The following is a 142,521-nucleotide window of genomic DNA, read 5'->3' on the forward strand; positions in this document are numbered from 1 at the left end:
TGTGTATAATAATGCAAACTGTGATTTTTTTTTCTTTTCAAATACGTAATTTTATCAAGTTTTTGTTTTCTTCAAGAAAATCAAAGTTTGGTCTGTTTTGTTGAGGTCTTGACTAAACTGTACAAGTGCCAAAGTAAAATCAACGAATCGGTGGACAAGTGCAGACAACCCAAATGCACGTGAAAACTGTCAAAACAATCACTGATTACCTTCCCTTATTAAGTTCTCTAGACAAACATGGCCTCGTGTGTCGTGTCACTTATCTGTAAAACCCGACAAATTTGTTTTTTCGTAAAAAAAAAAGAAAGAAAAAAACTACTTGATCAATTTTTATGTTTTTTTTTTTTTAAATATACAATCTTAATTCCGAGACAAATAGGTACAAAATAAAAGTTTTTCTTTAAGTACCCATCGTATATATATTAAGTCACATCAGAATTAGCAAAATGCGGCATCGGATTTTGGATATAAAAGTATTTGATCAAACTGCATGTAAGTCAAAGATCTTACTTGATAACAAAAAGTGAAGCAAAAGGAATATACTGAAGAAAAAGGTGATTTCACGTGAGTGGATAGTCAGGTAAAAGGTAATGCCGGTAAAATCCAAAAATGTAATATTTTTATTTTATATATATATATATATATATATATATATATATATATATATATTACTTGTTTATTGTTATATAAACATGCTCACATCCCGCTGCTACAAATAGCCACTTGTTTCAATCAAACAACAGATAACATCAGGCAGCGACTTGACTATTCAAAAGTTCAATGAATAACGTTATTAATGGTTATTCATTGAACTTTTGAATAGTCAAGTCGCTGCCTGATGATATCTGTTGTTTGATTGAAACAAGTGGCTATTTGTAGCAGCGGGATGTGAGCATGTTTATATAACAATAAACAAGTATTATCAGCTCTTTTTATTGAGCACTATCTAACAACCTCGTTGAATTCATTAGTCCATTACTTTTGAATATAAAAAACCCGATATATATATATATATATATATATATATATATATATATATATATATATTGGCCCCTTTGTAGTTTACATAAACCAAAATATGCGTGAAATCCTGGGACATATTTAGGAGCTATACATATTTGATTGCTTAATGAAACTGACGTAATTATTGTAACAGGATTTGGTAAATGTTTACTTTAACTACAACAGAACACCAACCAATAAAATTTGTTTTTGCATAGGTTTTCGGGGTCGGTGACAACGAATCTGATATTCAAACCCATCGCAAATTTACCGTTTGCATGGTATTAACCCCCTGAACGCTCGCACTATTTTGTGCCAACTCACCGCCATCGTTTATGCTATTCTTACATGATGCGTTCGCGTATGGACGGGCGTAGTAAGGTGACTTGTCACATCGCGGAAGAATTTTTAAGCAGACATTTGAAATAACAAAGTTTTCAAAAACAACAAAATGTCGTTCATTTTTCTGTGTTGCGTAGTTTTTGATGCTTTTTATAAATATTTAAATACACATTATTAGACCTTAAGGCTGAAATAAAATCCGAAAAAAAAAAAAAAACTAATTTTCATTATTTTTTCAACATTTATTCTTAGCCTACAACAATAGATGCCGCCAACGTTTTGAAAATTTGGTCTTTGTAAGGATTGCCAGATTGGCCTTTTTGAGGCCAAATTAAACCGTTTCTACGCTTTTGCATGGACCATGGTTCCACGCAAACGTGTAAAAAAGGCCAAATTTGGCCTCAAATAGGCCAATCTGACAAGCCTTAGAAAGGCCAAAATTTCCAAACAAGATGACGGCCTCCGTTGTCCTACATTTAGTCTAATAAAAAAATGTTGAAAAAATGATAAAAATTAAATTTTTTCGGATTTTATTTCAGCCTTAGTTTCTAATAATGTGCTTTATATAAAAATAAATAATTTTTATAAATTTTTGTCTGTCAAATAATTTACGCCGCTAAAATACACATTTGCCAAAAGTTGATTTTTAAATGTATTCGGGTCTGTTTTGAACTAATATCACATTTAAAATTGTTGCCAACAAGTAGTTAAATTAATAAAACCTTCATTTTCCGATGTTTTTGCTTTAAATATTACTTGGTCGCGATTTTGAATATTGTTTAAAAATTTTCGAAAACAAGTCCAACTGATTTCGTCTTCGTCTTTGCAAAATTTTATTTGAGGTGGGTTGGGGGACAGGGATCGCCATTAGAGAGTACTGCCTGCACAAAGAGTTTATATTGTGAAAAATTTCATATACACCCGCCACCTTTCTTCTTTAGGCCGGCCACACAATTCTAATAGCCGGTCTGTGATTGGTTTAAATTTGAAGGTGTCAGGTGATTTGACTTGGCACGCGTTTTGTATCATGCTATTATTTTTCAGTCTAACAGAATTCGGCATCAGGATAGACTCAACTTTTTATATATATATATATATATATATATATATATATATATATATATATATATATATATATATATATATATAATCCTGAAGCTTAATGTCGATAACTGTCCCCATATTCATATAAGTATAAAAGTAAAACTTTGCTTGGAGCTGCGAAATTCAGTTAGACATTAATAGCGAAGTTCGCTTATACGCATGCCCGCTTCAGACAGCGAATGAAAGCTAATTTGGAACTGTCGTTTTCGCAGTTCCAACGCTCGTGAAAACCGGTGTTTGCGTGTTTTCGCTTATATTATTATTTTTTATAAGGCTTGTTTACAAATGTTTTGTTTTTATTATTATTAAAAAGTGTAACGTGTTCTTGTAAATAAATCTCCACCTTAAAAAAATTCTCACACTTTTAAATGCGATTTAAGCAGACAAAAATATACAATATGCGAAACTTTTTTTTTTTTTTTAATTAAAAGTGTTCGGGCTTTTTACCCGTAAAGCTACCAATGTGACTAATGTTATTTTTTCACGTACGGCTTATTTTGTTAGTGTTTTTATGTAGTTTGAAATCTATTTATTTTGTGGTAGTTAAACTTTACAGAATAAAAAATATTTACATTTTTTTTCTATAGAAAAGCGAAGAAAATTTTATTTTTTAAATACATTTTAGTTAAAAAATGTTTTAAATGTTGCTCATAGTACAAACATGTAAACTTTTTTATTCTATATTTTATTTACAAAGTAAGTTTAGTTATAAACACATTTTTAAATTTTAAATAAAACTGTTATCCAATAAAACCATTTTTAAATGGTAAACTCCTAACTTTACCATCGTGTGCAAGCAAGTAAATTTCAAAGATTTTGTTTTTATGAAAAAATAAATTATTAAAAAATTGTAAATAAAATGTATTTAAAAAAATGTTTTTCGTTTGTTTGCCTGCGGAAAAGCCCATAAAATTTATTTAATCTGTAAAGTTTAAAAGAAATATATTTGTATATTTTTTTTATTACTCTGTAAAATGTACACAATTTAAAATAGTATTTTTTTATTAAAATGTTTTTGCGTATTATCCCTTTTTCGACGGCTTATAATGGCAAAGTTAAAAAATATTTGTATTAAAAAAGACAATTTTAATGGCAAGCTTATTTTGTTATACGCCTATTTTTAATTAACAACAAGCTTTTTATATATAAAAACGTTTTTAAATAGTAAAACTTTTTTCGTTAATAAAAATCTGTTATCTAAAAGTTATAAAAGTACGATTCAGCTCAGTTAGAACTTCCGGTTCAGTTGAATCGCAAAAAGAGGATCACGTAAACATTGAATTCCTTCTACCCTAATTAATATTCTACTAATAGACTGCCTAGTACTTACCTTTTCCAACACAATTGATATAAAAAGAATTTAACCATGGCCTCCTTGCATCCCCAAGAAATAACTTCTGTGACGGTAAGTGAACTTCAACAGATTGAGTTTTCACAGCTGCCTCTCCATGATAAAGTTGAAATTAAGAAAAGAGGCCGTTCAACGCCTGATATTCAAATATCTCAGCCAGGCATTAGCAACAACAAAGTGTATATTCGTAGCTTTAATTCTGACTGGTGCCAACGGAAAAGTTGGATTTGCGGCTGTGAACTAAAAAAGGCATTGTTCTGCTTTCTTTGTTTGTTGTTTGGGGGTGATGTAACGTGGACAAAAGATGGTTTCAGAACTATTAACAAAATGAAAGATAGAACTGACAAGTATGAGAAGTCAAAGAAGCACGTTGACAATGTAGTTTCCCTATCAATTTTGGGGACCTTATATATTAAAGAAAAACTTAGTGAGGCCTACAGACTTTCAATCAATCATCATAACATGAATGTTAAGAAGAACCGTGAAATTTTATCTAAAATAATAGATTTTATTTTGTAATAAACTCACAAGATGAAAGGTAGATTTAAACTCATTTTATTAGTCGTTGTTTACACGATGATACTACTGTAATGGCGTTTTTTGCACATGCGTCGTGAAACCCGGATGTTAGTTGGTTTCTTAGTTCAAGGGACACTACTCTGTATGCACATGTTACATACATTACATATTTTCTTTTGTGGAAACTTTGAAACTCCCTTACGAGGACATGATGAAAAAGATGATTCAGTAAATCCAGGTGTATTTAGAGGATTAGTAAATTTTGCATCTAAATTAGATCCAGATTTAAAGAGTCACTTAGAAACTAGTAGTGTCTTCAAAGGTGTTTCCAAGACCATTCAGAATGACACACTTGACTGTCTTTTACAAATATACCGTGATGAAATAAGGGCAGAAATTAGCAAAGCTTCCTTTGTAGCTGTTATGGCTGACGATACAACAGATGTGTCTGAACATACACAAATGATCATTGTTTTACGGTACGTCTTGGATGAAAAAATACTTGAACGCTTTTGGGGATTCTTTATTCCAGAAAACCAAACCGCTGATGGAATATCAAAATGTATTCTACAACAATTGGATATAATCCTTCAAGGGAATCGCCAAAAACTGACAGCTCAGACATTTGATGATGCAAATGTCATGAAAGGCAAAAAAGCTGGTGTTCAGGCGAAAATAAAAGCAGTTTATAGTAATGCACATTTCACTCACTGTTATGCGCATCAACTTCATTTAATAATGAGGAATGCAGCAAGCATTACACGAAATGCTAGAATATTTATCTCTAACATTTTGGCTATTCCGACTTTCTTTTCTAGATCACCACAGCGTCTGTCCATTTTTCAAGAAGTATCTGGATGTAAGCATTCCACGTCCATCCGCCACAAGGTGGAACTTTAACATACGGATCATAAATAGAGTTCATGAAAATGTTCAAGCATTAAAAAACTGTCTCACTGAAATTCAGTCAACATCATATGTAGATGAGACCGTTGCAGAAGCGACAGGAATTCTGAAATATTTGAACGATGAAAATTTCATATTTTGGTTTGAGCTATTTCATAAAATTATGTCTCATGTTGAAATTATTTATAATCAAATGCAATCTCGGGAAATTAGCATATATTAAGTCAATGAATACATAACAAATTTCAAAACTGCTATTTTAGAGAAGAAACTCCAAATACTGTGAAAATTCTTCACAAACACTCAAGGGCGAAGCTAAAGAACTGTGCGACTATATATCTGTTGATATAACGGACAGATATTCTTCAACTAAACATTTAATACTTGCTAAATTGTTTAACAAGAAAAGCTTTGTTAGTTTTAAGAAAGAACTACCTACAGAAGAGATATCCTTGACAACTGAAGCATATCCCATGATTGACAAACAAAAGCTTGAAACTGAGTTAGAAATATTTTATAGTAGGTCAGATATCCATGAGTATTGCAAAGTAATTGATCTCCTGGAATTTATTTTGGAAAACAATTTAAACGATGTTCTTAGTGAAATCACAAAACTCATAAAAATTATCTTGACAATTCCCATGACTACATCAGAGGCAGAACGTTGTTTTTCAAATCTGAAAAGAATAAAAACTTTTCTAAGGAACACCATGGGTTGCGAAAGACTAAATGCACTTGCAGTGCTTTCAATTGAAAAAAAGTTCTTCAGCAGTCATTCAGAAGTTAAAGAGAAAATTATCAATCTTTTCTCACAAATTAAAACAAGAAGAATGGAATTTACTTTCAAATGAATATAATAAGTAAGATAATCCAAATATTTACATCTATTTAGAATTCCTTTAAGTTATTGTATTTTTATACGTGTGCATACGTATAAATTATGTATATTGTTTATGTTTGTTTTATTTTTACACAATATTAAAACAATACGCATTTTTTTTTTAAACAGCACCCCCACTAATCTTAGGCACGAGCCGCCACTGGTTTTGAACTTTACTGATGATTTTTCCGGTTTAATTATGATTTATTTTCTAAAAAACAAATCCGACACTATCCTTGCCACTAAGAAATATTTAGCTGATATTGCCCTGTACGGTTCTTTAAAATGTATTCGCTCAGACAATGGGACTGAATTTACTAGTAAAGACTTTGAACTTCTATTAATTAACCACCGTATTAAACACGAAAAATCAGCGCCGTATTCCCCCTTCCAAAATGGCACCGCTGAAAGGGCATGGCGAACTCTTTTTGAGATGACAAGATGACTACTTATCGAATCGAAATTAGCGCATAGTTTATGGATGTATGCTTTAATGACAGCAGCATATATCAGAAATAAATCGTTCAATAAGAGGCTAGGAAAAACGCCGTATGAAGCGTTTTGTGGTATAAAACCTAAAATAAACAGAATGCATCTATTTGGTTCTGATTGTTTTGCATTTATAGAAAACACCAGTAAACTAAATACTAAAAGTGAAAAAGGTACTTTCGTAGGTTACGATAAAAATAGTCCGGCATATTTAATCTACTTCCTAAACCAAAATGCCATGAAAAGGGTTAAATGTGTAAAATTCAATGATTGGCGAATCCATTTGTCCCATTAGGAGTCAAAAACATTTTACACACCCCTTTTTTGATAAAATGGAAAAATCCTTTCGGATTCAATTTTGACTTGAGAAAAGGAAAGAAAAATAAATAAATAAATAAAAAATAAATAAATGAACAAAGAAAAATAAACCAATAAAATAATTGTTTTTTTTTTTTCAAAGTATCTGCAAGTTCATTACATGGCATTTTCAAGGCGGCTTGCGACCTTGCTGGGGTTGTACCTATCAGATATTCGACCTTTGGTACATTCTTGAAAATCTTTGGATATTTCACAATCTACTGCTGCATTTGACTTGGTTGATTGAAACCTGCTCTGGCAAATCAGGCTGGCAAATTGTTTGCTAACAATTCTTGAGAATTGTTGAAAGGTACTATCATTCTACAATGGCCTGCGCATCGGCCTATGGTGAAGAGTCAATCGTTTGAGGTAAGGTGAGACATTCGACAGGAATGTGCCCCTTTTTCGCACTCTTTTCAACCATGCAATCGATTATATCCTCAATGTTTAATTATATCCTCAATGGTTTTCAAAAATGGTTGTGGCTGGATGAAACGTGAACATGTCTGGGCTTGCTTACACATGATACTATCCTGCTTGGATTGACTGGCAAGGAGATGCAAGCTGTGCTTAACAGAGTACAGATTGTCGCTCACAGATTGGAGATGTGCATCCATGTCTCCAAAACAAAGGGCGTGCCTTTGCTGATTTATCAGGGTACATGGCAGCCACTCATGTTGGATAGAATTCATCTGGATAATGTGGATTCCTTTGTGGGAATTGAAATTCCCAGGCTAACTCGATTATCACCCTTTAACTCAGAGAACGACCTTGCTACGTCACTTCCTGTTCCTGATATCTCTCTTTTCCGCTGAACGTTCAACCAGTCAGGATGCGACAGAAATCGCTCCTGGTGGGGGCATCGGCCACCACAGCACCCCCTGACTAGTCAGTCAGCCTTTCGCAGCAACCAATCGCAAGTAATGAACTCTCATTCTTTCTTCCTGTATCTTTAATATTTCTCAGCGAAATAAATTGCATTTCTTTCGCTGATAATTACCAGTATATTTTCGTCATCATTATGCAACCTTTTGCTTTTTCAATCCTTCTACCATTCAATACATCCATCCACATACAGACCATGGGGACGGGATCGTCTATCACACAAGCAGACCATCCTGTCCTCCCCTCAACACCTTTGTACTATGATGTCAACTAGCAGGCTATATATATATATATATATATATATATATATATATATATATATATATATATATATATATTCCGAAATTTTACTTTAAAGATTCTTGTCGCCATCACACAGTGCAAGTGGGGTGGGAGATGGGCTGCCTTGAGCGACTGACTCGCTGGCTTTGTGAATCCCTTCCCTTTTTGCCCGGTACACGTATCTAGTAGTCGGCCTTTAACTGACCTGTGAGTGTGTGCGCTTCTCTCTCGCCCCATCTCGCTCTTTACCTCTCTCTCTCTTTCTCTATCTCTCTCCCAATTTGAAACGACCTGTCCGTTCTTCCTCCTTTTTGCCCTTGGCTATTGGCCAATAAGGATCCTTGTGGAACTTCTCACAACGCCACAATGACCCGTTTTATGTGCCCTTAAAAAAAAAAATCAGTTTGGAGGTTTGCCATCTTGGAAGAAGCATCCTTTAGACTCCGTTGCTGACCGGTTTTTCGGCAACGTATTTTGTATATTTTTTATCCTTTTCTGACAGTAGAGTGCCTTTTTGTAAGGAATGTATTGAAGTGTTTGTAGGCAGCTCCCTTTCAAAGAAGAACATTCGACGTGCCGTCGATAAATTTCATCTTATTTAAACGTTGGGTAGAGAGCCCAACTATAAGAACTGTATTGAAGTGTTTGTAGGAACCTCCCTTTCAAAGAAGAACATTCGACATGCCGTCGATAAATTTCATTTTATTTAAACGTTGGGTAGAGAGCCCAACTATAAGAACAGTGTCGGAATTTTTGAGTAAACTGCTTACTCCGAAGAAAGGAGGAATAAGGAGAGAGAGAGAGAGAGAGAGAGAGAGAGAGAGAGACTGACAACCCTTCATGAAAAGGAGAGTGGACCATTTGTTTGGAACCCTATTTCGGGCGAGAGAGACATTTTAAAAAAACCTTTGAAGGTTCGTTTATTTGTGAAAAAACGCGTCTTAAAGGACTCCCTGTTTTGAAATGTTTATTCTCTTTTCATTCAGACTTCAAGTAAGCCTTTGATTTTAAGAAAATTTTATATATTTTGAAAAGTCTCCCTTTTGAGAGACCATTTTAAAGTGAATTTTTGCCCAGTTGCCTTTTTTCCTTTTTATATTGAATGCCTTTTTGTCTTTGATTTTTTTCTCCCTGTTTTTTTCTATTTGTTACTTAGTAAATTTTATTTTACAAGCTTTTGGGAATTCAAAGCAACCAGCCACCTTTTTCTTTAAATAAACATTTATAATTCTAACAGTTTACTGGGTCTCAATTAATTACCTTTTATTTCTCTTTGTGTTGTTGCATGATATTATTTTCTCTTTTTTTTACCCCAATCGTTTCCCAAAAAGACGAGTTTTGGCGACACCCCCAGAAATTTTCGTCAATATATATATATATATATATATATATATATATATATATATATATATATATATATATATATATATAATTTGATATCGGTAAATGTATATATATATAACTTGATATCAGTAGATGTTTATATATATAACTTGATGTCGGTAAATGTGTATATCTAAATAATTTGATGTCAGTAAATGTGTGTGTATATATATATATATATATATATATATATATATATATATAATTGGATATCGGTAAATGTGTGTACATATATATATATATATATATATATATATATATATATAACTTGATGTCAGTAGATGTGTATATATATAACGATGTCGGTAAATGTGTGTGTATATATATATATATAACTTGATATCGGTGAATGTGTATATATATATAACTTGATGTTGGTAGATGTGTATATTTTTATCACTTGATGTCGGTAGATGTGTATATATATATATAACTTGATGTCGGTAGATGTGTATATATGTTGCTAACGACATCATCTAAATGTTCATGCCTGTAAAATATCCTGCAGAACACTTAGATTAAATAGTAATTTATTCTAGCTGTTGTGAACCCACCCACTAGACACAACTCTATCTTTAGTAGAAACAAAATATATGGAAAAGCTGCCAAAAACATTTGCACCACACGCTCGTTAAATGCCTTCAGTCAGTCATTGAACGTTAGAGCTGAATGTAGGTCGATGTCTCCATTTGGTACTTATGCAGTAAATGATCCGTTTTTCTGTTAATATTGCCTCTGAATATTCTGGTATAAAACAAAGAAATATGACGAAACACTCAACAAACACAGCAGATGACAGTAAATAAATTGGAAGGAGTTTTAAATAAAAGTAATAATATCTACTTAATCGGCACGTCAGAATCACTTTAATATTACAGCATTATTTTAAAAAAAAAACAAAAAAAAAACATGATTTTTCGATCTTTATCATAAAAAAAACCCTCACCATATTTTGGGGAGAATATATGATATGATAACAAGGGGCGTAATTCAGTTATGCTAATAACAAGTAACTTGTATTTATGATTGTTAATGCACATTTTTTAAAGAATTAGCAATTTTCACATTGAAAGTCATAAACTTTGTGGTAATCGTGAAGAAAGAGAGAGCCTGTTTCATCGGTTTGACTATAGGTGGCGTTACTGTCTGTCCACCCCGTTACGGAAGCACAAAATGTATATAATGCCACCCTTGAAATAAAAATAAATGTTTTGGTTATATTTTAATTTTAAACGTTTTTTGTTTGTTTGTTTTTTTTGCAAACATATTTAATTTTTTTTTTTTTTTCAAACATGTTTACGTTTTTTTTTGTTTTTGCAAACATATAAGTTTTATTTTTTTCAAACATTTACGTTTTGATGCTTGTTTATTTTCAAACATTTACGTTTTTTTTTTTTTTTTTTTGCAAGCATAAACGAAATGTTTTTGCTATATTTTTCTTTTAAACATATTTATGGGTACAACCGTTTTTCCGCGAGTATTTTTTATATATATATATATATATATATATATATATATATATATATGAAAAAGGATATTGTAAAACCTGAATCTTACTTGAAACTACAATTTAAAAATAGCGCGGTACAATAAGTGCATAAGCAAACTTTCCAAAAAGAAAAATATTTCAAAAATATTTAGTTTATGCTTGCAAAAAAAAAAAACAAGCCACGTAAATGTTTGGAAAAATAAAACTTAAATATGTTTGCAAAAACAAAAAAAAAAACGTAAATATGTTTGAAGAAAAAAAACCAAACTTAAATATGTTTGCAAAAAGAAAAAAAAAAAAACATGCTTAAAATTAAAATATAACAAAAACATTTATTTTTATTTCACGGGTGGCACATTTTGTGCTTCCGTAGCTGGGTGGACAGACAGTAACGCCACCTATAGTCAAACGGAGGAAACAGGCTCTGTCTTTCTTCACGATTACCAACTTTGTGTAGGTAGGGAAACTGGCACCTTATTGAATAAATATCGATCGAAAACACATTTTATGACCGTTCTTGAAGGAAATAGTGTTTTTAAAGGCGACTACGCACCCCCATATTTTTCAAAAATATTTTTAACTCGTTTTAAAAAAAATAAACTTGATCACGGAGTTAAGACACGAAAAACTAATCCATATATTTATTTAAAAAAATACTTTAGTTTTAACAAATTTTGTGTTATTATTACGAAAAAAAAAAAAATAAAAGAAAGAAAACACGTATTATCAAAGAAAGCAATTACTTTATTTAGAAGAATTAATTTAGTTTAAACAATTCTTGCGTTATTACAAAACAACAAAAAAGAAAACACGGTACTTACATCTTTTTGGTGCCGCGCTGAAATAATAACGTCATTATTTCGAAAGCCATTCTTAACCTGAGAAGGGGAAGGTATCGTTGAAAAGTATGCAGACGGCGGCTATTGTAAGGGGGCGATAACGCCAATTTCTTCTTGGTCAAATAAGGCGATAAGTAAGTAACAAACAAGATTTTTTTCCGAACAGAAAAATATTAGAAAACTAAAACATTTATTGTATAAAAATGTATCAAAATATAATTGTAAAAACATTTATTTAAAAGTCTGCATAAAGAAATATAATTTTGATAAAAACAATTTTGTAATACATACAGTATTAGTTTTTTTTTTTTAAGTAACAAAGCTTCTTTTTTTTTTCGAACAAATAAACAATTTAAATGAAACATTTTTTTATTTAAAGCAACTTTGAAGGGTCAACAATAAATTAATAATTTAAATGTTTTTTGACCGAGAAGCGCCACCTGGCGACAGTTTAGTGAAGCGCAATAAGAAAAGATGGCCGCCGTCCGCATACTGCACAAGTGTCTTGTTGTTTCGTGAACACAAAAAGTGTTAAAACTAAATTATTTTTTCTAAATAAAATATTTCTTTCATTATTTGATAATACGAGAAGTGTTTCCTTTTTTGTTGTTGTTTGTTTCATAATAACACAAGAAATGTAAAAATTAAAATAATTTTTTTTATAAATATATGGTTTCGTTTTTCGTGTCTTCTGTTCGGTTTTGTTACATAATCAACTGTATCCATTTCCAGTAGCTTGATTTGTTTTCCGATCAGTGATCTTGCGCATTACCTAAAGTATACAATTTTAATTTCTTTTGGAGGGGGTGGGGCTGGGGCTCGTTTTAAAACTATATCTATCCTAGTATTTTCTTTAATTTTCTATTTTTAAGCGATTATCAAGACCCCTAAGATGTGATCCCCTCATGTCGGACATTATTTCTGGTTCTCACGTAACGCTCGACGCTACTTTATAAACACTTAAAAATAAATTAAACCATTAACAACTTAACCAGCTACATAAAAAAAATGATTTTACACTTTTGAAAACAACAATAAATAAGTATAAATATTTTTAAAAATATTATACGGTCTGTAGTCTCGTTTTTTGAACATGATAAACGTTTTAAAATAAGTGAAACCGTTAACAACTTTGCCAGTTAAGTAAAAAACGGACACTTGAAAAATCGTTATATATTTGCTTTTTAACAACTTTTTCGAATCTATGTGTATAGTAATACAAACCCGAAAGTCGATTTTATTTTATTTTAAAAAATAACAGTAAACAGGTAAGACTATTAAAAAAATATTATGGTAGTGGTGGGGGGTATAGTTTCTTTTAAAAACAATATCTCCTTCAAGAACGGGCATAAAATGTGTTTCAATCGATATTTATTCAATGAGGGACCAGTTTTCCTACCTAGCAAAAGGGGCGAATTTTCCGGGGACGAGTTTTCCTAAATTCGTTTGATATAAAAATAGTTTTTATAACCTTTTGTCTGTCAAATAATTTACGCAGCTAGACTACACATTTGCCAAATTAATTATTAATGAGATTGTATTAATCAGCATAGTTGAAAACCCATTTAAGTCGTCATTTTAAAGAAAAGTGCTGAGGATGTGTATCAGAATTTGGGGAGAATTTTTTGCCCCCCCCCCTAACAGAAAACTGCGAATAAAATATAAAAAAAAAAAACTTGTAATTTCTCTTTTTAAAGTGAGGCGTTTATTTTCTGTATGGAATATACTTAAAAAAATAAACTATAAAAGTTGTTTAAAAAATAATAAAAATATTGTTTTTTTATTTAAAAAAAAACAAAAAAAAACAGTGTTTACAACGTGTCGGTGCCCGTTCAACCAGCCATTTTTTTTTTTTACGTATGAAATCAATTGAATTTTATGAGTGAAATTTTTTTCAATTTTTAAACTTTAAAAATCTATCGAAATTTTTCTATTGGTTCAATTTTTACGATATTTTCAGGGTCAATATAAAATTTTATGCTCTTTCCAATAAACTGAATATAATATTTTAGACAAACTGTTTTTTTAATTCACCCCCCCCCCATTTTGAAATGTCTATTAAAAATTAAATAATGAATTTATGTACCAAAGTTTTATACATTACAAATTTAAGATAAAAGATAAATAAATAAAATATTCTAATTTAAAACAACAAAAAAACAAGTGTTTTTTTTTAATTTACCTGTCAAGTCCAAAGTGAAAACCCTTTTTTTTTTTTAACCACGTTGATTTTTTTTTTTAATAAAAGCTCATGTTATGCTTATATCGTCAAGTAAATACCGGATGCTGACGGCAATTTTTTCTATTTCATTGAATGTTTTCTTTTTTTAGATATTAAAAACAAATCCAGTCGATAAATTAGAAATAAGATATAATAATCAAAAACTCTTGTATTTCATTAAGAGAATTAAAAAAAAAAAAATTAAAAACATCAGTCGACTGGATTTTTTGTTTAACGTGAAAAACTTATAAGTGAATGTGTGCTTTTTTTTTAACTACGGAGGACCAGAAATACTAATTTTGGTTAACAGTATGCAACAAAAAAGAGACATGAATTATGTCCCTTTGATGAGTCCATATTTGATAAATTGCAAATTAGCAGCAGCAGCGCTTTAATTTATGGCGCAAAACGCATTATGAAAATGCGATTTTCTACGACCCTCGTTTTAAAAAAATCCTTTTATTTAAAAAATACATGGAATTTAAAATATAAATATGGATAAATTCTTAACAATAAAGAATGGAACTACCCATTTAATAGTATTTTTTTTAGTTAAGTGATTTTTTTGGCATTAATATATACATATATTTATTGAAGCAAGTCAAAATATGTTGATTTTCTTTAAATCTTTTTTTAAAAGAAAACCGATTAAAAAAAAACAAATATTGCATAATTTTCTATTAAACTGTTATTATTATTATTATTATTATTATTATTGAATTTGGGTTTTGCTCCTTTAATTGAAAAAAAAATAGGGTTTGAATTACATTTTTCAAGTAGTTATAAGCTTCGAAAGATAGCAAGTTGAATTATTAAAGTTCTTATCATTTTAATGGACGCTTCTGATACACCTACGAGGCGGAGCTAAGGTAAAAGTTTACATATAAAAAAATCAGCCTAACGAAATAGTTCGTCCAGCATTTGAATTAAGACAGCAAAATATCGAACCGAAAATAAAAATATGAAACGAAATGAAACATCGTATTATATTTTTCCCTATTTTTCTCGGGTAATTATTATCGAAATAAAACGAAACAGCTTTATTTGTTTTTTTTTTCTTTTTATTTGTTTTTTAATTGTTCTCAGTGAATTATCAGAATAAAATGAAACAGCCTTTTCTTTTTCACTTTTTTTTTTTTTTTGGTGGACCTCTGAAACCAATAAATGGCGCTATCTACCCCCCCCCCCCAAAAAAAAAACAGTTCAATGAATTTGCTACAAAAATCTTGCATTTGCTAAGTTTTTTTAAATCACTTTTTCGGTTTGGTGTCTAGTTCCATAGCATTCATTTATTGTCAATGAATTCACATTTTAACTTTTACTTTTTTTGTTGTTTTACAAATTTTATAGCACTTATTTGTAATTATTTAATTCTAGATACTGACTGAAAAAATCATTAAAAAAAAAAAAATAACAAGAATCCAACAAATTAAAAATTTCAAATATTTAGCAGCAATTATTACACAAAGAAGTTTCGTTTCAATTCCTTAGAGAAAGATTTCATGTTTTCGTTCATGAACATAACTTTGAGACACACTATTTTACATCTCGGAGCTGGCTAACATCTAGTTCAACATTTCCGTTTACAAAAATGGTATTTTTTAAATTTCTCGACTCCTCAGCATTCACCTTTGAATTGTCAACTTACATAGGTTTTCGAATATGCTGAGAACGAATATCGCATTTATGTTTAGCGCAAACAAGTAGTCATCCATATTTGAAGACATCAGTATCCAACGTACTTGTAAAAAATTCTGCAGAAATAAGCAGGCTCCTCATTGGTCAGTTTGACCGCCCACGATTTTGTTTGGACCTATCAGATTGATTGTTCTTATTAATTGCCGAGGTGTATTCTTGATGCTATTTTTATGTTTCAGTGGTGCTAAAGTGGGCAAAATGTTATTATCATTTGAAAACACCAATGCCCTGATGTTGGGTGAAATATTATATTCATCACACACTGTTGTGTTCTACAAACTAATTGACTTTCATCATTACTTAAATAATGTCTCTCAAAGCCGAAATTAAGGTCTACATTTTCACCTGCCCCTCGTTCACCATTCGGACGGATATTCACAGTGAACTCCATGATGTCTACCAGACTCACAGTATTCATCCTTGGAAGGCATCACTTAACTCATCGACTTGTTGCAACTACTCTTCGAACAGCATGGAGGCTTTAATCCTGCAAATGCACAGATAAACCATGAACTACTTGTCTTGGCCTTCGGGCCGGGATCAAAGTGTAGTATCTGTTCCGGCAGATGCTGCACTTAAGATGATTTGTACCGGTCAATGGAGGGGAAACCCTCTATACTGGGACAATTATTATTTTTGGTAACCAGAGTGCCCCCTTTTTGCCTACTTTTAGGGGAGCTGGTTTTTACCTCACATTAAAAACGGCCTTGTGCCTAATTTGCTCAGTGGGGGAGCAAATAAATACCATCTGTTCCGGCAGATACTGCACTTAAGATAATTTGTACCAGTCAATAGAGGGGAAACCCTCTATACTGGGACAATTATTATTTTTGGTAACCAGAGTGACCCCTTTTAGGGGAGCTGGTTTTTACCTCACATTAAAAACGGCCTTGTGCCTAATTTGCTCAGTGGGGGAGCAAATAAACACCATCTGTTCCGACAGATGCTGCACTTAAGATAATTTGTACCAGTCAATGGAGGGGAAACCCTCTATACTGGGACAATTATTATTTTTGGTAACCAGAGTGACCCCTTTTAGGGGAGCTGGTTTTTACCTCACATTAAAAACGGCCTTGTGCCTAATTTGCTCAGTGGGGGAGCAAATAAATACCATCTGTTCCGACAGATACTACAAGCTATGACTAGCTATGACTAGCAAAGACCAGATGTGGGGGCAACCCCACATGCCTGACCATTAACCAGCTCCCATTTCCCACCTCTCGGGAGCTGGTCCCCTTTTTCCCTTCCCACTCCCTTCACTCCTCACATTAAAAATCGGCCTTGTGCCTAATTTGCTCGGTGGGGGAGCAAATAAATACCATCTGTTCTTCAGATGCTGCACTTCTATTTCTTGTTCTCTTTCGGTGGAGGAGAAATCCTTCACGACTGAGACAATTTTTATTTTTGTACCTTTTCTCCACGTTAAAAAACGACCCTGGTGTCTAACTCTGTCCCGTGGGGAGGCATAGTAAATAGGTACTATTACCAACTCTGTTACGACAGATGGCTTAAAAGGGCGCATCTTTTGCGATTTGGATCTTTTACTTTAATAAAATTTACGTTGAAGTTTAAAAGGTGAGCCTGTTGTGATTTCGGTTTGCTTTCTTTCATTCTGCCAAGGGCAAAACCGAGGTGATTTCCCATTTTGGAAAAAACGGCAAAAGAGAGTCAAACGGAGCCAAAAGATTTTCAGCTTCAAAGCCAAAATGACCCCCTCCCTGAGCTCTCCGGATATTTTTCCGCTTTCCGATATTGAAACGAACACGCTTTTTTTTTTTCACTTTCTTAATTTCATTGTTGTTTTTTTTTTTTTTTTTTTTTTTTTTTTTTTGCTATCTTTGCAAAAAAAGATTGAATTTGTAAGATAATATTTACATATTATCTTACAAATTCAATCTTTTTTTGCAAAGATAGCAAAAAAAACAAACAAACAAAAAAGACAATTTTTCTCTACAAAACAATAAAACCAAACACTATGAATAAATATTTGAAGCATAAAAGCTTTTACAAAAATTACTGGATCCAGCATTAAGTAATCCGAAAAGGGTGGATATGCCGTAAAACAAAACCACAACCAAACTTAATGAGTTCAATACACTCCCCCCCCCCCGCCTTTATTCAGTCAAATGTAATTTTAGAATGGAATCTATTTGAATAATTCTTGGGGAAAGATTATTTTCCTTGTCACCTGTTCATTTCTTCCCATCCTGTAGAAAACTTTCTTGTTGGCATGGTTTTTTAGTGTCAATGAACTTTAAACTTCACTCGCTCAGCCACCGCCACCACATACCTAGACATCTACATTTCTCTCTCGCCTCTCTCTCTCTCTCTCTCTTCTCTCTCCCTTTCTCTTTATTTTTCTCGCTCCCCCTCTCCCTCCGTTCTCTTTGTTTCTTGCTATCTTTCTTAGGAGTATTCCAGATCTCTGACAATGAATCTGATAATTAAACCCGTCACAAATTTACTGTTTGCATCCTTTGCGCCATTTCACTACCTTTGTTTACGCTATGTATAATCGGTTTCTTACTGAAATGTGCGCCCATGCATGCAGTCACTTGATGTTTCACTAAGTGCATGAATACATGGCGGATATTTTAAATGAGGAAATATTTTTCATAAAATAAAGTTTTCACCTCATTTAACAGTAAAAATAATGCTGTAAGTTTTCATGAGCGGTTTCCAAAAACATATTTTTTACGTTTTTCGTTCTTTTTTTGGGGGTGGGTGGGTATTCAATCATAGAACTTGTGTAGTTTAACAAACGCTTCTGCAGTTTAATTAACCGTTTTTCTGTAACGCGCCCACATATACTGAGTAGAATACTGTTTAACATGTGGCAACCCCCGCTCCGACAGATGTGAATATTAGTCGAAGGATGAACAGACAGGATGTGTTCAATTTTCTCACAAATGCTCGAATATGCTCACTCCACTGTTATGAGGGCGATAGAGGTCAAAATGCAGTGGTGTGAGCAAGTGCAATCCAAAAGCACATATCGGATAATTTAGGGTCTTCTTTGAAGCTATCCCTACCGCATGGAAAGTAATCTCTAATGTAGGCACATATTCCAGGCCTCTGTCGATCTTGGGGGGAGGGGGCACATTTGAATGTTAAATTAGAATATCTTTTAATTACAAACTCATCTAGGGAAGCAGTCGGTCCAATGCCAGTTTCGCTTGGGAAGATTAGTTCAGGTTTGTTCTCCTATAATTAGATTTAAGCCTCTGGAAGGCTGGAATGTAGACCCCAGATGTTAGAGAAGGAGACATGGTAGACGTTGGAAGTTGGAGTTCTGGGTTTAATCATGTATTTTTCCTGGAGACTTTTTATGATGGAGTTTTAGGATTTGTGGAATAGGTTGACAGACTTGGTTAAAGCAACCCAGAGTGGGCAATTAAAGGAAGAAAAAGTGAAGAAATATTTTTGTTTGTAGATCATAAGGTAAAGCCGTAACCACTAATATGGCATTGAGAAGCCCCACCAGAAGCTATGGCATGGTCCAGAATCCATTCACCAAATGGCAATTCAGCAGCCCCAGTACTTTACACCTGCTGATAGGACAGTCTTCTTAGTAGTTAATTCAAGGTTTGGGTCTCTGCCTATCAGGTGGATAACGTCAACCCAGAAAAACGTTTACCTCCAGCACCCTTACTAGTGACATGGTTACAAGGATAGAAATAGAAAAATTTCCATTGCAGGCTACTGTTAACAAAAAAATTCTGCAGACCTAGAATACAGCTTTTTTTCTCCCTTTGTCAAAAAAAATCACCAATTCCGACTGAGAGACAAATTAGAAGAAGCGAGAGTTATGGGAGCTGCCGAGAACACATCCACAATGCATTGTCTACTCTCCATTAACAAAAAAAAAAAAAAACACCAAAAAACTGAAACTAATATTAAGTATTCTATTTAATATAAGTACAATAGGCCTGTTTAGGAGGGAAAGTATGGCGATAGATTCTTCTCTCACTAACTGAAATATAGAAAGTATTAAGTTGATAAATTTATGATCTGTAATTCTTGAGCAACTCGGCTAGAATTCCCTGGAGTCGTTTCTGAATTGATTTGAAGGGAAATCATCTACCTTCTTTGCGTACTTCGAAACTAGACGGCACAATTATTAGTATGTCTATTTGAAAAGAATATTAAAAATGGAATGGTGTCAGCAGTTTTTTTTTATTTTTGCAAAAAGAAATGTGGGAAGACCTTGAATTCAAAATTGGAGAACACGTTTATTTTAAGGAAATTTAGTGAACGAATTACAAGGAGCTGCTAGAAAGGACTTGTCCTGCCTTGATAGAGTTCTAAATAGACTTCGTAGCCTCGTAGGAGATGTCCTTTTCTCTTCCTTGCAACCTCTATCTCACAGAAGAGATGTTGCGAGTTTGTCTCTGATGTATCGTTATTTTCATGGAAAGTGTTCGACTGAGCTTCAATCTATGGCCCCCCCTCGCCAAACTTTCACAAGAAACACTCGTCTAGCTGTAAACACTATCAATAATTCCCCCCACTCTTTATCTGTGCCTAAACCTAAACGTAGATTCCATGAACAAAGCTTCTTTCTTAGAACTGCACGCCTGTGGAATTGTCTTCCATTTTCCTGCTTTCCGGCTGACTACAATATGGTTGTCTTCAAGTCTAACGTAAATAAGTTCTTGATGAGCCATTCCATATAAGTTATCAAATTTACCAAAATTTTCATTACTAATGATTACTATATTGACCAATTTCCACTGTACACTCTTTAACCCTTATCCTTGAGTGGCCTCTGGGCCTTGATAATGTGGTGATGCCTTTGTAAAAAAAAAAAAAAAAAAAAAAAATCTGAGTTAGTGGGTGAATTTTTTGCATCCATTAGCTCGAACAAATGGCAAAGCTGTATATTATCACAGGCATAACTAGTTGGTAAATGGCAGATATTTTTTTGTTTATAAGTTCTGTTTTATTGATTTTCCTTACACAATCTATAAATTCTCTGACAATTTGTTCTCATCTTGGCATGCTGAATAGAATCATGTTCTCCTATGGCAACATATATCTATTTTTCCTGCTCTTCTCCGTCCTTGATTTCAGTATCTTTATCAAACTGTATATTTCCCGGTTGTAGCTTCTTGCCAGTTTTCATAAGAAATTTGCCACATTTGTTCAAACCAAACTTTTTTTTTTTTTTTTACATAGGCATCGCCACATTATCAAGGCCAAGAGGCCACTCAAGGATAAGGGTTAAAGAGTGTACAGTAGAAATTGGACAATATAGTAATCATTAGTAATGAAAATTTTGGTAAATTTGATAACTTATATGGAACGGCTCATCAAGAACTTATTTACGTTAGACTTGAACACAACCATATTGTAGTCAGCCGGAAAGCAGGAAAACAGAAGACAATTCCACAGGCGTGCAGTTCTCAGAAAGAAGCTTTGTTCATGGAATCTACGTTTAGGTTTAGGCACAGATAAAGAGTGGGGGGAATTATTGATAGTGTTTACAGCTAGACGAGTGTTTCTTGTGAAAGTTTGGCGAGGGGGGACCATAGATTGAAGCTCAGTCGAACACTTTCCATGAAAATAACGATACATCAGAGACAAACTCGCAACATCTCTTCTGTGAGATAGAGGTTGCAAGGAAGAGAAAAGGACATCTCCTACGAGGCTACGAAGTCTATTTAGAACTCTATCAAGGCAGGACAAGTCCTTTCTAGCAGCTCCTGCCCAGATGTGGCAACAGTAATCCATCCTTGGACGTACCTGGCTCTTATATAGATAGAGAATAGCATCAGCAGTGAGATATCTACCGGATCGATAGAAAGATCCCACCATTTTTCCAGCGGCCTTAGCAACAGATTTGATGTACGTGTTCCATTTAAGATCATGAAGTTATGTATGACCAAAGAGTCGACTTATATATATAGTTTATTTACTTGAAAAAAATTACAATTTAAGTTTGAACAATAAAGGTAATGACTTAAGTCAGTATCTGAGTCGGCATACAGCTTGGAGTGATCCATGAAGAGCAGGTGGTTGACTCTTTTGTTTTCGTCAGGTTTCTCACCTGTGTCTTTGCATATGACTCTTAAGATTGCCAGTCTGTGAAAATTCAGTTCCACAGACTTTATAACACGATTTCTCACTTTTTTTAATTATTTTATTTTAATGAATTTTAAGAGATCCTGGAATTAAGGCTTTTGTTATGATTTGAATTTATATCCAAGGGCTCTTTTAAGATTGGGCACTGTTTCCCTTTATGGGTGCTATCTGTATTTCATACCAGCTTAGTCTTTAAGGAATTGTTTCTAAGTATTTCTTAAGATTTTTTTATTTTTTTATTAGGCCAGTGGCTCCTATCACATCTTATATAATGATTTCTTTTAAGGATAATGTTGTTTTTAAGTCATTCTTTAGGTCCTGATTTTTTGTTATCTTTTCTTGTTCAGTTCTATCAACACCATAATCATTTGTGACAATGATCATGAGCGCAGTTTTTTCAGGCTTGCTTTATATTACAAGGTCCGGCTTGACAGCCTTATCTTTTATGTATCTGCCCGCCTGTGTGATCTGAATTTATATGAGAGCTCTTTTAAGAATAGACACTGTTCCCTTTACGGCTGCTATTTGTATTTTGTTACAGCTTGGTTTTCCAGGGATTGCTTCTAAGTATTCTTGAAGATTCTTTTTTGAAAATGCTCCTATCACAACCAGTATATATTATATTTATTATTGTTTATTTCTTTCAGAGACCATGTCCCTTTAGATCATTTTTTTAAGGTTCTGATATATTATTATCTTTTGCCGTTCAGCTCTATTAAAGCCAAAATCATTTGGGACTGTGACATCGATAATGACAGTTCTTTCAGGCTTGTTCCATATTACAATGTCTGGTTTAATGGCATTGTCTTTTATGTATCTACCCGCCTGTATGTCTTCGTCATAGAACATTGTCACTTTTCCGTTTGCTGTTATTGGTGATGGTTCATGTATCCAGACATTTGATGATCTGTCAAGCAGCATCTCTCCTCTCCACAGGTTTTACAATGGAGGTAATTACATACTTCGTTGTGGCATAATGTAAAGTACAAAAAATTCAAGATAGCTCAATTAGGATTTTCCTGACACTTGAACTGCATAATTCACAAGAAAAAAAATATTATTCATTTTTTTTTTAAATTTATTACAGCGCTTTGCGAAAACGATGCTCTACAAAATTCAAATATTTTAACAGATCAAGGGAGCTAACTCCTCATGGTACTAACACTTGATTTAATTACAATTTGAATTTATATCCGAGGTTTTTTTGTTTTTTTTTTAAATAGGATAATGTTCCCTTTATGACTGCTATTTATATTTTGTTAGTTTTTTCTTCCAACGATTTTTTCTCATTAGGTCAGTTGTTCACAATTGGTGTAATGTTTATTTCTTTCAGATCATGTTTAAATTATTCTTTAAGTTCTGATTTTTTTTATGTTTTCCGGTTCAGTTCTATTAAGACCATAGTCATTGGGAACAATGATATCTATAATGAGCACAGATCTTTTACGCTTGCTCTACCTTGTTTTTATGTACCCGTGGGCTTGAATGTCTTTGTTGTACAACAGTCCTCTTTCTGCTTGATGTTATCAGTGATGATTAATGTTCTATGATCTGTCAAGTTGCATCTCTCCACAAATAATCCAATGGAGGTATTTATATATTTTGTTGTGGCAGGCAATTAAAGCCCATCTGCCCATAAAGTTTGAAATACAGATATAAGATGGCTCGGATTCTCAACTGTTGAGTGGCAGAACCTCCACTGGCTATTTGCTTGTAGGTAAGCCATTTTTTTTTTAAATCCATTTATGAGTAAACCCTGATCTTGATCGACTAAAATAAACCTTTCATCATCAAATGGTAGTATCCCACTCTTCAACCATTGCAGTGAGGCATCCCTGTTTATATACTTTTTAAGTTTCTCCAGAACCACCTGTGTGTTTTCGCATATGATTCTTAAGACTGCCACTCTGTGAAAATGCAGTTCCACAAACTTGACAAGAATATGGTTTCTCACCAGTGTGTATTCGTATGTGTGTTTTCAAATTAGAACCGTCTCTGAATGCCATTCCACAGAATTCACAAGAATAAGGTTTCTCACCGGTGTGTATACGCACATGCGTTTTTAAATTGGAGCTATCTGCAAAGGTATTTCCGCAAACCTTACAAGAATACGGTCGATCACCTGTGTGCAATCGCATATGACTTTTACAACTGCTACTCTGCGAGAATTCAAATCCACAAATTTTACAATAATAGGGTTTCTCGCCTGTGTGTAGTCGCATGTGACTCTGCAGAGTGCCGCTTTGTGAAAACGCGATTCCGCACTCGGTGCAAGAATATGGTTTCTCACCTGTGTGCGTTCGCATGTGGTTCTTTAAATTAGAACTCGCTGAAAATGCATTTCCACAAACTTTACAAGAATATGGCTTCTCACCTGTGTGCGTTCGCATGTGATTTTTGAGACTTGCACTCTGTGAGAATGCCTGTCCACAATCTTTGCAAGAATACGGTTTCTCACCTGTGTGTGTTCGCATGTGCCATTTTAGACTAGAACTTCCGGAAAATGCAGCTCCACAAACTTTGCAAGAATATCGCTTCTCGCTTCTCTTTTCAGTCTTAATTTCTTTTTGGTTCTGCTGGGGATGAGGCATCCTACTCTATCAGGTATTCATTCACTAGTTTACTTTTTTCTTATCTGCTTGTTTTTGCTGCCGATGGGGTAACTGTATCGGTGTAACTTTTTTATTTTATTTTCTTACAGATATTTTCTTAGTTCCTTTCCGAAGTGATTGAGAATGATCCTGAAGTAATCCATTGTTGCTTTAAAGCCATCATCTATTAAAACAGCTGCAATTAAAGAAAATATATTGTCAATACATTCAAACATATTTTATATTTTTTTTATCAATTAAGAAAACAATATTTTGCTATTTATATTTAACTAGCAGCATAACCCAGCATTGCCCGGGTGTGTTGAGGTGGTGTAGTAAGGAACTCAACGGAGGGGGGGAGGGGTTAAAAAAATAGTGGTAGTAGCGGGTGGGGAAATCAAGACAACAGTAGGCAGTTTTTTATTAAGTAGAAAAACTTGCAAACTTACGTAGTTATGTTTCGTAAAGAATGCGTAGAATAAAATTGTACGGACTATTTTTTTTGGTTTAATATAAAACTGGAGGATTACCATATTTTAATAAAAATTTCAAATAGAATTTGATGTGAAATATTAGTTTGGTGCAAAAACAATGTTTTTGACGTTCATTTGAACGTCACAAAATGCCATTATTTTTGCACCAACCTAATAGAAAAACAAATTAAAAAAGATAAAACAAATATGCTTAAATTCACTGCAGACACTTGAAATATAATAAAATATATTTTTTTCGCTTTTTCTTTCGAGATAATTAATCCTAAATCGTAATGTTTTCAAATAAAATAATAAACAAGCGTTAATTTTCAATATCAATAACGAGCGTGTTTTGCGACGGTGAAATCTAAAATGTTTCCACCAAAAAAAATTTCCTGAAATGAAAATGCGAACTTTGGTCGTTATTATTTAAAACAAAACATAATTTTGCCTTTATACTTAATATTTATTTTATTAATTCACTATCCTCACTCATTTTATTTTAAAATTTAGTTTAAAACATATTCGAAATAATGATTCCATTTTCTTAACAGTACAGATTGTTTTGATGATGGGACGTTCTTAACAATTCACCAAAAACTTTAGTCGCTTCAATTTTTCAACTTTTAAAGTCATTTCCTCAAGCAAAGATAACGATTTTGAGAAAAATATTTTGTGTAGGTCTTTTCTATGTCAAACCCCAACTATCATCACCATTGTCTCACCGGGGTTCCAAAATCGACTTACCCTACTGCCCGGGTGTGTTAGGGTGGTGCAGTAAGGAAACTGAGGTGAAGAGAGGTGTTTAAAAAAAATAGTGATAGTAGCGGAGTGGAGGAAATCAAAACAACAGTATAAAGTTTGGGTGGAGAGAGGTGTTAAAAATATGGACGTAGGCAGGCAGGATCGAACCCATAAGACGAAGAAAAAGAAGGTTCCTATTTACAATGCCATCATATACAAATATATTATAGATTAATTCATGAAATAGTGGATAAGCGAAGTAACATGCTGGTAGAAATATAGGACAAAAACATTTTATAAACTGAAACATGTAATCGCTCAACTTTAATGATATGTTTGCATATATTTACTAACATGTTAAGCTGCTTATACCCTTAACTAATTTAATTTACCATCTGGTTTCAAGTTTTTATTTCATATTTATTCCTTTGCACACACACACACACACACACACACACACACACAGATATATATAAAATTCAAGACAGAATAAGTTGAATAGAAATCTATATATAAATTTATTTGTCGATTCAAAAAACAAAACGGAATGTTATACAGACTCTTTATACCATGGAATTTAGAAGCTTAATGCTTCTCCTTAAAAGAGGAGGAAGGAGCTAGGTTAAAGATGAATATAGTTGCGATGTCTAGCACAGGTGACACTGGCTTAGAAATGAAAATAAAAATAGAAATACAATAAAATTACATGGGAAATAGAAGGGCTGATGTAAAGTTGGGGTTAGGGTTAGGGTTAGGGTTGATGTAAAGTTGGGGTAAAAGCTTAGGGGGAGTCATGTGAGGGAGAATCAATATGTAATAGTAAATAGGTAACGACATCCTTTCGAAGATGCCGGGACAAGCGGAGAGACGCTGGAAGGGAGCAGTAGCATGGATCAGTGTATTGTCAGTAGGGCTGAAGAATTGAGGTTTTATTTTTGCGCATGTTGTACACTCGGATGTCACGCGCCGAACTTCATCAATTGAATATGGCATACTGTGTGATCGTATAAAGTGCCAAAAACGCTGTACACCAGGGTATATTAATGACCTGTGTACGGCTCTTAGCTCCTCCAAGGAGGAAGTAGCAGCACCACACACTCTCGATAAAGCATTGGCAACAATGTTTTCACTTCCGGGACGGTGTTTTATATCGTACGAGAATGGGAGAAGCTCCATTTTCCACCGAATGATTTTATTGTTTTTAATTTTTCCTCGGTTAGCTGGCTTATACATAAAAGATACGGCTTGCTGGTCTGTTACGATAGTGAAGTGCTTCCCAGCAAGGAGGTCCCTCCATTTTCGGACACATTCAACTATCGCGTAAGCCTCTTTTTCAACTATGTGTAGTCATATTTCCGATGAGGAAAATAAAAAATTAGTTCAGTAAATTGTGGTACTTTATCGTAGAACGGAAGACAGACCAAAACCTCTTTACTAGGCTTTACCGAACTAATTTCACAGCCAATAATAAACGTAAGAGCAAATAGCAGCAGTAAACTCAGAAACTGTTAGTCACGAAATGTTGAAGAAAAAAACTCAGCCCTTTTAAAAAGGAAAAGGAACGTGTGCAAAATCACGTGCTATAGAAACTTTTACTTTAACGGAAATATAACACTCCCTTAATCTGGTAGACCCTGTAGGGCAAAAAGTGATGAGAATCGTCAGAGATTAGCAAAGATTGTGGCCGAGGATCCATCCACATCAGTAAGAAGGAGATCAAGTCATATTTGGGTCTCTCGATCATTTCTTCACAGAATGCTTCATGAAGCGGGCAAATTTCCATATTAAATTCAATTGGTACAAGAGCTTAAGCCAAACGATCCAGAAAAAAGGCTGGAATATGCAATCGAATAATTTCTCGTGGCTGTGAGATAAATTGGCCACCCCACTCGCCAGATCTCACATGTGCAGATTTCTTCCTTTGGGGTTACCTCAAAGAGCGGGTATACGCAAACAAACCAGCCACAATAAATGCCCTTAAAAACAATATAGAGGAGGAAATTAGGGCCATAAGCCCTGAAACATTAAGTGATGTGCTGGACAATGCCCTGCAGAGAGCACAAGAGTGTGAAAATGAAAATGGTTGACATTTGAGTAACATCAATTTCCATAACTAAAATTAGACCTTGTGAAAAACATACCCTAGATTAAGTTGTGTAAATAAAATTAGAATAAGTAGACTATGATATCTTACTATATCACAAAATATCACGGAGAGGCTCATCTACCTACATATGAAAATTGGTTAGCATAACTTAAATATTGAGGAAGTTAATTAAATTTAAAATCTGTCAGCTTCTTTTGGGACACCCTGGAGAATGGTGGACATATTGATAATTTTTACCAGAAATCAAATACACATTTGCAAACATGTAGACAATAAGCATGACAAAAAAGAATCACAGATTTTCAAAAGTAGATCACAAAACAGGCATTATAGCAAGCTTGCCTACCAATATGGAGAGAGGAGAGTGAAAAGTAAAATAATTATGGTTTTGACTCGCTTCATTTGGAACAAAAGCAAATTCCACTGAATTCAAGAATATTCCTGACAGCAGATATACCTTTTATTCTGAAGACACAAATCTCTAGGGAGAAAAACTAACTTCCATATTTACTGAACCGATGCTGTAGCTGTTACAAATTGATCTCAAATAATACAAACACACTGGTTGGTCGCTTGATGCTTGCCTTTCTCAATTCTGCCACCGCCATGACATTAAAATATATTCATGCCCTTCTTTTGTTTTGTGTATTGTTTGTTTTTTATGTTGTCTCCCTTTTTTTGTTTATTGTTTTTATTTCTTTGTTTATCGGTATATAATTTTAAATTTTATAATTTTATTATCCTTATTATTATTACTATTATTACTATTATTATTTTACACAGGCATCACCACATTATCAAGGCCAAGAGGCCACTCAAGGATAAGGGTTAAAGAGTGTACAGTAGAAATTGGACAATATAGTAATCATTAGTAATGAAAATTCGATAAATTTGATAACTTATATGGAACGGCTAACCAAGAACTTGTTTACGTTGGACTTGAAGACAACCATATTGCAGTCAGCTGGAAAGCAGGAAAACGGAAGACAATTCCACAGGTGTGCAGTTCTAAGAAAGAAGCTTTATTTATGGATAAAGAGTGGGGGGAATTATTGATAGTGTTTTCAGTTATACGAGTATTTCTTGTGAAAGTTTGGCGAGGGAGGACCATAGACTGAAGCTCAGTCGAACACTTTCCATGAAAATAACAATACATCAGAAACAAACTCGCAACATCTCTTCTGTGAGATAGAGGTTGCAGGGAAGAGAAAAAGACATCTTCTACGAGGCTACGAAGTCTATTTTGAACTCTATCAAGGCAGGACAAGTCCTTTCTAGCAGCTCCTGCCCAGATGTGGCAACAGTATTCCATCCTTTGATGTACCTGGCTCTTATATAGATAGAGAATAGCATCAGCAGTGAGATATCTACCGGATCGATAGAAAGATCCCACCATTTTTCCAGCGGCCTTGGAAACAGATTTGATGTACGTGTTCCATTTAAGATCAGGAGTAATGGTCAAGCCCTTTTACTACTATTACTATTATTATTATTATCATTATCATTATTATTATTATCATTACTATTATTATTATTATCATTATTATTATTATTATTATTACTACTATTATTATTATTACTATTATTATTATCATTATTATTATTACTATCATTATTATTACTATCATTATTATTATTATTACTATTATTATTATTACTATTATTATTAATATTATTATTATTACTATTATTACTATTATTATTATTATTACTATTATTATTAATATTACTATTATTATTAATATTATTATCATTATTATTATTAATATTATCATTATTACTATCATTATTATTATTATTATTACTATTATTATTATTACTATTATTATTACTATTATTATTACTATTATTATTATTACTATTATTATTAATATTATTATTATTACTATTACTATTATTACTATTACTATTATTATTATTTCTTTTGCTTTTCGGTTTTATATATCTTTATTTTTCCTCCTTTTCTTTTATGTTAATTTCCTTTTCACTTATTTAAGTGTTGTTAGCTTATTTTACTTTGTGACTGATCTCCTGATGAAAATGGGCTCCAAATTTTTTCCCACAATTCACTTTCTTTTCGCACTCTCTTTTTGTCAGGACAGTCATGAGGTGAGCACATATTTTTGTCTCTCCGTAAATAGGAGGAGGGGGCACCCTCTCCCTCAGCACTAGTTAAGGTTAGTTACTTTTAATTGTGAAAATTTATTATTACTTGTAAATTGTTTTTTGTAAAAATATTGTAACATTTTCTTGTAAAAAATTAGTTAATTATATTTCTCATATAATATCATAGTGTCATGCGTCGTTTTTTTTGTCAGCCTTAAATGTCTGCATTAATAAACAAAGCGTTTAGTTACTATGGCAACTAAAACATGTCCTTTGCTCATGCGTAGGGAGAAGTCAGTGTTTTTTATGGTGTTCGGCAGGGAACTCAAATCGTGACCAGTACTCATAACATAATTGATAATAAAGATCGTAATAGAGATGCGATAAAAATAAATAAAAAATTGATAAAAAGATATGCGATTAAAAAGTAATTGCTAAAAAAAAGATTGTAATAGATTACGCAGGTTTACATTAAAAAAAACTAACTATATTTGAAAAAAAAAAACCCATCATCATATCTACCGCTCCAGAAAATATCTCACTACTGATGCAATTCTCTATCTATATAAAAGACAAGTACGTTCAAGGATGGAGTACTGCTGCCACATCTGGGCAGGAGCTGCTAAAAACAGCCTATCCTGCCTTGACAGAATACAAAATAGACTTTGTGGTTTAGTGGGGGGATGTCCTTTTCTCTTCCCTGCAACCTCTCTCCCACAGAAGAGAGATTGCGAGCCTGTCTTTGTTTTAGCATTATTTCCATGGCAGGTGCTCGTCTGAGCTCCAATCCCTCGTCCCCCCCTCGCCAATCTTTCATGAGAAACACCCGTCTGGCTGAAACTACTGTCAATAATTTTCCCCACTCTTTATCTGTGCCTAAATCCCAACGTAGATTCCATGAGCAAAACTTCTTTCTTAGAACTGCACGCCAGTGGAATTCTCTGCCACTTGCCTGTTTCCCACCTGACTACAACTTGGACGTCTTCAAGTCCAACATAAACAAACTCCTGACAAACCGCCCCCTTAAGTAAGACACTATCTAAACACCCAATACTAATGATTACTACAATACTATCTCATTGATTACTGCACACGCAATAACCCTTATCCCTGAGTGGCTTTCGGGCCTTGATAAGTGGTGAACCCCATGTAAAAAAAAAAATATCTTTTTAAATAACTATGTTTAATAAAGTTAAAAAAAAATAAACATAAAATATAATTGAAAATTTTATCAATTTTGTGCATCCATAACTAAATTGAGAGGCCCATATGCCAACTTCCGCCATGTTTAAAACTTCCTGTCTCCTTTTATTCACCATTACCCAAAAAATGAAAATGCGACGATAATTGTAGAGAAATTGTAAACATGCCTTTAAATGTTTCATCCTTGTTTTATTAAAGAGTTTCATTCTTTGAATTTTTTAAAGTTAAAGACTAATTTTTAAAAAACCTTACCATAACATTTAATTTTTAAATAAAAAAAAAGGTGCCACAGCTCCTTTTTTTTAATGTTTTCATTAGGGACTGCAAAAACAATGTGACAAAAAGATAACATGCTTCTGTGACGTCAGATTTGTGTTAATTATACGAACTATGGAATAATAGAAGCGACTTAATAATTTTTTAAAACCTTTGTTTGGTAATCTCCAAAAATACCGTTAGGGCTTACAACATGGCCGCCAGAAGAGTCACATGATCCGGTTGATCCAAAACATGAATCGTGCAAATGGAAAACGCAGCCTTGAAGGCAAACTTTGACAAACAATCACAATTTGTTTGTATTTAATTTTTTGTTGATATAATGTTCTAAATAAATTATTTATTATTATGATATTGAAAAACTGTTTTTGTACTTAATTATTATGCTTGTTTGTCAAAGTTTGCTTTAAATTTGCATTTTCCGGTTTCGTAATACGGCGATTCATGTTTTGGATCAACCGGATCACGTGACTCTTCTGGCGGCCATGTTGTAAACCCTAACAGTATTTTTGGAGATTACCCTTTGTTTATCTTCTTCAAACTGCAATTAATAATTAATCTTTGTTATAATTTTGTTAGGTTTTAAGATTTACACAGTTTAATGATTAATAATATTATAAACATTTGTATATTAAATATCCAATACGGTTTTACGAGTGTTTATTTGGGTAATCACCGGCTTCCATACTTTTGTTTGGTAAAAAGAGACAAACAAAATATGAGGGAGGGATTATATAAAATGTCTAATATTTGTGCAATAATATTTTTAAATTGGTTTTAATTTGGCGATAAAATAGCTGACAAGAGTCATGTTTATATTAAAACTTAATATTTAAAAAAAAATTGAACACAATTAAAAATCTATGTTCTAACGGAACATTTTGAAATAATGGAATTTTAATTGTTTTAATCTTTTAAAAATTAATTAATTTTTAGGAAGTTTCTTTTTCTTGGCAATTCAACTGATTATAGTATATATTACTTAGAAAAAAAAACGCTATTTAAATAAAAAAAATATAATATTACATTTATAGCATTTTTAATTGCAAATTCAAGGTAAGTTTTTGATTTATACGAGTATTTAAATTTAAAAAAAAAATATTTTTTACTTATTTGAACTCTTATGTTTTATAATAAATAGAAATTTCGATAGATTTAAATATATTTTTTTCAAATTTCGAAAAAATAAAAAGGGGGGGGGACACGTACTAAAAAAAAAAAAGTATTTCCCCTCATATAGGTTTACGAAAACTGCATTTTATATGTAATTTCATTTTAAATGGATAAGTATCGAAAATTTCACGAAAATCTGACTATTAGATGATTTTTGCTAGATTTATTAAACACGGGTATATTTTCACATTCGGAATACTTACTACATGGGAACGTTATTTTAAAGTGCCAATTATGTAAACATGATTTTTGTCTCGCAATTTCATTATTTTCGTTCGATGAAAAAAAATTTTTTTTTTTAATTATTACTAGTTTATTTTGCCCTTCTTTTTCAAATGGTACAAAAGTTATATTGATAATATTAATTGATAATATTAATTTATAATACAGTTACGTCGTTTTACATATAGGGGGGGGGGTTAATTCTGTGGTGAATTTTGGAGGTGACTAGTTTTCATCTAATGAAAATATCATTGGTTCGTTAGTTTTCTCATAATAGTTGCATAAAGACTACATTTTGTATTATTACTGTTATCAACTTCATTGCATAAAAAAAATTGTCGCAGCTTTTTTTTTAAATGTTTTGATTTCATAAAAAAAACAATATTGTCGAATCGAGCGTCCTAAATTATGACAAAAAAAAAAAAAAAATGAACGAATCTCTTAGTAAAAGAGTTCTTCATCTGCACAGTCAACTATTGTAAAACAGCGCCTAACAATTTACTAAAACGGCTTTCAGGCAATCAAAAAAAAAAAAAAAAAAAATATCACTATGTGGCCAGAAAGTGGGTGCTCATTTTACGTTATATTTACATAGAAAACTGATCCAAACTTATAAAAATCGTCGATAAATCTGTAGTTTAGCGGCGTAAATTATTTAACAGACAAAATTATAAAAACTATTTATTTTTATATAAAACATTATGGGTTTGTATTACTGTACACATAGATTCGAAAAAGTTGTCAAAAAACAAATATATAACAAATAAATGTTATCAAAGGCAAGATAAGTTACTTTTCTACCAAACTGGATATATTTTTCGTGTTTTTATTCAAGGTAACATATTTATTCAGCTCGAAAAACATACAGTGTTTACCGATGTATTCGAAAATTCAAGATGGCGTCTCACACCCTCTTTAACACCGTAAGTTTGGAAAAAGAAAGGTATTATAAATAAAAAACCATACAAAATACTATTAAAAACCCGCCGAATATATGTCAACCTATGTCACGGTAACATATATTGAGCGAGTTTTTAACAGTATTTTATCCGGTTTTTTATTTATAACATCTTTTCCCACACTTACCGTGTTAAATAGAGAATCAGACGCCATCTTGAATGTTCCAATACATCGGTAAACACTGTATGGTTTTCGATCTGAATAAACATGTTACATTGAATAAAAACACGAAAAATATATCCAGTTTGGTAGAAAAGTAACTTATCTTGCCTTTGATAACATTTGTTATATATTTGTTTTTTGACAACTTTTTCGAATCTATGTGTACAGTAATACAAACCCAACATTATTACATCCTAAGGCTGAAATAAACCCCGAAATAAAAAAAAATCATTTTTATTATTTTTTTTCATCATTTTTTATTAGATTAAATGTAAGATTTCGAGGCCGCCATATTGCTTTTAAAATTTGGCTTTTTTTACATTCTTTCATGGAATCGTGATTTTGGCCGCCATATTTTTTTAATGAAAGAACATAAAAAAGGCCAACTTTGGCCTTAAAAAGGACAATCTGTCAAACCTTAGAAAGGCCAAATTGTAAAAGCAATACGGCGGCCTCGAATATCGTACATTTAGTCTAATAGAAAATGATGAAAAAATAATAAAAATGAATTTTTTTTTCTGTTTTTATTTCAGCATGTGGGTTTAATGTGTTTATATAAAAATAAATAGTTTTTATAAATTTTTGTCTGTCAAATAAAACTACATATTTACCAAATCGTCTTTGTAAAGTTTTTCTTTGGGGGGGGGGGGGACTCTAGATAATGACCATTCTTTTGGGTTTTTGCAAACGATACATAAAATGTTTTGCGTACCGATTTCAACATGAATGAAAATTAATTAAACCGAACTTATTATTTTATGTTGGTCATTCAAATAGTTAAATAAAATGCGATGATTTTAAAATAAATCGTTAAAAAAAACAAAGAAATTCAATACTTACTTTATTATAAAGTGCTTTAACGAAACGACGATAACACGAGCTGTCGACCCTCGAATGCAGGTTCGCAGAAAATTGAACTGGAAGTAAAATTTAAACAAAAAAAAAAGAAAGAAAAAGGAAAAAGAAAAAAAAAGAAAGAAAAAGAAAAAAAGAAAGAAGAAAAAAGAAAAAAGAAAGAAAAAAGAAAGAAAGAAAAAGAAAAAAGAAAGAAAAAGAAAGAAAAAGAAAAAAGAAAGAAAGGAAAAGAAAAAAGAAAGAAAAAGAAAAAAAAGAAAGAAAAAAAGAAAGAAAAAGTGCTTAGTCAAATTGGAACTGATGTCGTAGCAGTATCAGAATTTTTGTAGGAATTTTTGACACCCCTAACACGAAACTGCGAATACAATATAAAAATCTCGTAATTTCTCTGTTAAAAGTGGGTTATTTATTTTCTTCATGGATTATACTTCCAAAATAAACTATTACAGTTGTTTTAAAAGTAATAGAAATATTTTTTTTTTTTTAAAAACAGTAATGAATTTTCCGAACGCAATATTTTTCAATTTTTAAACTTTAAAAATCTATCAAAATTTTTCTATTGATTCTATTTTTACGATATTTTCATGGTCAATGTGAAATTTTATGTTCTTTCCAATAAATCGAATATAATATTTTAGACAAACGTTTTTTTTTTTAATTCACCCCCCCCCATTTTTAAGTGTCTATTAAAAAGTAAATAATTAATTTAGTCACCGAAAAGTAAATAATTATTTACACACAAATTGAAGAGAAAAGGTCAATAAATAATATATTCAAATTAAAAAAAAAAAACATAGTGTTCTTTTAGAATTTTACCTGTAAAGTTTGAAGTTTAAAACCTTTTTTTAAACCACGTTATTTGTTTTTTCTTTTTTTTTTTTAATGGAACCTTGGTCCTTGCTCCTTTAATTGAAAAAAAAATTAGGGCTTGAATTACATTTTTCGAGGAGTTATAAGCTTGCAAAGACAAGGGGTCGAATAATTCACGCCTCCCATTTTGAAATGTCTAATAATAATTAATTTAGACACCGAAAAGTAAATAATTATTTACTCACAAATTGAAGAGAAAAGGTCAATACATAATATATTCAAATTTAAAACAAAAAAAAAAATACTGTTTTTTAGAAATTTACCTGTAAAGTCCGAAGTTTAAAACCTTTTTAAAAAAAAACACGTTTTTTTTTTTTTTTTTTTTTTTTTTTTTTAATGAAACCTTGGTCCTTGCTCCTTTAATTGAAAAAAAAAATTAGGGCTTGAATTGCATTTTTCGAGGAGTTATAAGCTTGGAAAGATGGGGTGGAATTATTCACTATTTTCACAAAATTTCTGACACAATCACATTCTAAAAATTACGTTAATCGCAATCGGTCCAATAGTTTTTTTTTTTTGTTTTTTTTTAACTAAAAGAAATGTGAATTTACTAATAAACTATATTGAACATAAGGTCGATTTGGTTATGTCCAAATATGTACCTATTTACTATGTCTCCCCACGGGACAGAGTTAGACACCAGGGTCGTTTTTTAACGTGGAGAAAAGGTACAAAAATAAAAATTGTCTCAGTCGTGAAGGATTTCTCCTCCACCGAAAGAGAACAAGAAATAGAAGTGCAGCTCAGCTGCAGCATCTGAAGAACAGATACTACACTTTGATCTTGTCCCGAAGGCCAAAAGACAGATGTGGACTCGGTTTACCTAAATATAGAATGGAAATCAGTAAACATGAAACGAAATACGAAACCATATAGAAATAATTTATTAAAAAAATTATTTTACTTTTAACACTTGCTGTGCCATGAAACAATAAAAATAATAAACTTTTTTTTCACATTTCTATAAATAGTTTGGTTTTTGTGTTATCACGAAAAAAAAAAACAAACAAAAAAAAAACAGTACTATTACAGTTTACCGCCGAAAATGAAAATGCCATTTTTTCGAGCACCTGTCGTCAAAATAAGAGAGAGCAATCAGTATTTTAAACTATGACCGAAGTATGAAATAAATAACAAAAATAAATAAATGTATAAATAATGAATAAACTAATACTACGTGCCCCGGCGTAGTATAATCACCCCCAACCTCCTCATGTTAAGAACGGCTTTCGGAATAAACATCCCTCAACCTCGAAATCTGTTAACATGGAGAGGTTAGGTTGGGAGTGTTTATATTACGCTGGGGCGCGTAGTAATAAGGTTATTTATTTATTTATTTTTATTTTTTTGTTATTTATTTCATGCTCCCTCTTAATCTGACGACTGGTACCCGAAAACAAAAAAATGGCGTCTCCATTTTCGGCAATAAACTGTAGTAGTAAAAAAAAAAAAAAATAATAAAAAAATTAAAAAAAAAACGGTGCAAGTCTATAAATGGTCCACAAGTAATCTTTTTTACTATAAAAATCTGAAAAAGATCTTTATAATGTACGTACTTGTCACTGCATGAAAAGGACATATTCCAAAAATCACGTAAATCGATCAAGTAGTTTTTTTTTTTATTTAAGAAAATCAAATATTATGAGAAATTTTATCTAAGAAAAACTTTCAGCCATCTTGTTTTTGAATGATGATACGCTGCTAGCGACACCTATTCGGGATATAAGGCAAGGGGGCAGACAATCGACTTTCCACACTATAGAAAAAAAAACTTGGAAAATTAAGACATAAGTTTTTGAGGATATTGAAAACGAAAATAACGTTTAAAATTCCAGCAAACGAGTAGTTTCCAAGATATGAAGAATTTTACGTAAATTGAGCACCAACACGTTGACGCTCCTCCAACGAAAATTCGGCAAATGTGTATTGCAGCGGCTTAAATTCAAGTTTTACACGTGTGGGTACTCAATTTACGTAAAATTCTTCATATCTTGGAAACTACTCGTTTGCTGGAATTTTAAACGTTATTTTCGTTTTCAATATCCTCAAAAACTTATAAATGTCTTAATTTTCCAAGTTTTTTTTTTTCTATAGTGTGGAAAGTCGATTGTCTGCCCCCTTGCCGATCTTATATCCCGAATAGGTGTCGCTAGCAGTGTATCATTCAAAAACAAGATGGTTGGAAGTTTTTCTTCGATAAAATGTCTCATAATATTTGATTTTCTTAAATGAAAAAAAAAACAAACTACTTGATCGATTTACGTGATTTTTTGAATATGACATTTTCATGCAGTGACAAGTACGTACATTGTAAAGATTTTTTTCAGATTTTTATAGTAAAAAAGATTACTAGTGGCTCATTTATAGACTTGCACCAAAACAACTAATGAGAATTTGTATTATTTACATTTTTATAAATGATGTTTTTTGAAATAATATATTTATGTGTTTCACAATTTTAACACAGAATTTTGTCATAACGTATCAAAGTTTTTTTATTAACAATTCTGGGTTTGTATTATTATACACATAGATTCGAAAAAGGTTGTCAAAAAACAAATATATAAAAAAAATAAATGTTATCAAAGGAAAGATAAGTTATCTTTCCACTTAGCTGGATACTTTTTTTAGTGGGTTTTTTTTTCCGCCATCACCACTTATCAAGACCAAGAGGCCACTCGAGGATAAGGGTTAAAGCGTGTACAGTAGAAACTCGACAATATAGTAATCGTTAGTAATGGAAATTCGGCAAATTTTTTAACTTATATGAAATTGCTCATCAAAAACTTGTTTACGTTAGACTTGAAGACAACCATATTTGTAGTCAGCTGGAAAGCAGGAAAACGGAAGAGAATTTCACTGGCATGCAGTTCTAAGAAAGAAGCTTTGCTCATGGAATTTATGTTTAGGCTTAGGCATGGATAAAGAGTGGGGGGAAATTAGTGATAGTGTTTTCTGCTAGACGGGTGTTTCTTGTAAAAGTTTGGCGAGGTGGGGGGACCATAGACTGGAGCTCAGCCGAGCACCTGCCATGAAAATAACGATAAAGCAGAGACAAACTCACAACATCTCTTCTGTGAGAAAGAGGTTGTACAGAAGAGAAAAGGACATCTCCTATGAGGCTACGAAGTTTATTTTGAACTCTATCAAGGCAGGATAAGTCCTTCTAGCAGCTTCTGCCCAGATGTGACAACAGTACTCCATCCTTGGACGTACCTGGCTCTTATATAGATAGAGAATTGCATCAGCAGTGAGATATCTACTGGATCGATAGAAAGATCCTACCATTTTTCCAGCAGCCTTGGCAACGGATTTAATGTATGTGTTCCATTTAAGATCAGGAGTAAAGGTCAAGCCCAGAAGCTTGTCAAAACACGAGGCCTCCCCAAGACGAGAGCCATTCATTTCAATTGATGCCAGATGGGGACAGAGCGTTGATGATGTAAAGATAAAAGCTTGGTTTTAGATGCATTAAAAGTAACCAGCCACTTCTTTCCCCATTGTACAACATGATCAAGATCAGAGGAGAGATAATCAGAGAGAACTTAGTTGTTTACGGTCTTAGATGTGCTACCATAGATAGTAGTGTCATCAGCATGTCTACGAATGATGTAAGGATGTGATTTGGAAGATCATTAATATAGCTCAGGAAGAGAGTTGGGCCCAGGATAGATCCCTGAGAGACTCCAGCATTAATACTGAGAGCTTCTGATTTCTGCCCATCAACCATCGCTTATGAACCTATCAAAGAGAAATTATTTAATAATTAAGAAGATATTTCCAGCTATACCGTAGCTGGAGATCTTGTGAAGTAAACCTTTATGCCATACTCTATCAAAGGCCTTTGATATGTCAAGAGCAATTGCCCTAGAAAGGTAGCCCTCCATCGAGAGATTCGCTAATCCTATGAGATATAACTGTAAGCACATCTGCTGTAGATCTAGCAGAATGGAAACCATATTGCATGTCACTAAGAAGGTTATTTTTGCTGAGATGATTGATTACTTCTCTATTTAATTCCAGCAACTTACTCATGACGCACAGGAGATTTATTGGCCTGTACTGAGAGGAAGATGAGCGATCACCTGAATTCTTAAATACAGGGCATACTGATGAGATTTTCCAGGGTGATGGGAAGCAGTTCTCCTTTAGACATCATTTAAACAGTTTTGTAAGTATGGGCGCTAGTTCTGGTTGAAGTCTTTTGAGTACTATAATTGGAATACCATCAGGGCCGGTTGCTTTACTGGAATCAAGGTTTTTGATTAACTTGGCAACATCATGTACAGATATTTGTATATCACATAATGTGTTTTCTGATACAGGAGGAAATATTGGAGGTTGACTGCCTTGGTCGCAAAGAGTAGAATTAGCTGCAAAGTTCTTGGCAAAGAGTTTGGCCTTGTTTGATGCTGACGAGATTACCCCAGGTCCATTTATAATAGTTGGGATAGAACACACACTTCTGTTCAGGATTCTGTTTGCTATTTGCCAAAACTGGTGGGAACCAAGCCGCTGCTCAGCTATTTTGGATTTGACGGACTGAGCATACAACTCTCTTGCATTCTTTATTACTGTCGTTAGTTTAAGTTTGTTGTTATAAGTAATTGATAACCAAGTTGTGGTTTTATTTAATATAGAACTTTATTGACATATTTACATAAGAAGAGAGATTGAATGTACGTGTGTAGAGGTCTACACCATGTTGTCGAATACGTATGTATTAGGCGGTTGACATCAATATTCATATGCCATGATTTACTTGTTACGCGTATGAAAGTAGTTCTATGATAACACTACAATTACTTTTTTACAGTGGTTGCTGGCAGTTCTGAAAGCGGCTTTAGTCTCAGTACATCTATTACGTTGGCAGTAATGGAAAAAAGTTTTTCTGTGCGCAATGGCAGCAGCAGATTCTGGAGAGAACCACAGCTAGCTGTTAGGATTTTGCTGGGATTTTTTTGAGGGTATGAAATGGTTTATATCTACAGTTAACCATTCCGTCAGGTCTGATACTATAGAGGACACATCCTTTTTAAACATGGAACACAGAGGTAGATCTGATATAAATGTATGGAAACTATCCCAGTCAGCTATAGAGTATCGATATACAGTACGATGGAGAGGTACATCTGAGAACTTATTACATGTCATTTTTATCTTAACTGATAAAACAGAGTGGTTGGAAGATCCAAGTGGAGACAGAATGGAAGCTGAACACCAGTTCAGGGCAAGTTGTTAGAAAAAGGTCTAGGAGACTTGCATACTGGTCGTCAGTATCGGGCACATGGGTGGGTTCGTGGACAATGAGTGAGGTCATAAGCAATGGAGAAATCATAACAGAACCTCCCCTCATCATCGATCTTGTTTGAGTGAGTTTACCATTCCACATTGTGAACATTGAAGTCTCTACAGACATGAATATTAGCTGAAGGATAAGCAGATAGGACGTGGTCAATTTTCTCAGATATGCTTTTAAAGATAGTAACTCCACTGTTGTGGGGGGCGATAAAAAGCAAATATAAATGCAGTAGTTTGAGCAAATGCAACCCGGAAGCACATATAGGGTAAGTTAGGATCTTCTCTGGAGATGTCCCTACCACATGAAAAGCCATCTTTTATATAGACACATATTCCATGCCCATGGCGATCTTAGTGTTCAGATTTTGAAGTTAAATTAGAGTGTCCTTTAATTACCAACTCATCTAGGGAAATAGTCTATCCAATGCCAGTTTCCCTTAGAATATAATATACTATGTTTGGTTTAGTCTCCTGTAATTGAGTTTCAACCTCTGGAATGTTAGAATGTAGACCCCTGATGTTAGAGAAGGAGACATGGTAGTGGGGGTCTACGTTAGAAATTGGGAATCCGGGTTTAATCGTGTATTTTTTATTGAAACTTTTCATGATGGAGTGTTGGGATTTGTGGACTAGGTCGACAGACTTGCTTGAAGCAGGGCAGAGAGGGAAAGTAAGAGAGAAATAGAAATGAAGAAATATTTTTTCTTTTTTGTAGCACATGAAAAGGTAAAGCCATAACAATTACCCACTAATATGGCATCGAGAGGTACCACCAGAAGCTACTGCATGATCCAGAATCCATTCACCAAATGGCTATACAGCAGCCCCAGTACTTTGCACCTGCTGATAGGACAGCCTCCTTAGTGGTTAATCCAAGGTTCAGGTCCCTGACTATCAGGCGGATAACGTCAGCCCAGATAAAACGTTTACCTCCAGCACCCTTACTAATGACATGGCTACAAGGATAGACATAGAAACAGAAAATTTCTGACATCTCTGACGGCTGTTCATGCAAAATACTGCCAACCTAGAATACAGCTTTTTCTTCTCCCTTTGTCAGAAAAATCACTCATTAAAAAATGAGGACTGAGTGACAAATAAAGAGAAGCAAGAGTAACGGGAGCTGCCGATAACGCATCCACAATGCGTTTTTTACTCTCCATATTTATTTAATATTTGTTTTTTATTTTTATTAGTTTTTATTTAATGTAACATGTTTATTCAGCTCGAAAAATATAGTGTTTACCGATGTATTGGAAAATTGAAAATGGAGCCCGACTCTCTCTTGAACACAGTAAGTTTAAGAAAATGAGTTACAAATAAAAAAACTATACAAAACACTGTTAGAAACCCACCGAATATATGTCAGCCCCTGTCACGGTAACATATTGAGCAAGTTTCTAACAGTATTTTGTATAGAATTTTTTAAATTTTTAACTTGATTCCCAATTTACCGTGTTCAAAAGAGAGTCAGGTGCAATTTTACATTTTCCAATACATCGGGAAATACTGTATGTTTTTCAAGCCGAATAAACATGTTACATTATATAAAAACACTACAAGTTCAAGTACCTATAGAAATGTAAAAAATAAGTTTATTAGGTAAATCTTACCTTACGCAACAACAGAAAACCGGCAACTCTAATTTGGGTTTTTAGAGGTTTTCGAGGTCGCTGACAATAAATTTGATAATCAAACCCGTCGCAGATTTACCGGTTGCCTGGTATGAACCCCTGGACCCTAGTACTATTTTATGCCATTACAACACCTTCAGTAGTGTTTTCTTATAGTTAAGTGACTTATCACATCGCGAAGGAATCTTTAGACACATTTGAAATAAGAAAGTTTTTTTAAAAAAGGTAGTTCATTTGAGTGTGTTTGTGTTACGTAGTTATCAATGCTTTTTAATTGATCTAAAAAGATAAGTGTTGACGAGCGGTTTACAAAAACATAATTTATGTTTATTGTTCTTTTTTTTGGGGGGGAGGGTATACAATTATAGAACTTGTGCTCTTTAACAAGTGTTCTGCAGTTTAATCAACCATTTTTCCGTAAGTAACACACTGACATTTAGAGAGTAGAATACCAATCAACATTTCACAAAAATTCGGGGGCGGGGGGCGCCACACTCACCCCCGGCCCTCCACTGTCCCCTCCTCAATGTAAACAACATTTTTTGTGAAATGTTGAACGGTACTCTACTCAGTAAATGTCGGTGCGTTACTTACGGAAAACGGTTAATTAAACTGCAGAAGCACCCGTTAAACTACACAGGTTTTATAATTGAATACCCCTCTCCCTCAAAAAAAAAGAGCAAAAAATATTAAAAATATGTTTTCGTAAACTCGTGAAAACCTTTTCTTAGATCAATTAAAAAGCAATGAACCACATTTTTATTTTTTAAAACTTTGTTATTTCAAATATCTGCGTAAAGATTCCTCCGCGACGTGACAAGTCACTTCACTATGCTCGTGTGCATGCGACCGCATCATGTAAGAAAACACTACTGAAGGTGGATGGTTAGTTGGTTGTTTTTGTTTTACAGCATATCAACCTTTTTCGAGTTGTTTTAATGACGAATCCAAAGATTTTGAAGAAAAAATTTTTAATAGAATATATTTGTTGTTTTCAAGTCGGTTTCTATTTAACCCATAGTTAGAACCCTAACAGGTACTACCACTCCGGGTCAGAGTGGACCTGAGAGCAATGGTAATTAAAGGGTAGCTCCACACTCCCCAAAGCCCACAAGCTGGGGCCTCACCACTGAATATAGTTTAAGGTCATGTCCAGGACCCCCATTGGGGGCAGTTGGTGTATTCTAATGCCCCACCGACAGGGCCACTGAAGGTGGAGAAATAATGTAAAATAGTTTCAGGGTCCAGGGGTTCATACCAACAAACGGTAAATTTGCGATGGGTTTGATTATCAGGTTTGAGGTTCGTTGTCAGCGACCTCGAATATTCCCAGAAATCCAAATAAGATAACATTTACTCTTTTTTCTTTTTGTTTAAATTATTATTCTCGTTTCATAATAAAACAAGAAGTGGTTCCCTGTGGTTTTGTTTTTCGTTTTATGTTTACTGACTTTTATTCTATATTTAGGTAAACCGAGCCCCCTTCCTGCGTCTTAACTTTGCGTACTTAATTTTTGGACAGACCGGTGATTTTCCGACACTTCGATTTGAGTGGCCTCCCCCCTTTGTTTATTTAATCGGATTTCATCATGCCCGACAAAAACACTATGACTCACTTAGTGATATTATTTAAAAAAAAAAACAAAAACAAAAAACCTACTCGATCAAATTATGTATTTTTTATAAATATGACATCTCTGTACTGTAACGAGTATATGCCGTTTATCATGCAGACTTTCTATATTTCCAGCAAAAATATGCGTGCTTGGGCATACAACAATAGCCACCACTTATAATATATGAATTATATTGCGTAATATCTGGAAAACTACTTATGGCTAACCTGAATGAGAATCCCCCATCCAAAACAATGTGTGTGTGTGGGGGGGGAGGTGTCTATTCTGAAAGCCGTTCTTAACACGGGAAAGTTGTAGGTGTTAATTCTTAATTAATATGCGGCCTTCCTTGAATACTAGAGACTGAACCGTGTATAGGTCGCTTCGCATATTCCAGAATTCTCTAACGTGAATCCCTTTTCTATTGTTTCCACGAGGTTCAGATATTGGTGATCCATCGTGGCTTCTTGCTGTATGCATGCCATTTTGATAGGCGATGTTTCTTGGTTGTATCGGGATTCTATTCCAGCTTGCAACGCTTCTTCCATGCTGTCCGATTCAGCTGCTGCGACTTTGGTGGTAAGTGTAGGGATACGGGACATGGCATGTGCTCCACCATTGGCGTTGCCTGGTATTGGTATAATAATAAGTGGAAAAATTAATCCTAAAGATGGTAAGACCGCATCTTGGCGAGGATATAAAAAACGAATTGCAGGGTTAAGGCTGTCCAAAATGACTTACAAGCAAATTTTTGATATTTTAAGAAAAGAAAATATGAAAACATCTCTTTCTGTAGTGAAGCGAATTGGTCAAAGGTTCAAAGTCGAACGCTTGGTAAAAGGGAAATCTGGATCTGGTTGCCCTAGAGCATCCACTTTGAAGGACGACTGCCGGCTGAAATTAACTGTTTTGAAGGATTGAAAGAAAACTTATGTTGACCATAGCAAACACCTCAAAACAGCGGCTGTAAATTCCCTTTCTACATATACACTATTTACACGAATGAAAGAAATGGGATTTTCTTCTAAAAGGTGTGCAAAGAAGCCATTTTTATCTAAGAAGAACATCAATGATAGAAAGAGATTTTATCTCTCAAACGTTGAATTATTTAAGAAGTTTGCAATAGTAATTTTCCTCTCACTTGCTGATCAGTTAATTTTATTATAGTTTATTATTGTTTATTATAGTTTATTATAGTTTATTATAGTACATTATTGTTTATTATATTTTATTATAGTTTATTATTGTTTATTATAGTTTATTTATAGTTTATTATAGTATGTTATTGTTAATTATAGTTTATTATGCAATAGTAATTTTCCTCTCACTTGTTGATAAGTTAATTTTAGTATAGTTTATTATTGTTTATTATAGTACGTTATTGTTTATTATAGTTTATTTATAGTTTATTATAGTACGTTATTGTTTATTATATTTTATTATAGTTTATTATTGTTTATTATAGTTTATTATTGTTTATTTATAGTTTATTATAGTTTATTATAGTATGTTATTGTTAATTACAGTTTATTATGCAATAGTAATTTTTCTCTCACTTGTTGATAAGTTAATTTTATTATAGTTTATTATAGTATGTTATTGTTTTCATCTCTTGGTATTAATGGATATTAGGAAAACAAATCATTTAGTCTGATGAAATATCAGACTTAGTGTTGTTATTATAGGCAACATCACTTATGGAAGATGCAACAAGCATCTTAGATGCCAATATAGGGTAGATATATTTGTGTTTCAAATACTTTTATTTTAACTATTTAGTCAGGGTTTACTTATAGGAGAATGTATGTTCATGTCAGCTTGTCCTGACGAAGCCTTGTCCAGACAGAGCTTAAATACTCGAGTATAGTGTCTAGTAAGAAATTCAAGTTTGCAAGTGTATGTAAAAATGTTAGTCCAGATGAGACTTCTGGGAAAATACAAAATGGCAAACCATACTAAAATATTGTTTCTTTTCTGTGTCCTAATATGATTGTCAAAAATAATACAGGAATATTGCTTCTGCCACATCTTCCACGCATATTGTTTCTCTCGTGCATTTGTTTGTATATGATTTTCTAAAATGCATAGCCACAAAGTATGTACGAATATGACTTCTCTCCTGCATGTGACGAACCCTTGTACAGACCGAGCTTAGACACTCAAGTATAGTGTCGAGTCAGCATTCAAATTCTCAAGTATTTGCGTAAATGTTGGTCCAGATGCAAAACGGCAAACCATACAAGAATATTTTTCTTTTTTTAATTTTACGTTCGTCATTTTTGAAGAGATCAAGGAGTTCCACACTAACACTTGATTTCATTAGGATTTAAATTTATATCCAAGGACTCTTTTAAGAACAAATGCTGTTCCCTTTATGAATGCAATGTATATTTCATGCCAGCTTGATCTTCCAGGGGATTCTTTTTATTAGGCCAGTTGCTCCTATCACACCCAGTATAATGTTTTTTTTCAGAGACTATGTTGAGTTTAGATCATTTTTAGGTCCTGATATTTTGTTATCTTTTACTGTTCTGCACTATTGAGGCAATAGTCATTTGGGGCAATGACATCGATAATAAGCACAGTTCTTTCAGCCTTGTTCCATATTACATTGTCTGGTTTAATGGCCTTGTTTCTTATGTATCAGTGCGCCTGTATGTCTTTGTTATAGAGCACTCTCACTTTTTTACTTGATATTATTGTGCACAAATACTAATTCTTCCCCAGGTACTTGACGAGCTGTCAAGATGCATCTTTCCACAGGTTTTTAAACGGCGGTATTTATATATTTTTTTGTGGCTAATAGTGTATAGTAAGAAATTCAAGTTCTCACGTGTGTGCGTAAATGTCGGTCTAGATGAGACTTCTGGGAAAATGCAAAACGGCAAACCATACAAGAATATGGTTTTTCTCCTGTGTGTGTTCTCCTATGGGTTTTGAGCGCAGAGTTCTGTGAAAATGCGGACCCACATACGTCGCAATTAAATGGTTTCTCTCCCGTGTGTGTTCGGATATGAGCACGCAAGTTGGACTGCTGTGCAAATGAACAGCCGCAAATTGCACAGGAATATAATTTTCCTCTTTCCTCTGGTTTTGCCTCTGTGTGCATGCAGAGATGACGTTTCAAATTAAATTTAGTCGAAAAGGCAGATCCACAAACACGACAAGAATATGGTCTCTCTCCCGTGTGTGTCAGCAAGTGTGTTTTAAGGTAAGAATTGCGTAAGAATGCATCGCCACAAATTTCACAAGAATACCGCTTCTCTCCTGTGTGCGTTCGCATATGCACTTTAAGATCCGGTTTCCGTGTGAATGCAGTCCCACAAACTGTACACGGATATGGCTTCTCTCCCCTATGCGTTCTCATATGGATTTGTAGATTTGCATTCCTTGTGAATTTCGATCCACAAATTTCGCAAGAATGCCGTTTCTCTCCTGTGTGTGTTCGGATATGATTATCTAATGTCGATTTCTGTGCAAATGCAAAACCACAAATGTTACATGAAAACGGTTTCTCTCCAGTATGTGTTCGTATATGATTTTCTAGGATACGTTCCAATGAAAATGCCGATCCACAAATGATGCAGGAATATGGCTTCTCAGCTGCATGTGTTCGGGTGTGGATCTTAAGATCAGTGTTCTGTAGAAACGAAGATCCACATATTTCACAAGAATGTGGTTTCCTCAGTTTTGTTTTCATTTTTGATCGCTCAGAAATAAAGGATGCTGTCATAAGATGAACCGATTAATATTAATCGATTTTATAGATATTTGATTTAACGTTATGCTCTATTTCTTCAACTTGGAATTAATAAAGTAATAAAAATATTGATTATCTCCTTTCCACTTACGTATATTATAATCTATTTTTCTTGTGGTCTATTCTTAAAAGAACTTTTCATCTTTTTGTTGAAGAATGAAACATTCGAACACTATTTATGAGAGTCAAACCAACAGACCTAACCATCCTTTTACACATAATTGTTTTGATATCTCTTTATCTTCCTAAGATTCCAGTTTCTTCCCGTGCCATATAAAAGATGTTGATATTTCGTTATCTTCCCTCTATCAGATCTGTGTATATTATTACATACATTATTATATACATTATGGACACTTAGCTGTGGGTAAAACTTGATTTAGTTATGAGATAAGCTTATGTATATTCAAGGGTCTCCTCTGTTTCTGCAATATAGAGTTAGTAAAGAATATTTATTTCTCTGTCATAACTTAAGAATGTAACTAATTTATAGGGTATTGTTATTTTTTTCTGTGATTGTTCGACTTTGGGTGTACATGCTACTTTTCAGACCCAAATCTCACTTCACAGGAATATGGTTTCCCTTCTTACACCTTTCAAACTAAATGTATCTATTTCTCATGTTTCCGAATATTTTCCTTAAAATGATAACTCTTAAATATTCCAACTGCATAATGCATACACCAAACTTCCACAAGAAACATGCGTCTAGCAGAAAACACTATTACTAATTTTCCCCACTTTTTATCTGTGCCTAAACCTAAACATAGATTCAATGCGCAAAACTTCTTTCTTAGAACTGCACGCCTACGGAATTCTCTTCCGTTTTTCTGCTTTCCAGCTGACTACAATATGGTTGTCTTCAAGTTTAATGTAAACAAGTTCTTGATGAGCCGTCCCATATAAGTTAACAAATTTACCGAATCTCCATTACTAACGGTTACTATATTGTCCAATTTCTACTGTACACTCTTTAACACTTATCCTCGAGTAGCCTCTTGGCCTTGATAAGTGGTGGTGCCTATGTAAAAAAAACCAAAAAACCCTGCAGTTAGTAGAACAGTCAGTAATAAACTAGTATTAATTTTCTGCATTCCATGTTGAAACTTAACTATTTTATAGTTCATCTTTGTGTTATTTCTTCTGTGACTTTTCAGATCCAAATCACATTTCACAGCAATATGGTTTCTCTTTTCTACAAAGTTTATTTAAAGTTCTCTTCTACTTCACATACCTGGACTCAATAAAACAGTATAGGTGTCCGCCATGTTAAAACTTAAGTTCTTTATTGTTTATCTTTGTTTTGTTTTTTCTCCTGTGGTTTATATATATATTTGCTTCTCTGATTAAAACTACACCTTTTGACAATATCTCTTTTCGATGATGATTTCAAAACTGTAAAAGTAAAACGCCCATTTCTTGTATCACTTTCTCTATTTTATCAAAGATATCTGAATGTTCTAATCAATCAACTTTGCAATAGAATAGTTTATAGTCTTAAATAATGTCTTATAAAACTTTTCTTCACTCTTTTTCGAACGCAAAAGTCAGATTCTTCAGGATTTTCATCTGTAAATAAAAAAGCTGATATTAATACAAGAACTTTTTTATTAAAATCAATTTACTTATATGACATTCATGTCGAACGAATAACAAAACATATTCAGCATCAATGTAAAACATTAAGCATTTAAGTATAAAGACAATAATAATATTGCGGAAACAGAGGAGACCCTTGAATATACATAAGCTTATCTCATAACTAAATCAAGTTTTACCCACAGCTAAGTGTCCATAATGACCTAATATAAACATCAAATATAATTGAAAATTGTATTGATTCTGTGCTTCCATACCTAACTTGATTGACGTGGGTGCCAACTTTCGGTGTCTTTAATGCACCATTACCCAATATTGTATTTAATTCTATTCTAAGTCAACTTAGGAGGCCATTTTCCTAATTCTATAGATCCTAAACCCCCGGCTCTGTCGGTGGGGCATTAGAATACGCCGACTGACCCCCTGCAGAGGGTAAAAGTCCCTCAATAGGGGTCCTGGATATGACCTTAAACTATATCCAGTGGTGAGGCCCCAGCTTGTGGGCTTCGGGGAGTGTGGAGCCACCCTTTAATTACCATTGCTCCCAGGTCCACTCTGACCTGGAGTGGTAGTACCTGTTAGGGTCCCAACTATGGGTTAAATAGAAACCGACATGAAAACAACAAATATATTCTATTAAAAAAAATTTTTCTTCAAAATCTTTGGATTCGGCATTAAATAACCCAAAAAGGGTTGATATGCCGCAAAACAAAAACAATCAACCAACCAATCTGAACCCCCCCAAAAAATACTCAAATATTGTAAACATCTTAAATTTAACACAGATACTATTTCCTTTACAATAAACCATGCATTTCCTTATTCTATATTAACAATAACTGAAACCATTTAGTTCCTTTGCCTTTTGGCCAGGAGCAGTGTAGTATTTGCTAGGAGCAGCATAGTTTTGGCTAGGAGCAGCGTAGTTTTGGCCAGGAGCAGCGTAGTTTTGGCTAGGAGCAGCGTAGTTTTGGCTAGGAGCAGCATAGTTTTGGCTAGGAGCAGCATAGTTTTGGCTAGGAGCAGCATAGTTTTGGCTAGGAGCAGCATAGTTTTGGCTAGGAGCAGCGTAGTTTTGGCCAGGAGCAGTGTAGTTTTGGCTAGGAGCAGCATAGTTTTGGCTAGGAGCAGCATAGTTTTGGCTAGGAGCAGCATAGTTTTGGCTAGGAGCAGCATAGTTTTGGCTAGGAGCAGCGTAGTTTTGGCCAGGAGCAGCGTAGTTTTGGCTAGGAGCAGTGTAGTTTTGGCCAGGAGCAGCGTAGTTTTGGCTAGGAGCAGCGTAGTTTTGGCTAGGAGCAGCATAGTTTTGGCTAGGAGCAGCGTAGTTTTGGCCAGGAGCAGCGTAGTTTTGGCTAGGAGCAGCATAGTTTTGGCTAGGAGCCGTGTAGTTTTGGCCAGGAGCAGCGTAGTTTTGGCTAGGAGCAGTGTAGTTTTGGCCAGGAGCAGCATAGTTTTGGCTAGGAGCAGTGTAGTTTTGGCCAGGAGCAGCGTAGTTTTGGCTAGAAGCAGCATAGTTTTGGCTAGGAGCAGCGTAGTTTTGGCCAGGAGCAGCGTAGTTTTGGCTAGGAGCAGCATAGTTTTGGCTAGGAGCAGCGTAGTTTTGGCCAGGAGCAGCGTAGTTTTGGCCAGGAGCAGCGTAGTTTTGGCTAGGAGCAGCGTAGTTTTGGCCAGGAGCAGCGTAGTTTTGGCCAGGAGCAGCATAATTTTATGCTAGTGTAGTATCTGTTCTGATACTACACTTCAACTTTTCGGACCCCGATCAGTGGAGGGGAAATCCTAGATGAAGGCAATTTTTGTTTTTTTCCTATCCAGAGTACCTCTTTTTTTTGGGAGGGGGGAGCTGAATTTTCCCCACATTAAAAACCGACCCTGTGTTTAATTCTGCCCTCGTGGGGAGGAAAATAAATAGGGACAATAACTGAAACCATTCGTACGCATTAATTAATTGTCAATGTGGCCTCTCCTTCTTGGGTAGGGTCCAAAAAAAATTTTCAATCTAATAAGTCTCAACAAACCTTGTAAATATGTTAATTTTAAAGGATTTTTTTTCTAGAGGGTGGAAAGTTGATTGTCTGCCCTTGTTGTATCCTACATTCCTGACATTGCCAAAAGGCGTCGCTAGCGGTGTAGCATTCGAAATGGAAGCTGGCATCAAGTAATTCTCTGATAAGATGTGTCATAATATTTGAGTCTTTTAAATAAGAAAAACTACTTGATTGATTTGTGTGATTTTTGGAATATGACATCTTCATGCAGTGACAAGCATATACATTATAAAGAATTTTTTTTAAAAAAATTTTTTTATAGGCCCAACTGTAGATAAGTACCGTTATTCCTCTTGTCTCAAACTCCATAAGTGCCTACTTCAGAATATGCACAAATTTCGAGCTAGTTTTTCTTCAGATTAAAAGCTGTTGAAAAAAACTTATTCAAATGGTAACGGGGGATTACCCAAGTGGTCACGTAAGTTGCTGGGGTTGCAAAGGAATGCCTGTTGTTAACCCCCCACCTACACTGGGGGCAAGTAACAAAGTAGGGTATGGAGGTTGAAACAGAGAGCAACTGGTATGTGTTCATGAGCAGGGGGAAGTAACGGTGATGGTAAAATCAAGGGCAGACAACTGCTTTTCATTTCAATTTTGGGGGAAGAGGATAATGTCGGAAAAACAACCGAAATGAAAGATTTAAAACCAAATGATAATTATTAACAGAATATGTACTTTTTAAAATTTTTATTTTTTAAGAAAATAAATTTTTTAGTAAAACTTGTCGAGAGCGTAGGGTTGTTTTGAAAATGGGGCGGAAATTTAAATTTTGTTCCATTTTAATCTATATTAAAAAAAAAAAAAAAAATTATGCATGTACCAACAAAATCAAAAACTGCCCTTGTTGTATCCTACATTCCTGACATTGCCAAAAGGCGTCGCTAGCGGTGTAGCATTCGAAATGGAAGCTGGCATCAAGTAATTCTCTGATAAGATGTGTCATAATATTTGAGTCTTTTAAATAAGAAAAACTACTTGATTGATTTGTGTGATTTTTGGAATATGACATCTTCATGCAGTGACAAGCATATACATTATAAAGAATTTTTAAAAAAAAATTTTTTTTATAGGCCCAACTGTAGATAAGTACCGTTATTCCTCTTGTCTCAAACTCCATTTACTCCAAAAGCCGTTTTTAATATGAGGAGGTTGGGAGTGTTTATTCTTGAAAGCCATTCTTAACATGGGGAGGTTTGGGTGTCTATTCCGGAAGCTGTTCTTAACATGGGGAAGTTGGGGGTGTTTATTCTGAAAGCCATTCTTAACATGGGGAAGTTGAGGGTGCTTATTCCAATAGCCGTTCTTCATTGTCAGCATACCCGAAAACCTATAAAAATTGACATTTCGAATGTGAACGGTGAGTTGAACTTAATGTCAAAAAATACCAAAAATTTTGTTCAAACTGACTTTTTTGTTTAAAAATAAAATAATTTCTGTTTTTGTTAAAATTTTATTTTATTAAAAAAGAATCATTCGTTTTTTTTTATATAAAAAGTATGATTGTTGAATTTTATTGTTTGAATCACTTGCGATTGTATTGACGCATGTGCAATTAAAAAAAAGATTAAAATGGAAAAAATTTTAAATTTTTGTTCCATTTTCAAACAACACCAAAACAGCATTCTCAACAAACTTTACCAAATTTTCAAATCTTGAAAACATTATTTTAGAAGGACCATTTTATGTAAGTTAAAAACAATATTTGAAGAATATAAAAATGGCGTCAGCCTTCACTTATCGGTAAAAAACAACAAATTTATTTTTTCAAAAATAAAAAAAAAGTGCTTGATCAATTTATGTGATTTTTGGAATATACCATCTTAATTCCGTGACAAATAGGTACATGATAAGTTTTTCTTCATTTTTGTTTATCTCCATAAGTACCAATCTGAATTAGCACCATAAATTTTGTTAGGAGTTTGAATGTGAGACTTCATTCCAATTTATGAAGCTTTCTCGAAGCTAATAATTTACATCATTTAAAGTTATTAGGTTGGTGCAAAAATAATGTCGTTTTTCGACATACATATGTACCTAATAAACAAACGACATTATTTTTGCACCAACATTATAACAAGAAATCGACAAATTAGCAGGAACAGCAACAGTCAACAAATTAGCAGGAGCAGCAGCAGTCAACAAATTAGCAGGAGCAGCAACAGTCAACAAATTAGCAGGAGCAGCAACAGTCAACAAATTAGCAGGAGCAGCAACAGTCAACAAATTAGAAGGAGCAACAACCGTCAACAAATTAGCTGGAGCAACAACAGTCAACCAATTAGCAGGAGCAGCAACAGTCAACAAATTAGCAGGAGCAGCAACAGTCAACAAATTAGCAGGAGCAGCAAGTCAACAAATTAGCAGGAGCAGCAACAGTCAACAAATTAGCAGGAGCAGCAACAGTCAACAAATTAGCTGGAGCAACAACAGTCAACCAATTAGCAGGAGCAGCAACAGTCAAAAAATTAGCAGGAGCAACAACCGTCAACAAATTAGCTGGAGCAGCTCCAACTATTAAAACAAGATAATAGTAGCAGCAAAGATGTGGAAAAAATAAGGGAAGGACCAATGCCAAGGGGGGAGTGGAGGTTGAGAATGTCGGTTCTACCCTATGGCGTCTTTGACTGCCATTTTACGTTGTTACTGGGAGGCTGGCCCTTGGTTATATATTGAACATGCCTTGGGCCAGAGGTGGTTGTCATTTCATTTGAGAGAGTTGTGAGGGGTGCCAATGTCATCCATGTTCTGCGGTGTTCCCTGTCTGCCAGTATTTTTTTATATTGCATCTATTCATGACAAGTTAGGTTGCTAGCAGTATCTCGGTGAGCACTTTATCTGTTACACATTGCTTGCCGACATACATGCACCTTTCCAAGTCTGAGCGTGGTATGAGGTATGCTCTGGCCGGGGGCCCTCTGAAGGATGCGGGTATCGTTGGTTTCTTTTGGAGCTTGTCCAACATCTCACCAGAGAGTCAAGGCATCGTATTTCTTCAACTAGCAGTTATCTGACTCCCGAGTTGGGGTTGCAAGATCATTTTGCAACATTTATACCAGCCACATCTTGGATCATCCAGCCGAACAATGGTCGGAATTAAATTTCTGACAAAGAACAGCAACAAGATTTATAAATGTATATAAATTCTCAACTCTAATTGGCTAATTTCTAGCAGTTTGATTAGTTATCAAAATTCAACTTCAGCCAATCAGTTGCTGTGGGAGCTGGGCACCTGCTAAGTTTGTCCTTAAATACAGAGGAGCCAATCTCATCAGGGAGATTAGATCAAGAGTCGATGGTGTATGCCAGATGAACCCTTGACAGTCAGAACCAAGACACAAAAGAGCAGCTAAAATTAACCCTGGAAGATTTGGTCATGGGTCTCAGGAATCACAAACATGATATAAAAAGTACTTTGGACATCACTACACCGGTCAATCCCCGACATCTTTACCAGAACACCACCGGTCACTACAGGTCAATCTCCGGCATCTTCATTGTAACACCACCGGTCATCAGGATCAATCCCTGGCATTTTCACTGGAAACCACGGGTCAATCCCCAACATTTTCATCGGAACACAAAATTCAAGATGCGGTTACTATTGATGCTGCTACCACCAACAGCAAGGACTACTGATATTATATTTAATGCCACATCAAAAACAGCACGGACAACTCTGTTATTGAACTTTTATTTTATTTTTTTTTAGTTTATCTTTAAAATAAACAATTGAATAGTTAATCACTTAAAATTAAACTTATGTCGTTTGTTTCTTTCCCGCTATCATAGGCTCATTCATAATGTAACAATTTTTAAGTCGAAATGAATCCTTGTTTATTAATATTTAACAAAAATCAAGACTAAACAATACCCATCTCCTGTACACAATTTTTCATCACATCAAACCACTTAACTGCTGTTTTACTGATGTCTAAATTTTGTAAAATTTTTTACTTAATTAACAATGGTAATGTGATAAATAGACTTATATCTTCTATTAACTACTTAAAAAATAGTGCAAATACTTCAAAAAGAGTAGGTAAACCTGACACCGAAATATATTGTTTTTGACTATTTCTGCAACTATATTTGAAACAGTATTTCCTCGTTTACAGATTGTAAACGTCTTAAAGTGGGTAAAATCCCTTGAGAGCGTACTCTCCCTCTGCATGTTAAGAATGGCATTCTAAATTATAATATTATTTCAATGCGGAACAATGCATGCATAATTACCAATTTAGTTAAGCAACAAACAGCAAAAACAGTACTTGGCAGACCTGAACGATAGGCGTATTAGAATTTTGGGGGGAATTTTGGGGTTAAATCCATTGAGAGCGTACGGTGGTTATATGAGAAAATAAAGCTGTGTACATATTATAAATGTTTCTTTTCTGTGTCTTATGTTATACATTAGTACATTATGGGGTCATTTCGAGTTAAAAGTTTATTTACTGCACCCATCTGAACTAGAGAAAATCATGATTTAAATGTGTCTCGTCTAAATAACTACCAATGAATATCTAATATGGCCGACCAGACGGGTGATGAAAAAGTCAGATAGAGCGTACAGAAAACAAAATGAGACCAAATTGACAACTGGCCTTTTTTTTTTTTTTTTTTTTTTTGCTTGAACTTTGTGCTTTTCGGATTATTTTGTAAGGTTTTATTTTCTTGGTGGATATTTTTTTTTTGGCCGTGTTTTTTTTTGGGGGGGGGTCGTTTTTTTGGGTGGGGAGAGGAGCTATTTTGCCAGAGATTATAGTTTTAGGTAATTATTAACAACAAAATTGGTGCAAGTTCAGATTAGCACTTGTAGCGATAAATGTTCTCTCCACATAAATGAATTTATGTGGAGAGAGAGAGCGAGTGGGAACAAATAAATTTGGCAAAATTCTTTGCTGCATCACATGCATTTATTCTACATAAAAACATTGGAAAACAAAAAATTTTTTTTAAATATTTAAAAAAAAATAATTAAAAAAAACATTTGAAAACAAATTAATTAATTAAGTGTAATTCCATCTCAAATCATCCAGACCATGACACCCTTACCTCTCAGATTTTTTCCAAACTTTCACCATATGTTGGTATCATAAAAACTAAGGAATCCGGAAAATTTGAGCTTTTAACTCTAAGTGGTTCCGGAAATATCGCAATTTTGGTATTTTACGTAAATTGCGTTGGGGTGCAAATTTCTAGACTAGGTAGAACCTTGAAAATTTGCATGGACAAGGTTTCCACATGAGGAATCCAAAAATCACATTTAAAACCTCTGGAAACAAATTGTTTCTGACTTATTGAACTTTTAAGCCGAGATTTGGGTATTGGCCTAAGGTAACCCAAAAAGCATGTGGCACTATTGGAAATTGAATGTTTTTTTTTTTCCTAAACATTTATGATAGTCTGAACTTAAATTCCTCCAAAAAAAAGGTGTTTGGTTCTTTCCTCGTTAGCTTATAATCGAACCTAAAAAATGGGCAGTTTTACAAGCCTCACTTCCAGACAGGAGTGTATAAGGAGTCACTTGTCTTCACCATAAACAGGAAATCCTGAATTTTATTTTGACTTCCTGTTCATTTAAGAAGTGGTATTGCTGTTTTCTAGTGTTCCTTTAAATTGGTTGAAACTATTTTGTTTGTTTGTTTTTTTTTTTTTGATGCAAGGATGCAAGTAGCAGGATAGCTCACAATTGAACCTCAAAAATTGGCCAATCACAATGGACAAATAATAAACTGTATGTGGTGAGGATACAATGTGTTTGTAGCATTTATGAACCCCTAAAAATTCTCATGCCCCCCACCCCCCTGTGATTAACCCATTTTTTAGGTTTAGTTGTGAACTAGTGAAGAAAGAACAAAAGCCTATTTTTCTGGTAATCAATGTGGTGGGTACAGATACTAAGAAACGGTTCCTATGAGTGTAAGGCAACATATGCTGTCACGGTTTTATCGTAATCCTCGTCAGAAATAGTAAAGTTCCTTCCGCTTGAGTTTGTTTTAGGTACGTGGATGCTACAAATGATGTTTTTGAAAGGAACAGGACACAGGTCAGCACTGTGAGTCCAGTTGAAAGTTTTACGTGAACCATGGGGGTGCATGAACTGAACATCAAAATCACCTTCATTGAGGTTTAATTTCTGCACCAATCCGACCCACCAGAACGAGTTGTACACACACATTATGTACGTCGAAGGAGTAACATCCCCAATGTCAACATGAGTGGGGATTTTAAAATCGTGAATGTCAACCAAAGAATTATCCTCACTACAAAGTTTGTGTCTGATCTTGCATCCTGATTGTGGAACAAAATGATGACTACTTCTCATCCCGGGTACTGTTTTCGTATCCATAAACCTCTTCTCCATTCTATTCCTCATTTCAACCATGTCTTCCTTGTCGATTCCAAAGAACACAATGGACTTTATTTCAGCTTGGCACACTTCTAGTACGGCTTTGTAAGTTAGAATCTGATTGTTCAATGGTCTCTGCAAGCTTCGCTTTGCTGCATGCCATTTAACGGCACCACCAATCCCATCACAAGGGGATTTCCCATGGCTGGTTGCAAAAAATATCTACTCAGTGTCGATACCATAATCATCTTTGTGGAAGCACAGATTAAGAAAGTTTTTAAAGTTCTTATATTCGCCACCACAACCATCTGAAACATAGATTTTGTTGATACCAGTGAGATGTTGTTTAATGAAATTTGTCATCATGCTCTGTATTTTGTGAACAAAGCAAGTGTCGTGTGTATTGTCGTCAGAGATAAAACATAGCAAGTGATGCTGCAGAACTCCCACTTCCTCTTTGTAGTATATTACAAGGGAGTGACGGGTGCAGTACTCTTTGCTCCAGTGAAAACTTTGTATCTCATCCTGCATGAGAAACTGATAGTTTTCAGTGAAATCCCCCAATACCATGACCTCATTTTTCCCAAATTTTCTTTTTCTGCCTTCACATAACATGCTGGAGCTTTGATGAGGTATGAGTGCCGAGTCATTTCATTAATCTTTTCCACAAGAAGCTCCTTGTAATCACCATATGTTGTTGTAAGTGTCAACAGGGCAGCTCGATCAGTTGTCTGCCATTGGCAATAGTGGAATTCAGATTCCATATCCAGGTGTGAGAGTTCATCGTCCAGTAACTGTTCCAGAGCTGCACTCCCAGGACATGATCGCAATGATGCATCATACAGACCCTGTTATCTGTGTCACAAACTAATTTCTCAATCAAGTCTTTTGTATGTGCATTTCCAGTCAATTGCATCAACAAGCAACACTGCATTTTGATGGGTGCTGCACACACAAACTGAATGGGTCCCTGATGAACCAGCGAGGACACACCACTTTGGCCTAAGACAGCAGAACTTGAAGAAGCCAGTTTTCACATTTGGATATTTTTCTTTGAATGCAGCAAACATTTCTGACAGGTTACAAAGAATCAGACGCTTTTGTTTGTGCACATTCTGTCTGACACTTATATAATCCTTCTTACCTGGCATATGGCGACTATTTGTCATCTCCATAAAAACTCAGTACCAGGTCAAGAGTTTCCTGAGGAAAGGATTTTCCTTTCTTTGGATCTGGTGTTGCTATAATGCCACCAACCTTTTTCAGATCCCGGGCCGTCCGAATCAGGTACTCACTCACTCCAAATTGTTGAGCAGCAAATTCACGTGACCACTTGTCCGGTACCAGAGTCAATATTTGGATCTTCTGAGGGTACGTAGCCATTTTCAGGTTTTCTTGCATCAAATCATGCAGTCGATCCAACTCTGCAGCCTTCCACTGGACATAATTTTTCTCAAAATCAGAATCAGATGTATCGAGCATATCCCCTTCAACAGCGTAGGCTTCTGCCAGGATGGATTCGTAGGTGTTCATCACTTTCTTGAGTTTCTGTTTGTCACTGCTCACACAACTATGTTGGGCCACACTATGAAGGTTCACTGGAGAGACACCAACCATTTCTAGACCAGTGCTGAGCTGTTTTCTTGGTGTTTCGTGCATTTCAAATGGTTCATCAGCTGGAGCGTCTTCATTAAAATCATTTTGAAACTGAACTGCAACATCACCTGAAGAGCTTGTGTCAGAGGAACTTTCATTGATGAGATATTGGTAGGATTTGTCACATTGTCGGCAAAGCATGAACCCTGATGTAACTGTGTAGTCTTTGGCTTCTAAATATTCCACCATCTTAAGAGTGATTAAACCTAAAAAATGGGTTAATCACACGGGGGGGGGGCGTAAGAATTTTTAGGGCTTCATAAATGCTCCAAACACATTGTATCCTCACCACATGCAGTTTATTATTTGGGATTGTCCACTGTGATTGGCCAATTTTTGAGGTTCGATTGTGAGCTATCCTGCTACTTGCATCAAACAAAAAAAAATTTAAAAAAATAGTTTCAGCCAACTTAAAGAAACACCAGAAAGCAGGAATACCACTTCTTAAATGAACAGGAAGTCAAAATAAAATTCAGGATTTCCTGTTTATGGTGAAGTCAAGTGACTCCTTGTACACTGCTCTGTCTAGAAATGAGGCTCGTAAAACTGGCTATTTTTAGGTTCGATTGTGAGCTAACGAGGAAAGAACCAAACACCTTTTTTTTTTGGAGGAATTTAAGTTCAGACTATCAAAAATGTCTAGGAACAAAAAAAAAATTCAATTTCCAATAGTACCACGTGCTTTTTGGGTTACCTTAGACCAATACCCAAATCTCGGCTTAAAATTTCAATAACTCAGAAAGAAACAATTCGTTTTCAGAGGTTTTAAACATGATTTTTGGATTCTTCATGTGGAAACCCTTGTCCATGCAAAATTTCAAGGTCCTACCTAGTCTAGAAATTGATTTATGCCCCAAAACTTAATTTCATAATTTTGCAAATTTGCGCCTCGACGTATATAAAATACCAAAATTGCGATATTTCCGGAACTGCTTACAGTTAAAAGTTCAAATTTTCAGGATTTCCTAGTTTTTATGATACCAAAATATGGTGAAAGTTTGGAAAAAATCTTAAAAAATGTTTTTTTCTGGATGATTTGAGATGGAATTACCCTTAATTATAATTATTTTCCATGTTTTCTTTTGTTGTTGTTTCATTTATTTTACATAAGTAGAGAATAAAATGTGTTTAAATTGTTTCTTTTAGAATTTCTGAGTTGTCAATTTCGTCTCATTTCGTTTTCCGGTACGCTCGATGTGACTTTTCGATCACCCGTCTGGTCGGCCATATTAGATATTCATCGTTAGTAATTTACACGAAACATACACATTTAAATCATGATTTTCTCTAGTTCAGATGGATGCAGTAAATAAACTTTTAACTCGAAATGACCCCTAATGTACTAATATATAACATAAGACACAGAAAAGAAACATTTATAATGCGAACACAGCTTTATTTTCTCATATAACCACAATACGCTCTGAAGGGAGTTTACCCTTAAAGTGTTTATGAAATTAATAAAAACGACGAGAGAGAAGGAACATATTTGTGTCCCAATTCCCTCTCCGCACTCCAATCATGAAAACTAAAAATATTTCCAATGTTGCCAGTTAACACACACTTTTTCTTTCTTTTTTTTTTTTTTAACGAATATTTACTTTTTCAATAATTCTTACCTTCAAACGATTCACAATTTAAAACCTTGAAAAGAACAAACAAACAAAAAAATCTTTTCTGGAAACACGTGCAGCGAAAAAGAACAAATTCCAACAACCGGTGTAGAAACAAAATGGGTTCTTTGTTTAAAAATATGTATTTATATACATAAACCAAAATAACAGCGCCGGTATCAAGTTCCTAGCTGTCAAGGGAGATAAATCTAAGTATGTCAGAGTTATTTGCCCTTCCACGTCAGCTTCCTCAATCAGTTGTGTTTGTACGCTTAGGAATAAAGTCTCTCTTCGTACCTTCGAACGGTTTAATATAATACTTTTTTATTTGAGGGACAAACGTTAACATAATTTTTTTTTTTTTTTTTTTTTTTTTTTGGTATTTGTACAGTTTAATTAAGACATTCAGAAATGAAAATATTAAAATTGATAAAATTAAGTGAAATGTTTTTTTCGGAGAACTTCGATCCATAACGTATACGTACAATATAACCTTTTTTTTTCGATATTTTAATTTTTTAATCTACTGATTAAACTGTACAAGTACCTTTTGTTTTTACAAAATGAAAATAACTTTGGCACAATCCTTCAACTTGGGTGGTATTAATGCTATTGCTACTGTTGTGAGATCGCCATCGGAAGCAGATGTTTTCGATGGCGATTGAACTCTAGAATTACAGCACTGCTGCAGTGCTGCAGTGCAGCACTGCTGCACTGCTGCGCTGCATTGCTGCAATTCTAGAGTTCAATCTAACTTAAAAAAAAATAAAAATAAAAACGATAAATGTCCCCCCCCCAGCACCTTTAAAATGACAACATAATAGGTTTTGGGGTGTGCTGAAAACGAATATCACATTTAAACCTGATGCAGACAAGTAATTTTCCATATGTCACAACATTTTTTTTTTCAAATGTATTATTTAATGAATTTCAATAGTCGCCATTTTGTTTTTTTGGCTAAGCTTGCCGGATGCCTTCAAAGAGTCACATAATCTAACTATTAAATAAACAAAAATATCGTAAATGAAGACACCGTCTCCGTCTCACTTTGTAACGAATAATAATATCCGAAAAACTACTTGTCTGCACCAGGTTTACATGTGATATTCGTTTTCAGCACACCCCAAAACTTATGTCGTCATTTTAAAAGTGAGTGTTATGGTAGAAAGAAAGTAAAAAACAACAAAAAACAGACCAACAAAAAACAAGGTTAGATTCAAGTCCCGTCTTTGACTTTACAAAAAATCATACGAAGGGTTAAGCTGCAAGGTGAACCCCTAGAAAAGTCCCCTACTTTGAAATGTTTTTAAAAAGGCTTTTTGTTTTTTCAATACAAGTTTGTTTGTTTGTTTTTTTTCACTAAAATAATACAAAATATTACCTTACGCTACAACAGAACACCGACCACTCTAATTTGTCTTTTAGGGGTATTCGAGGTCGCTGACAACGAATCGAATTCACCGTTTGCATGGTATGAACCCCTAGACCCTGGAACTATTTTGCGCAATTTCACCATCTTCAGTAGTGTTTTTCTTACATGATATGTTCGTGTGTAAACAGGCGTAGTGAAGTGACTTATCACAAGGTGTGGTGTGGACGTGTGTTAAAAGCGCACAGATGTCTTAGTGTCACACTGTGCTTCTCCCAGACAAATCAATATCATATGCACTTCGTGACTCCTGCTATGCAGACAGGGCTCTGATGAACAGCGAGTTTCCTGCGCCGTATAACTGGACCTTCACTGCCTTGTGGGCCAAGGTTCTTTTAACCAAATGCTAAGGGTGAGGTAACCCTGTAGCAACCCCCCCCCCAATGAACTATACTCTCTGGCGGATCAATGCTTCCCTGTAAGTTCTTCGGCCATAGACTGGCCAATCGACAGGCAGGGCACATTGATCCTGCTGTCCCCAAAAAGAGTGCAGGGGACATCCAACAGTCAGCACAGAGCCGCGAGCGAAGACACACCTTCCTCTTCTCCTCGCCCAGCACTGACAGTCCGACGTGGACCTGACTCAAGAACTTCGAGCTCCACCACTATTATCTCGTGGAATAAAGACTTGCAAATGTTTAATGTTAAAAGGAGTTTGTCGTTTTTTATCGAGGGTTCTATAAGATAAATAATTAGCTGGGGTACAACTACCCCACTAAAACCCTGACAGAAACATCTAGAGGAGCTTAGGCCCTGTAAGCTGCGGCATACATGACCCACCAGCGTGTGGAATATGCTCTCGTGCCCAGCAACCTAAGTCCCAGTCATGGATCAAATGGCATGATGGGCAGAGAAGGCTCCGTAAGCCTTAGTGAAGGCAACCTCTGTAGGAGAAGGAAAACCTTGATATAAAACCTGCGACAACTGCTGCATCCAATGATGTTGACTTGCTCTTCTTTTTGATTCAATGTGGCAGTTGTTCAGAGAGTGGGATTGTCTCGGTTCAAAGTCTTTCCTCACTATAAAAGATTAAAGCACAGGCATTACTTGATGTGTAATGGAATACACATTTTACCATCAGTGTGTATCTCGATAACAAAAACGGCAAACGGACACTCAATGAGGACTGATGTGGATATGGACGTCAATGGAAATAAAGGCTCTGGAACATCCAAGGTCTGGACTGGCAGATGTTCGGAGCACAACAGCCTGCACTCAGTCATCAGCAGATGTGCAGGACTGTAGAAAGTTCATAGAAGTGACTGTCTGGCACGTGCTGCTAGTGGCACGCATGTCTACCTCATTTGAGCCAGAGACGTTTCTGCACAGAAAGAACAAACATACTTCTACTGATTCTATGCTCCACAACAACATGGCAAAAAAAAAAAAAGACATACTGAAGATGAAGTTTTACTTCAAAATATACTCATAAATTTCAAACAAAATAAATATGTTTATTTTGTAATAATGCGTTGTTTTGGCTTCAAACGTATCTAATACATATTTATTTTATTTAAAAATAAATATATTTTATTATAATATATTGAATATAAAATAGCTTGAAAAAAAAATGAAATAAAGATTTTTTATGTAAAGTAATTTTAAACAGTTTTGTTTGTTAGGTTATTTTGAAAAAATTCAATTTGAGAAAAATGGAAAAAAAAATTTGTAGTAAAAAACATTTCAAATAAAAAATGTTTTTATTATAATATTAAAACAATATCGTATCATTTTATTATTTTAATATCAACTTGTAAGATGCATTTCAAAGTAGGCAACTTTTCAGGGTCTTCACCGTGCAGCAAATACTTGCAATTCTTTGTAAACAATAACAGACGGAACTTGAATTAGCAAAAGAACAAAAATGCAGAAAAAACTTTATGGTGTACGGACATCTCCCCATATATATATATATATATATATATATATATATATATATATATATAGAGAGAGAGAGAGAGAGAGAGAGAGAGATAGGGAATTAGATCTCTGGGGTCTAAAGATCAAAGTTTATTTTAATGTTTAAATACTTTTAAATAATCTTGCTCATAATACTGTGGATATATAATAAGCTCAATTGGTATATTTCTTCTAAAGCTATATTAATATTGATTACAAAAATGAATAATTATAAATTATGAACCAGTTTCAACAGGAAAAACGAACAAAATCAACTTGAGTGTACGATCGTTTCGGAAACGATAGTCATTTTATTTACAATTAACAATAAACATTGAGATTCATTCAGTAATTTGTTTTAAGTTGTTCAGTAAATTTTGTGTGATGCTTCAGTGTTTGAGCTTTAGGCTTGGGAGAGATGCTAGTCTAGCGGCACTGATGAGTTGTGATACAACGAAACAGGACTGTTTGTCGATGACTACAAATATATTTTTACCCCCCCCCCTCCTTGGGTCGAGCACTGTCGTAAATAATCTCACCCACTACTTAATTGGCTGAAAATGCAAAGCTCGTTGTTTGTTTGTTTATGAACAGGCGATTTGAGCACTATAAAAGTGGTGGCGGGTGTCTATTCAAATAGACATTCCGACGAGTTATTTACGTGCGTCGATTCCATGGTCGAGTGGGAGAACTGCCGACTGTCAACATGACGGTTCTAGATTCAATCCTTGGCTTGGGAGACATGCTAGTCTAGCGGCACTGATGAGTTATGATATAACGAAACAGGACTGTATGTCGATGACTACAAATATATATATATATATAATTACTGATTTACTGAATCGTGTCTACAGGAACTTTGAATTTCGTATTGGCTCGTACATAGCTGCAAACGGCAAACATATCGAGCAATTGTAATCCTTGCAAAGAACTTTGAATTTGAATAAATGTTACTACTATAACTGTTTTAATTTTTAAACTTTTTTAATTAACATTGGTGCGTGACTTTGTGACTACCCTGTATATTGAGTAAAACGGTTCATAATTGTGAATTAAAAATCAGTTTAAAAAGGAAAAAACAAACAAAATAAACTCGATTGTACGATTGTTGCAGAGACAATGATAATAATTTGACAAAGGTGTTGTCCTTTAAACATAGTCTCCTCGTCAGCAAAAATAGGGGGGGGGGCAAAAGTTAAAGACATCAAAATAAAACTAGCATTTTTGTTGTGAGTAAGGTAGATATTCCTTATTCAGCTCCATTATAAAATTTGTTTTAAGTTCAGCCGTACTGTTATATCTTGTCTCCGAATGTTTGAAATTATTCCAACATTTAAAAATATATGTTTAAACTTCAACGATATTTCTCGTGATTAAAGTTGGTCATGTGGTTTTTATTTGCTAACGGAGTTAGAGATGACTTCATGACTATGTTTGAATTTCCTCATTGGCAGTAATAAAATTTTATTTCAATATATTACAAAAATAAATGGTACTGATGCAATGTTATTTTGAAAGCCATTCTTAACACGAGGAAGTGTTTTATAACTATTCTGTGCTTCCACCTTACACTTTAATAATAAAAAAGATATCTTGAAACTTGGATTTGACCTGAAATACTATTTAAAAATAGCGTGGTAACAAAAGTGCATAAGCACTATATATATATATATATATATATATATATATATATATATATATAGATGTTGTTTTGTTTTGGTTTTAGCGATATGTTTTGAATGAATTCAATCATTTATGAAAGTGCATTTTTACCTAAATGCGAGTTGGGAATAATTTTCCCTTTTAACCAATTTGGTACCGCCACATGGGGAGCGGTATATATATTATTTTTAAAATGTAATTATCCACTGACACGTGTTTCGTCGTCTACGACTCATCAGAGTGGTTGTACTTAGCGAGATTCGAAATCGGGACCCAACGGTAATGAGCCTAAACCTTTACCCCTGGACGATCTCGCCAACTGTCTGGATATATCGCGATTTACTTAGATGTTGTTTTGTTTTGGTTTTAGCGATATGTTTTGAATGAATTCAATCATTTACGAAAGTGCATTTTTACCTAAATTCGAGTTGGGAATAATTTTCCCTTTTAACCAATATGTATATATATATATATTAGTGATGGGACGATTCCAATAGTTTTCTTGATTCTTATACAATTACCGATTCTGTGTCAAATTCCTGATTCCATGCTAAATTCCTGATTTCGATACAATTACCGATTCTGATTCTTCTTAACTCTCTAATTATTTAACTATGAGATTGTTATTCCCCCCGATTTTTGTAAAAACACATATTAAATATGCAGATATTTTCCCAAACGTCAAAATACACTTGTGGAGGATGATCTATCGATTTCAGCTTCACTGGTAATTTAAAATCAATAAATATTTATTATTTTATCATTATTACCAGCAATGGAATATTTTACTTTAAACAAAATCAAATAAAAAAAAGACAATTATTAGAATCGTTTTAGCATCGAAAAATAGGCACCAATTTTTCTGATTCCGTTACCAATTCCGATGCCCCAAATCTTCTGATTTTTCCAATTCCAACACTAGTTTGTATATATATATACATACTAGTATTATGTATGCAGGTATATATGTATGTATGCATATATATATGTATGTATATATTTTAGAGGAGGGCAATCTCTCCCCCCCCCTCCTGCTTGAACCACTCAAACGGACCAACGTCATCTATTAGTTCAAATGCCTCTTGGGAGAATGTACCTCCTATAACAACTATGCAACTAATAATTATGTTGGACGTATAGCCACAACATTATCACACTGCCTCACCTGCCATAATGTTGAATCTAGTGCCATTTTCCAACATTTACATAAAAAAAACATCATTGCCCTCTCAAATTTCAGAGAAATTCTAGTTAATAACCGCAAAATACTACACCACGAAACAAATGTAAAGAAACTTAAAATCTTTGAAAATAATTATATCAAAACACAAAACATCTAGTTTAAATCAGGGCACATTTCGAAATAGTACCAATACACTCGAATGCTTTGCATAACTCCTCTTCCTCCCCCACACCTACCCGGTGCTGCCACTGATCCTAGAATATGCATGCTCTCCTCACTTTTCTGTACCACACCAATGCTTCCACCACTGTCAGCAATCTCAATAGATCTTGCTCGCACCCCACTACTAATTAAATAAATCTTCCCATAATTCCTTATCAAGACTAACACACATTCCTGATGTGCAGATGGTTTCACAAAAAGTTAAAACCACGCAGGAAGAAAGTATGCATGGACCATATATATAGAAAAAAGATAATACGGAAAATTGAAAAAATAAAAAAGGTATCACTAAACAGAAGCATTATGTTGTTTTTAACAATGCCTCCCTGAATATATATGTATATACTAGCCCGGGAGCCTGGCGTTACCCGGGTGTTTGGAGGTGTATGTTGAGCAAAAAAAAAAACCCCAAAAGCAGTCAATTTTTTTAACTTCGACCCCTATTATGACCCATTAACATTTATTGTTTTGAACTCAAATCAAGTTATTAAGTTAGATCCATGTCCCAGGAACCTATATCTAAAATTTCAAGCGTTTAGACACAAAATTGTCGGGGGAGTTTGGTAGAGTTCTCAAAGGTCCAATCGTTGAACTTTGACCCCTTAACAGCCACATTTCTGGCCAAAAATCGATTGCAAAGATGTTTCCAAATCTCAATACCCTATATATCAAATTTCGAGTCTGTAGACTGAAAATTATCAGAGTTATTGCGTAGGAAAATGTACACAGACAGGCAGACACACACACACATATCTTTCACTTTATATATATATATATATATATATATATATATATATATATATATATATATATATATATATATATATATTGACAACATAAAAGCTGTACTCGTTAGCACACAACTGCAATGGACTAGACAATGACCAGAATGGAAAACAATCGCCTCCTCAAAATTCTCTTGTATGAAGAATTGGAAAATGGATACAGAAAGATTGGTGGACAAAAACTTTGATGTGATAAAGCGCCACGTAAAGGCAATGAATATGAACACGAAAAAACTGGGAAGAACTCGCAGCAGATCAAAGTTGCTGGCACAGTAGCCTTCACAAAGAAAAGGCAGAAACAGAGGCAAAAATAAAGGCCAGGTCTGACCAAAAACATTACCAAAGGCAACAACCTTGGTAACTACCTATGCACTACTTGTAAGGGAACTGTCTACATTGAGCGTGGAATGCTACACCATAGGATAAAGCACCAAAACCTTGACTAGTTATTTCACCTTCACTAGTTATTTTCAGCTATGAAGAACTATGTGATGATGATGATGATGATTATGATAGATGATGATTATGATAGATGAGTCTGTTATAGGTGGAATTACATTTTTAGAAACAGGAAATATGTTTTTGTGCCTGGTGTTAAAATAAGTCGGATAGCTTTTTTTTTTTTACATAGGAGTCACCACTTATCAAGGCCTTGAGGCCACTCGAGGATAAGGGTTATTGAGTGTACAGTAATCAATGGTATAATATCGTAGTAATCGTTAGTAAGGGAAATTTGGTAGATTGGATTACTTAAAGGGGCGGTTCATCAAGAATTTGTTTATGTTGAACTTGAAGATAACCAGGTTGTAGTCAGCTGGAATGCAGGCAAACGGAAAAGAGTTCCACAGGCATACAGTTCTAAGAAAGAAGGATTGTTCATGGAATCTACGTTTTGATTTAGGTACAATTAAAGAGTGGTGAAAGTTATTGTGATTGTGGTTTCAGCTAGACGGATGTTTTTCGAGAAAGATTGATGAGGGGAGACCAGAGACTGGAGCTCAGACGAGCGCTTACCATGAAATAACGATAAAACAAAGATAGGCTCGCAACGTTCCTTCTGTGGGAAAGAGGTTGCAGGGAAGAGAAAAGGGCATCCCCCACTAAGTTACAAAATCCATTTTGTACTCTGTCAAGGCAGGATAAGCTGTTTCTAGCAGCTCCTGCCCAGATTTGGCAACAATACTCCATCCCTGGACGTACAGGAATTTATATAGATAAAGAATTGCATCAGCAGTGAGATATCTGCTGGAGCTCTTTTTATATTTGTAATTATTGATTCTTCCTTTTGTTCATTTTTTTATCAGTTTTTTAATTGTTAATGGCTGCTTGTTAGGTATTTAAAGTTCTCGTCAGATGCACACAGATACACAGTACATTTGTCTACAACCAGGGGTTGGTGTTAGATGGTCTGAATAAAACGAACACTACGTTTCAGGGGGGAAAAGTGTATAAAAAGAAAAGAGAGAAATGAGCTGGGTGGATGTTGAAGAAGTTGGGTTGAAAAAGGGGGAAAGAGAAAAGATAGAAACATAAAGAGATAACCCAGAGACTAAAAAACATAAGCGTTTTAATATAAAGAATATACACAATTGAATATAAAGAATATACACAATTGAATATAAAGAATATACACAATTTAATATAAAGAATATACACAATTTAAAAAATAAAAACCTAATTTTTCTTTGTGTATGGTCAGGCGCTTTTAAGTTGGATACAAAAATAAAAATCCATTAAATTGACAAGAATAAGATGTTTCAACTTTGTGTATTTCCTTTAATTCGTATTAATTTAAAAAAAACAAAAAAAAAACAGCTGCTAGACATACACGTTGTAATGTGGGCTATATTAAGTTCTAATTTTATACAAAGGAGGCAAACAGAGGTAACAGCCCTTCATGAACATTCTTATTGTCATGGAAGTTTAAAAATAAAACCATTTCAGATCAGTGTAAAAAGATTTTAAAAGGCATAATAATTTGTCCCAAATGTTCGTTTAAACTTTTTTTTTACATGGTGGTCACCGCTTATCAAGGCCCGGAAGCCACCCAGGGATAAGGGTTATTGCAAGTACAGTACGTTAGTGTGGCGAATTAATGAAGTGTTTACTTAAGGGGGCGGTTCATTAGGAATTTGTTAACGTTGGACTTGAAGACATCCAGGTTGTAGTCAGGTGGGAAGCAGGCAGACGGAACAGAGTTCCACAGGCGTGCAGTTCTAAGAAAGAAACTTTGTTCATGGAATCTACGTTTTGATTTAGGCACAGATAAAGAGTGGGGAAAATTTTTCACAGTGGATTCAGCTAGACGGGTGTTTTTCATGAAAGATTAGCGAGGGGGGACCAGAGATCGGAGTTCAGACGAGCATCTGCCATGGAAATAACGATAAAACAAGAATAGGCTCGCAACGTCTCTTCTGTGGGAGAGAGGTTGCAGGGTAGAGAAAATGGCATCCCCCACTAAGCCACAAAGTCTATTTTGTACTCTGTCAAGGCAGGATAGGCTGTTTTTAGCAGCTCCTGCCCAGATATGGCAGCAGTATTCCATCCTTGGATGTACTTGGCTTTTATATAGATAGAGAATTGCATCAGTAGTGAGATATCTTCTGGAGCGGTAGAAGGATCCTACCATCTTTCCAGCGACCTTGGCAACAGACTTGATGTACGCGTTCCATTTCTTGCAAAAAATTGAATCTTTTATGCAATTTTAAATTGTTTTTAGCGTTTATATTGTTATAGTTATCTTCATCTTTCTTTTCCAGATGACAACTGATAAAATTGAGCTGTGATTTTTGATTCATTACTGCTGGAAGCGAGGTCTTTCAAGTAGAAAAGCTGCTGCAGATGAATGAAGGGATCATGCATTTTGAGTTTCAAATGATCACGTTGACCTTTACTGTAAGCAAATAGTGCAGGTTTAATAAAATTTGAAGCTAAAGTACCCGGCCCTGATCAACCCAAAAGTGCTTTGATGCAGTAGAACAATGAAAAGCCACAAAAAAACCAAAAAGACCAGACACTTAAGACTCAGACAAAAAAAGAAACACGAATATACAAGTCGGAGAACAATAAAAGTGTATTTAACTTCAAATAAACACAAATATAAAATAAGCACGTTTCAAAACAATTGCATTTGCGGCTTTTTAAGAAGCCCAAAAAGTTCTTATTTTAACGTCTTCTGTTTGACGGCCCCATTCAAGTTCGAAAAGAAGAAAGATGAAATAATGAGTCTTTCCTCTACAGAGGTTTGAACGAAAGAGGGGGTTTAAAGGGAATCTCTAGTCCTGCTTAATAGATTGCCGTGATTGGTCGATGAGCGCCACCTTTGGCCAATGGGACAGGGCCTTAGGACGGAAAGGGAGGAAACTGTAGTTTTTTTTTATAGTTTGAAGAGCTAGATAGCGTTGAGGTTCTGCCACATCCAGTCTAAAGTCCTGATTGTGCTCCATCAGATTACAGACTTTCTGAAGGGCTGCCAATTCTACTTGTTTGATGAAGTCGAGTAAGCATGTCAAGAATTCTTTGATTTGAACACAGCTTAATGATACTTTGACCAGATCTGAAAGTTCGCAAATGTATGGTAGAAAGTCTTGGAAAATGATGGTCTTTATTTTGAGAATTAATTTTTTTTTTATGTTATTACTTGGCAATTAAAGTTTCAATTTTTTACAACTGTTTAAAAACTTTTAAGACACCCTAATAGAACAAACATACTTCCACTTTAAAATTCTAATCTGATTTGCATTGAGTTTACTCCATAATTATTAGACACAATCTAATATTGCAACACTTCAATTTGTATTAATTAAAAAAAGACAGCTGCTAGACGTATATGTTGTAATGTGGGCTATATTTAGTTTTATACAAAAGAGACAAAGTGATAAAAGCCCTTCATTGTAATTTTTGTAGAAGTTTTACAATAAAAAAAAATTCCAGTTTACTGTAAAGGAATTTTAAGAGGCATAATACAGATGAATACTTCCGTCTGAAAAGTGAAATCTTCCGTTACAAAATGCAAATCAGAAAACTTGACAAGAATAAGACTTTCCAACTTTGTGTATAAACTTTAATTCATATTCAAAAAAAAAAGCTACTAGACGTATATGTTGTAATGTGGGCTATATTTAATCCTAGGTTTATGCAAATGGGACAAACAAAAGGAGATAAAAGTCATTCATTCTGGTTGTTGTTAAAGTTTAACAATAAAAAATTCTAGTTTAGTGCAAAGGGATTTTAAGAAGCATAATACAGATATATACTTCCGTTTGAAAATTAAAACCTTTCTGCTTTGCATTGAGTTTGATCATTCGTTATTAGACATGGTTCAATTCTGCTCACTCGTATGTACTGCCATGTGTTTTTTCAGCTGGATGTTATACGTAAATGCAAACCCGCAAACTTGACAAGAATAAGGTTTTTCACCTGTGTGTATTCGTCTGTGTTTTGTCAAAGTGGTATTCTGTGAGAATGCAGTTCCACAAATTTCACAAGAATATGGTTTCTCGCCTGTGTGTATTCTCGTATGTGTCTGCAGACTGGAAATTGTTGAGAATGCGGTTCCACAAACTTGACAAGAATAGGGTTTCTCGCCAGTGTGTGTTCGCATATGAGCTTTCAGACTGGTACTCTGGGAGAATGAGGATTCACAAATCTTGCATGAATAAGGTTTCTCACCTGTGTGTATTCTCATATGCGTCTTAAGATTGTCACTCCGCGAGAATGTACTTTCGCAAAATTTACAAGGATATGGTCTCTCTCCACTATGAAGTTGCATGTGATTTTTCAGAATGCTACTCTGCGCAAATGCCAAGCTGCAAACTTTGCAAGAATATGGCTTCTCACCTGTGTGTATTCGCATATGTGTTTTGAGATTTGAACTCTGTGAGAACGAATTCCCACAAACCGTACAAGAATATGGTTTTTCACCTCTGTGTCTTTGCATGTGGTTCTGAAGGCTGATGTTCTGTGTGAATGCAATTCCACAAACTTTACAAGAATACGGTTTTTCTCCTGTGTGTATTCTCACATGTCTTTTAAGATGGCTGCTTTGTGAGAATGAAGATTCACAAACATTGCAAGAATATGGTTTCTCGCCAGTATGTATTCTCATATGCATTTTAAGATTGGAACCCTGTGAGAATGACGTGCCACAAAACGTGCAAGAATATGGTTTATCACCTGCATGTATTTGCATGTGAGTTTTCCAACTGACACCCTCTGAGAATTCAATTCCACAAAATTTACAAGAATCTGCTTTCTCACCTTTGTGCGTTTGCATGTGATATTTCAGACTTGCGTACTGCGAGAATGCAGATCCACAAACTTTGCAAGAATATGGCTTCTCGCCTGTGTGGATGCGTATATGAGTTTTGAGGTTGGCCCTCATCGAAAATGCATCTCCACAAAAATCACAAGAATAGGGTTTCTCACCAGTGTGTGTTCGCATGTGAGTTTTTAGACCAGTGCTCTGCGAGAAAGCGGAATCACAAATGTTGCAAGAATATGGCTTCTCGCCTGTGTGTGTTCGAATGTGTTTCTTTAGATTGGAATTCTGAGAGAATGCTGTTCCACAAACCGTACAGGAGTATGGTTTATCTCCTGCATTTATCTTCATTTTTTAAGATTGTTTAATTGGCCTGAAAAGAACTAATGTTCAAAAAAATAAAGTATAGTTCTCACCTGGAAATATTTGCATGCAATCTCAATAGTAGTTGCAATCAGTTAAAATGTACCAATTTAGAGGAATATGATTCCAATCATATGTGTACTCTCGGGTGTTGACATATATTGTAAAAAAAAAAATAGCAATTTTTATAGCTCAGCATAAAAACAATGTCTTTTTTAATAAGACTGTGCACTGTTTAAACTATGTCTTTTTAACATGGTTGTTAATGTCTGTACAGTGCTTAAACTCTTATTCTTTTTTTGTAATTGTTCTCATCTAACAATTACTTGCTTCGATTTAGCCATTTTTTTATTTCACTTTCTGGAAAAGCAGAGTATTTCTATGTTCTGATCCATAAATATAAACATACATACATATATATATATATATATATATATATATATATATATATATATATATATATATATATATAATTGCCACTTTCTACAAAAGAGATAACTATCCAAAGCACATTAGATCAACTTCACGAATTCTGGATCAGACACCAAAGGACATCACCCAAAAACTCACCACAGTTTGTATATCAAACACAAAGAGATTGTTGGGAAAAAAATTCAAAGAATATCTAATGACACTAGGATAGTGTTCAGGACAAAATCAATTCTGTGACAGTACTGTGTGCAAGTAAAAAAAATTCTTCCTTTTTTTCATATTGTTCAAATGAGTAAAGAAATAATCTAATCATTTAGACATACTTTGAATTGTGCTCATTAACATTCTAAACCAAGTTCTGGCAATAAAGTTTCTCGTGTTTATCTTCATTTTGTTTCTAAGCTTAATACTTTTAAAAAGTCCAAATCCACAAACATAAGTTCTCTTCTTTTGAATGTGACTTTTTTAAAAAATAGGTAATCACTGAAAATTGCAGTCCCACAAAATTTAGATAAATATATGTCCATTCATGTTTCTCTACATTTTTTTAAATATTGGTACTTTCTAAAAGTGCCTCTTTCACAATCTCCAAATAGTATGGTTATAATCACTGAACATGTAATCCCACAAACTTTAGATGAATCTGATTTCATTCATATATATATATATATATATATATATATATATATATATATATATATATATATATATATACACTCTGGTGTGTTTTCAACAATATGTTGTAGATAAATGTTGATTTTTAAAGCTCACTAGAAAAAGACGATTTTTTTTAATATGTTTGTACATTGCTTTAACAGAACTATTTTGAAAATATTAATATGTGCATAAAGAAATAAGTTGACAGTTATTTATACGTGCAAAATACTCTTAATTCATTGTCGACATATATTGCAAAAAATATGTCAAACTTAACAGTCGTTTCAGTATTACATAATATTGTTTTAATTTGTCTGTACATTGCTTTAGTAGAACTGCTATGATAACACTGATAAATATATGTAGAGAAATGGGTTGGCAGTTATAAATGCCGGTTTTTGTTCATTCCTCTTGTCCAAATCTGTAAAAAAAAAAGAAGGAACTTAAATAACACATTTAAACATACTTTATATTATTGTACTTTTTCGGATTCTGACTAAAATTTGAGCATTAGGTTTTTTTTCAAGATTGGTATTTTCCGAAAGTGCAAAAAAGCATATCTGAATATTGTTTTAGACTATCAAAAAATGGGCATATTATTTCATAAAAATTTAAAAGGCAGCAGATTGTATCTTTCTCTACGTGTTAGGATAAGTTTATTGCGCTCACAAATACTGCGTAAGAAAAGACTGTTTTAGAATCATTTATTCTTTCCCACAAAAAAAATAATAATAATCGAACTAAAAAATATTAAACAAGTCCTCATGAATAATGGATTCCCAAATTATATTGTTGACCAGCACGTAAACTCACGCTTTAGAAGTTAAACAACATCCCCACTAACAGTAATACACCACAACATCATAACTCTAATACAATCTTCGATAATACGAAAAATTCGAAAAATAATGTATTACAAAACAAGCTTCCTGTTCTCTTTAAAAATGTTTGTTTCAATGAACAAATGCTGCTTTTATATATATATATATATATATATATATATATATATATATATATATATATGATTAATCAAGGGAGAAAATCGAAAAAATCGGAAATTTTTTTTGGGGGGGTATCGAAATCGGTATCGGAATAGGAAAAATGTGTGCCTATTTTCTGATGCCAATAACGATTCTTTTAATTGGCTTTTTTATTTGATTTTCTTTTAAGAAAAATATTCTACCGCTGATAGTAAAAAAGTATAGTTCTATCCATTTGCATATGATTTTTTTAATAGGTAATCACTGAAAAATGAAGTTCCACAAAATTTAGATAAAGATTATTTCATTTATATTTATCAGATTTTTTTTTCAACATTGGTACTTTCCAAAATTGCAAATTAAACAATATTTAAAAAACAAAAAAAGAATTTTTCTAAAGTGTGTCTTGGGATTGGAATTCTGACAAAATGCAAATCCACAAAAAGTACATGAATAAAATTCTGTACTTGTTTTTCAATTTACTTCAGTCATCGCCACGATTCAGTCTAAAAAAATAATGGATACCCCCTGTGCATATAATTATGAGTCAAGGGTTGCACAATCTCCAGCCACACCACTACTGAACAGGCACTGCTTGAGTTCAGTGGCAAGGAGTAGTCAACAACTGAAAACAATGTCAAGTATAGAGCACATACAGCACCTTGAAGTCCCAAATGGTCACCCATTTAGTACTGACCAGTCCTAATGTTGCTTAACTTTGGTGATCTAACACGAACTGGTGTATCAACGTGATCACGCCACATATTTTCACTTCAGTAAGTTCCCAGAAATCAAGGGGATTCTATCTGGAGCAAATATTTGATTTTTATATGAGATACATAGATATCCTAGTGTTAAATCAAGATTCTTGAGTTAGTCAAGAAAACATTTTCTCGAGTTAGTCAAGAAAACATTTTCTCGAGTTAGTCAAGAAAACATTTTCTCGAGTTAGTCAAGAAAACATTTTCTCGAGTTAGTCAAGAAAACATTTTCTCGAGTTAGTCAAGAAAACATTTTCTCGAGTTAGTCAAGAAAACATTTTCTCGAGTTAGTCAAGAAAACATTTTCTCGAGTTAGTCAAGCAAACATTTTCTCGAGTTAGTCAAGCAAACATTTTCTCGAGTTAGTCAAGAAAACATTTTCTCGAGTTAGTCAAGAAAACATTTTCTCGGGTTAGTCAAGAAAACATTTTCTCGGGTTAGTCAAGAAAACATTTTCTCGGGTTAGTCAAGAAAACATTTTCTCGGGTTAGTCAAGAAAACATTTTCTCGAGTTAGTCAAGAAAACATTTTCTCGAGTTAGTCAAGAAAACATTTTCTCGAGTTAGTCAAGCAAACATTTTCTCGAGTTAGTCAAGAAAACATTTTCTCGAGTTAGTCAAGAAAACATTTTCTCGGGTTAGTCAAGAAAACATTTTCTCGGGTTAGTCAAGAAAACATTTTCTCGGGTTAGTCAAGAAAACATTTTCTCGGGTTAGTCAAGAAAACATTTTCTCGGGTTAGTCACAAAGACTCTTTTCTCGGGTTAGTCACAAAGACTCTTTTCTCGGGTTAGTCACAAAGACCCTTTTCTCGGGTTAGTCACAAAGACCCTTTTCTCAGGTTAGTCACAAAGACCCTTTTCTCGGGTTAGTCACAAAGACCCTTTTCTCGGGTTAGTCACAAAGACCCTTTTCTCGGGTTAGTCACAAAGACCCTTTTCTCGGGTTAGTCACAAAGACCCTTTTCTCGAGTTAGTCACAAAGACCCTTTTCTCGGGTTAGTCACAAAGACCCTTTTCTCGAGTTAGTCACAAAGACCCTTTTCTCGAGTTAGTCACAAAGACCCTTTTCTCGAGTTAGTCACAAAGACCCTTTTCTCGAGTTAGTCACAAAGACCCTTTTCTCGAGTTAGTCACAAAGACCCTTTTCTCGAGTTAGTCACAAAGACCCTTTTCTCGAGTTAGTCACAAAGACCCTTTTCTCGAGTTAGTCACAAAGACCCTTTTCTCGAGTTAGTCACAAAGACCCTTTTCTCGAGTTAGTCACAAAGACCCTTTTCTCGAGTTAGTCACAAAGACCCTTTTCTCGAGTTAGTCACAAAGACCCTTTTCTCGAGTTAGTCACAAAGACCCTTTTCTCGAGTTAGTCACAAAGACCCTTTTCTCGAGTTAGTCACAAAGACTCTTTTCTCGAGTTAGTCACAAAGACTCTTTTCTCGAGTTAGTCACAAAGACTCTTTTCTCGAGTTAGTCACAAAGACTCTTTTCACGAGTTAGTCACAAAGACTCTTTTCTCGAGTTAGTCACAAAGACTCTTTTCTCGAGTTAGTCACAAAGACCCTTTTCTCGAGTTAGTCACAAAGACTCTTTTCTCGGGTTAGTCACAAAGACCCTTTTCTCGGGTTAGTCACAAAGACTCTTTTCTCGGGTTAGTCACAAAGACCCTTTTCTCGGGTTAGTCACAAAGACCCTTTTCTCGGGTTAGTCACAAAGACCCTTTTCTCGAGTTAGTCACAAAGACTCTTTTCTCGAGTTAGCCACAAAGACTCTTTTCTCGAGTTAGCCACAAAGACTCTTTTCTCGAGTTAGCCACAAAGACTCTTTTCTCGAGTTAGTCACAAAGACTCTTTTCTCGAGTTAGTCACAAAGACTTTTTTCTCGAGTTAGTCACAAAACTCTTTTCTTGAGTTAGTCACAAAGACTCTTTTCTCGAGTTAGTCACAAAGACTCTTTTCTCGAGTTAGTCACAAAGACTCTTTTCTCGAGTTAGTCACAAAGACTCTTTTCTCGAGTTAGTCACAAAGACTCTTTTCTCGAGTTAAAGACTCTTTTCTCAAGTTAGTCACAAAGACTCTTTTCTCGGGTTAGTCACAAAGACTCTTTTCTCGAGTTAAAGACTCTTTTCTCAAGTTAGTCACAAAGACTCTTTTCTCGGGTTAGTCACAAAGACTCTTTTCTCGAGTTAGTCACAAAGACTCTTTTCTCGAGTTAAAGACTCTTTTCTCGAGTTAAAGACTCTTTTCTCGAGTTAGTCACAAAGACTCTTTTCTCGAGTTAGTCACAAAGACTCTTTTCTCGAGTTAGTCACAAAGACTCTTTTCTCGAGTTAGTCACAAAGACTCTTTTCTCGAGTTAGTCACAAAGACTCTTTTCTCGAGTTTGTCACAAAGACTCTTTTCTCGAGTTAGTAAAGAAGTGTAAAGCATTAATTTTACACTTGTGAGTTGACTTTTTTGCTATTATTTTATTGTTGTCACTTGGTATTACCGGATTCCAGGGCAAGAATTGATTCAGTCAGGTGGAGTATCCAGCTGAGTCTAATATATAAAAAGCACCATCTGTTTGTCTGTCAGCATATTTTCAAACTATCTCTTCCAAAACTAAAAGTTTCAGAGCAGTGCTAGGAGCCTTAAATGATTGGATTTTTTTTGACCGTTCTTTTATAGGTCTTTAACTGGTTAAAATAGTTTTTAAGGTGTCAAAAATGGCTCAAAATTAAAAAAATCATTATACATTTTATCAATTCATCTTAGTTTATTTTTAATTTTTAATCAGTTCATATGCGTGTTATGTTGGTACAGTGGTAACATCACCAGCTTTGAATGCTACAATTTTGGTTTCGATTCTAGCTGATGGCACCCAAATACTTTTGTCTTTACTTTTGAAATCATGACTATATTAATATATACGAAATTAAAATATATTTAAGCGAATTTTACATCCAGGCAAAGCCGGACGCCCCCCCCCAATCATTCTATTAATTGAATTAAAATAATTAGCACAATATTCACAATTCCTTATAGAGTTAGTGTATAGCTGTGTTGAGGAAATCATATTTGGACTTAAAATACTATATTATTTTGAGGTTCAGTAATTGAGATCTTTATGGTGAAGCGATCTTCCTTACACTGTAAGTTGTATGCTATATGGCCGGTGTCCATATTTTTATTTATAAAATATGAGTCAGTTTAAAACCGTTCTTATTTGGGATTTTGGATGCTATGTTATTTGATATATTTGTTCAGGAATTACTTGTAGAGTGAAGTGTCCTCGTGTCAGGTTATCCCGACAAAAGACTTCTAAAGAGAGACAGAAAACTCTCAAAGATGGTGTCTAGATATATTTCTATGGAATATTTCAGGCGATTACTTTCTGAAAATGCAATTTCATTAAGTTTTAACAGGATGTAGTTTCTAATTTTTGTATTTTAAGGATGAGATGCAGAATCATGCACTCCTATACGTGTATCTCTTCTCATCAGTATGCATCTGCATATAATTCTTAGATCGCCTATTGCAAAAATGCAGGATCTCAACTGTCTCTTTATGTTTGATTAATTTGATCTGTCTTGCACTTGATTCACCAGATATGCTTTGCAAGTACATTTTTAAGTTGCTTCTTTTATGCTTTGCTTGATGGGTGAAGTATCCTTATGTAAGGTCATTCTGACAAACCCTTGAATGAGAGTTGTGTCGAGATGTAATGCCTTGTGATATTTACAAGTAACAGAGTGTTACGAAGAAGGTCTGGGCAATCACTAGAACACAATGAGACAATCCCAGGAATAAAGTGACCTGTATTCATGATGACTGGAATACGTCAATATTACGTCAATCAGCCAGGACAGCTAACCGATATTAAAATGGGTTAGACCAAAACCAGCAAAAGTTCAATAAACAGTGTTTAGGATATAAAGGAGAACTTTAATAGAATATTCAAATATCATATATCTCATATCGAGATAAAGTGTTAGCCTCCAGCTAGGGGTCCCTTGGTTTCTGGGAACTTCAGCTGAAGTAAAATGAAACAACAAAAGTAGAAAACTTGACCCCCCATTTGAGAACTAATTTATTTTTCCAGGTACACAAAAGTAATAGTGCAATGTGGGAACTAGGAAAGGTCCAGAAAAGGATCGAGTGGATGGTCTACACTATCGAAGGTCCAAGAAGCATTTAAACCAAATTCAGAAACGTATCACAGATGACGAAAGACAACCTCCTGCTGAACAAGAAGTAATGGACCAAATATATGACACATTTGATCTGCATATAATTCTTAGATCGCCTATTGCAAAAATGCAGGATCTCAACTGTCTCTTTATGTTTGATTAATTTGATCTGTCTTGCACTTGATTCACCAGATATGCTTTGCAAGTACATTTTTAAGTTGCTTCTTTTATGCTTTGCTTGATGGGTGAAGTATCCTTATGTAAGGTCATTCTGACAAACCCTTGAATGAGTGCCTTGTGATATTTACAAGTAACAGAGTGTTAAGGAGGTCTGGGCAATCACTAGAAAACAATGAGACAATCCCAGGAATAAAGTGACCTATATTCATGATGCCTGGAATACGTCAATGTTACGTCAATCAGCCAGGAAAGCTAACCGATATTAAAATGGGTTAGACCAAAACCAGCAAAAGTTCAATAAACCAAGCTGGCGAAAATAAGGTAATCAGGTCAATCAACGTGGTAACTCTGACCCAGAGAGTTTGCAAAAAAAATAAACAAAGTTGGCGATAAAAAGGTCATCGTGTCAAAGCGTCATAAATAAAAAAGAAGATAGGGAAGAGACACAAAAGCAAAAATACAGAGTTCTGCAACCCACCTTCTTCACTAATCTCTACCGCGCTCCGATGTTATTTGTCACTTTTATTTTGATGTGTAAAAAAAAAAAAAAATCTGTATTGAAAACATAAAAAGTGTCTTGTATTCATTTTAACAAGAAAATAAATTTTCGTTAATACGGACAAGAGAAACTTGATGATCACAGCACATTCTTGCATGTAAGTAGAGTGCACCTCACGGCAAGAAAGAAAGAAGAAGATTATAAAAAATGTATGAGCAGACCAGCGATAACATTAGAATGATGTTAGAGAAGGACAGAGATAGACATGCTATGCACGTTGTATGAAAAGACCTGTAAATAAATGGCGGTCATTTCGCAAAGAAAAAAAAGGGAATTGAGTTATTAGGAAAATTTTTGTCAGGGCCGTGGATGTCAAAATTTTATACTTCCTCTACATCTCAAACTGTTGGACATGTAGAGGGTATATCTGTTGTTAAAAGTGTAGTAGAGCGTATAAAAAAAATTTAGTTGATAGACCACTGGAGTTACTGGAAATGACTGTAAACTTTTTTCAATGAGGATTTAGATACTGATGTTACTTTAGCTAAACTTCAGAAGATGCCTGATGATGCCTGTCTATTCTCTTCTATGATGACACAGTGCCTCTCTCAAATTGTTGTAGTTTTGGAAAGACAGTACAAACGCTATTTCAATATATCTGTAACTGAAGAACTGAAGAAGGAAACTGAATCAGCAAGGTGTCATAATATTGACGCAGAGGAAGTAATGGGAATGTTTTCTGCAGCAAAAGATCGAGCCCCTAATGCTACACTGAGTTTTATATCCTCAAAGATCAGGGCTAAGAACAATAAGGTTGGCTCATATCTTGACTCACTTGAACGTGTAAAAAGAGAAAGATTGATAATGTTATCGGTAGGTTTGGCAAGAAATCAACGCCAGGTAGGAAGGAAAAGGAGCGTAGAAATCAAAGAAGAAATTTGACGGCGGATATCTAAAAAGATGCAGAAAAGACTTATGACAGAAATAAGCTAGAAAAGAGGTTAAAAAGTGAAGAGTTTGTTCTTAGGAAAGAGTTTTGCGAATTAGATGATAATATATTGAGTAACGTTGAGGATATATTGTCAGGGAAAGTTGTGGGGAAGTCAGTTTGTCATATTTGGTATGATGAAGAGACAGGTGATAAGACTTGGTACAATGGAAAAATTGACAAGTTGAAGAAAAAGGCTGGTGGAACGTATGTTGTTAGTTACTGGGCTGAGAATGAGAGTTCAGATGATGCAATTGATTTTGATTTGAACAAGTATGCTCTGGCAGCTGATATGCTATGTGAAGACCTTACTATGTCATAAATGGGCAAAATTTTAAATGCTTATTCACATTTTAAAAGTATTCTATGTATTGTGATGGAGACAATCTTACTATAATAGTCAATTTTGTCAGTGTAACCATTACCAATATTTAAGAGCCAAGTCAGGGTGACGATTTCCGAGTAATTGTAGCAAGTACCAATGCCAAATTAATATTCGTATTATAATAAAAATCAGTCAATTACTTTGAATCTTTGTTTGTGTTTTCTGTTCTTATTAAGAATTTCAAAAGCTTTCTAGTGGTACCTTACTTTTTAAGATCTGCCAAAAATTAAGAAAGTTATGATAGTTTAAACTGGACGAATATAGAACTAGGTCACAGATCTCCATTGACTTAACTGTGTAATTAGAGACAGAAAATCTCCTCATATTTCCGTAATTAAAAATTCCATTATTTCCTTATTATTTGTCATAGAACAATAATCTATACATCATTCGAAAGCTTTTTAAATGCACTTTAATGTGGTATTAGAAAATATGTGATGAATTATTTTTGAAAATTTTTGTCACATCCCTACATACACAGAAAATTTTGGACAAATATGCTAAAATAGTCCCCCAAAATGGAGTATTTATAATTATTAGCCCTAAAAGAGCCCCTAGGGCACACCCAAGAGTTATCGCGAAGTATAGACAAACAAAATTATATAGAAATCAGTTAGTTACAACTTTTCAGAAAGTTTTATAAAAATCCAAGGCATCAATTTTTTTTGATAAGCACAGAAGTGTCAATTTTAGCCATTTTAACCCGAAAGGCACCCCTGGGGTGGGGGGAGCTGGTGTTTTCCCGGAAAATCCGTTCTGTTACTTTTTTACTCATATCATTTTTAATGTTTGTGCAAATTTTTTTTAAATTCGAAGGCGTAGTTATTGAGAAACGTGCGGACAGACGAACGAATGAACGGACAAGGGTGAATTTTATCGGAGGGGGGGGAGGGGAGGGGAAACAAAAAAAAACGCTGTAGTCTAACTGTAAACAACGGGAAATTTAGTATATTTAGTTAAATATACTTGCTCTTACCTTGGTGGTACACACGGGGTTGATCAATTAATTAAATTTGATTACAGCAGACGATGAACTGAACTCGAAAGACAAGGATTTTCGTTAGAGAGTTTTTGTCTTAAATCGTTACAGCTCTGTTCTACGCAATAACCGCTCGCAGCCCACTATAATGATAATTATCTTTTTTTTTTTTCAATTAAAACTAATTTCTATTTTATCTCACATAACGTTTTACAGGTCATTTTGGTGTACTTTTAACTGTACTATACAATATTTTATGTTGTTTTTTTTTTTTTTTTAGACATTTACAATTTTGTTCGGGCGTAATATTTCCTAAAAGTGACCTGGTCGAAAGTTACTATAAAAACATGAAACGGATAACTGAAACGAAACAATCTTGCATTGATTATTCAAAAACGAAATCTGGTAATTACAATTGATATTTTTGTTTTATTAAACTTTTATTTATTTATTTGATGCATATTTAGAATTAAACTTATTTTTAAAAAATGCAGAAAAGTTTTCATGATACTGATGAGGTTTGCGTTATTGTGCATATAGATTTGAAAAAGCGATCAAAAACAAATATATAACAAATAAATGTTATCCAAGGCAAGATAAGTTACTATTCTACCTATCTGCAAACGTTTTTAGTCATTTTACTCACTTTAAAACGTGTAATCGATCCGAAAATTATACAGTGTTTATCGATATATTTTAAAAAGAAAAATGGCGGCGAACTCTTACTTGAATATGGTAAGTTTGGGAAAATAAGTTCAAACAAACAAATTATACAAAATACTGTTAGAAACCCACCGAATATATGTCCGCCTATGTCACGGTGACATATATTGAGCGAGTTTCTAAGTATTTTGTATAATCTTTTAGTTTGAACTCATTTTCCCAACCTTGCCCTGTTCAACTAAGAGCTCGCCGTCTTTTTCAAATATATCGATAAACACAGTATGATTTTCGAACCGATTACACGTTTTAAAGCGAGTAAAACCACTAAAAACCTTCCCAGATAGGTAGAAGAGTAACTTATGTTGCCTTTGATAACATTTATTTGGTATATATTTGATTCTTAATCGCTTTTCGAATCATATATATATATATATATATATATATATATATATATATATATATATATATATTGGCCTTCGAGGACAAGATCAAAGTGTAGTATCTGTTCTTCAGATGCTGCACTTCAATTTCTTGTTCTCTGTCAGTGGAGGAGAAATCCGTCACGACTGAGACAATTTTTATTTTTGTTCCTTTTCTCCACATTAAAAAAACGACCCTGGTGTCTAACTCTGTCCCGTGGGGAGGCATTGTAAATAGGAACATGGCACATTGCCACTTTGGTGTAGGGGGCTACTATCAGGGGCAGCAGCTACTGGGGCACTATGTTGGGATTTGGGCAGCAAGATGTCGGTTCACGTTACACTTGAACCTCTGCATGTCAGTACAGTTGGGGAGGCAGGGACCTGGAACGGAATTCCAGAATCTAGCGGTTCTGGGGAAGAAACTACTGGAGTAGAAAGATCTTCTACATTTAGGGATCTCTACTGTGTGGGGGTGGGATTTAGCTGCCTGTCTGGTTTGTCGAGGGTGTCTACGTCGTGGGGGCACAAGTGTCTGCAGTTCGTCAGAGCATTCACCATTAAAATACTTGTAGAACAGGCAGAGGGATGCAACGTTTCGTCGATGGGACAGAGGCTGAAGCTTAGATGCCAGTTCAAGGTTGTGGGGGTCGTCAGGCCTTTTTAGGAACTAACTTCCTCCACAAATAAATAAAAATAAAAAAAAGAAGACTTACATGCAAAACAAACGGAGGTTTATTCACAGAAACCAACCATTAACAAATAAAATATAATTCTCTTTATAATGAGTTCAGAAGTCCTTTTTAAGTGTTCGTATAAAAAAAAGGAGAATGTCTTTTTTTGTTGAACTGTTCCTATGTTAAAACATGTTAAGAGAGGCAATAGGTAATGTTCGCCTGTGCAATTGTATGAAGCGCGCGGAGCGGGGAAAATGGAAGAGTGATAGTAACACGTGTGGAATGTCCGAATGAAAATACAGTTGAGAGAGAGATTTGATGTTTGTGTGTGCTTAAATACTATTTGTACCGGCTCCCAGCAAGCTTAAAAAGAAAAGTTTAGAAAAATGTCCTTGGAGAAATCCCATTGGACGGAAACATCACGTGGGGTGCTCTGTACTACGTCCGCTCGTTTTGAGTCGATTTAATATATAAGGCCACGACGGAATTTGCATGGGAGTTATTTTTTATTTTTCACGCGCCAACATAATCATAATCATACTGCGCGCCTAAATTGTATTTATTCTTATAACAATTTTTAATCCGAATCTTAACCGTGTCAACTGGCACAATACTCCCCCCAGATTGAAAAAAAAAAAAAATTTTTTTTTTAATATGTAATGTATTCCTTGAAATGTTTCGGCCAGTGGACTTTCCTACCTGTTTTTGTCGTAGGTTTGATGTTCCCGTCATTTTCTGCTGGACTCCCATGTTCTAAGGGAATTTGTTCTGGTGGGGAAATTGTCTGAGGGTATTCCTCAATGTATGCTGGTTTAATTCGGTCGATCGCGATGTTGTCTTTCCTGTCTTTCCTTTAGACAGTAAAATATTTTTTCATTTCTGTCCAAAACTTGGTATGGTCCTGTGTAATTTGGACAAAATGGCTTTTTGACTGTATCATTCCTAATAAATACATATTTGCATGTGTGAAAGTCATTCGGCATATATGTTTGTCAGCCCTCCTGGTGGGTGTAAATTTGAGAGAAGTCATTTTGCTCTTTAATTCCGTCACAAATGTAGCTGTGGGTGAAATGTCTGTGTATGCATTAAAATATTGTCCAGGTAGTGTGACTGTTGATCCAAAAACTACCTCCGCTGGCGTGTTTTGTAAATCTTCTTTTATCATGTTTCGGATCATTAATAGGATTAATGGTAAATTATCTGACCAGTCTGCGTTGTTAAGACTCGTAGCCAAAGAAGTTTTTAGCTGTCTGTGAAAGCGTTCGACGAGGCCGTTCAAACAAGGGTGATAAGCCGTTGTCTTTATGTGGGTTGTTCCCAACAATTGGTTGAACTCTGCGAAGAGTTTCGATTGAAATTGCGAGCCTCTGTCCGTTGTGAGTACTGACGGTACTCCAAAAATCACTATCCAGTCTTTTAGTATTGTTCCAGCTACTGTCGCCGCCGATGTGTCCTTCACGGGTATGGCTGTTGGCCATCTGCTGAACCTGTCGACTATGGTGAGAATGTGGGTGTGTCCTTTTGAGGGGGGTAATGGCCCCCATCAAGTCAACATGGATATTGGTAAACCTAGCATCGGGCGTAATGAAAGTGCCCAGCGGTGACTTTGTGTGCCTGTGTATTTTATTCTTTTGACAGGATACACACGTCTTGGTCTAATTTCGAATATCTGTATTCATTTTCGGCTAAACAAAGCGGTCTGCTATTATTTTTACAGTGGCTCGTTTGCCTGGATGAGATAAATTGTGAAAATGTTGAAAAACATGTTGTCTGATGCTTGGCGGTATGTATGGACGTGGTTGTTTTTTTGCTGTATCACAAAAAAATGTTGCTGTACTAAAAGGTACGGGCATTTCCTTCAGTTGCAAAGACGTTTTCTGTTGTACGTCAGTGAGTGTCTCATCTGTCTTTTGTTCTTGTGCAATTAATTCCATACTCAGCGAACTGGAATTTAGCGAAGTTATTGCAGCTCATGATAATGCGTCCGCCACGATGTTTTCTTGTCCCTTGACATATCTGATGTCTGTGGAATATTGAGCAATATAATCAAGATGTCTGATTTCTCTTGGGCCATATTTATCTACATGTGCATGCAGTGCATACGTTAACGGTTTATGGTCAGTGTAAATACAAAAGTTTCTTCCTTCTAACAGATATCTAAAATGTTTACTTGACCAGGTAGTGTGACAAATAAATTGCTAATAGCTCCCTTGAAAGGTACTGTACTTTGTTTGTGTCTTGCTCAGTTTGGCTGAGAAAAACGATATAGGGGTCATTGTATCCCTTGTCAGTTGGTGTATAACTGCTCCTACAGCTATGTCTGATGCGTCTGTTGTAAGTGTAAGTTTCGATTCTTCACTGTCCTTAATATAATTCAATTTTGTGAAATTGACTAAGGCAGTTTTAGCTTGATGGAAAGCTTTTAAAGCTGATTCTTCCAGTTTTAATTGTTGGTTTTTCGTTTTGCTCTTCAATAATGACGTTAACGGTGCAAGGACTGTGGAACAGTTGGATAAAAATCGTCTGTAATAATTAATTACACCTATGAAGCGGCGAACTTGTCTAACAGACGTAGGTTGTGGAAAATTCGTAATGGCACTTACTTTTTTGGGTAATGGTGATATACCATCCTTATCAATTGAATGTCCGAGGAAATTTACTTCTTGCTGACCGAACATACATTTGCTCAAGTTTAATTTTAAACCGTAATGGGACAGTTTTTGGAAAGCTTGTTCCAAGTGTTGTTTATGTTCGTCGAGGTTTCTACTAGCAATTAGGACATTGTCCATGTATGTGAATACGAATGGAAGGTCCCTAAAAACCTCGTCTATTAACTTTTGGAAGGTTTGACAAGTGTTTCTAAGTCCGAATGGCATTCTGACGAATTCCTAAAGTCCAAATGGTGTGGTCAGTGCTGTTTTATGGATATCTTCTTCCGCCACAGGTATTTGGTAATATGCTTTTACTAAATCCAGTTTGGAAAATACCGTGGCATTTTGCAGTCCGATTGCGAAATCGTGAATGTGTGGGATAGGGTATCTATCCGGTATGGTTTGTGCATTTAATCTCCTGCAATCGCTGCAAGGACGCCATGTTGTCGCGTCTGATTTCTGTACCATATGTAGAGGAGATGACCATGCACTTTTGGAAGGTCGGATAATTCCTTGTTATAACATGCGTTGAAATTCGTCTTTTGCGATCTTGTACTTATCCGGCTTCAGACGTCTGGGGGTGGCGTAGACGGGTTGTCTATTCGTTTTAATATAATGCCTTGCATTATGTTTAATATTATCCGTGACTTTGAATGGCTGATTAAGTTGTGGGTATTTTTGAAACAGCCGACGAATGTACGTCTCTTCAGGTAAGGCAGAACTAATCCCAGTAGACTGGTATCTTGTGGTGATACCTTTAATTACGACTTTTGTTTGGTTATCAGTCAGTGTGCGATTAGTCATGTCTACCGATAGATTAAATCGTGCTAGGAAATCTGCTCCTAATATTGGTGTCGTCACGTTGGCTATGGTAAAAATCCATGAAAATATGCGACGTAAGCCGAGATTGACGCTTAAGTACTTTTCACCATATGTCGGTATTTGTGTGCCACTAGTTTCCTGGAGGTGGTAAGGCTGTGGAGTAGCTTTCTGTTTATGTAGGGATGGTATCACGCTTATTTCGGCTCCAGTGTCTATTAAGAAGTTATATCCGTGATTACTGTCACAAATGAAAAATAGACGACCTTTAGTGGAAAATCCAGCGACAGTTGTCGTCACTACTGGCTGGAATGATCGTTTCCCTGGTTCTTGTTTTTAAAAGAACAAGGATAAGTGCAACGCCTCGCTTCTGTGCCAAATTTTTTGTGGTAAAAACAGATTTCGTTTGCTCGTTCTCGTGTGTTGCTTCGGCCTCTACTAAAACTTTGTTTTCTGTAGTTAGGTCGTTTATTAAATGAGTAACGACAGTTTATTTGCATTAATTCCTGCAATTGACGAGTGAGATTTTCGACCGTAATTTTTAGTCCGGCTACTTCGTCGTCTCTCGTCTGTTTTGGCTGTGCTTGTGCTGAGTTTACTTTGTGGTTCCTCAGATTTTCATGAATTCGGTCTGCCATGTCGGCGAGCTTTTCAGTGCTTGTCTCTTCCGTTGTGGGTGCCAAAATTTGTACTGTTGTGTCTGGGAGTTTATCCAGCCACAAACTTCTCATTATATTTTCGGACATTTTGTTGTCCCCTAGCAATGATCGCATGTATCGTAAAAGTTGCGACGGTGTGAGATCTCCCAATTCTACTTGGGTGAAGAGATTGCATAAAATTGTCTCGTTTGATAAGCCAGTCCGTCTAAAAATGGCCTCTTTAAGTTTATCGTATGGATTATTTTCTGGTACGTTCTCCAATAAATCAGTCACCTCTTCGACGACGTCTGCTGGGAGTTTTTCAACCAAATAACAATACTTGGTTCGCTGAGACGTAATCCGTTTTGCGTCGAAAAGGGCCTGGATCTGGATAAACCACGTCTTTATTTTGGTGGGATTAAAAGCTGGTATATTTAGCGTTAATGTAGCCAGAGGTGTTTCAGCATGGGGAGGTTCCATTTTTCCGTTTTTCGTTTGAAAGGTATTTTAAAGCCTTTTAACTGTCGGTTAACTTTTTCGAGTACGCAAAGCTTGAAATCGTGATCGAAAAAAAATGTTGCTTTTGCTAGGGTCTGTGTTTCTGAGGTCTGTTAAACTGCCGAGTGAAGTTCAAGATTGTGGTAGATAATTTTCCGAGGGGTTTTACACGCTCGTGTTCACATTTTGATCGGCTGAATTGTAGCTGTGTGTGTTCATTACACGTTATTTTTCACCAACTCGTTGTTGGGGGTGCCTGATGAGTAAAAGTGCTGTTTTGACACTGAGTCATGATTTGTTTAATTTTCGATTTTGTAGTGACTATCGGCATAACTCGCTAATTTGTTGTTATATTGTACTGAGATCCATGCTTCGTTTGCCGGCTTGTATCGTCCCTTGAGATTCGCGTCGTCTTTTTACTTCGTTTGAGTGTTACCGCACGCATGATATAGCAAGTAGGTTAGGAAACCGCGTGTAGCTTGTAAGCAGATTCCGTTGTGCATGTAATGTTCTAAGTCGGGTCACCAACTTGTGGGGGTCGTCAGGCCTTTTTAGGAACTAACTTCCTCCACAAATAAATAAAAATAAAAAGAAGAAGACTTACATGCAAAACAAACGGAGGTTTATTCACAGAAGCCAACCATTAACAAATAAAATATAATTCTCTTTATAATGAGTTCAGAAGTCCTTTTTAAGTGTTCGTATAAAAAAAGAGGAGAATGTCTTTTTTTGTTAAACTGTTCATATGTTAAAACATGTTAAGAGAGGCAACAGGTAATGTTCGCCTGTGAAGTTGTATGAAGCGCGCGGAGCGGGAAAAATGGAAGAGTGATTGTAACACGTGTGGAACGTCCGAATGAAAATTCAGTTGAGAGAGTGATTTGATGTTTGTGTGTGCTTAAATACTATTTGGACCGGCTCCCAGCGAGCCTAAAAAGAAAAGTTTAGAAAAACGTCCTTCGCAGCGGCCCTGGCAATATTTTCAATATAATTGTTCCAACTCATGTTTCCTGTGAACGTTAGGCCAAGCAGTTTGAAAGATGTACTCTCAGACAGGGAGTCACTGGCCATTGTTATAGGTGGCAGAGAAGGTTTCTTGTAATTATTGAAGGAAACCAGTTTAGTCTTGGCAGCATTGAATGTGACCATCCATTTTTGTCCCCATTCCGCTACAGATTGGAGGTCATCCTCTAGTGTTTTTGCCATTTCTTTAGATATGTGTTCATTTGTTTTCCTGTCATGTCTGTTATGGACGGTGATGTCTGTTTGGCGGTGATAGCCTAATTCTCGCCCCTTGAAAAATGTTGCAATACTTTAAAATAAATATGTTTATTGTATTTATTTGCTTCTGCACCAAAGCAAATTAGGCACAAGGCCGTTTTTAATGTGGGGTAAAAATCAGCTTCCCTAAAAGTAGGCAAAAAGGGGGCACTCTGGTTACCAAAAATAATAATTGTCCCAGTATAGAGGGTTTCCCCTCAATTAACAGGTACAAATTATCGTAAGTGCAGCATCTGCAGAACAGATACTACACTTTGAAATATTAAATCTTTTATTTAGGAAAAATAAAGAACATTAACAAAAAACTTAGGCACAAGGCCAACTCAAAAGGGGGGCAGATGGGGGTCGTTGGTCATCCTTGTCACTCTAGAACTAAACAAAAGTTTCTCTTAGCTAGAATCTTCTTTCACCATAATACCGCATTCGCCCCTTTCGTACTTGGGGACGTCCTACTTGGCACCCAATTGTTTAAAACATTTTTTATTTCCATGTAAAAACAAAAAAGATAACAATGATACGATAATTCATTTGTGTCGAGGGCGGGGGGAAAAAAAGGGGTTAGTAGTCTAGTTGATAGACCATCAAAAAAGGGGTTAGTAGTCTAGTTGATAGACCATCTGTTTCACTTGGTTTGTAAAGGAACCTGAGGTCCTGCAGGCCGGTCTCTAAGTAGGGATTCTCTATAGATGGGACGAAATGGAGAAAAGAAAATTTTGTGGGTGGGGGATGGGGAGTTAGTGATTGATTTCTTTCTCTCCAAGACGGGTGAAATTTAGAGTGAGGGGTGAGAAGAAAAAATTGCAGATTGGAGAGGATGGGGATCTTGGAGGCTTCCTACTTGAGGAGGGATGAAGTATTTACTTGGATAGCTAAGAGGCTGAAAATGGATTCTGCTTGATGGAACTGTGCGTTCCACATCTAGGCGGGGAACACGTATTCAAACTTGGCTCTTTTTCGTACACACAGACTTGCTACATGTATCCATCTTCTGTCAAATGCCGCACGATGCAGCCTTCTATCACATCTGATCGTCACCCGTAGTTGGTGTTTAAAGAAAACGATCAGATCCTGATCAGAAAAAGGTAACACACCCCGGCCACCCTGCAGACACGATGTCCAAATAACCATTCTCGCCACGGCCAGGATTGTAATGTAGACCATTTGTCTTTCCCGGTCTCACGTTGTCAACGACATTGGATATGGTAATTGGGTGAGGATGCTCGGGATCGATGCGAGCTGTCACCTCGCTGACATACGACCAGTACTGGCGGAGTTCACGGCAATTGAAGAAAGCGTGATCAGTCGTTTCTACGGCCGTTGTCCCGCAACGGGGACAAGCAGGCGACTCCAAAAACCCAGAACTGCATTGTATGTTGTTAAGTGGAAGTGCATTTTGGGCCAATCGTCAGGTCAGAGCGAACTCCGAATTGTTCAGATGACTCGAACCTGGTGCCCAACTCCACGCGGAGCGAATGTCACTCTGCTGCCAACCCAAACGTGCACATAGCGGGTCGTCGGCGGCCCCCCCCCTTTACTAGATCCCTGTGGAGTTCCCTACGGGTAGCAGTCACAAGGCCGCTGGACCTTGGTAGTCGTTTTAGTGCGACTCGGCACTCTTTCAGGAAGGCTGAGTCTCCCTGCGGCCTGCGACGACTCTCGATAGCAGGGTCGAGAATGAGGTCAGGGAAGGTGGCAGTAATTACGGAGTGCCATGGTTGATCTTCTTGAAGGTGGTGGCTTAGGAAGGCCAGCCTCTCGGCGTCTCGATGACACTTCAAGTCTGGCATTTCCAAACCTCCCTCACACGGACGTGTCTGCTCACACAGTGTCTTCCTCTGTCCCACAGGAGGAAGGACAAGAGTCTGACAAGAGCATTTAGGTGTTGTGCAGGCAGGGAAGTACGGCCAGTCAGTAAATGATGAGAGGGAAGACGTATGTAGCGCACGCCTCAGCTCTACCCTTTAAAGAAAGTTTCCTAGGAAGCCATGCATTGACCGCAGCCTCCACCTTTGACCGTACCTCCGACGAATTCTTATCAAGCTGGAGACCAGGTCCGAACCACATGCCAAGGATCTGAACTGGGCCATCTGTCCAGCTGAAGGGCGCCAGGAGGTTTGCGTTACCACTCCAGGTGCCCAACCGCAGTCCGACAGACTTACTGCGGTTTATCTTGGTCCCAGTGATTCTTTCATACTGTGCAAGCGCCTCCAACATGATCTCGATGTCTCTGAGGCTCAATACGAAGACCGTGACATCATCGGCAAATGCGGATACCTTGGCAGTTGAGCCGTCAGGCAGAGCCATTCCGCGCAGGGCCGAATTTGCCTCCCCACGTCTCAGCTTGCTGAGCAGAGGCTCCAAGGCCAGCACGTAAAGCAGGGGTGACAGCGGACAACCCTGACGAACCGACCGAGAGATAACAAAGGGCTTCGAGTGCTTTCCGTTGACTTGCACAACAGTCGTGGGCTGTCGATACATCACGGAGATCGACTTGCAGACGTCCGGTTTAAAACTGGCGGCCTCCAGGACAGATGCCAGGAAACGATGGTCGACCCTATCGAACATTTTGGACTGATCTAAGTTGATCAGCGCGGCTTCCGTACCATCATCTATTCCCCCCTCTAGGATCGTGCGGATCAGGTGCAAGTTGTTCTGAATCGATCTCCTCTTCACAGCGTAGTTCTATTCCGGTTCAACCAACTCGTCAATAACAACCTGCAGCCAATTCGACAGGATCTTGGCTAAAATCTTCAACTCTGTGTTTAGCAGAGTTATGGGCCTGTATTCGTCTAACTCTTTCCCTCCATGCCCGTCACCTTTCTTCAGCAATGTGATCACTCCCTTGGTTATCTGCCCTGGGATGGATCCCTGAGCAAACCAATGGTTGAACACATCCGTCAGAAGAGGCAGAAACATGGGCGACAGCCTCAAGTAGAATTCGTATGGCAGCCCATCAAGTCCTGGCGATCTGTCACAGCTGACCTGCTACAGTGCAGTAAAGACCTCCCGCTCCGTCACCCAGCCCTCGCAACTAGCCACTCTAGCCGCCTCGAGGCGGGGAGAGTCAGCCAAATAGTAGCTAGACTCAAGGACTGGAAGATCGGGCTGCATAAAATGCTCCTCGAAATGTTCTCGAAACCCCTCGCAGATCTCCCGAGTCGATTCCAGGCTTCGTCCATCTGGATGTCTGACTTTCGCAATGTATTTGTCCGAGCCACGCCTAGAAACCTCACGGCACACGTCTGCATCAGAATTGACTGATTCGTTGCCTATCTTTCTAAGCCTAGCTCTAACTACTTGGCCTTCGTAATGCTCACTAGTCTCGCGTAGAAGGTCCTGCTTAGCTAGTTCCTGACTAACCCTATCACCCTCCCCCATAGCCTGGGCTAGTTTTTGCTCTAGCTGCTTCTTCATCTTGGCCTTATCTAGTGCGAGGTGCCGGGCATACTTGACGGAGAAGCTTCTGATCTCGGCTTTGAGACCTAACCACCACTTACTCCCGGTAACCGCTCCCACTAGTGCCTTTTTAATCAATTCTCTTAACTGATCTTGGAAGTCTTGTATCTCCAGAAGGGAGGTGTTTAACTTCCAGTAACCCACTAACTTAGGTCTATTTCCTAGCTTCAGCTGGGCCATAACTAATTTATGGTCCGTCTGGCCTAGCCAAGTGAACATGGGACAGGATAGGAAGTCTACTTCGCCTCTCCTAACTAACATCCTGTCCAAATAGGTATTTGGATAGGAGGAAACGCTATTGGTCCATGTCCACATCTCCCGCCCCGGATGCTTGACCCGAAACCTGTCGACCAGTCTGCATCTAGCCATCAGATCAGCCAGGCTGGACTCGCACCTCTCTGAACCTCTAGCTCCACCTCCTACCTTATCTATGTCGTGGTCTAAGATGGCATTCCAATCCCCCATTAGCACTACCTGCTTCCGACAATCTACAAACGCGTTGAGCTGACTGAAGAATGAGACCCTCTCACGAGCGGTGCTGGGCGCATGAACCGCAATCACCCGAAACTCAGAATCTTTTATGGCAGCATCTGCCACGACCAGCCTGCCCTCCGCATCCCTATGGACAACATCGACCGTTGTGGAAAGGGTACATTTAACTAGCAAGGAGACTCCCTTCTCCCGCGGTCTTCCATATGCTGAGAAAACCTCAAAGTCTCGGGCCAGCACCTGACAGTCCACACAAGAAACGAAATGCGTCTCCTGAATCGCAGCCACATCCACTCCTAGGGACAAGAGATTGTGCTGGAGGCGAGCAGCCAGACCCAATGATCTCAAGCCCTTCGCATTCAGACTAGCCAAATTCAAAGCCATGGTACCTACCTTAAGCTGTGTTACACTCAGCTCTGAAGTCAGCCGGGGAAAGGATACCGACGTATGCAATGCTCAAGGTGGTCAGGTTTTTCATGTCCTGACCTCTCACAATGCCGCTGACATCACAAAAGGTTAGTCAATTTAAGGGCCCTATAAAGTGATGGATGGACCAACACTGGGACCCTTCCCTTGCATTGTTTTGCGAGTTCCTCAAGGGAAGGGTCATTTTCCTAATCAGTTCAATTCCCGGACCAGCCTCTTCAGCGGCCTCCAGCATTGTCCACACGTTGGTCTTGCAGGCCTCTGGAAGCCTGACGAAAGTTGTTAGCCATGGGGCGTCCGGGAAATTAGAGGGAACATTAACGTCTTTTTCCCCTATCGGTTGGCAGTCCAGCAGAGATTTGTAATTTTTTCTCTGCTGGTGTGGTAAGTCCATTGCCACAGACAGGGAGTGTACAAAACAAAGTTCCTCCCTTGTTTTGAGGGCAAGGGTCCCTGTTGGAGTAAGTCCGTAAGTGGGAGAATTTGAAGCGTCTCTCCTCCTCCCGGGTTCATTCTTTTCTTTCTGGGATGGCGGCTCAATTTGCATTGGTGTGGGGACGAGTGTCTGATGTTGGTATTCGTGCGGTGTCTGGTGTTGGTGTAGTATGTGGTTTGGGGGTGGAAGTGGGTTGTGTTGTTGTTAGAGGTGGTGTATGCTCACAGGGAGTGGGGACTGCCTTTTCTTCCCCTTTCCTTTTCTTTTTTATTCTTTTGAATGAACCGGGGAGTGGTGAGGTTGATTTCCTCTCCCTCTCGCTAGCAGATTCATCCTCAGAGGAGCAGTGTTTTCTTCGCTTGGTCCCCGTCTCAATTGGTGTGGGGACCGCTGCTCCTCTAATTGCTATTTCTCTGGTTGATGCTGTTGCTGCTCTGGTTGCTGCAGCCGTTTTTGTTGCTGCTGCTCCTGTTCTGGCTGTTGCTGCTTCGGCTGCTGCTGTTTTTGTTGTTGCCGCTGTTTTCGTAGCATTGGTTGTGGAATTGGCCACGGCAGCTGATGTTGTTGCTGTGGCTGGTTCAACGGCTGGTTCGGCTGCTGCTGCTGTGTCTGCTGCTGTGGCTGTTGTGGAGGCTGCTATTGTTGTTGCTGCCTCGGTTGTTGGGTTGGTGGTGGGACGGTGGCAGATGGGATTGTGGGCTTCCATTTCCGCCTCATTACCGTGCTCCATTCCTCCCCCTTGGCCTCCTGCGTTGTTTTAGGTTTCCTCGGTGCTGGGGTTGGTGTTCCGGTTGCAGGAGTTGTGACAGTCTGTTTGGACACTGGTGCTGTCTCAGAGGTTGGGACCGCCTTTAGTGTCACTCGAGTAGGAGTTGACCTTTGAAGGCAGCTCTTGGCCATGCGACCCTGCTTTTGGCAGAACCAGCAGTGCGGATGACGCCCCTCCACCACCACCATCATAGTTGCCTCCTTAAATGTCAGCTGTGGTGATATCGCCTGAAAGCCTTCTTTCTTTAGCCTCATGGCCACAGTGTAGCTGCCCAAGTGCATGCCGGTTTTCGACCGCACTGGGGTTATTTTTTCCACCTCGCTGAACTGTGTGAAGAAGGATCCCAGGATTTCTGCTGATATTTGCATAGGTACATTGAATACCTGCACCTGGGTCCTTGTCCTGCCCTGGTATTCGGGCTTTAGTTTTATTCTCCCATGCTTAATTTCTTGTTGGGAGAGTCTCTCTGCATCTTCCTTGGTGGGTAAGAGGATGTCCCACATGGCGTAGCTCCTCTGGTACAAGTATAGTACCGGGATGTTTAGCTTATGTAGGAGCCCCGCCATGTCTTCTTTTTTCATCCCTAGGAGGCGGTTTTCCGGCATATCAGAGATGATGAGGGAGAGGACTCTGCCTTTGATTGCCTCCCAAGTGCCTGGCACTGGTTTAATTTTTGCCCCCTCTATGTATTGTGTGTACTTGGTCAAGTACAAGTCTCTATACTCTTGAGGGGACAGTTGCTTCTCTACAGTCTTCCCCCATGCAGACCCTCTTGTTTGTGTTGGATCTTTGGTGGGGTGGGACTGTTTTTGTTGTTCCTTTGCGGAAGGGTTGCTATTTTGGGGGGCATTTCCCTTTCCGCTTTCCTTTGGGACCGACTCTCCTTGCTCTATGCTTTTCCCACGAAATGCTTCCCTTTTTGGGGAGTTGGCCTCCTGGGGAGCATTGTCTCCTTTATTGTCCTGGGGAGCTTTTGTCCCTTTTGTTTTGGGGAGGTCCAGGCTGTATGCCACTCGTTTTCTTTATTTGCTCCCCTTTTGGGGCAGTAGCGCTCCTGGAGAGCACTGCCCTCCTTATCGTCCTTTGGGGCTACTGTCTCTTGATTTTTGTTGTCAGAGCGGGATGCCCCGTCCAACATTGTTTTTTCTCCCCTTTGTGGGGTGTCGCCCTCTTGGGGAGCTGCTGGTGAGTTTTCTCCCTTCTGGGGTCGTCCTTCGGTTTATTATCCGGGTGGTATGCCCCGCTGCTTTTTGCTCCCCCTGTTGGGGAGTCGTCCAATTGGGGAGGAGTTTATCCTGTGGTAGCCCCCTGGCTGGGGGTATCTGTATTGGTGGCCCCCGGGCTGGGGGGGGGGTCCATTTTTTAAAAAAGCTTTCTTCTCTGTATTAAAAAATCGCCAAAATGAGTGACGTGGAGTCGGCGTCCAAAGTGGGGAGCCGACTTTGGCGCTAAAAAGAAGTAGCGCCAAAGGCGGCAAGAGGGGAGATAGAACTGAGAGAGGGAGTGAGAGGTTAGTGGAGGGAAGAGAGAAAGTGTTTCCGACTCTCCCTCGCGGGAAGGTCGTAAATTATCAGCTTGGATTTCCCCCCCCCCCCGTGATAGGGGAGAGCAGAGAAAGCCAGACCAAGTGGGGGTGCGGATAGAACGCTACTCAACAAGCTCGTCAGGTGTTCCGGGCACGAGAGTGTGTCGCCAGAACAGCAACAGCACTGCCTAGCGCTGTGTATGTATCACAGAACAGATACTACACTTTGATCCTGGACAAAGGCAAAAAAAAAAAAACAAACAAAAAAAAAACCCAAAAAACTTTGATCCTGCCTGGCCAATAGAACAACAGAAAAAAGGCAAGCCTCTTTTCGATTTGTTTATTTATTTAATAAATATGTTAAGTTTCGTACAATTTTAAAGATATTTTCTTTAAATATAATAAATAATTCTTAAACTATTTCTGGCGCTTCTACAGAATTGGGACGAGATTTGTAGTCGGTAAATGGAGTTTTCAGATAAAATAACAATGATTGCAACCTTTTTTTTTTTTTTTTAGTAGTCAATTCCAATAAGTTATAATGGTAGTTTCCAAATTATGCAGTCGAAATTACCTGAATATTACTGAATTATTAAAAAAAGAAAAGAAAAAAAACTTTAATCGTGTTAACAGGTGAAAATTGCCGCCATCTTGTTAAAATCAAAACAGAAAATTAGGTTAAATTCACCTTCCGCATCCCTTTGTTTACAAAGTTTACATTTGGTGGAAGTAACGTCAGACAAATGTTTAGCTACGGAGGACCAAAACTGTATAGAATGTACCCCCCCTCTTTTTTAATGCAAATATAAAAATAGAAGTTTTATTTAGTCTTTATTTGAACTTTTATGAGAAAATTATAACCTTTATAATAATGATAATATGTTTATGAACTGTTTTATTATTATTATTATTATTTAAAATTCATGTACTGTTTTTTTTTTGGGGGGGGGGGTCCTTTATAATAGAAATATATTATGGACTGTTTTTTTTTATGAACTGTTTTTTCTCCAATAATATGTTTATGGGCTGTTTAATTTTTTAAAATTTATGTATTGTTTTCTTTTTTTTTTTTTTATAATAAAAATATATTATGGACTGTTTTCTTTTTTTTTTTTTATAATAAAAATATATTATGGACTGTTTTTTTTTGTTTTGTTTTTTTTATATATTTATGAACTGTTTTTCCCCAATAATATATTTATGAACTGATTTTTTTTTTTTTTTTTTTTTAAATCAAACAAGAACTGTTTTCCAAACAAAATGAAACAAACTTTATTTTTATTATTACCAGAAAAGATGCATTTCCTCTGTGAAATTGTAAGATGGAATAGAAGAAGCAAGGACAGACTCACCATGTTTGATAACAGTTGCTGCAGGGGATCTTCAAACACGAGCAACATGTCCCTTCTTTTTACAATTCTTGCAACTGGAGTTTTGAGCAGGGTGCCTTAATGTATCGTGCCTCAGGTTCCCAGAGAAGAATCATTTTTGTCCCATGACAACAGTTAGAGTGTGTCCATCATCACTCTCAGACTGGTCGTTATTCAAAGTTACTTTGGGCTGAACTGTGAGAAATTTGTAGCAGCCGACACTCACTACAAACAAAGGCAGGAACTAATTCTCACGAATCGAGATTTGAAATCCATTTCCTCCTGGCTTGTCCAATAACAAGCCAGCTCTCAGTCACATGACAGAGTATATAAAAGACAAAATCTGAAACTCTTTGACCCTGACCCTGCCTGAGAGCAAACTTCGCCTGGGGCTTTGGCATGAAAAAAGTGGGAAATTAATTAAAATTAGGCAATTGTAGCAGCTGACATCCGCTATATGACAAGCAGGAGCTAATTCTCTTGAATCGAGATTTGAAATCCATTTTCTCCCTGGCTTATCCAATCAAAGTCAGCTCTTTATCAAGTGACAGAGTGTATAAAAGGCGGAATCTGAAACTCTCAATTCTCTTTCTCGCTGCTCTGCCCAAACCACACATCGCTGGGGAATCTTTGGCCCCGGCTGAACATGAGTGCTACAAGATAACAATGGCTCTCTTCTAACTACCATTTATTTCCACGTGCGGTACCCAAACGAACTTTATCATTCTACAGGACTACTCTTGTCGATACAACTTACACTCACCCACGACAACACGCAAACACACTGAAGACTTTGCCCTTTCTTTCTCTCTTTAACCGGCTTCCTTTGCCCAGCAACTACTAGCTATAAACGTGTGGACTGAGCTGTTTTCTCCTCAATAAGCCCACAATATATTAATTCTATCTTTACACTAGAACACTTCAACCTACTAATACGTTTCTCTCTTATACATTCTACTAATAAAGATTACAAATGAAGTTGTTTATTAATATAGAATGAAACTCCATTGCATTGTCTCATCTCGATAAACTCTACAATTATAAGCAAGCCTCTCATTGGCTGATTGGTCACACATGGTCTTTGTTTAGACCAATCAGATTGGTCGAGATTTTAACCGCTGAGCGTTGGTTTTGGTGGGTTTTGGAATGCTTTTTCCTTCCTGTTCCAGACAGGCAACTATAGAAGAAGGATGGGACTCAACTCTCTTTGGATATGAGGCATTTGGGCGCATGCACCCTTCCTCTCCTTTAAAGCCTACATGTTTAAGCTACATGTCTCCCAGAGACTTTTTATCGTAAAAATTATTGACCTGTCATGAATGACCTTTCCTTCAAATGAACATTCCTTATAAACTGTGATGTCGATGCTCATCAAGAATTGAATATTTCACCAGAAGACATCATACCAACCCCTTCAAACGGCTGTAATTAATCCGATCTTTGAACACTGCTGAACCCAAATTTCAGTTTGTGATGAAGATAAAAGACTATTATCGTTCGAGGCAAAATAGGCATTTTTTTCTCTTTTGCAAAGAAGAATGAATAAAGTTTTTGTCGAATTTTAGAGGTATGTTATAATTGTTATTAATGTTTGCCACTGTCTTGGAGCAAAAACAGGTGAGAAGATAATTTTTCACGCTGTTTTTTTTTTTGGTTTTTTTTTTTTCAAAAAAGAAAAGTACTTTATTTATGGGTAAATAATGTGTTAAAACTTAGTTTAAATGTATGATAAACTTTCAAACTTTTGATTAAATTAGCCTTAAATGGTAAATGTTTTAGAATAATTAAATCTTTGATATGTCTATTCATATTTGATTATTGGGTAGATTTTCAGATTAGGTCCACCTCCACAATTTTCTTTTAAATGGCGACTTATAAAGGTTTTCGACTATGCGGAATACGAAAATCGCATTGAAATTTTGCAGAAATAATTAGTTATCGAGTTATAAAAATTGTATTATGCATTGCATTCTTTGGCGGCCATCTTTTCACGCGCGTGCGCGCGCCATAAACAAATCTACTCATTTATGACTGACACTGCACGTGCGTAAAAAAGATGGCCGCCAAAGAATACAATGCATAATACAATTTTTTATATCTTGATGAGTAATTATTTCTACAAAATTACAATGCGATTTTCGTATTCAGCATAGTCGAAAACCTATAAAAGGTGTCATTTAAAAGAAAATTGTGGAGGTGGACATAATCTAAAAAAAAAAAAAAAACATAACGTTCTGTCATTATGTTAAATTTAAATTTAATGCCACAAGGTGTTTGGTGGCGCATAAAATTTATTTATGCTTTAACATTTGAAAGTCTTCCTTAATGAAGATTTAAATTAATTTAATATTGTATAATCTTGCTACTTGTTTTAAATGAGTTTAAAATTGTTCTATTTTTCTTTCTATCAAAAAAAAAAAAAATAACAATAATTTATATTTCAGTATATTCAAATTTTTATTTTTGTAGTTGACTAAACAATATTTCTTTTATTAAATGTTGTGTTCTTATCTGCTGTTTTTAAATGTTAAAGATTTTATGAATATTGTTTTTGTTTTGTTGTTTTTTTTTTTCTAATTGTATGCACGCGGTTTATATAACAAAATTAATAAAATTACATTCTCGTGTAAAGGGCGTAAAAGTTATTTCCCTTGGATTGTTAAATTATATGGTCGTTTTTTTTTTTTTTTTTATTCTTCTTTCGCCAATTTTTGTTCTTTCCTTATTAATTGGAAGAGTTAGCGTTATTCGCAAAACTTAGCATTCTGCAAGAATTGAAATTAATTTGACTTACCGGGGGTGGGTCGGAGGAAAGAAAAGACACTGAACTGCTGTTTTGCAGTTAGTGAGAAACTGGGTGTCTATTTCCTACTAAGTTAAATAGACATTCTAATCTCGTTGGAATTCTCGCTACTGAGAGTTAGTATGTATAAAAGGAGTTGTCTCACTACGGGTTAGTGATTAGTTTAGAACCTAGTTACCTAGCTTCTCTTAGACTGATTACCTGCTGTTCGGCAAACGTTACCAGTTAATTGTTACCTTTACAAGAAAAGAAAAGACTACTTGTAAGCAACGTCACCATTTCGTTGCAAGCCCTTACTGCCTTTTCTTACCCCCCCCTCTTCTTGTTGGTGAAATAATCCCGACAATTTACAATTCTGTAATATAATAGTTTCCTGGCTTTATCAAGCTTTGGTCTGTTTTAAGGAAGTTTTTTCCACCCATCATTTATTCTTTTTGCCTTGAGCCGCTAAACTGTGGCTGCTATCCTGGTTTCCCAGATTAAAGCGAAAATATTTCGTGTCACCAGCACACTAGACTGGTTGATTGAAAATACTACTGGACTGGTCTCTCACGAATGAAGCTCTTTGGGTGTTTGTTAATAAATGGTTAACTGAGTTAGACAACCTGTTTGACCAGTTGATTCTAAAATCTCCACTGAACAAGATTCAGCGCAGTTTACTTCTGATATGAAAATAAAATTACTCGAGTTGAAGCTTAGCCGAGCAGAATCTGGTTTAAAACAACCTACTGGTATTCAACCAATGAGAATGGAATTGGACTGTCCTAATTTTAGTGGGTCTCCCTCATTGGATAAATTCGAATTTCGTAGCTTTCTTAGGAAGTTTGAGTTCTGTTCAGCCAATATGGGGGAGGCTGATAAGCTGCTTTTATTAAAATCAATCATTCGACCTTGTTTCCACCTTAGACATAACTCCTGATGATTGCAAATAGGCATTGGGGTGTTTAAAGGAAAGATTCTTTATTCCTTCTTTAATTAAAAATCAAATTTTCGAGGAAATTATTCCTCAGTCAGAATGTATCACACTATTAAAGGAACTCCAGGTCTTCATCGAATGTGTCAATCTAGACTTATACAAAATGAATAAGTCATTTGGTACAAAATTCCTTTTGAATAATCCAACGTCTAAGGCTATCATAGCCCATATCTTGTTCGCAAAATTCCCAAACAGTGTATGAAGAGAAATAATGAACAGAACAAATGAACGTTTCCTTTCTCTTTCTTCTATAATGTCACATAGTTTCGACATTTTGGAATTTTTTATGGCGACGCCATTAGATGCAACAAGGCAGAAAAATAGACCACCTAAAATGTCGGTCTCTTCTTTGAAACCAAGGTCCAATATGGCGGGCAGTTCCTACTCTAAACTCATTAATGTGAAGAAGGGTATGAATACCTTCAGAACACTCTCTAATAGTGGGGAAACTAATAAAATTTGTAAATTATGTAAGGTTACAGACAACTCTATTAAGGGCTGTCCCAAATATCAGGACTTTGATGCTAAATTTCAAAGGGCCAAAGAAGTTGTGTACCAAGTGTCTTGGTGGGCACTCTGAAATTAATTGCAAGGGCATTAAAGGGATTTCCATACCAATGCGTTGTTTGTGGACTAAAGAACCACTATTCTTGACCTGAAAATAAAAGAACTCTTCTTTTTCTTACCTACCCCGAATTACCTCCCCTGTTTCTCTCTCCTTCGGGGAGACAGTAGTAGCAGCGATCGGCCATCTTTCTTTCCCCTGTTTTTTGCCCGCGCTCTTTTTAGTTGAATAAAGCTTTATACAAGCTATATAAATCTTTTTAGTTGAATAAAGCTTTATACAAGCTATATAAATCTTTTTAGCTGAATAAAGCTTTATACAAGCTATATAAATCTTCAGTCTCATTTCATCATACATCTACACAACAATTCTATTATGTGCCCCTAGAGTCCCAATTCCTTTGTGGGACATACAACTTTAACGGGACAGGAAAACTGCATTTTTCCTGTAATTAAAATCTCTATGAGGGTAATAAGGCCACTCTGTCTACTTCTACTTCCTATTAGATGCAGGAAATCAGAGATCATTCTTTTCACAGGCAGTTTTTAAATCAATTAAGTTCCGGGGAAAAATTAAATCCAGAGATGGTTGAGATGGCAGTAAACACTCTTATTGTGTCTAATTCTTTGAAACTTCAGTAATTTGAAATCTCCCTTAAATTGGGGTTTCAAAAACCCTTTCTATTTAAGGCTCTATTTGCTAACGACCTGAAGCTGAAATTTCACATGGACAGGTTCGACGAAATCACGTCAAAATTGACTAATGAGGGTTTTCGTCTTTGTCCAGGATATACGAAATTGAACGGCTCTGCTATTAATAGAATAATAGGTCTGGATCTACTTCAACAGATAAATAACCTCCGTTTAATCAAATGTTTAGGAGGTACTGCATGGAAATTTTTCATGTGCATAATTCCCTTCAGTGAAGGGGAAGGGTCAAATTTTCTGAATTTTAATTCAAATGTTAAGGAAGAGTTACCAGCCCTTGATAAGATACAACATGCTCTCCCTACATGCAATTCCTATTTGATTGACAGCATGCTGAAAAGGACGCACTTCAACTGTTCTTTAACGAATCTTCCACCGAGTGTGGAATAGAGAAGTTTTTCTCTCTAGATTCCATTGGAATTGATTAAAGCAATAGATTGTCTTTGTGATGACGAAAAGATAAATTTAAAGAATCTATCGTTCTCAGGGACAGTAAATATTATATTGAACTGCTGTGAGACTCTGAAATATTTAAGTCCGGTGGATGAGTGGGTAATATATACAATATATGTGCAGTGTTTTGATTTTTAAATAATAGTTGAAATATGTATTTGTGATTATGTTATAAACTGTACATCAAATGCACAATATAATACTTGGATCGCTGCAGTGCTGCACATTATCATAAGAAAATTCCATAGAAAATTTTAGTTAGATCGGTTCAGTAGTTTGTAAGAAAACTTCATACAGACAGACAAAGAGAAAAATAACACAGATATAAAAACAGTAACAATTTCATTTATTTTAGAGGTACCTATGTAGAATATGAACTGGGCTTATTCAAAACTGGGCTTATTCAAAAGATTTTTTTAACAAAAGTGTTCACATATACGAAAAGTAGTATATATTTTTCTCGTATGCTTTAAAATTCAATTCGGGAGGGAATGGAAAAACTACTTCTATTGGTTTAAAACGACCTGCCACCCCCTTGACCATAATACCATTTTCTATGCTTCACTCATATTGGTTCCTTTACCCCCCCCCCCCCGATGGATGGACTCACCCAACGTAAGCATCGCCTTTCTTATATTTTATTTTATAATTATTTAGGCTTGAAATAAAATGTCTCAAAGAGACAAAAGTTGGAGGCTCCATTATGCCTCATGCGGAGAATGAGTTTCAAACATCCTTCTTGTATAGCTTGCATGATGAACCTGAAAAGAAAGGCATGCAAACAAAAAAGAATAAAAAAACAAAGGCAAAAACAAAACGCTCCGCAGTAAATAGAATCAACCGATTTGATTGGCCCAAAACAAATACAATGGGAGTCATGATGTAATTATCAAATTTTTAACAATCAATGCAAAATTTCAGCCAGATCGGACCAGTAGATTCCATGAAATAGTAGAATGGATAGACAGAATAAAATATAATCTAGACATAAAATGTTTAAGTTCGGGGGATGAGTGGATAATATATGTGTGCAGTGTTTTGATTTTTAAATAATGAGTTAACACAAAAGAAAACCAATTATTTATTTGTGATCACATTATAAATTGTACATCACATGTGCAATATAATACTTGGATCGCTGCACATTATCATAAGAAAATCCCATAGAAAATTTTAGCCAGATCAGCTCAGTAGTTTGTAAGTAAAAGTCGAACAGACAAAGAGAAATATAATAAAGATATAAAAACAAAATTAGTTCAACGACTTAGTGGATAATATTTAGAATATATATGCAGTTTCAATTCTAAAATAATGATCCAAGAAAGTTGAAAACAAGTTCCTCAATTGCGTAAATTTAGTTGTTATTATGATATTTGTATTCATTCTAAAACGCAGATCAAAAAATAACTGACGAATTTGGAATGTCCTATTATGTGTGTATTTTTCATGTCACCTTTCCAACTGGAACTCAGAAAATGCAGAAAAAGTAGAATAGACAGACAGACTAAGAGAAGTAAATATAGATATACAAACAAGTTAAGTTCAACGACTGGTTGGCAATATTTACAATACATATTTACAATATTTATAATTAAAAAAACATGATCTGAGAAAGTCAAAAACAAGTTTATCAATTGGGTACATTTATTTCGTTATATAATTTTATTCATTCCAAAAGGCAACTCAACAAATCTTATTATGTGTGTATTTTTCATGTTATTTTTCAAACTCACAGAAAATGCAGTTCAACAACGTTTACAATAATATACTTAGCCAGCCATCGCAGGTGGCACTTCAGATTGGAAATATTTGAAAATGCAAATAAACAAACTTGTCAAGGATATGTTTTCTCTTGCACACTGTACTTTTTCCAGGTATGCTCCATAGGGTTAGAGGAGAGGTGTTGATAACTGTTAGGGTTAGAGGAGAGGTGTTGATAACTGTTAGGGTTAGAGGAGAGGTGTTGATAACTGTTAGGGTTAGAGGAGAGGTGTTGATAACTGTTAGGGTTAGAGGAGAGGTGTTGATAACTGTTAGGGTTAGAGGAGCAGTGTTGATAAATGTTAGGGTTAGAGGAGAGGTGTTGATAACTGTTAGGGTTAGAGGAGAGGTGTTGATAACTGTTAGGGTTAGAGGAGCAGTGTTAATAACTGTTAGGGTTAGAGGAGCAGTGTTGATAAATGTTAGGGTTAGAGGAGAGGTGTTGACAACTGTTAGGGTTAGAGGAGCAGTGTTGATAAATGCTAGGGTTAGAGGAGAGGTGTTGATAACTGTTAGGGTTAGAGGAGCAGTGTTGATAACTGTTGGGGTATGAGGAGCGGTGTTAATAAATGTTAGGGTTAGAGGAGAGGTGTTGATAACTGTTAGGGTTAGAGGAGAGGTGTTGATAACTGTTAGGGTTAGAGGAGAGGTGTTGATAACTGTTAGGGTTAGAGGAGAGGTGTTGATAACTGTTAGGGTTAGAGGAGAGGTGTTGATAACTGTTAGGGTTAGAGGAGAGGTGTTGATAACTGTTAGGGTTAGAGGAGAGGTGTTGATAACTGTTAGGGTTAGAGGAGAGGTGTTGATAACTGTTAGGGTTAGAGGAGAGGTGTTGATAACTGTTAGGGTTAGAGGAGAGGTGTTGATAACTGTTAGGGTTAGAGGAGCAGTGTTGATAAATGTTAGGGTTAGAGGAGAGGTGTTGATAACTGTTAGGGTTAGAGGAGAGGTGTTGATAACTGTTAGGGTTAGAGGAGCAGTGTTAATAACTGTTAGGGTTAGAGGAGCAGTGTTGATAAATGTTAGGGTTAGAGGAGAGGTGTTGACAACTGTTAGGGTTAGAGGAGCAGTGTTGATAAATGCTAGGGTTAGAGGAGAGGTGTTGATAACTGTTAGGGTTAGAGGAGCAGTGTTGATAACTGTTGGGGTATGAGGAGCGGTGTTAATAAATGTTAGGGTTAGAGGAGAGGTGTTGATAACTGTTAGGGTTAGAGGAGAGGTGTTGATAACTGTTAGGGTTAGAGGAGAGGTGTTGATAACTGTTAGGGTTAGAGGAGAGGTGTTGATAACTGTTAGGGTTAGAGGAGCAGTGTTAATAACTGTTAGGGTTAGAGGAGCAGTGTTGATAAATGTTAGGGTTAGAGGAGAGGTGTTGATAACTGTTAGGGTTGGAGGAGCAGTGTTGATAAATGCTAGGGTTAGAGGAGAGGTGTTGATAACTGTTAGGGTTAGAGGAGCAGTGTTGATAACTGTTGGGGTATGAGGAGCGGTGTTAATAAATGTTAGGGTTAGAGGAGAGGTGTTGATAGATGTTAGGGTTAATGGAATGATGGTGTCTGCAACAAGGCTAGTGAAGAGTTTCTAGATTATAATGAGACAGTTGATGTGCCTGTACTTATTACGGTGTTGTGCTTCAATCATTTTCTAATTGCAGGTTTTGCTTCAGATTTAAACCAGTTGAAAATGCATTTTGACAAAAATGCCAAAGAATATGGGTTTTCATTTTAAAAAGTTCTTATTATTTTGTTAACCAAATTAATCTTATTATTTTGAATTATTAGATCGATCTCATACAGATCAAAGCACTGCAGTAATTACTAGCGATGGGACGATTCCAATATATTTCCCGATTCCGCTACAATTACTGATTCTGTATTAAATTCCTGCTTCCAATTCTTTGTAAATCTCTAAATATTTAATTATAAAATCGTTATTTTCTCCCGATTACTGTAAAAAACACATCTTAACAGTGCCTATATTTTCTCAAACATAAAAAAACATATTTAAGGTTTGTAAGGAGTTGATCCAGAGATTTTAGTCTTCCTAGAAGTTTAAATCAATAAATATTTATTATTTTATTATGACTACAAGCGGTGGACGATGCTCCTTAAATCAAAATCAAATAAAAAAGATAATTTAAGGAATCAGTTTTGGCATCAGGAAATAGGCGCAAATTTTTTCGATTCCGATATCCCAAAACTCCAATTTTTCCGATTCCAATTAATCATTCCAACACTGGTAACATTTAGTAATCAATTCAAGCAATTCTTACATTCCTCTGACTCTTTCTATAGTCTTCAATGATGGTCTCATTAATAAACAAATAGTCCTTGGTGCCTAAACACTTACACCTACACACTGCTTTTACTTTTTCTAGGTATGTTCCAGAGAGGTGTTGTTAGATGTTAGGGTTAAAGGAGAGGTGCTGATAGATGTTACAACCTGCAACAAGGTTAGTCAAGAATTTGTAGATCGTAACAAGACAGCAAATAAGTCTGTATTTACTGTGGTGTTATGCTTCAATCATGTTCCAATCGTATGTAATGCTACAGATTTAAACCAGTTGAAAATGCATTTCCACAAATTTGCCAAAAATATGGTTTATTACTTAAAATAATTTCTTATTTTTTTTAATTACTGGATTGCTCTTATATACATCAAAGCATCAAAGTAGCCATATGTGGGGCACACCATAATATTTCATTGTGGCAATCAATTTGAGCAATTTTTACATTCCTCTGGCTCTTTCTATAGTCTTCAAATAACAACTGTTCCTTGGTGCCTATACACTTGCACCTGCACACTGCTTGTTCTTTTTTATTGGTATGCTCCAAAGGAGAGGTGTTGTTAGATGTTATAGTTTAAAGAAAAGGTGCTGATGCTGCAACAAGGTTAGTTTGGTTTGGTTGTTTTGTTTTATGGCATATCAAACCTTTTCACAAATTTGCAAAGAATATGGTTTATCACATTAAAAATCTTTTTTTAAATTATTTTTAATTACTGGATTGATCTTATATAGATCAAAGCACCAGAGTAGCCACGTGTGGGGTACACCATAATATGCCATTTGGCAATCAATTACAGCCAGTCTTAGATTCCTCTGGCTCTTTCTTCAGTCCTCAAGGATAGTCTTATTAATCAACAACTGTTCCTTGGCACCTTAACACTTACACCTGCACACTGTTCTTTTTTATAAGTATGCTCCAGAAGAGAGGTGTTGATAAATGTTAAGGTGAGAAGAGAGATGTGAGTAGATACGGTTTGCAACAAAGTTACTGAAGAATATGTAGATTATAGTGAGACAACAGATGAGTTTGTATTTACTACGGCGTTGTGTGAGGGTCGTCAATTGTGTGCAATCGCAGGTGACGCTTCAGATTGGAACTAGTTGAGAAAGCATTTCCACAAACTTGACAAGAATATGGCTTTTCACCTGTGTGTGTGCGTGTGTGACGTTTTAGAGTGGCTCGATGTGAAAATGAAGTGCCACAAGCTTGACAAGAAAACGGTTTTTCGTCTGTGTGTACTCGAGTGTGACTTTCCAGATCGGCTTTTCGTGAGCATGAAAATCCGCAAATTTCACAAGAATATGGTTTCTCTCCAGTGTGTATTCTCATATGATTTTTTAGTGTAGTATGGTGGGAGAACGCAATTCCACAAACTTGACAATCATGGGGTTTCACACCTGTGTGTTTCTGCATGTGTGTTTTTAATTGATCTGCCATCGAAAATGATGTTCCACAAATTTTGCAAGAATATGGTTTCTCTCCAGTGTGTATGCGTAGGTGACGTTTCAGATTAGAACTTTGTGAAAATGTAAGTTGGCAGACTTGACAAGAAAATGGTTTTTCATCTGTGTGTATTCGGATGTGACTTTCCAGATCAGCTTTCCGTGAGAATGAAGATCCACAAACTTCACAAGAATATGGTTTCTCTCCTGTATGTATTCTCATATGATTGTTCAAGTGACTTCTCTGAGAAAATGAATTTCCACAGACTTGACAAGAATATGGTTTCTCACCAGTGTGTATCCGTGTGTGATTTTTTAGAGTGGAATGCTGAGAAAATGTATTATCACAAAATTCACAAGCATAAGGCTTAATGCCTGTGTGTTTCTGAATATGGATTTTCCATTGAGCATGAATCGAAAATGCAGCTCCACAAAACGTACAAGAATAAGGTCTCTCACCCGTGTGTCTTCTCATATGAATTTTCAGACTGCCACTGTGTGAGAACGAATTTCCACAAACTTTACAAGAATATGGTTTCTCACCTGTGTGTATTCTCATATGACGTATGCGATTAGGTCGATGTGAAAATGAAGCCCCACAAACTTCACAAGAATAGGGTTTGTCACTTTGCTTCTCTTTTTCAATTTTATTATCATTTTGCTCCAGCTGAGGACGAGGCATCTCACCAGATGCCACACATTCGTCCGCCATTTCAGATATTCCAGCTGAGAAATGTTCTTCACTTTTTTTTTTTAATTTTCTTCCTTTGAAGATTGTAACGTTGGGTACGGGACAGCCAAACCAGCTGGCAACATTGCCCAGCTTTTTATTGAAACCAAGCGAGAGCTCTTTCTAATATGCTCGTTGTTTCCTTAAGTGCAGTTGTCTGGATCTCTTTTGTACATGGTTCACCAGGAATATTAGTTCTGTATCTATATGCATATGATTATTCAAGTGTCTATTCTGAAAAATTAAATTTCTCAAATTTCAAAGAGAAAAAGTCCAACTACAATTTTTTTTCATTTTAAAAATCATAGGACGCTGCCTAAGGCATCTTACCATAGTAAAGAGACGCCAACATCGATCTTCCTTTCATACTGTCAAAGACTGTAAGCAACCGATTCTCATCCTGAGCACTGCTTAGTGTTTTCCTTTGATTGTACCTGTAAAAGTCTAGAGAGTATTAAGAATCCATGCTAGTCCTACAAGTATATAAGTTTTCTATTGAAATTCTCATTCAATTTTTTTCCAGTAAGTATTAAAATGCTCTCTTAAATTATTAACGTGTGTGTATTGCACGTGTATTCTCAGTATACTTTCCTTCCTGTCTGTACACATATATATCCTGTCAAATAACACGGTACAGAAACGATTCTGCATTTTCTCATATACAAAATATGAATAAAGACAAATCAACAAATCCGTTGGGTCTATTTTATATGTTATTTTTCAAACTCACAGAAAATGCAGGTCAACAACGTTTACAATAATATACTTAGACAGCTGTGTGCTATCGCAGGTGACACTTCAGATTTGAAAATGCAAATAAACACACTTGTCAAGGATATGTTTTCTCTTGCACACTGTACTTTTTCCAGTTATGCACCAAAAGGGAGGTGTTGATAGATGTTAGGGTTAGTGGAGCAGTGTGGATAAATGTTAGGGTTAGAGGAGCTGTGTTAATAAATGTTAGGGTTTGAGGAGCGATGTTGATAAATGTTAGGGTTAGTGGAGCAGTGTTGATAGATGTTAGGGTTAGTGGAGCAGTGTTGATAGATGTTAGGGTTAGTGGAGCAGTGTTGATAAATGTTAGGGTTTGAGTAGCGGTGTTAATAAATGTTAGGGTTTGAGGAGCGGTGTTAATAAATGTTAGGGTTAGAGGAGAGTTGTTGAGAGATGTTGGGGTTAGAGGAGAGGTTTGATAGATGTTGGGGTTAGAGCAGAGGTTTGATAGATGTTGGGGTTAGAGCAGAGGTTTGATAGATGTTGGGGTTAATGGAGTGATGTTGATAGATGGTGTCTGCAACAAGGCTAGTGAAGAGTTTCTAGATTATAGTGAGACATCAGATGTGTCTGTACTTATTACGTTATTGCACTTCAATTATTTTCTAATTGACATTTTTTAAAATCATAATAATCAATGTACATACAGAAATAAGAAAAATTTTAGATCGTTAAACTTCACATAGATATAGTTGTACAGTTGTGTGCATTTTCTTGTTTTCTTTATTATTAAACATTGAGTGTAAATACAGTCCCACAATATTTTTTTATATTAACTTTTATTTTTTAAAAGTTATTATACCAACTTTTTGTTTCATTTTATTTCAGAATTCAAATGATCTCTTTCCTGGGTGCAACACTTTGATTTTTTGCACTTAGAAACTTGTGTGTCGATTTCTAAAATGATCATTCTTTGACTATAGTGTCATTCATGTTTATATGTATATAATTATTTACACACACATTTATATATTTATAACTTAATTTTATAATATATATATATTCTATATATAATATATATATAATTTTATATATAATATATAGATTAATATATATAATTTATATATAATAATTTATATATAATATATAATTTATATGTATATGATTATTTACACATACATTTATATATATAATTATAACTTAATTTTATAATACATATGTATTCTATATATAATATATAGATTAATATATAATATATAATTTATATATATATAATTTATATATGATATATAAATATATACTCTATTTCTAATATATAGATAACTAAATTTTATGCAGGTAGAATATATATATATATATATATAATTTTATATATAATATATAGATTAATATATAATTTATATATATATAATTTATATATAATTTATAAATATATACTCTATTTCTAATATATAGATAACTAAATTTTATGCAGGTAGAATATATATATATATATATATATATAATTTTATATATAATATATAGATTAATATATAATTTATATATAATATATAAATATATACTCTATATCTAATATATAGATAACTAAATTTTATGCAGGTAGAATATATATATATATATATATATATATATAATTTTATATATAATATATAGATTAATATATAATTTATATATATATAATTTATATATAATATATAAATATATACTCTATTTCTAATATATAGATAACTAAATTTTATGCTGGTAGAATATATATATATATATATATATATATATCAAAAAAGATGGTAGAGAAAATATCAATTTGACCACTTAATGAGAAAACAATTTCTTTCCAATATGCATTTCTTAGTTCTCAGAATTCAAAAGATCATCTTCCTTGGTCAAACACTTAATTTCTATTCAATTTTTTTTAATATTGTCTGTATCTTAAGCAAATTCTTCAGATGAACATTCTCTGAATATAGTTTTATTCATGTGTGTATGCATATATATCTTTTCAAAAGACATGATAAAGAGAATGTCGATTTGACCACTTAATGAAAAAATGATTTCTTTCCAATATCCATCTATATGGTTCCGTATACACAAAATGTCTTTGCAAATAATGTTCAATGTACATACAGAAAAAAATGGAGAGTTTCTGGATTCTCTGTTTAATTGAATACAAGCTATCCTTTCATATAATTTTATGCATGTAGAAAATATTTATATATATATATATATATTATCAAAAAAGATGGTAGACAAAATATCAATTTGACCACTTAATGAAAAATAATTATTAATGGAGTTTCTGTATTCTCTGTTTAATTGAATACAATCTTTTTAGTATTTTGTTGTTCCCTTAAGTGCAATTGTCTGAAACTATTTTGCACATAATTTACCAGGAATATCAGTTAGGTAGGACTTCAGGTTCTTCTTCATAAGCCTTGTGGCATCTGTATACATTTTCTTGTGATTTTTCTTATTGAGAATTTAGTATAAATACAGTCTCACATTTTTTTTATATTAACTCAGTTTGGTCAAAAATTGTTGTATAAATACTTCGTTTACTACAGTCATAGATCTAAAAATTCAAAGGATCCTCTTCCTTGGTCAAACACGAAATTTCTATAAACTTATTAACTTGTGTGTATTTATTTTTTATTTAAAAATAAATTTTAATATTGTGTGTATCGTAAGTAAATTCTTCAAATGAACATGTGTGCATGCATATATGTCTTATCAAAAGATATGAAGAGAATGTAAATTTGAACACTTAATGCAAAAATGATTGCGTTACAATATGCATCTATACGGCTTCCCATACACGATTTATTTGTAAATAAAGTTCAATTTACAGAAATAAAATGGCAGTTATCATTGATGCAGAGTTTCTGGATTGTGTAATATAATACAAGTTATCCTTTCATAAAATGTCAGTCTGGAAATAAAGAAAAGATGTTATTAACAAATTTAAACATACTTTGTATTTTTATTCTGAATTATTAAGATGACAATTTGCATTATTCTGATCATTCAAACTACTGTTCTCATCTTGTGAATGCTTTGCTCAATGTTTCGAGTGATGTAACTGCCTGTAAATTCAAATGAACTTTCTCACTGAACTCAGGAATCTTATGGTAGACTCTGGAATCTCCATAGAATTTCAAACAGAATTCTTTATTAAATCTATGGAGCTAGCATCTTGATCTGACAGTCATGGTTGTAAGTCTTAAATAAAATTATGCAAATCAACAAATTTAAATATACTTTGTATTTTGATTCTGAATTTTTGAGACAACAATTATTTTGTTTTTCTGACTATTGTTCTCATCTTGTGAATGTTTTAGCCAATGTTTCTAGTAACTTCATGTAAATTCAAGTGTTCCTTGTCATTGAACTCGGGAATCTTTATGTTAGACTGTGGAATCTACATAGAATTTCAAACAGAATTCTTTATTTCATCTACGGAGCTAGCATCTTGATCTGTCAGTCATGGTCGTAAATCTTAAATAAATTGCAATGGTATACCCAGTATCATCTGCACTGATGATCCGTCACATAAGAAGATAAAGTACTAAATAAAATTAATTTCCAAATGAGACCCTTGTCGAGATTAAAAGTTCAATCCACAGTATGGGTTATACTAAGAACACAATGACAAATTGGTTACGACTGCTACCTGGTCATGGCTTACAGAACAAGAGCATGTAACCCAATGGATAAAATAAAGAGTTCTGTTCCAAATTCCATACAGGTTCTGAGGTTTGACAAAAATGTTCTTAAGTTCAAAAAGGTACACCTGAAAAAGGTTGGAGGTCTCATCAGGCGAAAAATTATGCAAATGACAAGCTGAGAAGAGCTCACAATGAGAACAAATAATCGAATATATTTTTGTTTATCGGTTTATCAGTTTCATTAAACAAAATATTTTGTTATCTGTTCACAAATTTTGATAGTATTTTCAACAAACTCCAGAATTCAACCTATCTTACTCTTTCTGTATTTTCGAAATGAGGATTGGTTATTCATATCATCTGGATGCTTCAGATTAATGATCTCATCTTGAGTGTCATTTTCACTTTTTGGTCGATGTAACCTCTATCTTTAGGTGTATCTTGCAGGTCCACGGTGTAGTGGTTAACATGCTTGGAAAAAATCAATAGGAAAAGTGATATTCTCCTGAAGGTTGAAGGTTCAATACTCAGCATGGGTGATTGAAAAGTACTATTGCAAAATACTTTGGACATCTATGCAAATAACAATTATGCTGAGAACATCTCACAACGAGAACAAATAATTTAATACTTCATATTTTTTCCTTATCAGTTTCATTAAAATTTTTTCTTATCTATGTTCGGAAATTTTGATAGTAGTTTTCAACAAAATCCTGAATTCATCTTATTTTATTCTTTCTTAATTTTTAAAACTGGATTGGTTATTCGGATTATTTGGATGCTATGGATTACTGATCTCATCTTGAGTGTCATTTTCACGTTTCGGTCGATGTAATGTGTTCCACTCAGGAATCTGCAGAGTAATAATATATATATATGTATATATATATATATATATATATATATATATATATATATGATGATTGCAACGTCTTGTCAAACGAGTGCCACTCCCTCAGACAACAAACTCCAGAATTCATCTTATTTTACTCTTTCTGGATTTTTAAATGATGATTGATTATTCAGATTATTTAGATTCTATGGATTACTGAGTGTCATTTTCATGTTTCGGTCGATGTAATGTGTTCCACTCAGGAATCAGCAGAGTAATAATAACAGCTAATATATATATATACACACATATATATATGGATAACTGTAATGCTCCTTATCTTGGATTAAGCATATTGGGAAGTGATATAAAAACTACCATTAGTGTATTAAACGATGCTCTTTGTGTAAAAAAATTGAGCTTAGGTATTTGGACAATATCAAAACATTGGTAATTCACTGCTGAATAGCGCAACAGTTAGAAGCTCCTACTGTCGTTTGGGTGGTCGGGTTTCGATCCTGGCTTGAGGTTTCGATCCTGCATTGAAAATCGATCACATATACATAGTATATTAGTTTGGTGCAAAAACAATATCGTTTTCTCACATGTTATTTTTATATATAACGAGCAGGGGGTACCCGGCGCTGCCCGGATGTTTGGAGGTGTGTGTGTGGGGTGGAGGGTAAATTTTAAGCAGAGTAATAACCCTGTTTAAACTTCTTTAAATATCGGAAAAACAAAAACAAAAAAACAGCAAAAAGTGGGAAAAAAAACGGCATAAATAATCTTGTTTCAATATTAAAAGTTTAAAAATCGAAAAAAATTTATCTGATATCTTAAATTGAACCGCAATCTTAAGATAACGATGCTGTCACTTTAACCATTGTGCCATGAACACATGGGCGAATGTAGGTCAGTTTTTAAAATATTTAAACGAAACGTCTTTTGCGCATGTTGACGCATGCGCAAAAGCTATCTTGTCATGAAGGAACGATTTTTTTACACCGCTCCATGTAAAAAGCGAGCCGTTGAGGATGAAGGAATGTTTTTAACCAATTTTTTGCTATTTGTCCTCGGAAGGTTCGAGCTTGAAAAAGATACCGATCCGGCTAAAATCCATCGCCTCTGTTGAAAGTTTTTATGAGACACACACACAATTTTGCTATATATATAAACTAGCGAGGGGTACCTGGTGTTGCCCGGGTGTTTGGAGGTGTGTGTAGTTTTGGGTAAATCAAAACTCCGGGGGGGGGGTTAAAATAAAAAAAAATGTTTTGGTAGGTAAGTATGAGGACCGAACCCGAACCCTTGAGGCAGAGTTGGAAATTAAAGTGTGAAAAACAAAAACGTGCGACGTTAACCATTGCGCCACCGCGACATACTGACAGAAACACGTTTGAATTAATTTAATTACTTAAATTGGCAGGTGTACGTTTTAATGACTTAATGAGGTCAACTTTTGACTGCGAGGTAGCATTTCATTTAGTGCGGGAATACTTTCTTTTTTTTTTCCCCAAGACGTTGGAGGTAGGGGGAAACATTATAGGAAAAGGCCTAACCTACATGCGGCGAGCGAAAACTGTTGAATCTTCCTGAAGTCGAGCAAATTAAATAGACAGGCGAGCTCCGGTGTTAACTCTGAGATATTACAATTTACGTGTGATATAAAAAGTTTTAAAATGTTGTTAGGCAACCGACCGCTTCTCTGAAAAAAGCCTTTCTCGGACATACACAAAAAGCGAACATACATTTTCGTTTTTATATATATAGCTTTCTGAATTAATTCATTGATATATATGTATATATATATAGCCATGTTAAATATCATTTTGAAGCATGTTTTTTGCTCTAAATAATCGTGTTATTTATTACTGTTCTCAATCTCTTCATTCATTTTTTGCAGGCTTTTCAATAGCATGGACAAAATTCAAATCTCCACGATTTTCTTGTTCCAGTTCTAAATAGACTGAAAAGCTGTCAAGACAGCTCATGATATAAATGATACGTTTGGCCCAGGAACCACTAACGAACATATAGTCTGCATTGCAGATCAATCGCTTAAAAGTATTAAGTATAATCCAGTTCTGTGTGACATTCTTTGAGAGGCTGAAGGTTCAATTCTAAGTGCGGGTTATACTAATACAACTGCAAATTAGTTAAGACTTCCAGCCGATCATGGCTGATAGAACAAAAGCATCAGATGAAAGTATTCCATTCAAAATGCCATGCAGGTTCCTGAGTTCAGCAGAAAGATTCCTAAGTTCAACGAGATACACCCAAAGAAAGTTGGAGGTTAGATCAGCTGAAACATTGTGCAAATAACACTCAAAATGAGAACAATATCTGTCCGATTAATCCAAATAATGCATACTTTATTTGTTTGTCAGTTTCATTAAACCAAATAATTTTTTGTCTTCTATGTTAAAAATATCGTACTTCAGACACAAGGTAAATTGATGTCGTAGTTTTATTTTTATAAGGAAAAACATTGCAAGTGGATTGTCCCTATGTTAAGAATGACTTTTAAAATTTCACAAGTTTGAATTATTTTGAGTTATCTTCCCTGTTTTCAGTCAGTCTTCAAGATTTCATTACAATATCGTCATTGTTTACTTAGCTCCAAAATTTGATTTTTTTTTATATATAAAAATAAAAGTACTTGATCAATTTATGTCATTTTTTTATGTATATTTTCTTCTGCGACAGTTACGTTGTTGGTTGGTTGGTTGTTTTTGTTTTACGGCATATCAACCCTTTTCGGGTTATTTAATGCCGAATCCAAAGATTTTGAAGAAAAAATTTTTTTAATAGAATATATTTGTTGTTTTCACGTCGGTTTCTATTCAACCCATAGTTGGGACCCTAACAGGTACTACCACTCTGGGTCAGAGTGGACCTGGGAGCAATGGTAATTAAAGGGTGGCTCCACACTCCCCAAAGCCCGCAAGCTGGGGCCTCACCACTGGATATAGTTTAAGGTCATATCCAGGACTCCCATTGAGGGACTTTTACCCTCTGCAGGGGGGGGGCAGTCAGCGTATTCTAATGCCCCACCAACAGGGCCCGCGACAGTTACGTAGATCATATGAATTCTTCTTTATTATTGATTTTTTTTAATATTGATTTTTTTTTAATATTGATTTTTTTATTATTGATTTTTTTTAATATTGATTTTTTTAATATTGATTTTTTTTATTATTGATTTTTTTTTATTATTGATTTTTTTTTAATATATAGAGAGATTCTGAACAAGTACCATTAATTAATTAAGTTCAAAAATACATAAATTTTGATAGTAATTTTTAAAAACTTCTAGAATTCAACATATTTTACTCTCTATGAAAAAGAAAGCAAAAACAACAGAATCACATCTTTATTATGTGTGCAGCTGTAATGCAAAAAGGTATTGTACTTCAAATAAATTGATTGAGTAGTTTTATTTTACAAAGGTAATAACTTTTAAGAGGATTTGAATTTCAATGTTCATAGATAAAAAAGGGCGTTTAAGATTTTGCTAGTTTGAATTATTGTTTGAATTATAGAGTTCTATCCCTTGTTTTCAGCCGATTTTTCAAAATTGCATTGCAATATTGTCACTGTTTACTTAGCTAAAAAATTTTATTTTCTTTTGAAAAATAAAACCACTTCACCAATAACTGATTTTTTTAAGCACAATATTTTCTTTCTGTGCTGCGTACATACATTTTTCTTTACTTTTGTGTGTTTTTTAATATGGGTGGATACTGAACAAGAACCAAATGTTCATGTATTTATGGTTGAAATTTTAGATAATTTCAAGATACAAGTCATGAAAAATATGGTTTTGATTCAATTAGACAAAAGAAATTGCATCGAACACATGTGACAGTTGAAAACACGTGGTTACTTCCATGAAAGATATTCAAACTTAAAAAGAAATATTGATATTTATAAAAGTTAACATTGTAGTACATTGAAAGATTACTTATTTCGGCACTTCTACACTATTGCGACGAGATTTTGTAATCAATAAATGAAGTTTTCAGATCAAAAACAATGGTTTCAATTGATTTTTTTGTCAATTCAAATAAGTTACAATGGTAGCTTCCAAATTATGAAATCGAAATTACCTGAATATTACTGAATTTTTAAACAAAACAGCTTTAATAATGTTAGCAGGTGAAAAATTACCTCCCTTTCTTACTCTCCTGTGTCTTATGATCATTTTCATCAAATTCTATTTTTTATTTTCTGTAATAAATAATTTTCTACCTTATCGATTTTCGTAATTTTTTGGATATAATCATCTTAAAAATACAAAGAATATGTAGATACAATTGTTTTCATGTCAAATTCAGTTTTACAATTTCCAAAATTTTGTCCTGATAGTGTATAAAGTGCCCATATTTCTTTTATTTAGAAAACAATACAATCTGAGAAGATTGTCAGGTGCTCATCCACTTTACCTCAATATTAAAGAATTATACTTGCACAAAAACTTCATTATGTAGCTGTTAGATTATTAAAAAAAGTTGTGCACTAAAATCTTTCTATCGATCCGGTAAATATCTCACTGCTGATGCTATTCTCTATCTATATAAGAGCCAGGTACGTCCAAGGATGGAATACTGTTGCCACATCTGGGCAGGAGCTGCTAGAAAGGACTTGTCCTGCCTTGATAGAGTTCAAAATAGACTTCGTAGCCTCGGAGGAGATGTCCTTTTCTCTTCCTTGCAACCTCTATCTCACAGAAGAGATGTTGCGAGTTTGTCTCTGATGTATCGTTATTTTCATGGAAAGTGTTCGACTGAGCTTCAATCAATGGTCCCCCCTCGCCTAACTTTCACAAGAAACACTCGTCTAGCTGAAAACACTATCAATAATTCCCCCCACTCTTTATCTGTGCCTAAACATAAACGTAGATTCCATGAACAAAGCTTCTTTCTTAGAACTGCACGCCTGTGGAATTGTCTTCCGTTTTCCTGCTTTCCGACTGACTACAATATGGTTGTGTTCAAGTCTAATGTAAATAAGTTCTTGATAAGCCGTTCTATATAAGTTATCAAATTTACCAAATTTTCATTACTAATGATTACTATATTGTCCAATGTCTACTGTACACTCTTTAACCCTTATCCTTGAGTGGCCCCTTGGCCTTGATAAGTGGGGATGCCTATGTAAAAAAAAAAAAAAAATCTATGCAAAAGTATGCAGTATTTTTGTTTTTTAAATCAAATCAAATTTCATTGCTAAACGATTTTTAGCTGATATTATGTCCCTTAGCTGTTGATCTTGATGCAAAGAAGAAATGGTGCATGTGACGTTTTGTCATTAAAATGAATTTGTAAAAAAAATTTGTTTAGAAAATACTTCATAAATTTATGTAATTATATACTGACCCTTTGATTTTCTTACATACAAATAAAACTATGTGATCAATTCATGTGATCTTTGGTGTACAATATTTTCTTTATGTCACGGGTGCATACATCATACAGATTTTTCTTTATTATAGAACAAGCGAGAATGCCCGGCATTGGCCGGATGTTTGGAGATGTGTTGCGTACATAAAAAAAAAGTGGTAGTGGGCAGGCAGTCTCAAACCCGTGATGCCAAGGTGGAAAATAAAGTGAAAGAAAACATCTTAGCACTACTCCATGACGAGATCAGAAGTGTAAAGCGTTCAAATTTAACGTAGTCGATCAAAAAGATGACTTGTGTAAATGGCGTTGCTTTTAAATGCTTTTAAGGTTGTTTTTAATGTGGGGGAAAAATAGCTCCCCCAAAAAAGGGGGCACTTTGGCAGTATCCAAATACATAGTAATAGTCTCAATATGAAGGGTTTCCCCTACATTGGCCAAGGACCAATTACAGAACAGATACTACCTGGACAAAGGCCAGGAGTTGGTGATTGCGTTCGATTAGTTTCGCTTTATTTATACAAAAAAGTCAAACAAACACTCGAAACGAGGGAATTTTTTAAAATCGACCAAAAAAAAAAAAAAGATTGAGACGATGTCGTTTTGCGAATCTGAGATATTACAATCTAGGAAGTATACAAAAACTTCTTCCGGAATCTAACCGACGCGAGAACCTCCAGCCAAAAAGCCTTTCGTGGACATACACAAATGCTTACACCCATTTTGCCATTTGTGTTGCCCAGTTATTTGTAGGTGTAAAAAAAAAAAAAAAGTTATGGTAGGGAGGTAGGCTCAAACCCGAAGCAGTGAGTCTAAGTGTAAAAAAAAAAGTGTGATACGTTACTGCGACGCTAAGCGGGCAGAGAAGTGAGAATGGGTGAAATTAAACATTTAAAAAAGCAGGTGGTTAAATGAACGTCAACGTCTGGTTTTCTAGGTCAGACATCACGTCATAGAGAAATGAAATCAGAGCGCGAATTTTGTAGCATAAAGTCACTTAAATAAAAGATATAGACGTCCTCGTTTCGTAAATCACAGATATTATAATCTATGGAATATATAAAATGTTGTAAGAATTAGTGAGCCCCCCCCCCCAAGCACACCTCGAAAAAAGCCTTTGCTGGACGTACAAAAATACCGTCCTTTATATGTTAAAATGGCGTGTGGCCGATTTATTTATACGATAAATAATATATATATAAATATATATACATGTATATATGAAATTGAAAATAAATTAAAACACTGTATGAACAGTGGTAAACGAAACAAAACGAAACATTACATGAAACTTTGGTAGAAGAAAAAGTAAACCAAATGCGGATTTGTATTAAAAAATGCGAATGAAAAATCTCTATTATTGATGTACAGTAGTCATGAATAGTAGTGCAATAAATAGTGAACTAAATTCTAAATAGTGAAGAGTAGCTACAGCATGCCTGTCATCATCTGATTTCTTAATCAAGATTAAAATATTTAGCCGCGATGAATGTGTCTGATAAAATAGAGGACTATTAAAACTAATGTAGAAAAATGAAAATAAATACCTGATTAGCCTCCAATTTTCAAGAAAATGCAAACACACAAACAAACACACACACACCTTTTCGCTTTTTAAATTGATTGTGTTGATATGACCTTTTTGCGGTTTAACTTAATGTAATCAGAAAATTACAATATTTAACCAATAAAATGAGTTTTTTCTTGTTAAAAAGATACTTAGATGTAGTAACTTTTTAAAACCGTTCCATACAAGCACTATTGGAATTATTAAGGAGTCATTAATGGGATGCCCTGTGATTGGATGAAAAACAACCAATCGCAGGCTTCCGTTTCAGATTCCTCCCAACCCCTCGGAAGTGTTATTTCAAATTCTCTACCTCTTTTTCTTGTTGTGGCCTCAAGAAGAACATGTGTGTCGGCTTTCTCCACCATTCATAGAAGAGTTTACACAGCAACTGCAGTATCAAAGAACTGAAGACTTCCCTTTTTTTTTTGGCCTCAACCTGACCAAACTGTTTTTGCAATGAACCATTCTTTGTTCCTCCTCTTTCTTATCAATACAAGTTTTTTCATAACAATTTTTATTTGTGTTCCTTTCTTTTTGTCGACGTCACATTATTTTTGTTACCATTCATAGTTGAGAAAATCTTAATTTTATCTTTGTGTGCTTGTACAGTTGTATAATTGGATTTAAAAATAAAGATGCATTCTATGTAAAAAAAAACACAATTACATACACGTCATGTCAAAATTAGCAAAAAGTCAAAACCTAAACAAAAATCATTGAGATTTGCTAGAATTATTTGTTACAAAAAAGGAAAAAAATACACATATTAACGGTCCACCATTTTTTGTATTTTAAAGTCATGGATTTGTCAAAATTATAGATTGCAGTTACCTCCCCTAGATTTTAAACTCTTCAACATTAACCAATACGAGAAAATTACTTGTAATTCTTTTGTTGATTTATAGCACTACTTATTTGTCATATCGCAGTAATGAATATATTTCAAAATTATGAAAAACGATAAGGTAGAAAATTATTGATGAAAATAGTTTTTTTGAGACAATTAGTGAAAGTGGGATTTTGCTAAAAAATAAACAGGAGACGTGAAATCGTAAAAAAGAAGTTAATTATTTTTAGAAAACTTAGAAAATCACAGAAAAACTCTACTTTGGACTAGATTGTCTTTGAAAACCGTTTTCATGGTACTTGTACAGTTTAATCAAGGCATTAAAAAATGAAAATATCGAAAAAAGATATTTTACGTATCTGTTATGGAATGAAGTTCTCTGAAAAAATGTCACTTAATTTCATCAAGTAATTTTGTTTTTTACAGCGAAAACATACTTTTTTATGATACTAAGCAAAAGGTTCGATTTTTAGGAAGAAAAGCTAGTATTAAAGATGGGGAGGTAGTGTTGACGCTTTAAATTGAGTTATTGTTGTATTAACGGGGTCAGGTTTAGATGATGAGAGAGAGAGAGAGATGAGAGAGACATTTATACAGTTCTGTGAATGTTTCTTTTTAACACATATATTAGAGAGGAGGGATCGGTTCTTATAACATATATTAGGAGAGGGATGAGTTATCAGTTCTTTTATCACAGGAGGGGACATTCATTATTCTTGATAGAGAGGGAGACACATTTCTTGCATGATGGAGAGACACATTACTTAAGGATGAGGTTTATATACAAAGTTCATTATAAAGACACATTACTTAAGGATGGGGTTTATACACAAAGTTCATTATAAAGACACATTATATAAGGATGGGGTTTATACACAAAGTTCATTATAAAGACACATTACTTAAGGATGGGGTTTATACACAAAGTTCATTATAAAGACACATTACTTAAGGATGGGGTTTATACACAAAGTTCATTATAAAGACACATTACTTAAGGATGGGGTTTATACACAAAGTTCATTATAAAGACACATTACTTAAGGATGGGGTTTATACACAAAGTTCATTATAAAGACACATTACTTAAGGATGGGGTTTATACACAAAGTTCATTATAAAGACACATTACTTAAGGATGGGGTTTATACACAAAGTTCATTATAAAGACACATTACTTAAGGATGGGGTTTATACACAAAGTTCATTATAAAGACACATTACTTAAGGATGGGGTTTATACACAAAGTTCATTATAAAGACACATTATTTAAGGATGGGGTTTATACACAAAGTTCATTATAAAGATGTGTGGAACAAGTTCATATAAGATTACACATTACCTTTGTTGAGATTGATGCACACAAAGACGCAGTTATAAAATTGGTGAGACGCTCCTTTATTACTTCGGCCGATTGCAATGATTTCACATCCAGGAATTCAAAAGTCAACTACATGATTAAAACATTCTAACCCTTCGCTTCCAAAGGGGGACTGCCTTCTGTCTCCCGTCTGTCGAACTCTGACTATCCGACTTCCTGTGGCGTGTTAAAAAAATTTAAAGATGGCTACCTTCAATGCGCTCTGACAAAAACGTGTTTTTTCACAGTAAAAAAAAAAACTACTTGATTAAATTAAGTGAAATTTTTTTTCGAAGATCTTCAGTCCAAAATGGATATGTAAAATATAACCTTTATTTCGATATTTGCATTTTTTAATAGTTAGATTAAACTGTACAAGTACCGTTTTCTTTAATAATTTTATATCCAATGGTTTTTCGTAATTTTTTAATATGTTCATTACTACGACATTACAATTAAGTAGACAACATACGTTTTACTTGAAGTTCAATATTCTGCTTTAATAATGTAGATTGGTTGTTGGTTGGTTGTTTTTGTTTTACGGCATATCAACCCTTTTCGGGTTATTCAATGCCGAATCCAAAGATTTTGAAGAAAAAAATTTTTAATAGAATATATTTGCTGTTTTGAAATCAGTTTCTATTTAATCCATAGTTGGGACCCTAACAGGTACTACCACTCCAGGTCAGAGTGGACCTGGGAGCAATGATAATTAAAGGGTGGCTCCACACTCCCCAAAGCCCGCAAGCTGGGGCCTCACCACTGGATATAGTTTTAGGTCATATCCAGGACTTTAATAATGTAGAAGCACTATTATTTTTCTACAGGATCATTTTCTGTATATTTTTTTAATATTACTAATTTTTACATGACACGTAAGTATATAATTGTCTATTTATACCTAAAATGCATTTTTCTTAAAGATCTTACAACACTTTGCAAAAACAAAATTGGGCTTGTGTTACTATAAACAGATTAAAAAAAGTTGTCAAAAAACAAATATATAACAAATAAATGTTATCAAAGGCAAGATAAGTTACTCTTCTACCTAACTGGAAATGTTTTTAGTGGTTTTACTCACTTTAAAATGTGTAATCGGTTTGAAAATCATACAGTGTTTATCGATATATTTTAAAAAGCAAGATGGCGGTGTGCTCGTTGTTGAATACGGTAAGTTTAGGGAAATGAGTTGAAACTACATGATTACACAAAATACTGTTAGAAACTCACTCAATATATTTTACTGTGATATATGCGGACATATATTTGGTGGGTTTCTAACAGTTTTTTGTGTAATTATTTAGTTTGAACTCATTTTCCAATACTTACCCTATTCTATACCGAGCACACTGCCATTTTGCTTTTTAAAATATATCGATGAACACTGTATGATTTTTGAACTGATTACAAGTTTTAAAGTGAGTAAAAACATTAAAAACTTTTTCAGATAGGTAGAAGATAGGTACAGACAAAAATAAGGGAACCTAGTTTTGAAATGGGGGAGGGGGGTAGTTTTGAAAGCCGATTTATCATAATTTTTTTTGTAGGTTTCCAACTACTTTTTGATTGTATTTGAAAGATTAAAGACAAAACTTAATTTCCAAAAGAAAAAAAAAAAATATTTGTACACGTGAAAAAAAAAAGTTATGGAAAATGTTTTCATGGTGAGATAACCAATTCAGCTAAATTTTGAAGTTAAATAAATTAATTGTAAAAATCCTTTAAAAGATAAATATTAGTTTTCTGGGTCTATTTCAAAGATAATTAGTAAAGTCCTAAGATATTGAATTAAATAAAAAAAAACACATTGTGCAAAAATAATTTAGTTAGCCCTCAAAAAGCAAGTAATTCTACCATTCGCCAAAAACGCAATAAAATAAAGGTTTGTAAACATGATATGAAAGCCCAAAATTACAGCCAATCAAAACATTGTTTCAAAATGAAGTCATGATAGTAAAAGGTGTGTGTGTGGGGGGGTGTTAGATTCTCCCCCCCTCCCAGACGTGCATCCGTACATTCCTATTCTGAACGTTTGTATCAATTTTTTCACTTTTAATTTAATTATTTTTATGTACTTGTTTTTAAATCAATTTTCTTTTTAAATTATTGTTCGAGATTATATAAAAATTATGCTATGCCGAAAGTTTCACATTCTTGCAAGAAAATTATTAAAATCTTGCATATAAAAATTATGCGAAATCTGTAATTTAAAAAAAAGTAGAAATATTTTTGCTATTATAATTTTTTTTGTGTGAAAATATTAAATAAACAATGCTTAATTCAATCATAATATAGGTAGTGCGAGAAATTCAGTTTTCTTTGAGTTATATCGAATTCATTATGGATTTTAGGGGCTTTTTTTCGTAATGTTCCTGTAAAAATTATTTTATTTTTATTGTTACAAATTATGATGTTTTATTTATATAGAAGAAAAGCAAAAATAAATTCTTGCGTTTTTTATTTACTACTGAAAACCATAACTTTAGTAAAAGTATTTTTTATTTAAACAAAATAATACATTTCCACTAAGATTTAAATAAAAATAATTAGTTCATTATATTCCGCGATCATTATTGGATAAATACTGTGGTAATTTTTAGTTACCGGAACTCGATGTGGAGAGATGAAGCAATGGAATTCTGTGTAGCAGTCCTTTAAGCAAAGTGTTGAAAATGCTTGGTCGACTGATTTTATAATGGTGTTGGTTTGTTGTCCACTCACGTGGGTCGGATTTAACATTTGCATAGAATCGACTAGTGGGTTATAAAAACACCCCTATCGTCGATATGTGTTGTTGGCCTTTTTGTTTAGTCCAGCTATATATTTCGTAGTTACAATTACGATCTGTCGTTGTAAGCAACGAGGCAATTCGTTAGCAGTGTCATAAATCATCAATAAAAATTTCGTGGTAAACACTGGAATATTTAGACTTACTGTCTTTCAAAGCTTATAACTTCTTGAAAAATGTAATTCAAACCCTAATTTTTTCAATTAAAGGAGCAAAGACCAAATTTTAAAAAATTACAGGTTTAATAGCAAATTATGCAATATTTGTCTTTTAAATCGGTTTTCTTTAAAAAATATTTAAAGAAAATCAACAAAATTTTACCTACTTCGATTATAAAAAATATATATAAATTCCGAAAAATCACGTACTTATGAAAAATACTATTCAATGAGTACTTCCATTCTTCATTGTTAAGAATTTATCCATATTTATACTTATATTCCATGTTCTTTTTAAATAAAATACTTTTTTAAACAAGGATTCCAAAAAAACGTGAACTCAGATTTTTTGACTGTTCAAATAAAGGGAGACAAATCTGTGATTATTTTTTCGGTTTCTCTTACGGTGGCTTCTAAGGGCAATAATTAATGTCTCTTTCTATTGCATGCTGTAAACCAAAATTAGTATTTTTGGGCCTCCGTAGTTATAAAATGCACACATTCACTTATAAGTTTTTGCCGTTAAAAACCTCAGTCGACCAATTGTTTTTTATTCTCCCAATTAAATACACGAGTTTTTGATTATTATATTTTATTTCTACTTTATCGAGTGAATTTTTTTTTTTTTTTTTAATATCTACAAAAAGAAAACTTTGACTGAAATAGGAAAAAATTGTCGTCAGCGTCCAATATTTACTGGACAATATAAGCTGAACATAAGCTTTCATAAAAAAAAATCAACGCGGTTAAAAAAAAAAAAAGTTTAACACTTTGGACTTTACAGGAAAATTTCCAAAAAACACTTTTTTTGTTGCTTCAAATTAGAATATTTTATTTATTGATCTTTTATCTTCAATTTGTGATATATAACACTTTGGTACGTAAATTAATTATTTAAATTATAATGGACATATCAAAATGGGGAGGATTTAAAAAAAAAAACGTTTACCTCAAATATTATGTTCAATTTATTGGAAAGAGCATAAAATTTCATATTGAACCTGAAAATATCGTAAAAATTGAACCAATAGAAAAATTTTGATAGCTTTGAAAAATATTTAACTCGGAAAATTCAATTGATTTCATACGTAAAAAAAATGGCTGCATGAACGCGCACCGCGCACCGGCACTTTATAAATACTGTTTTTTTAAAAAATAATAGAAATATTATTTTTTAAACAACTTTAATTTATTTTGGAAGTATATTCTATAAACAAAATAAACAACCCACTTTAAAAAGAGAAATTATGAGCTTTTTTTTTTTAAATATTTTATTCGCAGTTTTGTGTTAGGGGTGTCAAAAATTCCCCCCAAAATTCTGATACAGCTACCGCAATTCGTTGCAACTCCTGTTAACCAAGAAAAGCCGTGAAGGATTCGCCACGCAAGGTAAGAATTTCATTGTTTTTTCCCCCTTCTACGTCGAGTTCAGGTTTAACCCGTTGAGTTGCAGAAACGTCCCCCCCCCGACCGCTTTAGTCGGTTAAAATCCGACAATACTGAAAATTTCATTAAAATTGGTTAATTTCCTGATTTTTCGTGAATTTTTAAATAAAGGAAAGGGTCAAAATGTTTATACATTTTGAGCATCGGCATTTATTTTGCCCGTACCTAGTAAAAGAGTAACTTATCTTGCTTTTGATAACATATATTTGATTTTGGGTTTGTATTACTACACATAGATTCGAAAAAGTTGTCAAAAAACAAATATAGAACAAATAAATGTTATCAAAGGCAATATAAATTACTTTTCTACCAAACTGGATATAATTTTCGTGTTTTTATTCAATTTAACATGTTTATTCTGCTCGAAAAGCATACAGTGTTTACCGATGTATTGGAAAATTTAAAATGGCGGCCGACTCTCTTTAACACGGTAAGTTCGGAAAAAGGTGTAATAAATAATAAACTAGACAAAATACTGTTAGAAATTTGCTCAATATATGTTACCGTGACATAACTTGACATATATTCGGTAGTTTTTTAATAGTATTTTGTCTAGTTTATTATTTATAACACCTTTTCCCGAACTTACCGTGTTAAAGAGAGAGTTGGCCACCATTTTGAATTTTCCAATACATCGGTAAACACTGTATGCTTTTCGAGCTGAATAAACATGTTAAATTGAATAAAAACACGAGAATTATATCCAGTTTGGTAGAAAAGTAATTTATCTTGCCTTTGATAACATTTATTTGTTATATATTTGTTTTTTGACAACTTTTTCGAATCTATGTGTACAGAAACACAAATCTATCAAATTTTGTTGTGCCCGTTTGTGTTTACAATTTATAATATTAGGGTAAACCTGGATAAACACCGGCTGCGTAAATATAGGAAGAGAATGTTTAGTTTTACATGTAACACTTTTAACTAAATATAATTGGTTTAAAAAAAAAAAAATACCTTACCTTGTTGGCACAAAGCGTAGGGCTAAGCAATTGGATTGTTGGCAAAAGACAATGAATTTACTGAAATCAAATGAAAAAACGGTTTTCGTTCGTAGAGTCTTTGTCTTAAATGAATCGTTATGTCTTTACGCCATCATTGACCATTTCTTACACCTTCAATTTGATAACTGACTCATCATTTTCATTAATTATTTCTATTTTACCCCGCATATCTTTTAATGAATTATTCTATTGTTAATATAAATTATGTAATAATTTTGTCTTGTAATCATTATAAACTAAGGGTGTATTTTGTTCGGTCGTTTTTTTTTGTTTTTTGGTTTTTTTTTCATAGGTGTGACGTCACTTAGCCGAAAGTTGCTCAGAAAAGTCAAAAGGTTAAACCGAAACGAAACTGACGGTTTTTCACACACACACACACACACACACACACACACACACAAAAGGAAATCTGAAAAATAAAGATTATCTACTTAATTGAATTCTAAACATTGAAACTAAAATCTTTTGTTAATTTTACTTTTTTTTTTAATTCTGTCTTTAATTTAATTAAATTAGAATTTTAAAATCTTTAAATTATACTTCGGTACGGCATTTTTATCCTTATTTTTAGCGCTTCTAAACTATTGGGACGAAATTTCGGAAATCGTAATACTGAATTTCACACGAAAACAATGGTATCTACGTATTCCTCGTATTTTAAAGATAATCATATCAAAAAAATTACGAAAACCGATAAGGTAGAAAATTATTTATTACAGAAAAGAAAAAAGAAAATTTGATGAAAAAGATCGTAAAGACACTGGAGAATTCAAAAGGGAGGTAATTTTCCGTTTCGATTTAAACAAAATGGCGGCAATTTTTCACCTGCTACCACGATTAATTTTTTTTTTTTAATAATTCAGTAATATTCAGGTAATTCTGACTGCATAATTTGGAAGCACCATTGTAAGTTATTAGAATTGACCAAAAAACTAATTTGAAACCATTGTTTTTTTGTTTTTTTTTTAATCTGAAAACGCCATTTATCGACTACAACATCTTGTCCCAGTAGTGTAGAAGCCCCAAAAATGAAATGACCGAATATGCGGACAAGAGCAGACAATTCTAACGCACGGAAACTTTCAAAAATAATCACTAATTGCCTCCCCGTATATTACTAAAACTGTACGACCAAAATTATGCCCGGACTGACTGCTCCTTCTGTTTGTCATACAGAAACAACGTGTAAAGTTCCTATTTACAATGCCTCCCCACGGTACAGAGTTAGGCACCAGGGTCGTTTTTTAACGTGGAGAAAAGGAACAAAATTAAAAATTGTCTCAGTCGTGAAGGACATTGAAGTGCAGCATCTGAAGAACAGATACTACACTCTGATCTTGTCCCGAAAAGTTGCTGGAACCAGCATGAGCCGAAAATCAGCCATTTAGTCGTGCCGGATTTTGGTCGTACATAACGAACTTTACTAAAATTGTACAAGCAATAGTCGATATTAATGGTTTAATGTTAATAATTTTAAAAATAAAGGATTTGTTTTACTATACACAAAGATTTGAAAAAGCTGTCAAAAAAAAAAAAAACAAATATATAAAAAATAAATCTTATCAAAAATACTGTTAGAACGCACTCAATATATGTCAGCCTATGTCACACTAACATATATTAGGTGAGTTTCTAACAGTGTGTTGTATAATTTTTTTAGTTTGAACTTATTTGCCCAAACTTAAGGTATTCAACAGAGACCTCGCCGCCATTTGTCTTTTTCAAATAGGTAAATATGAAGAATTATTCCACCCTCGAAAATTCCTTTAAAATTACCACTCTTATAGGTTTTCGGGGTTGCTGAAAACGAAAATAACGTTTAAAATTATGGCAAACGAGTAGTTTTCAAGATATGAAGACGTGTTAGTTTTTAAAAAGTGGGATATCACTGTTCTGTTTTATATTAATTTAACGTAAAATGAGCACCCACTTTGTGGCCGGGATTTTTTTTTCGGGGGGGGGGACTTTCTTTCCACCCACGGAAAATCCTTTAAAATGACCACTAAATTTTAAAATTCCAGGAAACAAGTAGTTTGCAAGATATGAAGAAATGCACCCAGTTTATGGTCACTTTTTTTTTAGTGGGGGGGGGGATGCCAGTTTGTTTTTCGTTCTTTTTTTGGAGGGAGATATTCAATTATAGAACTTGTATAGTTTTTTAACAGGTGCTTATGCAGTTTAATTAACTGTTTTGAGCAGACCACAACAACCCCCGCCCCTCCACCGCCTCCCACCAAATGTAAACAGAATTTTTGTAAAATATTGAACAGTTCTTCGGCTTGGTTAATGTCAGCACGTTACTTATGTTAAAACGGTTAATTAAACTGCATAAGCACCTGTTACAAAAACTATACAAGTTCTATAAGTGAATATCCCACTCTTTAGTGGGGAAAATTATTGACAGTGGTTTCAGCTAGATGAGTGTTTTTCATTTAACTTTGGCGAGGGAGGACCATAGATTGGAGCTCAGACGAGCACTTGCCATGGAAATAACGATAAAGCAGATAAAATAAGGATAGGCTCGCAATGTCTCTTCTGTGAGAAAAAGGTTGCAGGGAAAAGTAAAGGGCATCCCCCACTAAGCTATGTAACCTATTTTGAATTCTGCAGGATAAGCTGCTTCTAGCAGCTCCTGCCCAGATGTGGCAACAGTACTCAATCCTTGGATGTACTTGGCTTTTATATAGATAGAGAATTGCATCAGCAGTGAGATATCTACTGGAGCGGGAGAAGGATCCCACCATTTTTCCAGCAACCCTGACAACAGATTTGATGTACATGTTCCATTTCAGATCAGGAGTAAAGGTCAAGCCCACGAGTTTAAAAAATAACATGCAATGCGTTGTTGGAAATATAAAAAATAAATGACTTTGTATAAAAAAAAAACTGCCAAGTCGCATTTCATTCCTCCATTTATTTGCAAGACATTCATCTACTACGTGTTGAGTCCATTAAAATGTTATGGAGGATAATTCTGAACAGTTAAAAAAAAAACTGTACAATGTGATACCATAACAAAATCCAGTTTGGAAAATTTATTAGAATACTGCAGAAATTAAGCAAAACTTATTTGGGATTGCATAGGGATACGGTACCATCATAATGTTCTCTCTGTACGGCATAATCATGTTGACACTCCGGTTCCTGCTGGATCACCAAAGTTAAGCAATGTTAAACATGGTCAGTACTAAATGGGTGACTATTTGGGACTTCCAAGTGCTGTATGTGCTCTGCACTTATCTCGGCATTGTTTCCCGTTGTCCTGGACTTCTCCTTGCCTCTGGAGTCAAACAGTGTTGATTTAGGAGAGGTGTGGTTGGAGATTGCGCAACTCTTGCCTCACAAATACATGCGAAGCTGCCCCTTCAAGGGGTATCCTTTGTCTTTCAAAACTAAACGGAGGCATCGATAATGTTTTCTTATTGATAGCCACTATTAAGAAGCCAATCTCCAAAGCACTTCAGAGGAAATGCAAAGAGAAAGTCCATGAACTGGATGAAAAGCATATAATTCCCAACTGCTGCATATTGTTCGACTTAGTCTTCATTGCTTTTAATTTCTCTGCATAGAGGTGGAAAACACAAAAGCACCAGTAGTGTAGCAACTGCTACGCCCGGCCAGAACCAATCCTTGGCAGAAACATTTTCATAGCGATCAACGTTTCAATGCCCACATGTATGAAGAATGCATAAGAACACAATGTTGCGATGCGACCACTGCACACATAAAGCAAAAAAAAAAAAAAAAAAACTTTGTTACGCTTCCTCATGTAGAAATACAGTAAACAGGCTGGAACGTTTGAGAAGGCCTGTATATAAAGATTTGCCTGCAAAAAATCAAATCGGTTTTTCAGTTTTTCCTCTTGTTTCCTCAAGAGCAGCGTATGTTCAGAATTTACATGCAATGCAAATGAACTTTAATTCCATCATGGAAAGTTACCACTTCGAATGAGAATTTAAATCTTCTTTTAAACACTTTTATTTCAAACTACTGTTCTTATGATATGAGCACACATACACACGCATTCGCTTTTATGATTTATGGACTGTTTTTCTCAAAAATAACTACATTAACTTTAAACCCAAGTGTGACACTCTTATAAAAAAAATCAGTACTTTCAAACCTCGTGCTATTCTCACAAAAATTCTCACTTCATTAATCCTCCATTATAAACATTCAATGGAGTGAATCCAACTAATAGATGAAACGGTGGATGTAGTAATAGTCAAAACAATGTAAAAAATATTCTGTTGTCATAGTCCTAGTTATCACTACACATAGCCTAAAGATACTTGCTGGTTTTTTGTCATATATCTTTGTTCATGTTCTAACATTCTTATTGAATAATATAACTATCAGAATGACATTATATCCATCAAGTTACATTCCTGAAAACTATTTAATGTAAACACTTTAACTGTGAATATCTATTTTGCTTCGATAAGATGCCTTCTATCATTCTATTTTTACCAATCATAATAATCGGCCATAATAATACTTTCCAGTGTTTTCTGGTAAACTAACAACATAATATCAGTAGCGAAGGTGGAGTGAATTCAGCTAATAGATGAAATGGTGCCTGTAGTATACAGGACAGGAAGTTTTGTATTAAAATCTATTAAATGTCGTCTGCACATAGCCATGAAAATGTTAACACCAGAAAACACTTATGCTGGAACAATTTAAACTAATATTTCTAACATGTAAATAAATATTTATTTCAGGTTAATACAGCGATTTCGTGTTTTTTGTTGAGTGACGTTATTTTTCAGTGTTTATTTTCTTTTTAATTTTTATGTAAGGATGTGGATTGGTGAAACCTTTCTATTAATCGGTAATCCCATTCAATTTACCTTTAATGGTCCCGCAGATACACTCCTACATTCGACTTCAATGAATTGCGACACGCGCAACTACGGTTGTAAAATTTGATAAATCCCGATTATAAATTGGTTATCCTACTGAACTACATTCTTACATGTGGGTAACTCCATCATGAGTCATTTTCCCAAAATTGATGAACCCCGACTCACATCCCATAGTAGTCTCAATGGTTTTTCATCAAGTGAGTAGGTTTGCTTGTAACAAAATTCAGGTTTATAAACTCTGGGAAGTAATATGGTACTATCTGGTATGAGTTCTCAGTCTTATAATATACGATCAGTCTCGAAAGACAAAGGATATCCCCTGCAAGGGCAAGTGTGCATGTAATTGTAAAGCAAGGGTTGTACAATCGCGAACCACACCTCTTCTGCATTGGCACGGCTTGAATCCAGTAGCGAGAAGTCCAGGTTGGTTTTTGTTTTACAGCATATCAACCCTTTTCGGGTTATTTAATGCCGAATCCAAAGATTTTGAAGAGAAAATTTTTTTAATAGAATATATTTGTTGTTTTCACGTCGGTTTCTATTTAACCCATAGTTGGGACCCTAACGGGTACTATCACTCCAGGTTAGAGTGGACCTGGGAGCAATGGTAATTAAAGGGTGGCTCCACACTCCCCAAAGCCCACAAGCTGGGGCCTCACCACTGGATATAGTTTAAGGTCATATCCAGGACCCCCATTGAGGGACTTTTACCCTCTGCAGGTGGGCAGTCGGCATATTCTAATGCCCCACCGACAGGGCCCAAGAAGTCCAGGATGACTGGAAACAATGCCGAGATGTGGAGAGCACATACAGCACCTGGAAGTCCAAAATGGTCACCCATTTAGTACTGACCAGGTTCAACGTTGCTTAACTTTGGTGATCCAATGGGAAGTGGTGTGTTAACGTGATTATGCTGTACAGCTCAGTTTTATATACTGAGGTGTATAACAAGCGTATATTTGTGCGTTGTACATAATGGGTGTCTTGTATATATATATATATATATATATATATATATATATATATATATATATATGTGTGTGTGTGTGTGTGTATAGATACGTATGTATGTATGTTGTCTATAATGGGTCTATATTGTTAACGTGTTTTCTATTTAATGTGGGTGACGTCTTCCATTATGTTATCATCTGATTTACAAATGTTTTCCTTGTCCATGTGTCTATAATGTGCATCTGTATGTGTCGACATACTAAACAGTTTATAGTCAGAAGGACGCATAAACATCTGCTGTACAAATAACGACATACCTTGAATCTCAACCATCTTCATGTGTTTCATTATGCTCCTGAAATGTAACCGTGTCTCTCATGAAAAACTAAAAAAACCACGGAGTTTCACATTTACATTTATTGAGGTTGTGAGTTGTTGGTTCTGAGTAGCATGCCGTTTCATTCCCCATAATTAAATATGTTAATTTCTCCAGTCCAGTGCTTCTATGGCTGTTATTTGTCTGTCTCTACCCCATAACCTTCGGTTACAGACTGTCCAATCTAACCTACTTTCTATCCTTAATCTAAGACTCATTATCTCATCACTAGGACTAGGACAACAGCATATTTTTTTCATTTTTTTGACTCTCGAGTGTGTATCCATTGATATCTTATATGCTTTTATATAGAGTGATGTGGTTCTTGGCTGATTAACTGTGTCTATGTCGGATATACACTCGAGAGTACAAAACAATGAAAAAAAATATTCTGTTGTCATAGCCCTAGATATCACTACACATAACCTAAAGATGCTTGCTGGGTTTTTGTCACGTATCTTTGTTCATCTTCTTACATTCTTATTGAATAATATGGCTATCAGAATGACATTATATCCATCAAGTTACATTCCTGAAAACTATTTAATGTAAACACTTCAATTGTAAATATCTATTTCGCTTCTTTTCTAACATTCTACCGATTATAATAATCGACCATAATAATACTTTCCGGTGTTTTCTGGTTGCTAAAATGTTTTTGACTCCGAATTACCTTAACATAATTTTATCCCACAGAACTTTTCCATTCTATAAAAAGGTGGGGTGTTAAAATGTTTTTGACTCCTAATGGGGTATGACACTTATGATTTGACAATCGTTTTTATAACGACAAGTTATAATAATCAACCAATCAGAAGCTTTCAAAGTTACTATAAAAATTGTCGAATTTTGGATTCAATCAGTTCGCCGTCATCTCTGTCACGAACCTGCATTTGATTCTTTGCCACCATCTTTGTTACTAGAAATTACTAAAGATTGGAACTGCACTGAATCTTTGTCGCCATCTTTGTTACTAGGAAATACTTAACACTCAAGACTGGAACTGCACTGAATCTTTGCTGCCATCTTTGTTACCAGAAATTACTTAACACTCAGTATTGGAACTGAATCTTTGCCGCCATCTTTGTTACTAGGAAATACTTAACACTCAACTGAAAAATAACGTTACTAGGAATTACTTAAAACTCAACTGAAAAATAACGTTACTAGGAATTACTTAACACTCAACTGAAAAATAACGTTACTTGGAATTACTTAACACTCAACTGAAAAATAACGTTACTAGGAATTACTTAACACTCAACTGAAAAATAACGTTACTAGGAATTACTTAACACTCAACTGAAAAATAACGTTACTAGGAATTACTTAACACTCAACTGAAAAATAACGTTACTAGGAATTACTTAACACTCAACTGAAAAATAACGTTACTAGGAATTACTTAACACTCAACTGAAAAATAACGTCACTGCACTGATTCTTTACTGCCATCTTTGTTCAGCATAATGTTTCAATACTTAACACTGGTACACTAGCAACATAACATCAGTATACATGGCAGAAAGTTCTGTATTCGAATCTATCAAATATTGTCTGCACATATCCACAAAAGTGTTAAAGTCATATAGAATGTTTGACCTGAGAAAAGGGTAAGGCAAATCTGTGATATTAAAAACGGTGCTTCTTCATTATAATAACGAAATTCGAAAATCAAGGTACTGAATTTCAAGCAAAACCAATGCTATTTACTTAATTGTCATGTCGCAATAAAGAACATATCCAAAAATTACAAAAAACCATAAGGTAGAAAATTAATTACTAATGAAAACAGTTTTCATAAATTGGTTAATTAACCTAAATTATCAGTTTTCATGAAATAATTAGGTCGTTTGTTACGATTCAAAATATCTGGCTTCATTCTTTAGCAAAACTCAATTTTTGCTAATTCCCATTGAAAACTGTTTTCATTAATACTTACTTTTCTACCTTCTTGTTTTTCATAATTTTGGGATATGTTCATTATTGCGACATGATAATCAAATAGATACTATTAGTTTTTCGTGGAATTCAATATTTCGATTTTGGAGTTTCGCTATTATGAGGAAGAAATGCCTTAAAAACTCACGTGAAGTCGATACACATTTCCTAGTTTACGGGCCCTGTCGGTGGGGTATAAAAATACGCCGACTGCCCCCCTGTAGAGGGTAAAAGTCCCTCAATGGGGGTCCTGGATATGACCTTAAACTATATCCAGTCGTGAGGCCCCAGCTTTTGGGCTTTGGGGAGTGTGGAGCCACCCTTTAATTACCATTGCTCCCAGGTCCACTCTGACCCGGAGTGGTAGTACCTGTTAGGGTCCCAACTATGGGTTAAATAGAAACTGACGTGAAAACAACAAATATACTCTATTAAAAAGTTTTTCTTCAAAATCTTTGGATTTGGCATTAAATAACCCGAAAAGGGTTGATATGCCGTAAAACAAAAACAACCAACATGCTAGTTTACGGATCGAGTAAATTTGATTGTACCTGGCAATAGGGAAATGAGTTACATCTTTAATGAATGATACTGGGCACTTTTGTGTGAACAGCAACGGAGGTTAAATACAGTATTCTGTCTCTATTCCTGGATGTTACATTCATCACCCCCTCTCGCATCAATAACGAAAAACTAGGAATATTGGATGTAGTTTTAAAGCTTGTATGTATGAGATTATATATGTTACTAAATACTTCCGAAAACACGTTCAAAAGACACTGTTACTAATTAATACAGTAATAAGGTTAGGACACCACGTAGCCCACCGGCAACAACATCATTGTGTGCCATGGATTTTCCTTAATCATTCTGGCCATGGTGACATCATGTTTATACTAATGACTGTCGAGAGAGGAAAACAGGCTCACAAGTGTAAAAAAACAACAATAAAGAATGATAGGAGTGTCTGGGTGTGTGTGTCAACATGCTAATGTCCATGTTTATGTCCTGCCGAAGCTGGGTTCGTCTGTTCTTGTCAGTTTGTTTCAATCTCCCAAGGCTTTTCTGACCAGGCCCAAGCCACAGTCTGTCTGCTTTGACGTCCCAGCTCCAATTACTGTCTCAAAGTCCACCTGAACTGTCACAGGTCAATCCTTGCCAAAAAAACAAGAAACAAAAACATTCCCAACTTCGTAAATCAGACACTGTCATAAAAAAAAAAACACTCTGGACCTTCATAAAAATATATTGACTATCGCAAAACACCGGTGTTGAGAAAACACTTCTTCATTATCATAAAATTAAATATATCACTATTCATTGTTCTGTCTCCTCATTTGTCACAACTTAACCAACAATCACATGTCAAGTTTATTTTGTCTATCTTCCTATTTCTTTTATCGCCTCTCTTTTTGTGTTTTTTTAATATCTTTTACTTGCTAGCACTTGATGACGGTCGAATATAGTATCACAATGTAGTAATAATGGATGCAGTTATGTATTTCACTAATACAGTAATGATACTGTATACGCATTTTAATTTTGTACTGTAACAATATTTTAATCAAAAGGAAATGCAAGTATCGGCGGACAGTAACACCACATAACATAGTTACCAATACTGTACTCTACCATGAAATTATCCGTTTTTGCCTGTCTCGAATTTCTGGCAATCTGATGTGTGTATCCTCTAAACTAATTAATGTTAGTTTGCATTTTTTTTTCAGTTTGTAATTCTCCAAATCTTACCAGTCCTGGATATGACCTAAAACTATATCCGATGGTGAGGCCCCACCTTGCGAGCTCTGGGGAGTGTGGAGCTACCCTTTAATTGCCATTGCTCCCAGGTCCACTCTGACCCGGAGTGGTAGTACCTGTTAGGGTCCCAACTATGGGTTAAATAGAATCTGACGTAAAAAAAAAATATACTCCATTAAAAATCGTTCCTCAAAATAATTAGATTCGGCATTAAATAACCTGAAAAAGGTTGATATGCCGTAAAACAAAAACAACCAACCAACCAAATCTTACCAGCAACAAAATCTTTAGATTAAAGAGAAAAAAAAGACAGGTAGGTGCTAGATCAAAACTTTACCCACTATATTCCAAACGAAATCTCCAGATCTAGTATCAAACCCACTAAATTGTAAAACATTATTTGTGGAGCATTTGTTTTATGACGTCATGACGCTAGACCTGTATACCGGCACATGATATGATAGAATGACGAGTTTAATCCGTGGATATGCGGGGCCGTGAATGGTGAGGGTATACTGTACTGCAAATCTAATTTAGGTGAAGGATCTAGACATAGGAAATATAATGAACTGTTTTATGGAAATCGCTTGAGACAAGGCATGAAGCTACATGCCCGATAATGTGTAGAGATGTGCTACCTACACGGCATGTTTTGTTGCGACGTATAAATGGCAGACATGCAGTTGTTGGATGCATCTTCAAAGGAAGAGGAAGAACTGAAAATATATGGCAAGAGTCATACCACCCAAGAGATATTCTCTGTTTAAAAAGTGCCTTATTTAATGGGGAAGTCACGCTGTGATCAGTCTTTGTTTGAAAGAACAATTTTCAAAAATAGGCTTCAGATAAAGGCTCTATAAATAACGACTACCTGGATTATATTTCCTGGTCAACCTCTGTGGGATTTAAATAGTGATCACCAGCAAAAGGTCCGAGCATGAAGAGATCACAGAAAAATAGAAGGGAATATGGTCATAGCTGGCGTTCTGGAGGAGGAGGAAAAATACGAGTTTGTTGAACAGATG

The 142,521-nt window shown here is 34.9% G+C and overlaps 2 protein-coding genes across 2 annotated transcripts; both read right to left on the bottom strand.

The window, feature by feature from the left end:
- Nucleotides 1-19,959: 19,959 nt before the first annotated feature.
- LOC145269177 (uncharacterized) lies at nt 19,960-61,377 on the bottom strand. Its single transcript, XM_080124786.1, has 3 exons — nt 61,153-61,377; nt 46,958-49,453; nt 19,960-24,428 (listed from the first exon to the last, which is right to left on the bottom strand). Exons 2-3 carry the CDS (start codon nt 47,855-47,857, stop codon nt 23,682-23,684), a joined length of 1,647 nt encoding a protein of 548 aa, XP_079980912.1. The 5' UTR covers nt 47,858-49,453; nt 61,153-61,377; the 3' UTR covers nt 19,960-23,681.
- Nucleotides 61,378-71,381: 10,004 nt separating this feature from the next.
- Nucleotides 71,382-113,479, bottom strand: LOC145269178 (uncharacterized). Its single transcript, XM_080124787.1, has 3 exons — nt 110,683-113,479; nt 84,315-84,336; nt 71,382-73,931 (listed from the first exon to the last, which is right to left on the bottom strand). Exons 1-3 carry the CDS (start codon nt 111,798-111,800, stop codon nt 72,648-72,650), a joined length of 2,424 nt encoding a protein of 807 aa, XP_079980913.1. The 5' UTR covers nt 111,801-113,479; the 3' UTR covers nt 71,382-72,647.
- Nucleotides 113,480-142,521: the final 29,042 nt, after the last annotated feature.

Source organism: Euprymna scolopes, chromosome 45 (assembly GCF_053919585.1).
Source record: "Euprymna scolopes isolate OS-2025 chromosome 45, ASM5391958v1, whole genome shotgun sequence".
Taxonomy (NCBI): Eukaryota; Metazoa; Mollusca; class Cephalopoda; order Sepiida; family Sepiolidae; genus Euprymna; species Euprymna scolopes.

Coding starts and splice junctions, on each gene's coding strand:
- LOC145269177 (XM_080124786.1), bottom strand. CDS start 47,857: ATGACAGCATCCTTTATTTCTGAGCGATCAAAAATGAAAACAAAACTG. Junction 24,429..46,957: donor ACCGACATTTACGCACACAC/GTGAGAACTTGA, acceptor AATACCTGATAG/AGTAGGATGCCTCATCCCCA.
- LOC145269178 (XM_080124787.1), bottom strand. CDS start 111,800: ATGGCGGACGAATGTGTGGCATCTGGTGAGATGCCTCGTCCTCAGCTG. Junction 84,337..110,682: donor GACCCTCACACAACGCCGTA/GTAAATACAAAC, acceptor GTTTCGTTTCAG/TTATCCGTTTCATGTTTTTA. Junction 73,932..84,314: donor ATCCGTTTCATGTTTTTATA/GTAACTTTCGAC, acceptor TAAAAAATGAAG/ATAAATGCAGGAGATAAACC.